This window comes from Ambystoma mexicanum, chromosome 13 (genome assembly GCF_040938575.1).
Source record: "Ambystoma mexicanum isolate Mex_15411 chromosome 13, UKY_AmexF1_1, whole genome shotgun sequence".
Taxonomy (NCBI): Eukaryota; Metazoa; Chordata; class Amphibia; order Caudata; family Ambystomatidae; genus Ambystoma; species Ambystoma mexicanum.
Window position 1 is genome coordinate 173652654 of NC_090938.1, and position 144179 is coordinate 173796832.

The window sequence follows — 144179 nt, forward strand, 5'->3', positions numbered from 1 at the left end:
GAAGAAGGATACAGGTCGACTGACATTACTGATGATGACATCTTTAGAGATGACCCAACAGACGATGAAGTATTGTTCTTCATGAGCATCAAACACTGGATAAGAATAGAGAAAAGGGAAGTCCCACAGCGAATGGCAATAATGCGGCAGAGTCCAGCATTTCTTCAAGAAGACTTGGACAAAGTGCCAAGTGTCCTTAGGACAACACGCCCCTATTGCATAGGTTTGTTAAAGGGGATAGGGGAAGTCAAAATAAAGTTGAAGCCAGGGGTGATTTTCCCTCGAGCAAGACCCCCATGTCTTGATAGGCCAATAAGGGCATATTTAAGACCATCTCAGCACTGATGAAACAAGGCATTCTGGTACCATCAGACTCATCGTGCAACACTGCGGTGTATCCAATTAAGAAATCAAAGGGAGGGTTGCGGAAATTCATACAGGACATGAGACCGATTAACCAGATTGTAGAGGCAGAGTTTCCTTTAGTTCTTAAGCCGGCGACGATACTATGCAGTATCCCTGTAGAAGCTTGATATTTCAGGGTGATCGATTTGAAAAATTTGTTTTTCTCAATGCCTTTACACAAGGACTCACAAGACTTGACTTAATTTACATTTCGCCAGACTCGTCTGAAACATACTAGGCTGCCCCAAGGGTACTGTGAGTCTCCATCGATCTATTCTGTTAATTGTGCTGTAGAGACTACAAACATTCATCCTTTTGAATCTCGCACTTGATACCAATAGAGACCGGTTTTGTTCTTCTCCTTGGAATTCCTCTGATCTCTAATTTGGACTGAACAATTCATCTTGATTAACTCGGACTACCTCTCCACGACAACTGCTGTGCACTCCTGAACGCTATCCCGATACAGTGCACCACCCCAACACTAGTTGCGTCCCTCATGCCGTTCGGGGTAGCCTCCTGTACTAACTTCCTTTTTTTTATTTTATCCTGTCTTTGTGGATCCTCTACTCTCAGCCACTCTCCTATTAGGGTAAGCCTTAACCATTGGTGTGCTATCTTGGGGTTCTAGAGAGGTATCCCGGGGAATAACCTTACTTCTCTTTCTTCCTAGTCTTGTGGTCCCGACTTCAATCCTTGTTACACTTACAACTCCACCAGGCCTATTTCAGGTATTCCACTATCTTGCTAAAGTCGCTTCTGTTGTTTTACATTCCACATGCTAAAACTGTGTTTCATTTATTCCCTACAGCCTTGTTGTGGCGGTGTGGGTATCCCCACTCTTTTGGGTAACCAGTTCCTTTGATTGTATCACTATAACTACAAAGGGGTGTGTTGCATTAAAGAGTTCCTCAGATTGAGGAGGTCTGGTTCTGGAACGTTCCTCAAACAGAACTATGCCAGCTTAGACTGAAAACTTACCGGAGCAGCTCCCTCTCCTCTGGTGTTCTAAGGTTGAGCAACGCCCAGACCTGTTCGACTAGTGGTGAGTAACAGAGACTGAGGATGTTGCAGACGACTGTTAGTTTGCATCTACCTTCTCCTGGGTTCCACATTGGATGGCAAGCATCTTCAAGCTTCTTGGAGCAATCATGGTGATGGCGATGTTTGGATTCCTTGTGATCAGAATGATAATTACACAGTGTAGGAAGACAGCGATGAAGGCAGTAGGAATGACGATCATGATTGATGTTGAACCAGGATTTGGACCAAGGAATTGACTGATGAAGAAATCAGAGGATACATAAAAGCCAGCATTGTAGTACCTGAGGAAACAAAGTTCCTGTATCGAAAACAATCACAAGAAGTACGGGGGAATATGGGTCTATTGTAATCCAAATGGACAGTGCAGATACATGACCTGGATTGTGGATGAACATGTCAAATCAGCTGATCCCTGAAGGGAGCGATAAGGATCTGGACTCCGGAGAAGCACTTCTTCAAGAGAAGGTACCAAGATGGGAAGACTAATGTAGGTGTGGTCAATGACTCGACCAGAGGGTGGAGTGTAGAGGTGCAGCCGAATGCCTCTGCAGGAAGTCCTACTGCCCTACTTCCTGTATGCTGGAAGCCTGAAACTGCACCATGTCTGACAGCAGTAGTTGTAACCATAGTGCGACGAGTGTTTAAGGAAGGGTATCCACTAAGAAAGCCTTACCTTATGTATGCACAAAGAGATGACAGTCTCTTGGAAGAGGTCCCCGAAGAAATATGAAAAAGGGAGAAAGAGAAGCTGGTGACATCACAAGAATTGAGAGTGACGCACTAAGAAGCGAAGAAGATGATCTATGGACCTTGTAGAAACTTATGACGAAATAAAGAATCGAGTGAATGTTCCTATGCAAAAAGAAGATTGCATGTGTGTGTGATGCACTGCAGAAAAAGCAAGCCATTCAATGAATATACAGACGCATCAATGGAAGTAGACTAAGTGATCATAGAAGCTGGCTATACGTAGTGAATAGAGTGCAGGTGAAGCTGCCATTATATAGGTAAAAACTGGACATCAGTGTCACAATTTTAGTAAACTCACACCCACAGAGAGAGAAGAATCGAAAACTGTGTCGCAGCAAAGAATAGCTGGGAGCATGGAAGAAGTGAGAAGGGCGGTCTGGCCTCATGTCAAGACTAATGGCAGCCAAGAACTGGTTATCTATCCTCAAAGAATAGTGAATTGAGAAGCTGAATTATCCCTCATCAAGGTGCAAGGAAGGAACACCATAAGTGCCAAGTTTATTAATTCAAGACAATTAACTGCTGTAAAATTGGGCGAATTGCGGTCTCCTGTCACGTGAGCCAAGGATGGAAATAGGAGTTGGGCATGCAAACCAGAACTGTGATAAGTGTGTACCCATACTACCTTATCTCCCCAGGCAAGAGAATCTACTGCAAGGCCAAGTTCAATGACAGTCTGCATGGCAGAAGGCATGGACGATGAAAGATGTGGAGCTAATTGGGTGGGTAGATGAAGTCAAGTTCACCCCCCCGGCACCTGGGTATGAGCTTACATGCTGCTATAGTGAGCCGAATGTTCCAGACATGGTTCGAGCTTGCCAACCAATTGTAGAGTGCCATGTAACGAAGGGCCTTATAGTTTAAGAACCAATAGTATTCTGTGTACTTATTAAGTGTTGAGGATGACCTGCGCTATAGTCAGGCTTAAGTCGTCCTCCTGACAGTAGATATCCTATCACAACCCGCCCCAGTATAGAAAGTATACTTAGCTGTTCCCCTTAATCCAATCCCGATCCCTAGTAGGTTTTTCTTATTTGCCACGTCGTATGATGTCACTTTTGATTAATTTTTGCTATATAAATGTAATCTTTTATGAAATGCATAGAGATCATGATCAAACATCCGTTGATGTCCATTGTAACTCCCTTTTTTACACAATTGATATTAAAACAGTGAAATTGGACTTTGCCAACTTCCTGAGTCAGTCTGATTATTTGGTGTAAGAGTTATTCTGCATCCCATCCTTTGCATGACATGTTACTAATTAAGGACCTTATGTTCACTGGTGCCACATCCCCAAAGACTCAGTGCAGGCTTATGAGGGGAGGAAGCATATTTTTGTTTGGTTTGAAGCACGCAAGATCGCTTTTTAGCTACAGGGGGTAGACAAGGTACTGTGGGGTACAGCCCTGATGGCTCACTTACCGACCCCAGGGACTTATGCAATTCCTAAGCCCCCAGGGCTACAACCTCTCACCTTGGCTCTTTAATGTCTATCTCACTCTACTCGCTCACCTTATTTCCTCTTTCTCCCACCACTTCCAGTGTTATGCACATAACATTGAACTCTTCTTCAAGCTTCCCTCTGAACCCCTTGCTTCTTCCTCTACCATTCCCGACTGCCTTTCTGCTACCCAGCCCTGGTGTGCCTCGAACAATCTCTGCTTCAATGGCAGCAAGACTGAGATCCTTCCGGTCGGGATCCCTGCTCCCACTTTCCCGCTTCTCTCTGGCCAGCTTCTATTGCCCCCCTCCTTCATCTGAATACAGAAACCTTAGAGTCATCTTCGACTCCTCTGTATCTTTCCTCCCTCACATCATGGACCTTGCAGAAAAGGCCCATTTCCATCTCCACATCCTCAGAGGCATCCTTCCTTTCCTCACCTTTCCCCAGAAGCTCAATGTCTCTAGAGCCCTGGTACTCTCTAGGCTGGACAACAGACTCTTTCTTAGCCTACCCTCTTCCTTCGCCCCTCTCCAGCTTACCCAGGATAGGGCTGTGAGACTTATCCTTGGCCTTAAGCGTAGGGGCCGTATCTCTCCAGCCCTAAGATCTCTCCACTGGCTCCCAGTCGCTGCAAGGATCAAATTCAAATCCCTCTGTATCATTCATAAGGCTGTCTGGGGCCTCGGACCATGCTATCTACAATCCTCTCTCACCAAATACTCTCCTTCCGGGTCTTTACGTTCCTCTGGCTCCAACTCTCTGTGTGTCATGCGCTTCTCTAAGCAGCGAGCTGGAGACTGTTCTCTTTCCTCAGCTGGTTCCCTCCTCTGGAACAGCCTCCCCCTCCCTCTCCATCTTGAGCCGTTTCTCCTCAAATTCAGGAAGAGCCTCAAGACTTTCCTCTTCACCACCTTCTTCCCCCTCACGTGCTAAACTCCTCAGCCACTGAGATTGGTGGCCTTGGCCCTTGTGTGTCCTTCTGGGCCTTGGCCTTCCTCCCAATCGCCTACAGCCCTTCCCGCTCCTAGCACTTGCCATCGGGCACCCACCGGCCTGTGTTCCCTCACAGGGCTGCACTTATGCCACCGGCAGATGACCACCCTGTACTTTATGACCGCTGCCAAAGCACTTACTGGCTCCCAGCAACTTACTCCCTCGCACCTCAACCTCATTGATTCTCCCAGCACTTACTCCCTTCCCCTGTCCCTCTCTCTCTTTGCACTTGCACGATGCAAATGCTCACAAGGCCTAGTAGGACCACCTGTTATCCTGTTTCATTATTGTATTTTATTATCTTTGTCCCATGTTCCCTCCCCTCCCCTGTGGACGCTTTGAAACACAATTACTTGCTGTATAAGCACCTTACAAATGCACAAGACAAATAAGGGGAGGGGCGCTATTGTGCAGCTACGAAATGACTGCCTGATTGCGAAGCTCCATCCTGGACCACATCCTAAACAAAGATACATCCTCATTGGTGCCACCTTCAGTTACAGAAAGCAGAAATACATGCGTCCGAAGGCTTGTAGTCAAGACTGCTTCACTTTGGGAAACCCTTGATGTTGGACAGTTGAGAAACTCGCACTTTAAGATCACCAGCAACGATTGAGAATGCAAGCTGTCTATGGCATTGGGTAGTGCGATACTCTGCTGGGGGGAAAGCGAGGTTCCAGAGGCCGCAACGGGGGAGGAGCTAACTACAGCAATCGCGCCGAACCCATGATACACGCATTCTACACATCCCCCGTTGTGGAGCCGACACTGTCACCACCTCGGCCAAGAGTGATCCAAAGAGTGGAGCGGGCCCTCTGTTCATCTGCAGCCTGCGTATTACTCCCCCGCGGGGGAACCCGGATCGCCTATGGGCCTTGGAGCCCTCCATGCCGCATAGCAAACGGCTGCACAGGGGACGGGTTGGGCCGATCCAGCTGAGGGACCGGAGTTGAAGACCCCGCTACCCACGTGTGGATGAACATGGACACCGCAGTGGACGCCTTTTTGGTGAGAGGAGTGCTGAGCGGTTGCCCGTAGAGCTGTGGCTGCGGCCGACAGCCATGGTGAATCAACAGCTTTCACCGGATTCGGTTGGGAATGATCGGCCCCCTTGTGCCCGGCTCCTGGAACTGTACCGCCATAATTGGAACCGGCCACTGCGGCGGATGGTACTCAACGAGCCCAGTGAGGGAGATTTTGGAAAGTTGCCTGCCCTGCCCTGCACGATACCGCAGGTAAGATCAACCCCCTAACACCTACACCTCTACTGAACACTCAACCTTGGGATACAGTGGCTCCTCTGACCCAGGGAGTACTGCTGCACCGCGGTATACAATGGGCAACGAGTAACAGTCCCATGTGTGCCATATATGGCACCCGCCGCAGACACTGGTGAACCGGAGCAAAGCGGACAAAAGAGAGGTGGGTGGACTCGCACGTCGTGCCGGGGGCACATTGTGGAGTCTTCAGTGCACGAAGGCCACAGCCTACCCTGCCTTCACGGAGGGAGGCAGGGGAGACACGTGAAGACAAGAGTGACGCTTGGCCACTATATATACTCGGGAAGCCCTGGCACTTCCCCGAACTTGTAGGCCGCTCTACAACAAGCCCTGGCATACGACATCATTTGGAGAGCAGCCCACGTGCCCGTTTGAACCACTTCCTGCTCATACAACCTGGCGACGCTGCTATCAATAGACAATTAAGCTAGAGGAGCAGAGAAGCTTGCGCTAGGACCTGAAAACACGTATGAGAATGTTGTCTACATGGGAGACTACAATCCATCCTACTACCTACTGTCCAAGGCAAACAAAACTCTGATAAGAGGTTGCGGTGGGGACTCTCTACATGGGCTGAGGTGACAACAATACTGCAACTATCACTGAAAGCATACGCAACTGGCTAGCGATTTACTTTTTTTCTATAAGAACAGCCTCGTAGACCTTGTGGCCTGTGAGCCCGCTGTGCTATGTGGGGTATCCCTGGTTGGTCCCCTACAACACCACTGTTGGTATAAAATCAGCTGGAGTATACCTACACGGCATGATCTGGACTAGCGAGGAACACTATCATTTTGCAGGAAAATCATAATCCGCCCTGGGTCTCACAGCAGGCACCCCCAAATAAGACAAGTACAGGTCGCATTGGAAATAAAAGACAGGGCATCAACATAAAGACGCCATCCTTCCGCATTGTGAACTTGGGTGATGGCCGGTGTGGCAATATCTGGCGAGTGGTGCAGAACAGTGGAATACTAGTCAGAATACATAATTTGGAAACAAAGGCAAAAGCAGAATATACGTAACGCTGTGGACATTGCCATTGCTGGACCAGAAGTGAGTGCTTGCCTGCCTGGCAGACGGCAACCTCTCTAAACCGTGCTAGCTCCTGTGAGGGACCACTGCTCAAACCAGACTGTCACAGTGGGCCACCCTCAGTATAATCCAACAACAATGAAAAAGGGTGCAGGCGGTAAGAAAAAAGGCCCTATGGATTCATTTACAAACTCCCAGAGTCTAGTGGCAACAATAGCGACACCACAGGCTGGCGATGGCCCTTCAACATCAACAGGGAACCCTAGAGACGACCACCTATTAAAAACTGTACAGACGGGGTTTCTATCTGTGAATGTTAAATTGGACGGCATAGTGGCAACTATTGGTTCGCTCAAGGCAAAACTGGAAATGGAATGTGCCGGATAACAGAAAATGAAGCCAAAAAAAGCGCGACCAAAGATATGGTAGACAGCATGGCCACGACATATCGCACTCTAAGGGAGAGCTATCCAAGATGCGCGGTAAGTGTGAAGATTTAGAATCAAGATCCAGAAAGAACAATGTACATATCGTTGGAGTTCCAGAATCCGCATGTAACGGTCAAATGCAAATTTTTGTTGAAGCACTCCTGAAGTCCCTGTTTGATACGGCTTTGTTTTCTGATCATTTCTTAGTAGAAAGGACCCATTTTACCCTGGCCTGACACCCAAACAGGGGGCCCCTCCCTGCACCATTATAGCCAAGCTGTTGAATAACAGAGACAGAGACTTGATCCTCAGACTGTGAAGAGAGATGGTAACGTTGAAGTACGAGGAGAGCAACATCCATATATATCCTGATTTTGCTGCGGGGGTGCAGACCCAGAGAAGGTCCTATGATCCGGTGCACTGACTGTTTTTCCGTCGTATCCCGTGTGCACTGATTTTCCCTTCTAAGTTGTGGATCCAACACGGGGGCAGAGCAGACTTTTTTGAAAACCCTGCTGAAGCTATGAACTATGTTGAATCCTCTATTCCGCTTCCACCGCGGCACCGCAATATGGACCAAAACAGAAGCCCACGACCTAACAACGACAGGAAAGACCCTGCAGACTGAAAGATATACACTTCCATATCCTTTATGCTTCCCTAAAGGGGATGTAAACGGGTGGCGACAATATAAGTGTGTCAGAAGTGCCCGGACGGTGGTGAGCACGATCGCTGCAGGATACACACCTCGGGAAAGTTCTAAGAGTTATGGGGAAACATCATCCATTTCGGGTCAATGGTGCGGGTGGAGGGGGGTACAGGTGTTAAACAGTTAATATTTGGCAAGGATGGGGGCGGGAAGGGAGGGTGAGGAGAACCAGAGAGGTTGGGAAAGTTAAAGGTTTTGAAAACAATGGTCATGTTAAGAAGAAAGGCACGGAAATAAGTGTACACACACTGCAATTAGTAGACCTGGTAAATGTAAATGGCAACTAAAGGTGCCACAGGCAAAGGGCTAAAAATCAAGCTGCTGACCTAAAATGTCAGGGGTCTTAACAATCCGGGTAAGGGCAAGAAAGTTTATGCGTATGTATTGCAACATGGTCCACAGATCCTGATGTTTCAGGAAACACATGCTCTGAAGAAAGATAATGCTGCTTTTGTCACTACTTGGGGTCCACTGCGTTATTATACAGAATACTCCACACAGGCTAAGGGAGTCCTTACACTTATTCATCCCTCATTGGGTTTCCGCTTTACAAAGCGCACGGTCGACACTCTGGGACAATATGTACTTGTAGGGGGCGAGATAACTGGACACCCCGTTGTATGATATGATATGATAGGTGATTTATAACACGCTTAATACCCAGGAGGTTTCTAAGCATGGATCCGGGGGTCGACCCTGTGTTGCTCTGTGTCGTCTTTGCTTCCAAGACGAGCACGATGCCCCTGAGCTATCCTCCCGAGACGATACTGGTGAATACTTACAGACTCAACCTCGATGACCTGGAATTTTACCACTAGATGAGACTTGAGTAATTTGGGGAGGGGACTTTAATTATATCCTAAACACGTGATTAGACCAGTCCTCAGATGCCCCCCGGTTGCTTACGAAAGCGGCAAACATATTACAACAGATTCTGTTGCAACTGCCCCTTGTTGATGTATGGAGGACTCTCCACGCACACGAAAAGGAATTCACATATTATTCCACGGTTCATGATTTGGAGTCCCGCATAGATTGCTGGTTGATAACCACCTTGATTGCCACCAGGGTACAGAGCTGTGATATCCTCCTGTGCACACTGTCCGACCATTCCCTGGTCTCGTTGAGTCTTGAACTGCATGATTACTACCCCCCACACGCACTACGATGGAGGATGCCCTCAGCGATTCCCAGATACCCCTGAGTTACCAAAGCCCTACATATTGAAATTGCGAGTTCTTTGCCATTAACAGTGGATCTGTCTGCACCAAATCGGTATGTTGGGAGACCTTTAAGGTCTGGATAAAGGGCATCCTTATGGCCAAAACCACTGGATTACTAAAAAATATTAGAAAAGAACTGGGTCAAATCGAATCCCAGGTAAGAGACCACAAAAATAATGATGGTACGACACATAAGAAGGAGACTCTACAAAGCATTCAGGAGCTATTAGGGGAATTTCACAAATTGGCGGATAGGGAGGTGCTATATATGGCTACCCCAGTGAGAGCCCGTAGATATGGTGAAGGGGATAAAGCCGGCAGGTCATTGGCTAACTTATTGAAAGCAGAGCACTATCGCAATCCTATCACTGAGATTCAAGCTATAAATGGCTCAATGGTGACCCATGACAAAGACATAAATGATGCATTCACACAATTTTATTCTACACTATATACTAACCGAGATGAGGTTATGGCAGATGGGTTTTCGGGATACTTAAACAAATTGAAACTCCCTGTAATCTCGCCTGAAGTCAAACTCACTCTAGATCAACCTATAACACGAGAGGAAATTGTTGGTTCCATTAAGTAACTGGCATCTGGGAAAGCACCTGGATCAGATGGCTTGGGAATTGAGTTATATAAAGAATACCACCAGCAATTGGTGCCTATCCTACTGGGTGTATCGGAGGAGGCTATGGAGCGGGACACACTTCCAGAGTTGATGAGGGAAGCTATTATTTCATTGTTATTAAAGCCACACCGTCCCCTGCACAATATGGCCTCCTATAGACCTTTGTCATTGATTAATACAGAGGCTAAAATATTCACAGAAATCCTTCTCCCTAATATGTCCAATTTGGTGCATCCAGATCAATCTGGCTTCATTCCCACAAGATCTACTGTCCTGAACCTCTGGCATCTGTTTGGGGTGATGGCGCAGGTAAGTCCAGATGCGAAAGCCGCAGTGGCTGCCTTAGATGCAGAAAAGGCATTTGATTGTGTATCCTGGAAGTATTTGTTTGTGGTGCTCAGCTGCTTTGGGATTGGCCCATACTTCCTGAGTTGGGTCCGACTCCTATGAACTAGCCCGACGGCGAGGGTCCTCACAAACCAAACATTGTCATCAGTATTCCTCCTTGGTAGTGTAACTAGACAGGGTTGCCCCTTCTCCCCAATACTTTTCGCCCTCACCATCGAACCCATGGCTGCCTTTGTTCGACAGGTACATGGACACAGGGGGATTAGGATAAGAGGGTCGCCACAAATAATATCCTTGTATGCGGACGACACTCTACTATATGTCCGAGACCCAGAACAAAATCTTGATCCCATCATGAAAGACATCCACGAATTTGCTCGATATTCAGGTTACAAAATAAATTATTCTAAATCTGAATTATTCCCTATCACACCTGCTACCGAAAATCCATCTAATATTAGTGGGTTCAAATGGGCACCCATACGAGTCCGTTACTTGGGTATCATTGTTTCAAGAGAGCGAAAAACATTATATGCAGACAACTACAAGGCCTACCTGCAGCTCCTGTCTTCTTCACTAAGCTTAAATCACTGGTCCCTACATGTGTATGGGGTACTGGGGTCGCAAGGATGAAATAGCATAAATTTGGCGTAACCATAAACAAGTGGCGGCCTGGCAGCACCCGATTTTGAGCTTTGCTCTACTTAGCATCACAAGCCCAATTTGCTAGACATTGGTATGACACGGGAGATACAGCCACACACAGACCGCTGGAGAGGTATACTGTGTCCCCCCCTGAACTAAGTTCAGTTATATTTAGTACACGACACAAAGACTCTTGCTTATTTGACCCAGTTAGTACCACTGTTAATGCCTGGTAGAATGTTTTCGGGAAAATCAATGTGGAGACGCCCTATGACCGAGAAGCCCCACTATGGTGCTTTCCCGGAATCTCCCCCACCTTTGATGAGGCATTATAGAAAACATGGGACCCTGATAAGCAATTGAAAATAGGAGATATGTACCCTGAAGGAAAATACGTTACTCAAGGTGACTTTGTAAACACCATTGGGGGTGGCCAAATTTACTGGCGGCTCTGCAGAAGCAGGCGGAGGAGCAGGCTCAGAGCGAGACCCTTGGACTGTTCACAGTGTACTGGGAGGATGGACTCCTGTACAGTGAGCCAAAAACTTGTAGGGTGAGGGCACCAGAAGGTTGGTGATTCACCAATGCCACATAAAGTTCCTTTTGGATTAGGTGCACCAAATTCTTTTAGTGGGCCACTTGTGAGTGACTAAGACATTGGGCCGGTTGTCTGTGCACCTCTACTGGCCGTAGTTTGGCGTGAAAGTTAAGGAATTTGTCTGGTCCTGCCTGACTTGTCAAGCTTCTGGCAAGTCAGGTGGTGCCACAAAGGACCCTTAATTCCAATAGCCATGGTTGGGCTGCCATTTGAGAGAGTAGGCATGGACATTGTGGGTTCTTTGGATCCCCAAACCAGATCAGGGAACAGATACATCTTGGAGGTGGTAGACCACGCCACTAGGTACTCTGAGGCTGTCCTTATGAGGAGCATCAAAGCCCCTGTGGTTGTGTAGGCTGTGATTGGGATACTCTCCTGTGTTGGTTTTCCCAAGAAAGTTGTTTCTGACAGGGGAACAAACTTCATATCAGCATATATGAAGGCTATGTGGAAAGAGTGTGGAGTCACCTACCGGTTTTCCACATCCTTCCAGCCACAAAGAAACAGGCTTGTTGAGCAGTTCACAAAGACCCTGAAAAGCTTGATAGGTGGCTTGGAAGAGCACCTGAGGAGAAAGCTGGACATTCTCCTGCCATGCCTACTGTTCACCTACAGGGAGGTGCCACAGAACAGAATAGGGTTTAGCCCCTTTGAGCTTCTGTTTGGACACCATGTACAAGGTCTCTTCAGTGTAGTGAGAGAGGGATGGGAGGGCAACCCCTAAACCCCCACATGAGATGTGGCGGACTATGCACTTGGCCTTCGGTCTAGAATGACAAGGTACGTGGAACAGTCGACCAAGAATCTAAAGATCAATCAGGAGCTCATGAAGCACTGGCACGGCCAGAAGTTCACAGTGTCAGTTTATTCCCCAGGCCAGTGGTGTGGATTATGGAACCTGTCCAACCAAGTGCCCTTCAGGACAAGTGGACTGTCCCTTACTGTTTGCTGGAAAACGTCAGTGAAGTAAATTATCTAAGTGACGTCTAAACAGATGTGCAGGGTCTTTCATGTCAACCGGATAAATCCCCATTATAGCTGGGATGACGTGGTCATGGCATTATTGACAGATGGAGAGACTGTGGAGGAGACCGATCCCCTCCCAGACCTCCAGGACACTGAAGCCACAGATGGGTCAGTTGATAGTATCAACCTTGCAACAGACCTGTCAGCACAGCAACTGACAGACTGACCCTGTTTACTGGGACAGTTTGCTGGTCTGTTTTTGCTGACTCCAGGTCGCAGAGCTTGGGGTACCCATGATGTGGACACTGGAGACAGTAAGCTGGTGAAGAGCAGGATTCGCCAGATGTCCGATAAGGTCAGGATCATCAAGGAGGAAGTCTCCAAGATGTTGATGCTAGAAGTGATAGAGCCAACCTACAACCCATGGGCTAGCCCGGGGTACTGGTCCCTAAAATGACCAGTGGTGGGAAGACTGAAGTCTGCTTTGCTTTTGTGTGGACTACGAGGGGCTCAATTCTGTCACAAAGCCAATGCTCACCCCATTACTCTGGACTGGAAAACGTCAGTGACGCCCATTTAGATAACATTGCTGAGTTCAGCCACACATGGGAGGATCACTTATCCCACCTGCTTCAAGTGCTTCAGGTGCTGCAGAAAACAGGTCTGACTATCAAGGCCACAAAGTGCCAGATAGTACAGGGAACAGTGACTTATCTAGACCACCTGATTGGTGGCAGTAAGAAACAACCTCTCGAAGGTCAAGCACAGACTGTGAAGGATTGGAACATCCCACCACACAGACACAGGTGAGAGCCTTTCTAGGTCTCACCGGGTTCTACCGGTCATTCATCAAGGGGTATGGGACCATTGACATGCCCCTGTATGATATAACTTCGAGGAAAATGCCTAAGAAGGTAACTTGGAGCCCCGCCTGTCATACCTCCTTTCAGGATTTGAAGGCTGGATTGTGCAGGGCCCCAGTTCTGAAAGTGCCAGACTACGGTCAGGAGTTCATTATCCAGACAGACTCCTGTGATTTTGGGATTGGAGCACTGTTAGCACAGCTGAACCCTCAAGGGGTAGAGCAACCTGTCAGCTACATTATCAGGCGATTGACAAAAAATAGGAACTGGGCCATTGTGGAAAAAGTGAAGAAGCTGAAGCCCTACGTCTTTGGGTCGCACTTCACTATCCAAACAGACCACTGGTCACTTAGATGGTTAATGGCCATGCAAGAGGAGAACCCTATGCTTTTGTGTTGGGCCCTATCCCTACAGGGTTTAGATATGGACATCCAGCACAAGCAGGGAAATGCAGATGGCCTAAGCCAGGATTCTTTCGCCTAGATGATGAGCGAGACCCTCAGTAGGGTGGTGGTTCGCGTGTTGAGGCTGGAGAGGCATGTGAGGAATTCAACCATTCACATGGTGGGTGTGCCCTCGCCTGGGCTTTTTAAAATGTGTTATTAAATAGGTGTTAGACCAACCTCAGGAAAATGTGTGGGGCTAATCCACACATATGTTCCTATGCTCACACGACAACAAACGCATAGGTCTGTGTACTCTAGGTGCCCACGACCCACAGGCACAGTCCACCCTGTCATATTTTGTTGGAATGTGACAGCCATGGGGACACTATGTCACCTCCAGGAAAGGGGTAGGACCAAGCTTCCCCCTGCCATGGCCAGCCTAATTAACCTACAAAGGCTGCATGGTACAAAGGCTGCATGGATCCGCCCTGCACTTTTGTTAGGCCCTGCAGCTGGTGGCAGTGATTAACATACCAATAGAGGGTACCACATGGGGCCTGGCTGCAGAAGTTAACAAAGGAGACAGGAAATCAACAACCTTTTATATGCAACTGTGTCAGCCTGAAGCCAGCTCCCACCCTCAGTATCAATGACAGTGAGCTGTCATGTCTGGGACTGCTGTTTATGGTAGGCCACCCTGCTAGGCGACCACATTCATAAGGTACGAGAATGTGGTTTGGAGTAGCCAGACAGTCTGGTCTTGCTGCAGCTTCAAGAGAGACCTGCCTCTTTAACAGGGACCGCATAGAGAGGACCATTAACCAGAGAGACTCTTTGATCAACAACAGAAAGGAATATGGGTGGGTTAGTATCACAAGGGACTGTGGCCAGAGATCTTTCTGCTGCAGAAGGGTTTGGCCATTTTAGTTCTGGGACACCCCTTGTTCCTGTTTTTACCCCTTTACCTTTCCTGTTGCAAAGCACTGGTTATGACCTCATGTATACAGGAGATTGTTGGTAGGGACTCCAGGAGTGTTTCATAAAGGTAGGCTTAGCCTACACCAGTCACTGTGGCCCACTTGGCATTAAAAGAGCGCTAGAGCCCCCACTTTAAGCTGATCATCTGAAGACTTTGCAAAAAGCAGCAAGAAGAACTCAACCTTGGACCCTTGCTGAAGGTACAGTCTGTCTTGTATCTTCCGCCAGTGAAGGAAGGCCAGGACATCAAAAGATGGAAGCAAGACCCCTCCCCTAAACATCTCCCAAGGAACAAGGAGGGAGATACAGAACTCAGAGGACCCTCCAGCCGCTCTAGGACCGGTACACAGCCAGCAAGCTTCCTGGATAGAAAGTGCCAGAAGATCTCTGAACCTACAACCAAGTAAAAGGCAACTGCCTGCAACACTCTCCACATCTGTGGGCCGTCCACCTTAAAGGACAAAACAAGCCCATTGAAGAAGCTGGAAGAAATGCGTTGACGTGCATCTACCAACGTCTGCATTAAAGGACATTTTCGATGCAGTCAAGTTCCTCGAGCTGCAACTGACGGCAACACTGACCATTGCCAAGCCGCTGTTGCTTAAAAATATCCGAGATACCTCCACCAGTGCTTCAGAACTGCTGATCAGCACTGAGACTAGGATTCCTGACCCAAAGCCGCCATGGAGGCCAGCCTGCAGATGTTCGTCCTGCTTTGCTTGCCTGACCATCGTGCCGCCTGATTTCTACAGCGACTCCCATCTCGAACTCTGCAACAGAAGCCTGCAAAGCACCCTGAAGCCGACTTAACGCTGTCGAGCACCAAGAACATCTACAGCACAAGTTACATTGTGGTTCTGTCTCCCTAATCCTAATCCTTCTCAGAAGGCCACTAGAGACATTGTTAAGACCCATTGCTTCCTTTGTGCTAAAGCCAAGAAACCTTAACAAACATTCTCTGCCATATTCGCGGGAGGGCAGGAGCCCTTCCCCACCATTGTCAGCAGTAGCAGCATGAGATGTCTACTAGCCCCTGGAGCCTTGGGTAAGAAGCACCGGAGCGTGAGCGCGCGTTAACTTGTAAACGCTGCTCCCTATTGCCTCACATTTAAAGCCTCCACTCCTGCAGCTACAGCCAAAATGCCTCATATACCCCATCTCATTATTTCGGCACGGCACCATTCTGCACAAGGAAATCCACGAACTACCTGAAATGGCCGCCTGCATTTCCTGCCTACCGGTTGCTTAGCAACCATACCTGACGCTCATTGGATCATCAACAGCTGTTTTGCAGATGGGCCCAGCCGGAAGACGTTAGCCGGCCCACTGGACTAAGGCACACAGATAAAGGCACTGGCCTGTCCGTACCTGTCTGTGTCACCGGGTCACGGGGCATGATACTCTGCCCGACCACATGCTACACAACACAGAGTCCGCAAACCTGGTGATCTGAAGCACATCATCCGAGTCACGGTTAGACTTTCTTCAGAATCGCTCCAATCACAAACCCTCCCTTGCACTGTGTGCAGCTGACTCTCTTGGTTCCTGAAATTTGAAATTGCCACTTTCATGCTGCGCTGTGGATCACCCATAATTTGCATAAGCTTGTCTGGCTAACTCTCTACCCCCTCCCAAAGGCGTATGACGCTTTTCTGCGAGCTCACTCAAATGTCTGCACGCACCTTCTAGCCCTGGGTACACAATCGCTGGCACTGTCTCACTCTGACCGGCCTTAGATCCTCATCTGAACAGATCACCACCAGGCACCCCCCCCCCTTAGGTCGGCATTCTACCTCGCGCACTATAGAAACACCTACCGTTGTTGTGTGATAATGATGCTTGATGTATTAGAAAAATAAAATCTTCACATTACCTGCCTGCTATAACCCACCAAGAAACACCTCTCGCTCCCACTAGTATTGCATCCTGCACACCAATAGACTTAAAACGGATTTGTCAGACTAAATACAGTAATCTTGAAACTCATCTTGCTTGTGATAACTGTGAGCTCTCCCTAAATGTCTGATTACCTAGGTCTTGACTTACATTACCTACTGCCCACGGTTCTTGCACCTCTTTCACTTCTTGTACCGCTTATACCACTTGCCTGTTGACTGTGAATGCTATACTCAGTTCCCACTGCCTAGGGACTACGTATCTCATCTATCACCTGCATATTGTAAATACAGTACCTATCCCTCACTGAACCCTTGATTATTGTATACTGTCTCACTAGACTGAACATCTTACCCATCATACCACCTGCTTATATAGTCAATTCCGTCACACCTGTCTAACCAATTATCTAAGTGAATTACCATACTTACCACTTGTGTGACACACCTAAACCACGCCAGCCTCCACTCCAACCATGCCCGTAACCAGCATCCTTCCAATATTAATCATGGCTTCACTCAATCCAAATAGCACGCCTTGAACATTGGGATCATTCATCTATATAGAGCACGGCCTAGCAAGATTACTCTGTGCACGACACCACATCCTCCCATGCCCAACTCCATTCCTCCCCACAGTGAGCCCATTCCCTACAACCACACGAGCCCCCCCCCTCGCAAACCACCAATCTTACACATACCAGTGAGACACTAGGCCCATTTGCCCTAACCAAAGCGCAGCCTACAGAACCGATAACTGGCCACATAAGAAAATTCAGACTAACATCCCGAACGGTCTACAACTAAACTCGCAGGAATAGGACTGTCCATATACCGCCCACTAGACCACCCAGCAAACTTCACCTAAACATTGTATACAGAATCACTAGTTATAGCGTGGCCTACCCAACTCAATAGAACCCCTCTCCCAGTAAAACCAACATACTCAGCCCCTACACTTTGACAACCACCCAAATGTCCTAATAAAATACAAAATATTATACCCGCGAACTCCCACACTACACAACATGAAAATATTGATTCCACTGTAAACTTGAAAGGGGCCCTTATCAACGCTAGATCTGTCATAGCCCATGCCCTAGACATAGCAGACCTCATCAAAGTCCACGACCTAGACTTACTGGCAATTACGGAAACCTGGCTCCATTCAGCCTCAGGTCCCACCTTGTCACTAGCCTTACCTGAGGGATACACAATATACAAGAAGGACAAAACTACATCCAAAGGAGGTGGAGTGGCTCTTATAGCTTAAGACACCTTCAACATCAGTATCTCAGGAGAACCAGCCATCACTGCTGCCGAAGTGATTACTCTAAAAATCGAACTCACCCACTCTTGAACCTCTACACTACACATTGTATACAGACCCCCAAGAGCAGCATCATCCTTTGAAGATGACGTCACCACTCTTGTAGCTCACAACATGAAGCCACAATCCAAATCTTTCATTTTAGGCGACTTTAACATTGGCCTGAAAGATCCTTCCGATACACATGCAGGCTCCCTTGCTGACTTGATGAAAGCCCAAGGCTTCTCTCATCGTATCAATACACCTTCACATGAAAAAGGTTGGATCCTAGATTGGATTGCCGATATCAACTGTGCCACGAATATTATATCCAATACCCCATCACCGTGGTCTGAACACAATACTATAATATTCTCCACCATCATTATCTACTCAGAGGATGACCCAACTCCACTAGTCAAGCTGTACAATAAAACCATGCTTACAGCCATGGATACAATTGCTTTGCTGAATTCTAAGAAGACAAAACCAAAAACCCATATCAACACAAGGTTTACCACTGGACTACAAACACTGCGTTTGACTAAAAGAGCCGCAGAATGTAACTGGCAGAAATCACCAACACCCTCAAACAAAGCCGTCTTCCAGACTCTTGCCAATAATTATAAGGAAGCAATTACCAAAGCCAAAAGTAATCTCTACAACACCAGAATCCAGAATGCCCAATCATACCCTAGAGAACTTTTTGCAATTTTCTGTGAGCTTGTGTCACCGGCCCCAGCTCCTGACCACACCATCAAAGACCAGCTATGGTGCACAAATGTTCAAAATGCCCTAGCAGATGAAATCACCCTTCTACAAAACAAAATTGAAGTTAAAAAATCCATACTTAACCTGGACTACCAACCTACTACACCCACTATTCGAGATCCTCCTCTGCTTAACAAGTTCGTATTTAGACCAATAACCACAACAGAAACTATCAACATCATCAAAGGACTTAAACCCTCTAGATGCAAAGGCGATACTTGCCCAGCCACACTGATAAAAGAATGTGTCCATGAACTAGCTCCTCTCATCACAGCAATCATCAATAGTTCATTCACTTCTAGTTCCATATCTGACAACCTAAAAGAAGCCTGGGTGCTACCCTTGCTAAAAAAAAAAACACTCTGGGCCCTAATATCCCAACAAATTTTCGACCTATCACGACAGTACCATTCCTCTTAGAAATCCTTGACCATAACCTTACTGGATCTAAAAATACAGATGGACCAATTCAAAGACAGAAGAGCCCTTTGTATCCTTCTCCTACTAGACCTCTCGGCAGCCTTTGACTTGGTCAATCACAAAATCCCATGCCACCATCTCAAAACAGCAGTCCAGTTCTCACCAGAAGCAATCAAATGGATCGAATCGTTTCTCTCCAACCGCACAAGAGTTTTATCAACCACAGCAGCAGCTTCCCACATCCCTGTAACATGTGGTGTCCCACAAGGATCACCAACTTTGTATAATGCATTAACGAAGCTCCTTTTTGACAAATTAGACAACATGGGTATCACATACACTAATTACGCGGACGACACACAAATACTAATCCCAATATCAGGATGTCATGACACCGACACCCATAACCTGAACAAAATATACCTCGCCATCCAGGCCTGGATGGCCCAAAATGAATTATGTCTTAATGAGGACAAAACGGAGTTTATCTTAATAGGAAACAAAGCTAAACTTGATAATTTCCCAAAACAATACGAACCATTCAATATTGATGGCAACAAAATCAAGGTCGCCAAAGAAATAAAAACACTGGGGGTCTACATAGACTCAACTCTCTCCCTCTCCAGACAGGTCAATGCTGTTGTCTCATCTGCAGCTTATACCTCCAAACTTATCAGATCCAGTAGACCTTTTCTCTCAACCGGCAATAGTGTCACACTAGCGAGTGCCTTGATCCTCTCTAGGATAGACTACTGTAACTGACTATTTGCAGGTACCAAAAAGAGAAACATTAAAAACTTCAAGTTGTGAAAAATAACACAATTAGAGCAGCACTAAACATCCCTAAAATAGAGTATGCCCAATCCAAATTGTCATCGCTACCTTCTCTGCTCTCCCACCTGTTCCTGCCCTATGCATGTGAATAGGCGCGCTATAAATGCAATATTGTATCATATCATATAAATACAAACCGTAACAAGTATCAAGTAACAACTATGTACATGTCTATGAAGGTAAATGCAACCTGTAACGTGCATCAAGTAGCATGTATGCTGTACCAACACCCTACTGTAACCATCTTCTTCAACACTAGCGCCTTGATGCCTCTGGGCTAAGTGTGCTCTATAAATTTCAAATAAAATAAATAAATAAACTATTGTGGTTATTAACCAGACTGGATACCCTCCTGTCAGCATCCATAGTGCATCCCCTTTCCTTCTTTGAAACTGTCTGTACTCTGCATTCCTTTACAGGGTGGGTTGTGTTTCCTGGGGTTGCTAGGACTGTCTGTTGTGATATAAAAAAGTAGATATTTTTGATACAACCTTGACTGGACAGTCCCTTTTATCATTGGGTAATAATTGTATTCTCACTGTGTTGCAACTAACCAACGATCAACAACCTTTTTGACAGAATCCACCAACCAACATTGGACAAGGGGGTTCATAATTTGCTTGTTATTCCAATCTGTTCAATCCTTTCATGTGTATTAGGGTGTGGGGCTGATTGATGGATTAGAAACCCCGATATTCACCCCTGAACCACTGGTTGCACAGACGTTGATTGATCACAGGTATCCTGCCTAGGGTGTCTGGCAAGAGGAGGTGTTAGGGTTTTACCACTGGAAGGATTGGTTTAATGACAGCCTGCCATCAGGAATCTAGGACTGATAGGGTCTCCTTCACATGGAAGGTCTCTCCTGATGGGGTCACCAAATCTCCCTGACAGCCATCTCTTCCCATGTGATCCTCCCTCATAATACCATCCCCAGGGGTCAGGAAAGGTAGTGGCTGTGTCCCCTGGCCACATGGGAGGAGATCTTAGGCTGGGGATCAGTGATGACTCCACAGGATTCGCATACATGCCAACATTCTGTGACCAAAAATCTGTAGGAATCTTAAAGTTTCAAAAATAGTCAGGCGAGGAGGTAATGATAGGAATAGGGCGCGTCAGCAGCCCATTGTCATTGAATGAGCCCGCCGCCGCGCGTGCATTCAATGACAATGAGGCGCCTGCCACGCCTTCTGCCATCACGCTAGCTCGGGGGAGTCCTTGAAAGACTCACTGGAGTTGACGTGGTGGGGGGCTAATGGCGCCTTTTGTGAAAGGCACTCGCGGCGGAGGGGCGCCCTTAGCCCACCGCCGTGGGCGCCTTTTACATCAAAGGCCTGCATGCTGCGCCTTCTCCCGCTACGCCAGCTCGGGGAAGTCCTTGAAAGACTCCCCCGAGCTGGCGTGGTGGGGGGCTAATGGCGCCTTTGGCCAAAAGGCACCCGCGGTGGAGGGGCGCTTTTAGCCCACCGCCGTGGGTGCCTTTGACATTAAAAGCCTGCATGCTGCGCCTTCTCCCGCTACGCCAGCTCGGGGAAGTCCTTGAAAGACTCCCCCGAGTTGGCGTGGTGGGGGGCTAATGGCGCCTTTTGCCAAAGGCACCTGCGGCGGAGGGGCGCTTTTAGCCCACCGCCGTGGGTGCCTTTGACATTAACAGCCTGCATGCCACGCCTTCTCCCGCTACGCCAGCTCGGGGAAGTCCTTGAAAGACTCCCCCAAGCTGGCGTGGTGGGGGACTAATGGCGCCTTTTGCCAAAGGCACCAGCGGCGGAGGGGCGCTTTAGCCCACCGCCGTGGGTGCCTTTGACATTAAAAGCCTGCATGCCGGGCATTCTCCCGGTACGCCAGCTCGGGGGAGCCCTTGAAAGACTCCCCCGAGCTGGCGTGGGCAAAAAAAAAAATGTAAAAAAAAAAAAAAATTTTTTACCAAAAAAAAAAAATCGGTATTTGGTGTCAAAAAATTCAAAAAATCGGTAGGCGGTAGGACTGCTTAAAAAGCGGTATCCTACCGCCTAAATCGGTAGGGTTGGCAAGTATGGATTCGTCACAATACCCTGAATCTGAATGATTCCCAGGACCTCCCCACCCCAGCCCATCCTTCTTGCTCATGCCCAATTCCATCTGGTAGTGATTTTTCATTGAATACTCAATGATAGTTTCCTGGAACATTGCGTGCCTTAAGAAAAAACGAATCAATGATGACCTGAACCCAATGTGTAGATAAGAAGGATGTAGTGTGTTGGCAGGAAACATGAGCGATCAAAGATCTTTCCATCCATGGTTTTGTCTGTTTCTCGATTATGGCTAGCAAAGGTAGTAAGGGCCGCCCTAGTGGGGGCCTAGAAACCTGGCTGAGAGTGAGGTATTTTAAATCTTGAAAGCACACAAAGACTTATTGCATTAATGAGTAAACCAGATGCACTCTCAAGGAACGTATCCCAATGTAAACCTTTATATCAGCTCTGTTATTACATAACAATGTGAAGGGTGTAGTAAGAAAATGTAAGTAAAGTGTTGTGACACTTATCAAGTTTTTTTTAACTCAAATTATCGTATTCACAAAACCAACATTTTTTTAATCAGCATATACATTCACACATTGATGTACCTGGAGACCGAAAAATGTCTTACATTCTGAAAGATGGACGCAACATATGATAAGTTATGTTAGGTATATTGATGATATTTTTGGTGCATGGAAGGGACATTTTCATGAATAAAAAAAATGTTTTTGAGTTCATTCATCAAGTACAACCCAGTATTAAATTCACTACTACACACAGCTACACTTAGATTCACTTTCTGTACGTTGAAGTGTATTGTGAAAATGGTGAACTTAAGTCGACTATTTTCTCAAAACCTACAGACACAAATATCTTGCTTGTTGCAACAAGTTTCCATCCTAAGTGAACACTTGACAGTGTGCCCCTTGGTCAATTCTTAAGATAGAGACATATCATTTAGAATCAAGAGGAGTACAGGTAGCACTCAAACATGAGTAAGAAATAATATGTGAGCAGGCAATATAAGCCAGAGTTGACTTGAGTCAGTTGCACAGCGAGTTGAGTATACTTCCCGTGACTCATTACTGGCACCTAAAACTGACAAGACTAATCCTTTGCTAGTGTAGGTTATTACATATTCAGTACAGATTTCGAAAATCTCACAGCAAAGATTAGACCTAACTTTGGATAGGTTATTTGCAATTCCTCTAGTTTTTGCATACAGGAAAAGTAAGGCCCTAAAACGTTACCTTGTGAAGACCGATCACCAAGATCAGAGAGAGCAAGGTAGAGTTGAATACACAGGAACACAACCCTGTAACAATTGTCAGCATTGTAACACTATTGTTATGGGTAAAGCAATAGCTCATCCATATTTAGGGAAGAAAATGTAATTGAGACATATATGTACCTGTGACACGATCGACGTCCGTTTGGAAGTTTCTACATTAGCATTACTCCGCACAAAGCCAAAACACGTTGGACTGAGCACACGTCCAAAATCAGGCTTAAAAATCTAAATTCTCTTGTAGAGTCCCATTTTGTCAAATATAGGCACAATTTGGAACAACTGCATTTTGTGATTTTAGAGCAGGTATTGAGACCAAGAAGAGGAGCCAACCTAAACATAAAGTTGTTACAAAGGGAGATCTTTTGGATTGATTCTTTTAATTCAATATCACCTAGGGGAATAAATTCTGAATGGGAGCTGTCGAGCTTCTTATAGTTCTCATTATCCTAAAATGTCTCTTTTATGTCCATTGGAATTCATCTTTTGAGCGGAGTAAAGATTTTGATGTGTTATTTTATGGGAGAGTACAGTGTTATTGTTCTTATCAGCGATGGACACCCTTGTGAGATTGTAAGCGGAACATGTATATTTTCTCAGTATGTCTTCTGCAAGGAAGTTGGAAACAGATATGACATGATGTTTGTGATTTTGCTTTACTATCATTATCAACTTCAATTATGACTGAGCTTGTCAGCAGGAATTACTTTGTTATTGCATACAGTTCCTGATAGGATAGCAACTCTAGGGACATTGTGAAGGGTAACTAGGCCAGGTCACCGTGAGAACAAGTAACTTGTGGTGAATAAGGGTGTGTGCTCTACGTTACTGTTGAATTCCTCCTGCTGCCAGTGGGGAGAGGGATGAAAGGGGGCCGCATCTATGGGCATTCTGGTGCGTGCTGCGGGAGGCACAGAACACGTGTCTCACCAGTTTTAGGTTGTGCCCCGAACTGCCTGCCTTCCGGCAGGGTGGGCCCTTTATTGCGCCTCACGTCACTGCGCATGTGGGACGTGAGGTAGATATAACATTCCTCCTTTTTCCCAATAAACAAACTGAACACAAACTTATAGCAGTACTCAAGAAACATCTGAAACTCCCCTGTGCAAATCTAGTCTGGCACAGGTGCATGCTCTCTGCCTATTCTCTCAATATTCATAGTCTCTAAGTCTCACTGGGGCCTTCACGGCCGCTCTTAGGTTGTACCTACTGGGTCTCTGCCGGGGTGTTGTCTCTGGGTTATCGCCCCAATCTGGCTCACCTCCATCTTCTGGATATGCCTCCTCATCTTCTTCCAGCAGCTCTCATGGCACACCGCTCTGTGTCGCACCTCCTTTGCATCTGTGGCTTGGGGTGTCTTGTGAATGCTCATCATCCTCATGTGATTGTCTCTCCCTGTCTGTCCACATCTGCAGAGGCACCCTCTTGAACCAGGATGCGTTCTTGGTGATCATATGCTGTCCTCGTGCCGCCGTAACTATCGTTCCTTCCGTTAAGATCACTATCCAGGGTGCATAGTCATAGTGTGTTTCCAGCATGGACTTAGTGGGGTTTCGTAATACCAGTACATGATCTCCGACCTTGTGCTTAGATCTTCTTGTGTATCTCCTGTCGCTCATATGACTGTTCGTTGCAACCCTTTTTCTTTGGGTGCGGTCGATGTCGAGCACATCGATCCCCCTGCTAGGGTGATGAGATATGGTTGAATTTACCATGGTCCCATACAAGAGGTCTGCTGGGGTACGTTCGTGGAGCTGTAGAGCGTCACCTTGTAGTTCTGTAAGAATCGGTACAGATCCACATTCCAGGGACTATTTTTGGGATCTGGATATGCGCAACACTTTGTTGATGGTCCTCATAAAATCTCTCCACGTCCCCATTTGCCTGTGGCCACCTGGGCGTGATGTGGTGATGTCTGATGTGTAGATCGTCCATGTACTTTTTCAGTTCCATCCCCTGGAAAGGCATTCCATTGTCGCTCCTGATGCGTCTTGGCAGTCTGTGTGTTGCAAACATCTTCTCGAGCGCTGGGATTACTGTCTCTGCCGCTCTCAAGGATATGATCTCCACTTCCGGGTACCACGGGTGGTCGGCAATAGCCACCAGCAGATATGTTCCCTCTAGCACCATACAGAAGTCGAGGCTGATGGCGTTAGGAAAGATTTCATATTCTAGGTCATTTTCCTCCATGTGGCAACCCCCAAACTTTTTGCTGTTTTACACCCTGACCATACTCTACCAGAGAAGTGCAGCCTTCCGCCGTACTCCTCTGGGCATTCACTCCATTCTTATGGGGAAAATGACATGCCCTTAAGACAGTCAGTGCCGGCAAACGTTTTCCGTAGTTCTTTTCTCATGTTGCAGCTTTCGCGCAACATGGCACAAGAGGGCACTGTAAGCTAAGTTACTGCACTCTTGGGTCTCTAGTCATTCTATAGGCCCTAGAAACTCTCAATGGATTTATAACGAACTGTGCAAGTTTGTCACGGACGGGACTGGTGGCAGCGATCGTTTCTTTGTGTTTTGAACTCCCTTTTGCCCTGTTAACCGCGCTTCTCGCGTTTGGCCAAAATGGGAGGCCTGGCTTCCAAAATGGCCAGACCACGAGGTTCTTTGTCCTGTCCACTGACCGTCTTGCCCCTTCACCTTCCCCAGGTCGAGCCGACCCGGGGCCATCCTTATTTGGGCATATACTTTCCCCGCGAAACACAGATACTTTCACAGGCTTCTACAGACCTGTTGTGAGCCTCCAGGATGTGGGCTGTGATGTCTGGTCCCAATACACATCCTGGGTGCCAGAGAGTCTAGTGTGTCTTGAAATCTCCCAGTGGGCCCTCTCCGTTTTGGCGCGAAGGGAACCCTGGATAAGAGGAGGCTGGAAACACCACTACCGTGTCGATCTCCTGAGTTCTCACGAACAAAGGATAAAGGAGCCAAGTATCCTGCAACTGAAGCTGAGTCGAGAAATCGCTGGTGACCCGCTGAAGGTTTGGCACCCTGCACTGTTGTCATCCTGTGAGACCCCTCTGCCTCTGATCGAACGAGAAGGCCTGTACTGGCGCTTCGACCCTTTAGAATAGTGGGAACAACTATTCTCTGCATCTTCACCAACTCCTGTACGTAAGCCTTCGGAAGCGTCCCTGGGCCATCCAGCGGACTGACCAGCCTACACAGGAACCTTGCTCTGTTACCGCCGTCTGGCTGCTGCTGAAATCCGAGCCCTCGACACTCTCACACGCTTCGTACACTTGGCTTTCCCAGGTCTGAATTGAGAAGTGTACATTGGGCCTGGAATACAAGCGGCTGTCGAGTTGCCCTGCTGAGGTAACCATCTGTGCGTGTTTGCTGCGTTTGGGACACCCTCGACCCTGACTTCTGCTGCCGCGGAATCTACACGGCGCCGAGATGTCCCTCTGATCGCATCTGAGCCTGCCAGTGAAGAAACAAATTCTGAGAAGCCTGGGTCTGCCTGCATCGGGGACCGGTGAGTAGTCAATACCCTGAACCGGTCTCCCTCCTGCAGAATATGTGGCTTTCTTCCGCTGTTGAAAAGCAGCACCCCTTTCTCCGTACTCGCGCCCTGCTTCTGCTCACAAGCGGAGGCTGCGCTTCAGTCGCGGAGGTCTGTTCGCCATCGTTTGTTCACCTCTCTGAACTGCCTGATTTCCCCGAAGAGACACTCCTTGGCCCGTTGGCACCCGCGTGTGCAGGTACTTTTGAGCACAAGGCTCCACTCTTCGTAGGGCTCGGACTTCCTTCTAGTTAGGTGGCCTCTGATGTCGAACTGGTTCGAACAATTACTTGCACTGCCTGTTTTCTTCCCCATCTAGGTGGTCTACATATTTCGTGCTTCTAACTCTTTAGACCCCTTGGTCTCGTATATATATTGGGCCTCATTACGACCCAGGCGGTAAGTTACCGCCTGGGTCGTACCTTTACCGCCATGGCGCAAACTACGTTTACGCCATGGTGGTTGGCGGATTTACCGCCCCATTCCAAGGTGAGTGGGGCGGTAAATCCCCATTTCCCATTTTACCCTTCCCCATTCCCATTTTTGCCCCATAGGGCACAATGGGAGTGGGGAAGGCGCTAATTACACCACCGTAAATTACGGTGGCGTAATTAGCACCATGATCCCTTAGCACCATGGATTTTAACGCCTGCAAAAAGCAGGTGTTAAAATCACCATGGCGCTAAGGGACCTTGTAATCAGGCGTTAAGGGTCGGCGCTGTTTACGGCGCTGTTAACCCCTTAACGCCTGACTCGTAATGAGGCCCATTGTATTGATTGTGACGTGTTGGTTTACTTGAATTTTATCGTGATTCTTTACTATGGTCGATATTACAAAGGCCTTGTAATAAATGTGTCTATATTTTTAATGTAACACCTGCCTGGGGTAATTTGTAAGCGTCCTTGCTTTGTGTGCTCATTGCGGGCTTTCAGTCACCCTCACTCCTCTTGAGACCTAGTCTTGACCGCCACCATCACTACCCTGATTGGTCTGGCTTGTCCAGAGGTTACCCTGTTCCAAGAAACTAGGCTGGCCTTCTGAACCTCTTCCCCACCAGGACAGAGTTCAGAAATCCATCTTACCAAAAACATCTTCTCGAGCGCTGGGATAACGGTCTCTGCTGTTCTCAAGGATATGATCTCCACTTCCGGGTACCACGGGTGGTCGGCAATAGCCACCAGCAGGTATGTTCCCTCTAGCACCATACAGAAGTCGAGGCTGATGGCGTCCCACCTTGAAGAGCCACGCTCTGTCGACTGAATTGGCTCAGGGTTTGGAGGTTCTCCTGTGATTTGGCATGGATGGCAGGATGTGACGGTCTCCTCCACCCTGATGCTGATGTGAGGGAACCAAAATCAGTGGCGTATTCTGGCCTTTGTCCTAAACATTCCCTGGTGCCCCTCGTGTGCGAGTGCAACAATCCTGTCCTGTAGGCTGCTGGGGATGACTATGTGGGTGCCTCTCAGGATTACCCCTCACTGGTGACAGACAACTCCAGTCGTACTGGGAATATACCAGTGAGGAAGTCTCTGGCCGCTGGTGTGTGGTTGTGTATATGGCGGAGGAATGATTTCCAATCACCCGATATGATCGTGTTTTTCACTTGTCACAACAAGGTTCGTTTTTGGTGGTCTCCACAATGTCATCGATGCAGATCGCCCTGAGCTTCATGGTGTGTAGGATTTGACAGATGTGTTCTTCCGTCTCTTCTGCCTCACTCAACTCACACAGGGTTGCGGCCCTCGGGTGCCTGAAAAGGAAGTATGTCGGGTTGTCCGTACCTGCTTGGTAGGCCAATTCGAACTCATACTGCTGTAGGTGGAGCAACCATTTCCCAATTCTGGCCGGAGGGTGTGCTGATGACCTTGTGAAGATCGGGATGAGTGGCTTGTGGTCCGTGTATGCCCTAAACTTTCATCCATGGAGGTAGATGTGGAGGTCTCAACAGCCCCAGAGTACCGTTATGGCCTCCTTCTGGATGCCCATGGGTTTTGGCACTCAACAAGTGAAATAACATAACATAACATGTGCGAGTATCACTGTTCGGTGGGAGTGAGGGCCCGGGAGGTGTATGAAAGGGGCTTAGCTTCCCCTGTCTGTGACTGTTGGACGAGGATGGCCAATTGGACAATGGGGCTCACATCCGCATACAGTTCTGTCATCAGGGTTGGGTTGTAATAGGCCATTGTTGTATCCGAACATAGTGATGTCTTGATTCGCTCAAATGCTTCCTGGTATTCGGGGCTCCAGTTTTATTTGATGTTTGAACTGGTGAGCTCCCTGAGCGGTTCAGACATGGTCTCCAGGTTGGGATTGAATCTGCTGAAATATGTTGTCATTCCCAAGAAACTGCGTACTTCCGTAGGTGTTGTCGGTGGGGAGGCTTGCTTTATATCTGCTACCTTTTGTGGGTCAGTGGATACCCACTCGCTGTTAAAGACGTACCCGAAGGACATTATCTTTTCTTTCAGAAATGCACATTTGTCACATTGGATGATGAGGCCTGAAGTCTCCAGCCTGCTGACCACCATTTCTAGGTGACGCATGTGCTCCTGCTTGTCGCTGGCGTGGATGAGGATGTCGTCACTGACATTCAGAACTCCTGGGATCCCTTGGATCACTTCCTGAATAGCTTGTTGGAACACCTCTGCCGCTGAGGATATTGTGAGGCATAGCCTCTTGTACCGCTGCAGACCCTGGTGGGTGGAGAAGGTTGTAATGTAGTTTGCAAAGGTAGCGGGCGCCCCTCTCTCGACAGAACAAGGCCTGATAACCTGTTCAGTGGTTATTAACCACTTGAGAGTTCGCAGCCACTGCTTTTACTCACTGTGCCTTTCACAGATGGGAAATATCCATTTGCATATCAGTCTTTGTCCTGCCCAGGGGTAGTCCAGCACCAAAATGCAATGGCAATTCCAACCTGAACGAGAGTACCACCAGCAACCCCATACACGTGTTTCACCCTTGTTGGGGATCATCAGTGAGGTGAAGCTGATGCCTCTCTAAGCACAGTGAGAGGGAGACCACGTCTGGTTGCCCCCAGGAGACCTAGGGTTACCAATCCCAGGTTCCTTGAAATTTAGTTTGCAAAGGTAGCGGGCGCCCCTCTCTCGACAGAACAAGGCCTGATAACCTGTTCAGTGGTTATTAACCACTTGAGAGTTCGCAGCCACTGCTTTTACTCACTGTGCCTTTCACAGATGGGAAATATCCATTTGCATATCAGTCTTTGTCCTGCCCAGGGGCAGCCCAGCACCGAAATGCAATGGCAATTCCAACCTGAACGAGAGTACCACCAGCAACCCCATACACGTGTTTCACCCTTGTTGGGGATCATCAGTGAGGTGAAGCTGATGCCTCTCTAAGCACAGTGAGAGGGAGACCACGTCTGGTTGCCCCCAGGAGACCTAGGGTTACCAATCCCAGGTTCCTTGAAATTTAGTTTGCAAAGGTAGCGGGCGCCCCTCTCTCGACAGAACAAGGCCTGATAACCTGTTCAGTGGTTATTAACCACTTGAGAGTTCGCAGCCACTGCTTTTACTCACTGTGCCTTTCACAGATGGGAAATATCCATTTGCATATCAGTCTTTGTCCTGCCCAGGGGCAGTCCAGCACCAAAATGCAATGGCAATTCCAACCTGAACGAGAGTACCACCAGCAACCCTATACACGTGTTTCACCCTTGTTGGGGATCATCAGTGAGGTGAAGCTGATGCCTCTCTAAGCACAGTGAGAGGGAGACCACGTCTGGTTGCCCCCAGGAGACCTAGGGTTACCAATCCCAGGTTCCTTGAAATTTAGTTTGCAAAGGTAGCGGGCGCCCCTCTCTCGACAGAACAAGGCCTGATAACCTGTTCAGTGGTTATTAACCACTTGAGAGTTCGCAGCCACTGCTTTTACTCACTGTGCCTTTCACAGATGGGAAATATCCATTTGCATATCAGTCTTTGTCCTGCCCAGGGGCAGTCCAGCACCGAAATGCAATGGCAATTCCAACCTGAACGAGAGTACCACCAGCAACCCCATACACGTGTTTCACCCTTGTTGGGGATCATCAGTGAGGTGAAGCTGATGCCTCTCTAAGCACAGTGAGAGGGAGACCACGTCTGGTTGCCCCCAGGAGACCTAGGGTTACCAATCCCAGGTTCCTTGAAATTTAGTTTGCAAAGGTAGCGGGCGCCCCTCTCTCGACAGAACAAGGCCTGATAACCTGTTCAGTGGTTATTAACCACTTGAGAGTTCGCAGCCACTGCTTTTACTCACTGTGCCTTTCACAGATGGGAAATATCCATTTGGGCAGGACAAAGACTGATATGCAAATGGATATGCAGTGGCTGCGAACTCTCAAGTGGTTAATAACCACTGAACAGGTTATCATGTCTGTTCTTGAGAGAGAGGGGCGCCCGCTACCTTTGTAAAACTATTTGTTAAGGAACCTGGGATTGGTAACCCTAGGTCTCCTGGGGGCAACCAGACGTGGTCTCCCTCTCACTGTGCTTAGAGAGGCATCAGCTTCACCTCACTGATGATCCCCAACAAGGGTGAAACACGTGTATGGGGTTGCTGGTGGTACTCTCGTTCAGATTGGAATTGCCATTGTATTTCGGTGCTGGACTGCCCCTGGGCAGGACAAAGACTGATATGCAAATGGATATTTCCCATCTGTGAAAGGCACAGTGAGTAAAAGCAGTGGCTGCGAACTCTCAAGTGGTTAATAACCACTGAACAGGTTATCATGTCTGTTCTTGCGAGAGAGGGGCGCCCGCTACCTTTGTAAAACTATTTGTTAAGGAACCTGGGATTGGTAACCCTAGGTCTCCTGGGGGCAACCAGACGTGGTCTCCCTCTCACTGTGCTTAGAGAGGCATCAGCTTCACCTCACTGATGATCCCCAACAAGGGTGAAACACGTGTATGGGGTTGCTGGTGGTACTCTCGTTCAGATTGGAATTGCCATTGTATTTCGGTGCTGGACTGCCCCTGGGCAGGACAAAGACTGATATGCAAATGGATATTTCCCATCTGTGAAAGGCACAGTGAGTAAAAGCAGTGGCTGCGAACTCTCAAGTGGTTAATAACCACTGAACAGGTTATCATGTCTGTTCTTGCGAGAGAGGGGCGCCCGCTACCTTTGTAAAAAAAAAAAAAAAAAAGGTTGTAATGTACCTTGCGTCTCAGTGTAGCTTCAATTGGTTGTAGCCAGAATTGAGGCCAATCTTTCAAAAAACCTTCGACCCTCTGAGGTCCGTGATTATCTCATTTAAAGTGGGGGTAATGTACTGCTCCCTTTTAATTGCTGCATTAGGTAGGCGCATGTCTATGCAAATCCGTGCCTTCCCTGGTTGTTTCTGCTTTTTCGTGACCACCATAGGCGATAGCTGCATCACTAACACCGCCCAGGGCGTTGGTCCAGTCACTTGTCCGATGATGCCAGCCTTTCTGAGTTCCTGTAGCTCCTTTGCCACCAGGTCTCTCATGTGAAATGGAGTTCTCCTATGGTGTACCGCCCGGGGCTGTACTGTAGGGTCAATATGAAGCTTTATGAACTTGCATTTTAGGCATCCAATGCCTATGAGGATGCCAGGGTGTCTGGTTTGTAGGTCGGTGACGTCAGTGGAGTCAGCAACATTATAGATGAAACAAATTAGTTCTTGGTCTTCAGCTGTGTCCCCGCTAAGTAGGCATTTCATTTCAGTGTTGACAACATAGATCTTTGATTTGATTGTGGTCTCGCCTCTGCTTTGTACTATTCGGAACCGTCCCTCTACCGGGAGTGGCGTCCTGCTGCATAGGGGAATAGGAGTGTTTCAGTTGTTTTGAGTTCCGGTTGGGAACGCAGTGTCCGGAACATGATCTTTGGCATTACATTCACCGATGCTCCTTTGTTGATTATCATGAGTGTCTCTTGACCCTTTATGTTTAAGAGGCATTTAGGTCTTCTCCATTTCTTTTTCGGTTCAGCGTTTCCGTGGCCTAGTGCCGAGATCAGGTGGATTTTGATCCTCCTCATTCTCCCAATCCCAACGCCGTCGCAGGTCGTCCCCGGATTCATCTGTGGACAAGTTGTTCTCTGTTGCTACTCGACGCGTATCCACTTGTTTTTACTTCTTGGAGAACAGTTTGGCCTGTTGCGGTTGTGGCTGTGGGCATTGAAGCTGACCTCAGGATCTGCAGACCTGTGCGTAGTGGTCATTCTGGCCGCATGCTCCACATAGGGTTCCTTGCGCTGGGCAGTTTCTCCTTCTGTGACGTGCTCCTCCACACGATCGACACTCGGTCGGCCCCAGGATTCTTGGTTGCCACCTCTGTGTGTTTCACTGTAGTCACCCCTCGGTGCTTAACGGTGGGAGATTTGTGCTATTGCCTCTTTCGTTGGCCCCAGTTGGAGTTTCTGTAGTGTGGTGTCCATTTGTGCTGCCCTTGAGAGCGACAACGCCCTCTGGCGTCCATATTTGAGAATCCTGGCTAGGGTGATGCCTTTTTCATTTAACACCATTCTACAAAGTTTCTCCGAGCACATGCCATTAATGATTTGGCGCCTTATTTCCTTTTGACGTTGTCAATTTAGTGCTAGTTGTCTGAGCCTTGTGTGATAGGCATCCAGTGTCTCGTCCTCCATTTGCACTGTGGTGCAGAAATTGAAGGTTTCATAGTCCGGATTTAACTGTGGCATAAAATGTGTCATGAGGGCGTCCTTGGCTAGTTAGTATACATCTGCACCATTGTCGGATTTGAAAACGCACATCACGTCGTCACCCACGCTGAGCAGGAGGTGTGATTTCATTTTTCTGGGTGTTGTTATGTCCTTGCAGTCCATTGTCCCTTCGAACTTTTGGATCCACAGCATCCAGCGGGGTCACACTGACAATGGATCCGTGTATGGGTCAAAAGGCTCCAGTGCAGCCGTGGCACCAAAATGATGTTGAGGGAACGGCGCTGGCGGTGTTAGTGACTTAGCTATCCTTGCTGGCATGATGGGCCTTGGCGTGGAGAGACCACTTGCCATGTTGCCCGTGTGCTGTTGTAAACCTCTCTTTGCTGATTGGCAATGGGCTCCTCCTCACCTGTGCTTTCCAGAGTCCAGGCAATGGTCAGTAGTTCAGCAGTGCATGTTCCTCCCCAGAGTCTTCATGTTGCTTTGTTTTGAGGCAGCTATTGCTGTTTCCGTCACCACGTGTGGGGGAGGGTAGTCCCACTGTGTTTCCGAATATTTGGTCATGTTGACTGTGTTGTGCTGAAAAATGGGTGCCAATACTGTGCATGTGCTTCATTTTGTGAACTTGTCGTCAGTGTTGTATCCCTCCTGCCGGTGCTGCCGGTAGGAAGAGGGATCAAATGGGGCCCCATTGTTGGGGAGAAGTTGGACCACCACCAGGGCTTCTTGGGGTCCCGGGGTCTGGGAGGCCCCAACACCTCCCATTTTGCCCAAGAAGGAAATGCAGCAGTGTCCAAGAAAGAAGCATCATGTTCCAAACTGCGTTTATTTCTGGGCAGCAAAGAAAACACACAGAGGGCTTCGTGCACAGTGGAAATCCAGGCACTGTCTCCCCCGGGGCTGGCTTGCAAGCCAGCTTTGTAACACACTGCAGGCTGACATCACAGAATTGGACCAGCTCCCAGAAACCTATCTCATTCTGAGATTGGCTGCTAAGCTGATAGGTAGCCTATAGTGCCCTTATAGGACGCCTGGTCATTGGACCTCTGGACTTTGGTGTCAATGGGCTGGTTTAACTGTGCCTCCCCCATTACCTAATTCTAAAATTGTTGCATTGTGAATTTGTTCCCATAGGTTTTAGCTTGAACAGGCTTTTTGCCCCTGGGCCCTCAGCATTCATTGGCCAGAGCTGAGCTATTCTTGTTACAATTATGTTTCAAATGATGTGTGTGTCTTGCGAAAATGTCTTTCATTCCCAGAGAAAAAACACTGGGCCCTGGATGTTCTGCTCTGACTTATTAATATTTGTGAAGAATTAAAAATGCTTGTCTGCCAGAGTTCACTGTCGTTCAAGGAAAGGAATCTTATTTTACTGTAAGACCTTGGGCTGCTGATGGGTTTGCGAGGCGCATTGCTGAAGTCAGCACGAATCCCCACTGCGGCTGGTGTTCAGTGAGACAAGTGTACTTTGGCTGTAATTTTCCTAAAACATGGCGTTACACTGTGACATTAGATTAGGTTAATTCACATGAGCATCTGTAAGCCTTTAAACAGGAATTCTTGTGTTTGTAGATTCTGGTATTGCTGCATTGAGGCTAATGTAGCATGTAGGTTGCAATGTTGGTGAAGTGGGTATCTTTCAGCATATGTGTCACCCATGGGTGTACTGGATCCTGGTGCAAATGATGAGTGCGCTCTTTATTCTTCCTGCTGTTCTGTCTGTTGATGTGCCTGCGGTGAGGGAGCATGAGTTTGATCTCGAATTTCCCTCTTCACCATTGATCCCTCGACAGAACACGCATCTCACCAGTTTTAGGTTATGCCCCGAACTGCCTACCTTCCGGCAGGGCGAGCCCTTTATTGCGCCTCACTTCACCACGCATGCGGAACCTGAGGCGGATATAACAGTTACCTGTCATGATGCCTACCCCCAGGTATCCGGACCAAGCCCATCATCCCCGGGAGCAAGCATCTAGACATTTAGTAAAACCTCAGCAGCCCCGGCTAGGGGCTATCTGGGTTCAGTCCTGGCACCTTAGGCGCCAGGCTCATAGTAGGAATCAGTCCTCGTGCCTAAGGCGCCAGGCTCATAGTCATTACTTACCTCAGGCAGACCATGCTGCAAATGACTCCAATCCACCATGAAGCCGGAAAGGGACTATTTTTCTACAGGGACTATTTTTTACTCGGGTGTGGTTCTAGGGACTTCTTACCTGGGACTACTTTTGAGGCTATTTAAACCATGCCCGACCAGCAACACACGCTTCGCGTTATTCTGCATCCAGCAGCGTAACACTCACCGTGCCTGCAGCCTGCATCCAGACTTCTGCCACGCCCGCCTCGAATCCAGAGCTCCTAAAACAAAGAGGAAAGAAAGGGACAAGGTTAGAAAACAAACGTATTTCTATTCCACACCTTATTCTGGATCCATCTTGTCTCCGGACCTGCAAAGAACATCTTTTCTGCACGCGCCGCACCTCCAGCTGCAGCGCCACGCCATACTCACCAGTCTTCACAGCATCCTTCGGGTCGGCGCTGCCTCCATCATTTCTTCGCCGAACTTCGGCACCTAGGAGACAAAAGAAAACCACAAGGTGAGCCGAGGGAACCAACAAATATAATTCTTACCACCATAGATTTACCTGATTTACCAGCGGAGGCATCCTTTTGTGACTCTCCATATTTTCACGTGCCGCATCTGTAAAGAGAGACAAAACAACAGGTTTTCCTTGTGCAACATTTACCGGACAGCGCCGGGTAATACAGACTCTTACCTGAGCGCCACCAGCTGCCACAAGAGCATCTTTTCACAAGCCTGCTGCAAGACAAGAAAGGAAGGGGGAACAAGAGTGAACATCAGACATATTGAACTCTATGAACTTAATACTTACTGGTCCTCACCAGGAACCTCAGAGTCAATACTCTCCGGAACTCTCCCGAGCCTTCAAACCAGTGAAGTAACTGGAATCGACGCGCCCCTGCAAATCCACGCAGGATGGAGAGCTCATCTTTCAAGAATATAAGGTGAGATTGCTGTGAGGGCATTTCGGAGGTGATTAGTTGGGGAGGACTGTGGGGGTGCCATCACTTGAATCCACAAGTGGCTAAATCCATCTCTCCACTTACAGGAGAATATTTCCTCGGGTTAAGCAGACAAGATTAGGAGGGCAGATCCAGTCAGTCATCGCTGCACTACGCATCACGTGGGTGGAGACCGCAGCTGTCCGGGTCCGACCGACGCCCCTGTGGGAGCCAGGTGAGCGTAACATTAACTCTTTAAGATGTCCACCAGATTGTGCTTGATATTACAAGCATGGGGCACTCAGCTGGTTTTCCAGTCTTGTGCCTCGCTGCTCGTGTTAATGCATCTACATTTGGTGAGAATCCATATGTTTTGAAACACCTTTCCATGGCCCTTTCGATACATGGTGGGAGTTCTGACTGAAGTTTATGTTGTCTATGTAAATGGTGTGATGGGACCTTTTACCAATTGACAGTTTGCTGGTGGAAATTAACTATGTGCTGTTTGGTTTTTACTCTGTATTTGGTAAATGCCTATGCTTCTAATGTTACCGCAAAAATTGCTGCACAAGTGGATATGTGAGGGAAAAAAGGTGCAAAAGACACTATACAGTCTTCATGCACCATAATCTGTGTCTGATGAGCATCTGCATCTAAAGTGTACTGTTACACCATTTTGCCAAATTGGTAGTCCCAGGTTACAATAGGCTTTACACTGACTTGAATGGCCATGAGGTAACATTGTGTGTGCACTGATCGTAGATTCCTGTCTTGAATTCTATGTCAAGACTCTGAGCCTTGGATTATGCTAAACTCCACTCTTTACTTCTCGAGCAGCCAAACAATTACTCACTTCAAAAAACAAACTGACAAATGAACTACAAGATCCATGAACATATGAGAAATGTGTAGTTTGTGTTCCATTAGTTTAACAATCCACGTGATCGCCAAAGTCCAATCACGTCCCAAAGTTCATAATACACAGCCCTGTCTTCCTTCATTCTCTTTCTTTGCTGCTCGAGCAGCTGAGAAAAGTGATTTATGACTTTTTCACTGCAAGTCTATTGTTTATTGGTGTGTATGTTGGCAGTGGTAGCACGTAGCTTGAGGCTTGGCGGAGCATATCCACAGGTAGAGAGTGTGACGGGGCTGCAGCTCCGGCATTCATAGCTCAACAGGAGGCAGTATCCACACAGAAGTTTGCGTCGGGCGCGACAGGATGTTTAGAGGTCCCAGGGCTCTAGCAAAGCTTCTGTGAGGCAGATCAATTATGGCAGTGTTAGATCCCTATTAGGGAGACGATCAGGAATGTTACATTTATATGGGAATAACGGAGCGGTTGACTACGCAATAGCAGGCGAGTGCAACACACCGAAGGCACATTCACTACACGATATCTGCTGGTGGCGCACCACAGGCAAGTAAGCAGCCTGCTGGGAAGAAACAGGTGCGTGGACGGGCAGAGTCCCAGAGATACTATACAAACCTCCCAGGGACACCAGACACAAGAGCATCTCCTACTTTTGACGGGCACAGTCCCAAGGAATACTGTTATTCAAGGCCTGACCTGCCAAGCTACAAAATAAAAACAGGATTGACGTGGCAGCCCAGGTAAACTGCATATATTGTCTAACCCGGCACAGTCATTAACATGAGTGGAGAGTACTCTGAGGAGGACTATGGCGGCCTGCACGCAAGTGGTATCAGAATGAGCCAGGCGGAACAAAAAGTGATGAGTGCCGGCAGGGGACGCATGCGTGAAGGCAGGGGCATTATGCAAGACCTCGCACCTTTCTCTCAGGGCATGGCAGAGTTTAGGAGAGAAGCTAGCAGAGGCAAAGGGGAAGAAAGAAGACCTGCAGGGTACATAGCGCCCAGACCCCCCTGGGTTTACCACATAAGAGAAGGGGTGGCAAGAGGAAGTGTAGGTCATGGGCCAAATACGGCCGAGATAACTCGGAGGATACCTCGGAGGAGGACCGCATGAGCAATGAAGAAACAGACGATAAGAGCTCTCAAGAGCCTGAAGACTCATTACCAATGACACCAGAGGGCAGAGGGACAAGAGGTGCAAGCCTATGGCTGAGGAGCCTCAGAGTGACAAATTCGACCCAGGTGCTCTAGTGCACCCAAGGTCATCCGAGTGGGACCCTCCGGAGAACATTACATCCTACCTAAAAAAAAGGCTCAGAGCTCCCTTGAGTAAAGAGGCCAGGGCTAAGATGAGGGTGGAATGCCCTAAACCCAGAGTGCTTAAAATGGGTAGCTGAGACACTCGAAATTGATGGCTGCATGCTGACCTTCATGGGAAGGTATGGCAAGGACATCAAAAAAGACATTGATCGCGCCTGGAGGATGTGCCAGGACAAACTACTCGAAGTAGTTGGGCCAATTACAAAAATATGGCAACTGGCAGAGGAAGCTAAGCAGGGAAAGGAAGGTCCTCTCGGGGTGGGCTCAAAGGGCAATTTGTCTTTCGGGCAATGCAAATAGTGCCATTGCAACAGAGAGGAGGTGCTCTGTCCTCATGAAGATAGAATGCAGGTTGAGAGAACTAGCGCCTTCAGGAGCAGCGGCAGCTGTCAAGGGCAAACTGTTTGGAGAGACATTCATCAAGGATATGGCAAAATTTGCTAGCACATCCACCACGCTTGATAAAGCACAGGCCTCTCTAAAGAAGATCTTTGGGAGGAAGATTTTCGACAGGGCTGGCAGAGGCAAGAGCCGCTCGGTCAGCCGGTACCCCTACTACAGGTCCTCAGGTCACAGAGCTCAGTGGAGAGAACAGGAAGACCGGCGAGCCAACCCCTTCTTTGAATCCAGGGGAAGGAGCAGGGGCAGAGGCTGGAGAGGCAACGGCAGGCAACAGCAACAAAACAATGCAGGTGAGAGAAGGAGTGGCGGTGGCAGGGGTGCTGGAGGCAGGGATCCCTCCAGTGGGGGGAAGAGTGGCACAGCATTTGCAAAGATGGAAAGAGTTATCCTCAGATGCCTGGGTTTTACAAAGAGTTCAGGGTTTCATCTTAGAATTGGGCAGGAACCAATTCAGGGGTACCTTCCGAGGGCAATCCGGTTCAACAGAGAAGACAAATTAGTGCTAGACACCGAGTTATAGAAGCTGCGGCAAAAAAAGTCCATCAGACTGGCGGTCGGACGTCAAGGAGGCTTCTTAAGCAACATATTTTTAATGAAAGGCAGACGTAAAGTCAGGCCATTGATCAACCTCAGGGCACTGAATTCATTCCTAGTGTACAGACAGTTCAAGGTGGAGGGAATTAATCTACTGAAGGACATACTCCAGAAGGGAGGCAGGCTGCCTCGATTAGACCTCAGGGATGCCTACCTGATGATCCCCATTCACCAGAGTCAATAACAGCTATTGCAATTCCACTGGAGAGGTCAGAGATGGGAGTTTGTAAAACTCCCGTTTGGACTGGCCTCAGCCCCTTGGTGCTTTACCAAACTAAGGAAGCCAGTGGTGGGACACCTCAGAGAGCAGGGGGTCAGATTGATTACTTACCGGACGATATATGCATCATGTGCCAGGACAGGGAGCTGATCACAGAGCAAATCAAGACCACAACAGACGTGTTACAACAGCTGGGGTTCCTGATAAACTGGGAGAAATCAGAGCTGATCCCACCCCAGTTGATGGAATTCCTAGGTTTCATTCTAGAAACAGTGCAGGGCACCCTCATCTTACCGTTACAGAAGTTGAACTCTATCAAGAGGGAGATAAAGAACATGATGACAAAAGAGGTGATTTCCTTGAGGGGGATAGCCAGACTGTAGGACGTCTGTCATCCTCAATACAGGCCATTTTCCCAGGGCCCCTTCATTACTGGGAATCACACTGACTAAAGATAGAGCATATCAGACAGGGGCTCTCGTACAAGCAGAAAGTGCCTATTTCTCAGGAAGCAAGGACGGAACTAGAGTAGTGGTGTCACCACATGGAAGCTTGGAATGGCAGGGTAATATTTTGCTCCTTCCCGGTCGTCATGATAGTGTCGGATGCCAGCTGCTGGGGCTAGGGAGCCAGGTGTGGCGAATTGTCAACCGGGGGGTGGAGGGGGTGGTCAGAGGAGGAATTAACCCTCTACATCAACTGCCTCGAACTGCTAGCAGGATCCTTTGCAGTTCGTTGCTGGAAACGGCAAGGTGCGAGATATGCCATCCTTCTCAAAATGGAAAGTTTCTCTGCAGTCAGGTACATCAACCGCTTAGGAGGGACAAGGTCCAGAATGCTGGCAGAGATAGCCAAGGACTTCTGGCATTTATGCCTTCAGAGAGGAGTCAGCATAATGGAAGAACATCTACCAGGGGTACCATAGCTCCCAACCTTTTTTGTCATCAAGGCGGGTGAAAACATCTGATTATCCTTTTTGGCGGGTGTTAGCCCATAGAAGTGAATGGGCACATGAGGGACTTGGCGAGTGATGCAGCTGCTTTCAGGGCGGGTGACACCCGCCAAAGGCGGGTGAGTTGAGAACTATGGGGTACAGACCCAGGTAGTGGACTGGAATTCGAGTCACCTGAGGGACTCCAACGATTGACAGCTGTAGGAGAAGGTTTTCCAGCAGACCATGAGACCGAGAGGTCCATGTCAGAAGGTCTGTTTGCTTTGAGACTGAACATGAAACTGTCCTAGTTTTTCAGCTGGAGACCAGACCCAGAGGCTTTAGCGATGGATGCCTTTCTCCAGGTCTGGAGACCAGCGACGGAATACGCGTTTGCTCAGTTCACAATGACAGCACAAACATTAGCGCAGGTCTGAAGGCAGGAAGCGAGAGTGATTCTGGTGACCCCCGATTGGAGAGTTTAAGCTTGGTTTCCAGACCTGCTGGAAATGTCTTACGACACTCCAATTGTGCTTCCACGCAGACAAGACATCGTGCTGGGCCCGGCAGGGGGGAGCGTCACCCACTGGTTCAAGTAGGGCATCTGAGCCTAACAGCCTGGGCGATTTTCATACATACCAACATGCTCCAGCACATAGGAGGTAGAATTTGAGACAGAAAGCGGAAGACAGGAATTTCTCCATAGGACTGCATTGGGGATTAAAGTATTTTAGGCGGTAGTAAAAAATCATGTGTCTCCCACCTAAATAGGGTGGGGATTGGCATGTATGAATTTCAGGAGATCCTGGTCCAAGCCGGACCTTTCAGGACAAGCTCGGGAATTCATCATAGAATCCTGGGCACCGGGGGACCGCCAAGGCTTACAGAGTCACATGATATAAGTGGGGTAATTGGTGCATGTAGAGGGAGGTACATCCCATTCAAGCAGATGTAATTCACACTTGTGAACTTTCTGGCCAATCAAGCAGCACAGGCCAAGGCTTACAGAACGATTAACACCTACTAGTCGGAGATCTCAGCCGGTCACAAATATGGACCCGTGGGGGAACATCCCTTGATTTGTAGGTTACTGAAAGGAATTAGATGCATGAGACTTCCGACTCTGAAATATTCTCAGCTCTGGCATGTGAGTGTGGTGCTGAGAATGTTCGGATAATGGTCAGACAACAAAGCTATCCAGAAAAGATCTTTAGGTGAAACTAACTACATTGCAGTTTAATTTCCTGTAAGAGGGTTTCAGAGGTCAAGGCTTTGGAGGTAGACAGAAAACATGTATTAGGACAGTAGATTATGTGGCCTTTCCAGACCGACCCAGGGTATGTCCAGTCAGATGCCTGAAGGCTTACGAGACCATGGCTGAACAGTTCAGAGCCATAGGGAATCTCAACTGTTGATAGCGGTGACGAAGCCATTTAAGGCGGTGGCGTCAGTCACATTAGTAAGATAGGTAAAATGGTGCATGAGTCAAGCGGGCAATGATGTGGGTCAGTTTGGAGCTCACTCCACTAGAGGAGCCATGGCATTCACAGCCTTTTAAATTGGGAACACTCCCGGAGGACATTTTGAAGGCGGCGGATTGGTCAAACAAATCGACTTTTAAAAATTTCTATTTTAGGCCAGTAGATCAGGTGGCTACGTTGGTGGTAAGTAAGCTTCAAACTAGCATAATCCAAGCCTCCGAGTCTTGACGTAGACTACAGATAAACGTTATAGAAAGTCATGATTCTATTAAAGACTCTGAGGCAGAGGATTATTCCACCCTTTCAATCGCTAGGTAGTGATATGACTGATAACATGATGTTTGTCTATGTAATGCGCTATGTAAATTATTATTATTTTTTTACTTTATTTTTGCAATTTCAACTTTACAAATACACATTGGACTGCCTGAAGGAGGGTCAGTCAATTTACGCCATTCTGATCCCCCTGCCTCGCTCCCAAAACCACCCTCCCACTGCTGGGCAGTGCGGAGTCTTTCCCTTCCATTAGCTTCTGCATCTTGAGGTTGTAGGACCATTTGATCCTTCTTGATTGTCCGACCTCATTGGGGTTGAAGGAGATGAAGAGTCACCTGTATTGGACATTAAATATGCAACATACGAGCCCCAGATGTCCGGGGGGTGTGCATGTAGGGGCAGTGTTTTTATTAACTCTGTTTCCACGTCTTAGCAGTAGAGCATGTCTTTCTGCCATTTTACTTTTGTCGGGGCTGGCCCCTGACCCCATGACATGGCAATCCTTCTTCGCGCTAGCACGAACAGGACGTTTGCTAGTTTTCTCGATGTGGGCGACAGGTGTTTTGTCATCCCGAGTAATGCTACCGTGGGGATGGGTCTTAATTCTTCTCTGATTATTGCTTCTGTTTCTTGGAGTACCTGTGACCAAAAAGAGGCTATTGCTGGACAGCTCCAGGCAAGGTGGAGAAAGTCAGTAGCTGGTGCTCCGCATCTGCACATGTTGCCACCTTCTCCGGGTGGTGCTTACATCTTTTAGTGGGGGTGTAGTACGTTTGATGTAGGTAATTGAAGTGAATTTGTTTTAGGCGCGAGTTCAATGCTACTTTTTGAGTCTGCTGTAGTATATACGTCCACTCTTCATCTGGGATGGGGGATTGCAAGGCTTTGTCCCACCTTTCTTTTGTGCGGGGATTTTCCGGCACAGTGTCGGTTAGGAGGGATTTGTATATCATTGAGATAAGTCTTCCTTGTCCCTGTGCCTGTATCACACCGTGGAGCAGCTGCCACATTGGTGGTTGTTGTGGAAATGAGGGAAGAAGCGCTTGGATATTGTAGAGCAGCCTGAAATATATGAATGTGTTTAGGGAGGTGGTACTGCCTTTCTCTTTAGCTTGCTGTGATGTTATAAAGGTCTCTTCGTTGTACAGGTCGCCCAGTGTGTGTATTTGTACTTTATCGACTCACTGTTGGAAGACTTTCTCTGTGGTGAGGGGTATCCCTGGTATGAATCTGATGGGCAGGAGGGGGGTGTATCTAGTTTGCACTTTGTACTTTTGGGCTATTTTTTTCCAAACTGCATATGTGGATAGCACTATGTTCAGCATGGATTGATGGCTGATAATGACCGCTCTCAGTAGGTTTGGTGACGCCAGGGATCTCTCTATTTGAACGTGTGGTCTGATAAAGTGGGTGGAATACCAGTAGCTCAGGAATTGTGCTTGGGCTGCCCAGTAGTATCGCTCTAGGTCGGGGAGTGCGAGGCCTCCCTTGGAAACCGGTAGTATGAGTGACATGTAAGCCACCATTGCTGGATTGCCAGCCCATATCAATTCGAGTATTAGGCTCTTTATTTTCTTCAAATAGCGTTGCGGTACTAAAATTGGTATATTTGCAAACAGGTACAGAAGTTTGGGGAGGAGTACCATCTTAACTAGTGACACTCTCCCAATAGTGTTAATGGCAGCATTTTGTACCTGCTCACCCTCTCTTGGAGCATTTTCAGTGCAGTTTTGTAGTTGTCTCGGAAAATGTCATGGTAGTTTTGGGACATCAAGATCCCAAGGTATCGCACATGAGAGCTTTCCCACTTAAAGTTATATTTGTCTGCAAATTTTCTGGTGTTAGAGGTGAGGGGGGAATATGATTGATTTGGAGTGGTTGATTCTTAAGCCGGAGACCAAGCCGAATTTTATTATTTCGTGCATGACAGGGTTTAGGTTCTCATTAGGGTTCTGAATGAAGAGTAGTACGTAGTTGGAGTAGAGGGATATGATCAATTTGTGGGGTCCAATGGTTATCCCTCTCCAGATTTGTCGGGTATGCAGGCCTGACGCTAGGGTTTCCATGGATAATGCAAAAGTTAGGGCCGATAATGGGTATCCATGTCTGGTGCCGCGATGGGTTGTAGGTCATCTGGTCGAAAACAAAAGGATCAAATGCCTTCCCCCTAACCCCCCGTTTTCTTTATTAAAAACATTTTTTACCAACCCAAACAAAAAAAATATAAATAAATAAATAAACAAATAAATAAATAAATAAATTCGACCTTTTTTTCGACCATTTGACTGTCGATCAAATGGTCATTCGATCAAATGTTTTCGACCATTTGACTGGACAGCGCCACGATGTAAAGTTATATTTGCAGATTTCATTGTTCCCAGAATGATGGAGGATTGGGGGTTGACGTATAGCAGGGAGACTAGTTTAACAAATTGGTTCCCCAGTCCGAGTTGCCTGAGCACTGTGAATAAGAAGGGCCATTTGACCGAGTCGAAGGCCTTCTCCGCGTCTAATTGGACTGCGACCGCCTGATGGGTGAGGTCAAGTGCTTCCATAACGCCGAACATTCTTCTAATTCCGAATGTTGTGTTACGTCCGGTTACAAAGCCTGCCTGGTCGGCAAGTACTAGGGCCGGCATTAGGGAGTAGTCTGTTCGTTAGGATTTTGGCTAAGATTTTATTATCTAAGTTTATTAAGGAAATAGGTCTATAACACGCACATTCCTCAGGAGGTTTGTTTTTTTTTGTGTAAAAGGATTATGTTGGCTTCTCTGAGGGTCTGAGGGAGGCTTCCGGAATCTGTTGCTTCCTCATAGACTCTTAGGAGAAGGGAGGCTAGGATGGGGGCAAAAGCTTTGTGGAATTCTCCAATCAGGCCATCGTTGCATTCAAGTGTCACTGTGGTGTGGTCGGAGAAGGTTTTAGGTAGGATTTGGCACTGTCCCCATTGAAGCGAGCTGCGTGCGGATACTAGGAGGTAGTCTATACGTGAGCTAGTATTGTGGACGTTTGAGTGAAAGGTGTATTCGCTGTTCTCCCAGTTCTTATGTTCTCCAGATGTCTATCAAGTCGTACGCTCTGCATATCTCTTGGACCTGGAGGCTGGCTTTAGATGGTTGAGCTGTTGAGGTCTGTGATTTGTCTTTTTGTGGGTCTAGATGTGTGTTGAGATCTCCTCCCCAAATTATAGTTGCGGTACCCGATTGTGTGAGGTGTGATATCATCCAGTCGAAGTTGTTGGTGCCATCAACGTTGGGGCTGTAGGAGTTTACCAGTGCGATTTCCTTCCCGGCTAAGACTCCTTGCACTAGGAGAGCTCTTCCTTCCGTGTCTCTCTCCGTTTTTATTAGACGGAAGCAGGCTTTTGGATTTATAAGGGTAGCTACACCTCTGGCGTATGATGAGTAGGAGGAGAAATACTGATGGCAGCCCCAGTTCCGGGCCTAAAGGTTTTTGTTCTGTGGCAGGAGGTGCGTCTCCTGTATCATAGCTATGTCTACTTTGTGTCATTTGAGGAATTGCAGGATCTTTCTTGTTTTAGATGGCAGGTTACCCCCTCTCATATTCCACGTTGCTACCTTGAATTGGGCGGGTGATTTTCTGTTTGGGATCCGTTGGGATCGTGATGTCTTTTGAGACTCAGTGATGGTATGGAGCGTACTGTGGAAGCGTAGTAGGATTTCTCTTTGTCATGGCAGAAGGGTGGCGAGATCTCTAGTGGTGGCGGAGTGGGGTGGCCCGCGGGGGTGGGTCGGGTGGCGCATACCCATAATAGTTCTGAAAAACTCTCTGTTGCACGGTCAACCCCCAACTCGTCCATTCGGAGACCCCCCCCATCTGAAGTTCAGTTGAAAGGAATCCTCTCCTGTACGGGCAACCCCCAACTGGCCCGAGGGAATTCCTCCTCCAAAACCTAGAAACAATAACAGGGCTGCGCTCGGGGTGCTAGTGGCCTTCCAAGGGAATAGGCTTCTCATGTCTTGTAGCGTTATGTTCTTTTGGTGGTGGTGCTAGTGTTGTAGGTGGGTAGTTTCACGTTGTGTTAGGGTTTCATGGCGGGTGTCTTCTCGCTTGGTCTCTTTGCAGTGGTCGTGAATTATTGTTGTGGGGTCTGCAGCCAATCCTGTCGAGGAAGGTGTTAGCTTCTTCAGGTGAGTTAAAGAATTGGGTTTTTCCATCATGATGGACCCGTAGCTTTGCTGGGAAGATCATTGAGTATGGCAGTTGGTTATCTTGGAGCCGGCGTTTTACCCCAGCAAAGGATCTCCTTTGTGCTTGGACAGCCAGGGAGAAGTCTGGATAGATTTGTATGCTGTCGCCCGCCTCTGTCTGCGCTGGTGTGCGTGTCTGCAGCCCCCCAGTCTCCCTTTCCCTCGACGCGGGTGTTGGGCGGCTGCCCGCATCCGTCAGTGACCAGCTAATATTCGAGAAGTGTGGTGCTCGGCTTCGCGCCGCCTGGCGGGCTCCTAGCGCGTGGGTGTCGCAGCGCGGGCCCGTCAGTGGCAGCAGCGCGGCCCAGGCATCACCCCCCAAGGCGTTAGTCCAAGTTGCTGCCTGTGCCGGGGAGGGGCTTTTCGGGAGCAATACAGGATGTGCTGTGGGCGCCAGCCCTCCGCAGTGATGTTTGCCTGTTGCATACATGCCAACCCTTCCGATTTAAGCGGGAGACTCCTGATTTTCAGCGAAAAATATTGCTATTTTTCATAGTCTCCCGCCTAAAATAAATGTAGCCCCAATGCATTCTTATGGGAAAATGTTGGTCTCCCGATTTCCCTGATGAAATCTCCCTCCCAGGTACGTCCGAATGTTGGCATGTATGCTGTTGAATGGGCTAATTATCCACCATAAGAGCAGCGATTTTCCAGGATTCATTTGGAGCTTCACGGAGCTCAGTAGGGAGCGGCCATCTTGATCGGCCCTCTAGCGCCGTTACGTTAATTTTGATATCAGTTATAATTGCGATTGCCCACTCCTTCTGGAATGGTTGTTTCATTACTGTTATATAGGTTTCGACAGGTGCAGAGTCTAAGCCTGTGGGTTCATGAGGATTGATCAATGGTGATAGGAGAGTTCAGAGTTTACCAGTTGGGAAGCAAGTTTTGGTTGTCCAGCAGCTTCAGAAAGAGGATGAAGGAAGGAAGACGGGGCTGTTTATTAGGAACTTTGGGATTTGATTGGATTTTGTTGATCACGTGGATTGTTAAACCAATGGGACACAAACTACACATTTCTCATATGTTCATGGATCTTGTAGTTCATTTGTCCTTTTTTTTTAAGTGACAGTAATTGTTTGGCTGCTCGAGAAGTGTTTAGCATAATCCTCCCCTCCGAGTCTTTACTAGAATCATGACTTTCTATAATGGTATGTATTGAAAATCTGTATTCTTCGTTCCTGGGGCAAGAAAGAGAAAAGGTTATTGATCCTAAAGCCATTTATGTGGTACTATGCCTCAAACCAGGACTCTGACAAGGAAAAGGGATGGGACAAAGATTACCAGTAAATAATACAGGTATTCAACACTTAACTTGGCATTCACATATCATAATTTTGAAAACTAGCATCCCTTTCTGAATTATACACTTTGTCAATTCGCCCAAGTGATCCTGCAAACGAGCAAAGAATTAACTGATTACAAAGTTTTAAAATAGTAAATATTGTGATTAAGGAAAAAACAAACACATAATTATAAAAATAAAAGGTAATGTCTTTTTTATTTTACAGTTTACTTTTTTCACTAGTACTAAATCGTCTCTGGTGATTTGGTTATGTCTGAGGCAGAGCAATATATGTATACATATTTGTGTTAACAAGTGTAATGAGAGTGCCATTCCAAGATGGCTATTTAATTTCCAAGTATCCATGGATGAGCTGGAGAAATGTGTCCTACGTCTAGGTCTTTGCACAGTGTTTGGGCTACGCCTCGCTTGTTCTTATTGTTCGATTATATATAATTTATATTATTATTATCTTTAAGCACGCATTTGAGCTGAATATAATATCGTATACAATATGTTTGTTTGTTAACCGATTACTGCATATGCCATTTGATACCCTGGAGCCCGTTGCGGAAGTCATGGCATGGGAAACCCCGTACGCGTGTGCGTCACTTATGCACGCACGCTCTCCGTAAATCAAGAGAAGGGAGGAAGAAAGTAGCGTGCACATCGTTTCGTGTCTATTACAGACTTAAAGTGAGTACAATTGCCTTCTTCCTTGTTATCTGGCGGCGGTTGCTGACACACTGTGCCCCTTTTGCCTCCCCAAGGCGGTGGTTTGCTCCTGACCTTGCAAACGGGACCCGAATTCTGGCGATTGAATCCCACGGCACCTGGCAAGGAGGGTGTAAAGTCGAATTTTGCTTTGCGTGGAAAAATGCTTTGCCTGCTTACTGCAGTGTGTGTGTACGCATGCGCAATATGAATGGACAGGAAAGCATTTTTCGACGGGCATATTCAAATAATTTGATAGCCCTCAACTCGCCCACTAAAGCATCCACACACTCGCCCCCCTCCCCCTTTCTTTCACCTGCACCCAGGCCCGTTTCTTGGCCGGGGCGCTATCGCCCCGGGGGCGCAATAGCCCACACTGGTGAGGGCTGACTTGCCCTGGGAGCACATTCACCGTGGGCGAGCTCCTTTGCCCTGGGCTGTGCGCGATTGCTCGAGTAGAGGCAGCAGGTGCTGGCGCTGCCTCTGATGTGCTCACGTTAGGTGCTGGGGCAGGCACCTAATGTGAGCACAAAAGCTACTCGAGCAATCGCCCGCAAACGACCCTCAATTGACATCCCCGCCTTTTGTATGCTCGGGGGCCGGCCGTTACACAAGCATCCGTACACACGCACCCATGCATGCACAGAACACACGCTGGAGACGTGTGATGGCTCCGGTCTCTGGCGCTAACTGCCGGGCACCGCCTTTATTGTTCAAACGTGCATGCGCGAGCTCCGTAGAGGCTCGCGCATGCGTACCTCGTGTACTCCGTACACAACATCCCTCCTTTTCCCCCGAAACAAACAATTGACAATTAACTGCAGAAAACAACCTGGTTCCTTCTTCGGATTTACGACAGATTTCCCCGCCTATGGTGCAGGGTCCATGATAAAGTCTCAGAACCTCTGTGGAAGTCGTCGTCCGGCCCTGCTCGGGTATCATGGTGCCGCGTCACCAGGGGCCTCTGATGTCTCGGGATCTGCAGGTGGAGTGGCTTCCTCTGTCCCTGTCTCTTCCTCTTGTTCCGGGACCTGTTCCGCTGTTGCCTCGCCACCTGCGGGCTTGATGCGCTTAAAGAATGACACATTTCGGGTGATGGTTCCTCTGGCATTGGCTGCGGTCACCATGGTACCTTTCACGTGTGTTACACCCAGTGGTTGGGTCTCGTAAATTGTCAACAACTTTCCTTCTGGTCTTCTGTTTCGTACCAACACGGTATCTCCAACTGCAATCTGTTTTTCAGGGTGTCTTCTCCGCGCTGTTTCATTATCGTTTCTCCATGACCTTTCTAACTGTACTTGGTCATTGTCGATCACTCCTGGTTGTCTCCCTTCTGACTCGGGTATGAGTCCTCTTGGTATCCTCTTGAAAAGTGCTTCCGCAGGGGCTATTCCTGTTGATCGATGAGGAGTTGTGCGATACTCCCGGAGAAATTCGAATCAATTTCGTCAGAGGTCTTCTCCTCCATTTTCGGATATGCGAAACACCTTGTTTAGTGTACGCATGAAACGCTCTACTTCCCCATTGGCTCTTGGCCATAGTGGGGTCACTTTACGGTGTTTTATCCCTCTTTCGTCACAATATCGAGCAAACGATTGCCCTTGAAAAGGTGCCCCATTGTCAGAACATAACTCGATGGGAAAACCATGGGTAGCAAATATCTTGTCCATGGCTAGGGTGGTGTGGTCGGTGGCCTGGGACTCGACCAGTTCCACCTCTGGATATCGGGACCACTGGTCAGTTACTACTAGGAAGTGTAGTCCTCTTCCGGTACAGCCAAAGTCGGCATGTACTGTCCCCCAGGGTAAATCACTCCTTGCCATGGTCTGAATCGGTGGTCCTCTCTGCGCTGGGCTAGTGGCTTGCACAGGATGCATGCCCTCACAAAATCTCTTTTCCAATTCAGGGAACCAGACTTTGAGTCTGAGACGTGCCTTCATTCTGGTCATCCGTTGGTGTCCGTTGTTTGCCAGCTGAAGGACCTTCGGCACGAGGGACCTGGGGATCACAATCCGGTTGCCTCTCAGCAGGAGACCATCGGCAGTTACCGACAGTTCGTGTCGTGCACTCCAGAGCAATTGCAAATCCCTTTTGCGTTTCTGCATTTCTCCGGGCATTGTTCATGAGGAGCTCCCGCCATGCTCCTGTAGTCACCGCACCTTTTACTCTCAGAAATGCTTCATCTGAGTTAGATTCGTTGGCAATTTCTTGTCTTGTCAAGGCAATGGGAAGTGCGGACTCGACGACCATGTGAATGGTGTCTGCACAATTTGCAACCTCCATAGTATCTCTGGATCGTCCTACGCCGGGGTGACGAGACAAATAGTCCGCAGGGTTGTGCGTACCTGGGCGGTATACCAGCTTCACCCCGTACTCCATGAGGGATAGCATCCACCTTTCTATTCGAGGTGGCAGTTTGGAAGAAACGCCTGCCAGAATGGGGATTAGGGGCTTGTGGTCCGTCACCACTACAACAGGTTTCCCCAGGATATATAGTCTAAAATGTTTACAGCCCCATAGTATAGCGAGGGCCTTGTGTTCAATTTGAGAGTATCTTCTCTCTGTGTCGGTGAGTGCCTTGCTGGCGCATGCAACGGGTCGCATGGATCCCTGTTGTTCCGCCTGCATGAGAACCGCCCCAAGTCCCACTGGACTGGCATCCACTATAATTTCAGACTCCGGGGCTGGGTTGAAATATGCCATGGTATCTTGTTCAGACAGGGCATCCTTGATGGCCGTGAATGCTCTCTGTTCCTTTCCAGTCCACGTCCATGCCACTTCTTTCCTAGTGAGCGCTCTCAGGGGTTCAGAAAGGGATGCTAAATCTCGAATAAAACGCCCACAATAGTTCACCATCCCTAAAAAAAAAACTGCTGACTTTTGCCGGGGACGTGGGAGGTGACGCCTCTCGGATGTCTTTCACCTTCTCAGGATCTGGGGATATGCCTCCCGCATGGAAGACAAACCCAAAAAACTCTAGGCTGTCCTTCAGGAATTTGCACTTTTCTTGGTGCAGCGTCACCCCGAGGCTGTGGAGTCTGTGAAATGTGTTTTCCAGACGCTTGATATGCTCTGCTTCAGATTTGGCAAAAACCAGGATATCGTCTGACATGTTTATGACTCCTTTTAGTCCGGACAGAGCCCCCCTGATGGCATTTTGGAAGACTTCTGCCGCCGAGGATATTCCAAAACTGAGTCTTTTATATTGGTAAAGTCCTTCATGTGTTGTAAAGGTCGTAATATATCTAGACTCTGGGTGGAGCTCCAACTGGTGGTAACCTGCTCTCAGGTCTAGTTTCGAAAAGAATTTCGCACCCTGAAGTTCTCCAACAATGTCGTCTAGAGTGGGAGTGAGATGACGTTCTCTTTTTATAGCCAGATTAGGAAGTCTCGTGTCTACGCAAATGCGTACAGCCCCTGGCTGTTTGGGCTTTGGGGCCACTACAATTGGAGAGACCCACGGGGTGGGTCCTTCCACTTTTTCAATGATGTCTCGTTCCACTAAGTCTTGCAGCTCCTTTTCCACTTGAGCCCTCAGATGAAACGGTATGCGACGATGTTTCAGCGCCGTTGGTCTGACTGACCCATCAATGTGGAGCCTTACGGGCTCAGCCTTCAGTTTCCCTATGCCTCTGAAGAGCCTCTCAAAGCGTGTCAGCAGGCTGTCCAGATCTGTATGATATACAGCAAAAGTGAAATGAACAAGGTCGAGTGCTTGAGATGCCGCGCAGCTTAAAAGAGAGTGCGGGCTTACGCTGGTAACAAAAAACCTCGCTTTGATGCTGTTCTGGCCATGGGTCACTGGGGCTACGAATACCCCTTGGATGGGTAGGGGAGTATCTTCACCAAAAGCGTATATTTGAGCCTTGGAGGGCGACAGGGCTGGTGGGCCTGCAAGTGCGTTGTAATGTCTGTCCGCCAGTACGCAGACTGAAGCTCCCGTGTCGATGAGGACTGGAGTGGGAATTTCTCCAATGTCTACAGTGCATGTGGGTCTTCGTCGAGTTCCAGGGCCATTTGCGATGCTGGAAATGAAGAATACTTCTTCATTCTCTTCTTCGGCAATGTGTAGGTCATGCGCGTCCTGTTCAAGGGATGATATGCCCCTCACGGTGCGAGCGCCACCTCTCTGGTCCTCTACTTGCCACCACGGGCATGTTGGCCCTACACATTCTCGCGTAATGCCCAGGTATCCCACACCTGCCGCATGTTCGTGATTTGGCTGGGCATTCACCTCTGTGTGGGAGGTCATATCCACAGTAAGAGCATGACTGAGGGGTACCTGATGTCGTGGGTCCTCCCCTCTTCGGTGTCCATCTGGCCTTCCCAGGTGTGAAGCGTCCGACTGCAAGTGCCTCCTCCTCGTTCATGGGATGTGTGGCTGCGTCCATTTTCGATCCTCTTTCCTCCGCCAGTTCGTACGCTCTTCCCATGTCTAGGATTTGCCGGAGAGTCAGCCCTGGTTCCCTCAGGACTTGCCTCCTGAGTTTTCCTGAGCAGCATCCTTACAGCAATTGGTTACGGACCATTTCCTCTTCGTTGACCCACCTGCAGGAGCTTGCTAGGTGTCTCAAACAGGCACAAAACTGGTCCAGTGACTCTTCGCTCCGTTGTTTTTCTGCCCCCATGACGAACCTGTCGAAGTCAACATTCGCTAAGGGTAGGAAGTGATCCCGAAGTGCTTGTTTGACAGCATCATATGTTGCCACTGGAATATCGAGGGAGTCATATATTTTCTGGACTTCAGTGCCTGCAGAGTACATCATGATGGCGATCTTTGCCTTGTCCTCTGTCTCCCCCGAGGCTCTGAACATCATTTCCAGTCTTTTTACCCATATGAGCCATTTTGGGCCAAGTTTCGATGGGGGGCCCGTGGTATCAAATTCAGGCATGGGAGCCAGAGTGGTGCGCACTCTGCGTGGTATTGGGGCATCGGCGCCCTCATCATCTGTTTCTTCACCCATCACAATAGGTACTCGCAGTATTTTCTTGGCAAGTTGATGGGTGATCCGGCTCCCAACTGTGGCAGAGTCTTCCTGCTGGCTCTTCTGCCACTTCCTGTGTCACAGCCCTGCACCAGCTGGGCTGTGAAGTGTCCAAAAATTGTTGCAGCTGCTTGCAACGGGCAGATGGCGCACAAGCACCCAAAACGGGCCGCAACCACTGCGTGTGTTGTAGTGAACGAGCACTCAAAATGGCTGCCGGCTGTTAGAACGGGTCCGCGACTGCGGAGTTGTATTCCGTTTCGCTGATGTCGTCGGAAACGGGAAGACAGCTCTGATCCCGCCTCGTCGTCAGTTTTGTATGCTCGGGGGCCGGCCGTCGGCCGTTACACACGCACCCATGCATGCACAGAACACACGCCGGAGACGTGTGATGTCTCCGGCGCAAACTGCCGGGCACCGCCTTTATTGTTCAAACGCGCATGCGTGAGCTCCGTAGAGGCTCGCACATGCGTCCCTCGTGTACTCAGTACACAACACCGCCCATCAGCCTTCTTCCATTCAATTCCCGCTGCGGCTCCAGGACCCTGCTGCTAAATTTCATTAGCAGCGGGGTCATTATCAGACTCGGCGACACAGCGGGTGAATGAAGAAACAAGCCACAGGGAAGTTAACTCCTTTTTCAATCATGTTAGGAGTTAACTTCCCCGTGGCTTATATTTTGTTCCCTAAAACAAGGGCAGGGGACCCCTGGTCCGGACTCGGGGCCCCTCAGAAGGACAGGCAGGGCAGGACGAGCTGTCGGGGCGCCTGAGCGGAGAGCAACGAGCCGGCAGCAGAGGCTCTCAGGGGCCGAGACAGGGTGGGGGCCACAGGCACGCCAGGCAGGGGTCCGTGGACAGGGAAGCGGGGGTGCAGCACGAACTGCTTGGGAGCCGGGTAACTGTACACTGGGTAGGCACAACATCCAGAGGCAGGGAGGGTGCAGGGGAAGGAAGCGGGGCCGTAGGACGAGCGGGAGGATGAGGGGGGCAACAGAAGAGTGAGGAGGTCGCAGCCAGACTATGTGCAGTGTGCGTTATAAGATAATTACAACACACGAGGAGTATCGCCTAATCTCGGGGGGCGCTGACTGTGCCAGGACGCAAAGCGACCGGCTGCTCAACCTCGGTTCCCTCCATCTGGGGCCTGCCTGCTGCTCCCTTCACACACTGCCTGCTGTCCTCCTGATGCCCAGGAAGAGCGAATCTACAGGGGGACTTCAGGGAGAGGGGGAGTACATAGGAGCGATAAAGAGAGGGCACGGGCAAGAAACGAAAGGAGAGAGAGAAGGGGCGAGGGAAGAAGGACACAAGTAAAACAGGGAGGGAGAGGGAAAGCAGCCGGAGCCAGCCCTGAGCCTTGAAGGGCCAACCGTAGAGGAGAGCAACAGGAGGATAGCAGGAGCCTTGAAGGGCCAACCGTAGAGGAGAGCAACAGGGGGACAGCAGGAGCCTTGAAGGGGCAAGCATAGAGGAGAGCAACAGGGGGACAGCAGGAGCCTTGAAGGGGCAAGCATAGAGGAGAGCAGCAGGGGGATAGCAGGAGCACCCCTGGAGCCTCATAAAAACAAGCGTAGAGGAGAGCAACAGGGGGATCGCAGTAGCCTTGAAGGGGCAAGCGTAGATGAGAGCAGCAGGGGGATAGCAGGAGCATCTGTGGAGCCTCATAAGGACAAGCGTAGAGGAAAGCAACAGGGGGGTGGCAGGAGCACCTGTGGAGCCTCATTAGGATAAGCGTAGAGGAGAGCAACAGGGGGATGGCAGGAGCACCTGTGGAGCCTCATTAGGACAAGCGTAGAGGAGAGCAACAGGGGGATAGCAGGAGCCTTGAAGGGGCAAGCGTAGAGGAGAGCAACAGGGGTACAGCAGGTGCCTTGAAGGGACAAGCATAGAGGAGAGTACCAGGGGGATAGCAGTGGCACCCGTGGAGCCTCATAATGATCCCAACAAGTGCAACCCTGACGAGTACAACAGGTGAGGCCCCTCCATTAAAGCAAACACACAGAGGAAGATACCGTAGGACATAGCAACGGTGGGAGGAGGCTCCGGGCCACAGAGCAGTCAGCTATACCCAGAGGACTACCTCACAACCCCTCTGTCCCCACAGCAACCATCCAGCAGAAGATTGAGCCCAGGAAGGTCCAAGACACCGCACCCTGGAGGCCCCAGTGAAATCTGATCATGGGCCCACAAGAGTGACGCCAGACACCCCGGTTCCCCAGGGCAGGATAAAGGAGCTAAGGTGGAGCTTCCAGGGGGGCTGGCACACCTAACCAGACAAACGGTGGCAACCACAGTAGATGAAGCCTTGAATATCAAGAGGGGCAAAGGTGACACCAGAGGCGGGGGGGTCGCTGGGAGACATTGCCCCCTAAAAGTGGGGGAAGTAAAGGAGTAGGGGCCCCGCAGACCTGGTCCAGGAGAGAGACATCCCACCAGGTATAGCCCCCTGGACCTCCACGAGGAGAGAATCCCCAAGTAGCTGCAGAACAGAGGTCCCACAAAAGGAGGCCCAAGGGAGAAGGAGGGGGACCCACCAGCACCTCATCACCACAAGACCGGGCCTCAAAGACATTACATAAAGGGGTTTCTCCTCCCCACCCCCATGAGGCTCGAGGACTCCGAGAGGCCCAGAACCAGAATAAAACCACCAGGGAGGCTAAACTTTAAGGCAAAATGAAAGCCCGGGGAGGGCATCCACCACAATAGATAACACCACAGGGTGGGTGGAGGCTCTTAGAATTAAAAATGCGCCCGGACAAGCCTGCAGTTTGTACAGCTGAGGAAAGGAAAGGACTCAATACTTTTTTTTAAAACATTTTTTATTGTTTGGTAAAAATGTACCTTTACAAAACAACATCACATTACCAATAAAATGTGTAAACTTCTAAGTAAAAATAGCCTTAATACTCTAAAAGAATAAAAGAAAAAATTAAAGGACTCAATACCCACGAATCCACAGCGGATGCGCCGCCAGATTAACCCAACATAGTGTTAAAAATGATGAGGCACAGTTCCAGTTACCCGGGAAGGACGGCGCCAAGCCACCATAGGGTTAAGTTGGCACAATTCCTCACAGGCAGGGCAGCAGAAAATGCCATTTTATGTGCCGTCAGATTTTGCAATCGCACCATAAATGACGCAACATGGGGTTCAAAATTGCCACCATAGGGTAATGCTGCACTGCCCATTACAACACAGGGCTAAAATTGATAACAGGGGGTTAGTAAAAAGAATTGGGTACAAATTGTTAACATAGGGTTAATGCTAACTGCCCTGTACAACATAGGGTTGGCTACAAAAAACAGTCAAAAAATGCCATTGGAAGCATTTTCTGACGGGTTAATGCTGCACTGCCCGGCACAACATAGGGTTAAAATAGATAATTTGGGGTTAATACAAAACTTGAGGAAACATTGGTAACATAGGGTTAATGTTGGTAACATAGGGTTAATGTAGCGCTGCCCCGTAGAACAGAAAGCATTTTCTGACAGGTAAGGAACCACTGGTAACATAGGGTTAATGTAGCACTGCCCGGTAGAACAGAAAGCATTTTATGACGGGTAAGCAACCATTGGTAACATAGGGATAATGTAGTGCTATAGGGTTAATGTAGCGCTGCCCCGTAGAAAAGAAAGCATTTTCTGACAAGTAAGCAAAATCCGATGTTACATGTACCATCGGATTTTGCTTTGCCATTGAAATTCACGCATGCGCAGTAGCACCCTAAGCATTTTTCGACGATGAGCATTTTTCAACGTTACAAGGGCCGCTCCCTTCGTGCGCAATCAGTGTCTCAAAGGCTGCCTCCTCTCACACGTCCTACGGGTGCGTCAAGGTTATATGGGGCACGCACGGGACAGTTTCAACGCCATAAGCGCCACACCTTGCAACCATAACCTAACATACCATCAATGCAATGTGAATAAACATTGCTTTTATTAATGGACAAAGCAGTCAATTCTGCAAAAAATCGTTGTATTTGAAGTATACCTAACTTTCAACTCAGTATAATTATTTTGCGACAACGTGCTTTAATTGAACTATAAACGTATAATACGTTACAGTTCAATTAAAGCACGTCATTGCAAGATAATGCTACTCGGTTGAAAGTTATTGAGCAGTTGAAAGTTATTCAGCCTTTAAAGATAAACAAGTTTATATCTTATGAAACTCCCAACGATTGTCAGCAGCAACTGGAGCAACACGCAATGCCCTCTGAGTGACCCATCCGTTTGCAAACAACGTGTTTCTTTGGATGAGGAATATGTTGCAATGTAGTAAACAATTTCTATATGAATAAGCTATATTTTGTTGGCATGCTCAACGCTACACTACAGGAAAACATTCCTTTGTTTCAATAGTGTAGTCTGCCAGTGGTGGAAATGGACAACCTTTACTGGGGCAACTCTCCCCGCCCCCTTTTGGGCAAGGGTTGTGGTCAGTGATGCGGGCGTGTCCCAAGGAGCGGGCTTAGGTAAAGCTTTTTGGCAAGCGTCTGACGTTCTCAGCAAAGATTTGCACATTTTATTCCATAAGCGGAACTAAAACAAAAGGAAATGCTACTACAGATGGCATGATATTTATTTTCACCAGATGCAGCTTATATTGACACAAAACGCAGAAGAGAGATCAAATCAAGATCTTTATGTAGTGGTTTTTGGGCTGGAATATTGCATTATACAAAGTGGCCCAGACGCTTTTATGTTCTCGTGCCCTGCAAGCAATGTAAGTTGCACCCCTCCGCACCTGGAGTAGGCAAGCTCTTACATACTTGGCAGGATCAAAGTCTGTAAGGGGTGGGTCATTGCGGTGCAAAAACAACAAGTGAATGATGCTGTTGATATGAAGGCTGTTTCTCTGTTGCATGATTGTGTTGTTCATATGGCTGAATACATGCTAATACCCTGCAGTGGAGATGGCTATGCTTTTAACGTTGTGAAGAGTGGAAGCATTTCCAGTGGCACACGCTTTCTTCCGTTATATTAATAAAAGCTTTCCACAGTAAACCTTTCTGGCAATTTAAATCTATTGCAGCGTGTGAGCACTTCACGTTCCCAATAAAGAATGTCATAATCACCTGGCCAGTACTTGGGATACACAACCTTGCACGCTGATATGAAGTCTTGAAATTCTGAGAGGAATGGGTCTTTCAATGTGCTTGAGACATGTGATCAGCATACTCTAGGGTATTTGCAAGGCTTCTGAAAAAGTCTTCTATTGGTAGGTACATCAACTTTTAGGCTTGCATGTAACACCATGAAATTGAATTTTTTGGGCCAGAAACTCTAGCCAACTTTGTATATTGAGCTTCCCGGTCCTCTGCCAAAACCTCAAAAACCTTAATTTGTCGGCAAATTAAACTATGGGCCTCTTGGAGAGTAATTGAGTTTGCCTGCAATTTCAAAGACAATTCGGCCAGTTCTCCTAGGGCATCCCTTCTTAAGACCCAAGTTCTTGACAAACTCAATGCAGGGTTCGGAATTGAGGGGAGCTAGGAGCTATTTAGCTCCTGTTTCTAGCATATTAGATCCTGGATAGCTTGAACCCAACAGCTAGCAGGAGATACTTTTGACTCCTAGGGCTAACTGGTGCTTTCCAAACATGTAAATGTGACATTAACATTGAGAATGTTAATTAAAAAAATAGTTGGAAAACATCTAAACATAGTGGTTAATACAAAATTGACAAAATGTTAAAGGAGCATCTCTAGCTCCTGGTTCCTCTGCGGTAGCTCCTGCCAACTTGGTGATGCCTGGCACCCATGAGCTGGTTTTAGCTCCTGCTCATTGAATCTCATGTTCGAACCCTGCAATACTTGTCAACCTTTTGAGAAGGCCTCTATATTTTGCACGTTGCGGGCCTGTGCTTTTGGGGTTTGCAGCTGCATATTGTAAATGTGATGGAAACAAACTAAGTGTCCACAATTTATGGGCAAACCGGTCCCATGCACACCTATATGTAATGAAGAAAAATATGAATCCATTTTTATATCTGTCTCTTATAACTTGATGACCAATTGTTTTATGTATAAAGAATACACTTTATAGATTTGTTGCTTAGTGTTTATATTCAATATTTTACTTACTGAATTTTTCAAGTTGCTCATGTTTGCATTATTACATCATGTTATTACAAAACCAAAATTTTTTACAATTAAAATTTCCATTTATTATTAATAACAATGACAAACGTTCTAAACAAAGAGCTCTACGCGTTTTCGAGAATTCCATCTCATCTTAAGGAGGAAAAGAACAATTTTCAATATCATTTCTAAAAAAATTAAAAAAAGGTGTATGTCAGAAATATTGCCTCATATCCATCCAATTATGTTTGAAAGAACAACAATTTTAGGGGGTGCATGTTTTTTAAATCTCCATACTTCACCTATAATTTCTTAACGGTGTGGTGAGCCGGTATGCTTCTTTAAAGTTTCAGTAATTGTAGAGAATTATAGGACAAATCACCTGCAAAAGATATATTTGTAATGCATTAGGAGTCCTAACTAGTTACATTATAATTAATAGAACTCAGGATATATCAAAGCTTATCTCAAGTTATTCAGTTTACCTTAGGTTTTGTGGTTGGTTTGCCTCTTTTTGTCAGAGAGCAGATGTCAGGTCGTAGACAAGTTTCACTGTGGATATGGGAAATCTACGGGAGTCTATTGTCCATAATGTTGCAAATGTATGCATTTCATTAATTTCTAAAGAATATACTCACGAGCACTGTTTCTATGTTGTCACTCGTTCTAGCTTTTAACAGAGCCGGAGAGGTTATTGCGAACCTCTGTCTTTGGCTTCAATGTGTTACTGAAAAAAGACGTTTGTGGTATTAGATTTGTTTGGTAATCTGGGGAGTCTGCACTGTATTAATCAGGCTTAGGTTTTCGCGGTCATCTGCATGCTTATTCACTTGTTCTAACTTTGAACAGCATTGGGAATCGAAATGCTATCCCTCAGTCTTTGAAAGCAAACGTGGCATTCAATTTGCGTTATACAATAATACATATCTATCTGTGACTAATCTGTTGGACCAGAAGGGTGCATCTCTGCAGACCTAGGGCGTTGGATGAGGGTGGGATCAAAATACGGCACCCCACTATCATCTAGCAAAGAACCCGAAGAACCTTGGGACAAATCCACAGGGGTCCCCTTCTTCTTTCGCCTCTTGGTCGGCGAGTCCTCAGAAGTATCCTCAGAGGATATGGGCTTTTGGAGGGGTGTTAGTCAGTGAAACTGGCCTTGGGCCCCCCTCCAACTTACGCTTCAGGGCCCTATTAGGGGAACAAGACTAACTTGGGGAACTGTATACAGGACTGAGTTGTCCTTCCAAATGCGTAGACTTAGTCGAACATTTCTTAGGGAAATGCACTGCCATGGAAGGGCCCGGATCATCATGAGGGTGAAAATCAGACATTGTATTAATTAGCCCATCAAAGGCTGAGGCCAGGGTTGAGTTGAGATTAAGAAGGGCAGAGCCCATAGAATCTTCAATAGCCCTAGTTACAGGAGGTGGGAGGGGGGTCAGAGAGGGAGCCCTCCCATGAACCCCTAACCACGGCATCCTACCCTGACAGCTCACTTTTCTTCAAAAGCGTAACCTGGGTGCTAGCATCTGCAGAAGGGAGTCCCTCTAATCCCTTGGATGCAACCATAATTATACCGGAATGATTGAGGCACTGAACATCAAATGTAAATGGGTAGCGTCCCTGGCACAGTACAACAGCTGTGAAATATGGAGGTAAGGAATGAATTCCCACAGGGTGCTTTGAGCACAGAGAAGGCCAGGCAGAACCTGAAAGCTGAGCAGGCGGAAGGAAATAAATGTGTCAGAACGCTGCGTGAGGCAGGAAATGTGCTCTGAAGAAAAAATGAAAAATAGAAACTAGGCGTAGCCTAGAAGCCAAGCAGGCCGGCAAAGCACTTAAAAGTATCTTGTTCACACCAGGCAGGGTCTGGAAGCCAAGCAGGCCACTGCCAGAAAAAGCATGTCTGGTAATAGGAGGAGGAGGGGCTATCTCGTCCACACCCACACTCGCCGAGCAGACGAGCTCTGAAACCTGAAGGGTGAATAAATTACTGACACACCCACACTCGCCGAAAATTAGAGCGGAAGGCTGAGAGGGATAGAGGCGGAGCTGATATGATATGATAGGTTATTTATAACGCGCTTAATACCCAGAGGTTTCTAAGCACGGACCCGGGGATCGGACCTGTGTTGCTCTGTGTCGTCTTACTTCCAAGGTGAGCATGTTGCCGGTGAGCTATCCTCCTGAACTGCCTCTTTAACACACACGCTAGTGTGTAACAATGAAGGCCTTGAGCCGTACACTAAACGCTCAGGCCTTCTGCAAATAGAACGCTCGGATGGGCATTCGTGTGCACCCGACCCCTGAAGGTATCTGGACTTTCCATCGAAAATGTATTCATCGAATACATTTCCATCGAAATGTATTAATTGAATTGCTTTTCCATTGAACACATTTCAATGGTTAATTTCGATGGATAATTAGGGTTAGATTAAGGGTTAGATTAAGGGTTGGGGTTGGGCTATGGTTAAGGGGGTTGGGGGAGAACCTCCCCAATATACAATAAACATTATGGATTAGATTTAGGGTCAGGGTTAGGTTTAGGGTTGGGTTAGGGTTAAGAGGGGGTGGGTGAAATCCCCCTCCCCAATATACAATAAACATTAACCCGTTACATGGAGCTGGTCAGTGCCGAAATTTCAGCACTGGACAGCTCCATGTAACATTTTAACGTGCAAAATAAATGCATCAAATTGCTATCTTTTAAATTTAAAAGCACATATCCATGAAACGTGCTCATTCCTATATTTGATGGACAAGTTTCGATAGATATGTACTTTTAATGTAAAACATAGCATTTCGATGCAATTATTTTCAATGGTTTACTGTTCGATGGATCTTTTTTGATGAAAAGACCATAAACCACCCCTAAAGGGAGAACAATATGCACTTCAGTAAACGGTCCCTGAAAATGAGGGTCAAACCGTGTAAATGAAACTGCACTAAGCTATTACAGCAGAACAACGTTTCTATTCCTACAAAGACAGACTAGCAACAAACTACAAGCGTGATAACAAATGTACTTAGCTTGTGGCATCAGCAGCAAAGAAAGGAGTTGCTACTAGAGGAAAGGACTTATATGGGGGAGGGTCCCTTTCTATTGGTTACTGTCAGGGCATGACCTGCCTTCTTCTTGTACTGGGGATTCCTCCCTTTTTGTTTCCACTGGGTTTAATTTGTTGAAACTTGTTTGTTTTAAAAATGTTCTTTGCTGCTGTGGTGTCAGAAGTAAAGATTGTAATGCATAATATGAAGCCTCCTGTCTTGACATGGAATCGTAAGTATGAGAAACAAACAGCCCATCATTGCAGCCAGGCGGTGCTTTGTTTAAATGCTGTGTGTCAGTCCTAGTTCTCTGAGCTGTACCATCAGGCTCTGTTTTAGGGAAAATTTAAAGCAGCCAAACAGCCCACTGGGACAGGGGATGTTTGGTCCACGGGTCTAGACGGAGCACCGCTCCGGCAAGACAATTTTTACCTGAGCAGATTTGTGCCTTGTTCGGGACAAATCCTCCCCTACTGTCAACTGAATCACTCTTGGGTTGCACATAAAGAAGGGCCGAACATTCAAGTTTCAAGCCACTAGGTAGTAATTCACCTTCTGTACGTACACACCGCAATCAATTTCGTACTCGCCAAGAGTCAAATATCACTAGCCAGTGTCTAATGGTGTGTTTACGTTTTGCGCCTATATCCCTTTGCTCTGGACCAGGTGAAGTTGGGATTCAAACTCCTCTGTAACTTAGGCACTTGGCAAATATGCAAACTCTCGTCCCAGACATGTCTGTTCTGAGGGATTGGCCAGAGTTTCGGCTTTTTATCTATCTCTTTTAGGGTCTCTGCGAAAGTGCTTGAACCCTCCAGGATTGTTTCGTTCTGAAATGAAATATTTTGCACTCAGACTAAAGCTGCTGTCTTCCTTTAGCAATCATGAGAGAATGCCTGTGATCGAGAGGGTGCACAACACTGCATTGGCAGCAAAGTGCACAGAGCTCCCACCGCGTTAAAGAGTTACACCTTGTTACTGGTTATTGATGAGATCGAGGGGCATTTACTATTTTACTTCTTAAAGCCCAAATAAAGCTCCAGCTAAGCATCCAATTAGGTGCCTTAATTCGATGCAAAAAGTTACTGTCATTTTCATTGTTCTTCTTTTTTTGACACACAAAGAACGGTTCGAGTTTTTGCAGAATTAACATTTTCTTCACACTATATATTCACACTATATATACATAAATGAGCACTATGTCTGCGTGAACCAATAACGAGTTGATCTTATCACAGTATCTTTTATTTGGCTTTGTATAGAAAATACAATTGAAACGCCTGAAAGTTGTATTTGTGAAGCTGTTTAATTATGAATTCTGTACAGTTCAGGTATTGAACAGAATTCTTTAAAGTTACAAGTCAACGGATACTCTTAAAGGGTTTAAGTTGTAGACTAGTCTGAAATTCCGGCTTAAGTGCGATCCTGAGCATATCAGTGTATCCCAGTGTGCCTGGTTAACACAGTTTTAATGAAAATATTAAGTTCCGTTTTTTCCCTAGGTGGTGATCTAATAACAAATGTGTGCAGTTTTTTAAAATTATGAATATAAAAAAGACCAAAAGGAGTATCCAGATAAAAAATAAATTGATGATGCTTTCGGATTCCTCCATACGGGAGAAATGTTTTTGGCATAAGAGTGTGTGTATTTTATATATAGACACACCATTTTAAACTCGGATGGGGCAGAGTTTATAGTATAGGTCCTGTGAGTTGTGCACACACAGTGAGCCGCAGCAATATCGTTGTTTTTGATTTTGAAATGTAGGCAGGTCTGTCTAATTTGTACATATACTTGTTAATGGTTAGTGTCAAGAACTGAAATAGTGCTCTGTTTCATAACTTGACCAGATAAGCACACCAATCGCGTAATAAGCTAACCTATTTACATGACCATTTACATGTATTACTGTTAGATGTTGAGCCAAAAGATTGACTGAAAGTATGTTTTCCCATTACTAGCATGTAAAGTACTGAGAGCTTAGAGGAAACTCCTCTGGGTTTCACAACTGTTCTTTATAGACTAGGAATACAATGAAAGGAAAAACTCCTTGAGTCAGTGCTTCACACAGTTTCCGCTTTCTACTTACCATGTTTCATGTATTTTAGGGATCGCCAGGGGTCCTAGTCACTGCCAATCACCCACTCTCTGCTTTCCCGCCATCGCCCACTAATCCCTTCCCGTTTGATAAGCGCTGCTACCGCAAAGAGATGTGTTAAAAGGTTGTTTGACAGATGCATGCGCTGAAACTTGCGCCGTCACATGAGCTGTTTTGCCTGTGCGATCTGTTTTCATTGTTCATAAATCGTCAAATTAATGAAGCCCAAAAAAGTGACCACATTTGTTTTTAAATGAAATTTGAGATTCATTTATTGTGAAAGTTTGCATTAGGGCACCAATGTTTGCGTGCACTTGCATGTGTGATGTGCACACGCATGTTCCCACAAAACTGCATCTGTGTCATGCATTTGTTTAGTGCAGATAATTGTCAGAATGGGGACGTGTCATTTGGGGCCCTGGAAGCCGAGGGGAAATATCCTCTCGGCTATTTCCGGGCTATAAAAGTGAGGTGCGCTTTCAAGAGAAACCCGTCAAGCTTCTTTTTCCACTGCCTATGATCCCTTGTTAGAACACCTGTGAAGGATAAAGCGCAATGTACAGATCCCTAACAGCATTCCACAATACTTGAAACGCTTTTGCTCAGCATGAGCGTTTCTGTTCATTTTAGCATTCTGAGCTCCCATATAGAGCTCAGGCTACAAGAAAATGCATGTGCACTGACCTGCTCCTTAAGACTGTTCACTGTATTTGTGGTGATTGTGTGATGACCTCAACCATTCAGCATATTAGCCACATCTCAACCTTGCTAGCGTGGCTGTGGGTACAGTGTACTTGCATCCACTTACACGTATTGTGACTGGCAATGTGCGCATAATTGAATCTCACATTATGCCTGTGCCGTGTCTTTGAGAATCTGGAACCATGTATGTGCTCTTCAATCACATGCTGCCGTTTGTTGAGGGTATAGCCTATTTGTTTTGAAGAAATGAAAGTAAATCTTTGTAAATTGTTACAGGAATAGTAGTCGGCAAAGATACTAATTGTGTTTTCTTCATTAAGAATGCGTTACGTGGCCGCTTACCTACTTGCCGTCCTTGGCGGCAACAACAAGCCTTCAGCCAAGGACATCAAGGCGATACTTGGAAGTGTTGGAATTGAGGCAGAGTCTGAACGCCTCAACAAGGTTTGTGCACTTTTCTTTGCATAATTTGTTCTTAAATTTCAATTTTAATTTAATATTAGAAGCTTGTATGCTTGATTTGAAAGGTGACATGACATGTCGCGTCAGAACTTTCAGAAAAAGATGTAACTTAATATTTGACGGTTTAAGTGTGCTGGGAACTTCTATCCGGCTTCAGTGGGGATCTTGGAAGAATTCAGAGTAAAACACATTATGGGATGGCCTCTACTCGGCATTGGGATCAGCATTCAAGCCCCATTGTGATACGCAAAGGGTTACATAAGGCTTTCACCCCATGGTGTTTTAGAATCCTTTCATGGCTGATCAAGCAGTGGACCCCTGGGAATTTCAGCATTAAATGGCTTGACTGTTGACTGATCTTTGATTTCAAGAAGACGGGTGGTTCTTACATCTAGTCTAAAAACACCTCTGTTTTTTCTCACAGCAGGCACAAATCGAATGTACGAATCCACTTCCCACATATTTTGTCTTTTGCCAGCAAAATATCCTTTTGTCCAGGCTTCTCACACATAATCTAAACCACCACACCTCGTGTCATACTCCAGTTCAGAGATTGCCCACTATGATTTCTCTCTACTGCCAATTCTATACTTCATCATATGCTTGCGCTGGACCTTCCGAGCTTCATTTCACACTAGTATCTCCTATACACATGTAATAACTTAAATGTGCTGTATTATAAGATCCTCCCACCCCCCAGTTAAGTACTATTTAACAGCTGTGGTGCATGATGGCTTGCAAGTTGAGGTACTGTTAAATAATGGACAATCTGAGGAACAACCGTTGAAATATACACGCAAGATTCTTTCTACAAAAATTGATCTCGAAAGTAAATTGAGACCAACAATCACTCTTTATGCTACTAGAAATGAGATGACTTTAAGTCGGTGGTGTAAAATTGAGTCCCTCTTGCGAAATGTGTTGCAGAAGCATTGTGCAGTCGTAGCTGATACATTTTCATTGTATGCGTGTTATTATTGTGGACCACTGTGCAGAGCATACAGAAAGGATGAAACATCCATCCACGCCCTTCTCTCTACAAAAACCCAATTCTTCCACTGACTCAAGTGGCAGTCTAGTATAGAGCACTCTTTCCAGACAGAAATATTGTTTATTTTGAGTTTCTGGGTACAAAATTAAATGTTTCATTCGGTATTCTGTGAAGGGAACTAGCTATCATTTATCACATGCATGCATGTAGCTATGAGCAGGTTCCTAGACGGGAGTACTTCAGAGAGAGAAGTTCCCCGTCCCCCAAACCCCTGGGAATTGCATTTAAACACCCTGATCCTTTAAAAGTAAATAGTCATGCTAGGTCTGACCGACCTTGGTATATTCATAAAAAGCCCTTAGAAAATATGTCTAGGGTAGGATGGTATGTGGCACCTTTTCAAAGATCTGTGAAGATAGGCCAATTTGGAGGGCAGACACAGAAAATCTGCTTATTCTACCTGTGTCATCGATCCAGTCTCGGCAACTATTGTTTATGCCAAACATTTGGTAATCCAGAATGCAATATTTAACTTAAACGCTCGTTTCAAAGGCACAACACTAACCAATTTCTTTCCCCGACTCCTCGGAATAGGTCATCAGTGAACTGAACGATAAAGATATTGATGAAGTTCTCAATGCAGGTAACATGTTCTAATGTTACTAGCAATTGCTATGTTGCATATAAGAAATGTTTGTTGACAAAAAGACACAGTATCCTTTTTGTTCTTCTAAAATATAGTGAAAGAATGTTGGTATAGCATCTATGTTTTTACTACAAAACCTGTTAGGTAGCACAACCTTTTTACTTGAACATTATCTTTTGTCTCTTTGCAAGTTGTACTCTCTTTTCAAAGCAGTCTACACACAGTATAGTATCACAGGAGAAGTTAGATTGGGTTCTGCTTGGCAAATATGCTGTTCAAATTCACATTGTCACCTTTTCTAGTGTAATGCAAGGCTCACTTAGATTTGTGTGAGATGTGGAGCACAATTGGCACAATAAAATATTAAATTATCCTGTAAGAAAAAAACAACTCTGGAACCAACTCTATACTTTCCTTGGCAAGCAAAATATTAAGTGTTCTCTATACCATCAATAACTACTAACGATAAAGTGGGGCCCCACTGCTTTACCCCCTCACCTTTCCTAATACAACAATCTCACTATAGGATGCTGATAGGTAAGAGGATTCAATTTACAGTGCTTCAAGCCTTATCTCCCATCATTCTTTTGTTATGGGAAAAAATAATGCAATAAATCCTGTACGTTGTCTTTTTTTGATGGTTGATGCATTAATAATCTCATTGGGCCTGATTTGCTCTGGTAAAGTTGCCACAACTGTAGCACTAGCCTATTAGAAAATCTTCAAAAAGCATTGTGGAAGGACCCTTCTCCTTGTCCATTCCAATGGTCTGCAAACAGATTTGCATCTCTTCAGATGTGTGCACTCTAGATCACAATGACCCACCCCCACTATGGTGATTCTCGTTTTCTTTAAAGTTGAGGCTCAAATGCATACTAATGATTTATCAAAGAAGCTATAATGTTCAGAGTGCAGTTGAACACTGTCATAAATCTCAGACTTGCAAACCCTTTCAAATAGAAATATTTTGTGTGTACATAAGCAGAATATCGTAATGGGGATTTCAGATAGGTATACAACATTGTGTTCCCTTTTTTACATAATTGCAACAAAAGGATTTAAAAACAAATGGATCAAAATGGAAGCGTGAGACTGTTTGTTTGGATTCTGCTCTGCATGAGTACAAGGAGTATGGGTGAAAATGCCCACTCGGCCCTCACACTTTTACAAACCAGGAACCAACGGTACCTGTCTTAAATGTATTGAACAGAGCAACCTGCAGTGTTTTGCCGTTAACATAGTCGCAAAAAATTGAGGCAGGTAAGATGCAGCTTTGTCCCATTATAGGAGTCTCCATTAAGAATTCTGTTTGTGCGTTTTTATGATGTGACTTATTGACTCTTCTTGCTTTGCTTTAGCCACATGACTAGCTTTGGGCAGAACCAACAGTAACAGTTTCTGGCATACTGTGTTGGTGGACTTCATGATCTGCTTTGGCCTCAAGCAGCTTGAGAACGGGGCCATGCATTTAGACGGGCATCATGATTAGTGGTTGGTGAAATTACAACAGGCAGATGTAATTCACCCTATATTTTGCTTCCAACTTTTTGCAAAAGAAATGAAACGCGATTCCAAATGCAAAAATTGCAGATGTGAAACCCAAACTACTTATGCTCGCTTTATATGCGGATGAGAATATATTTGGCTTGGTTTAAGCATGAGCATACTATTTTACCATGAAAACCCAGCCCAAAGAAACGGACGACTGAGTTCCTGCACATTTTTGCTATCCATTCCACACATTTCTTTCCCGTTTTTAAATTTCACCTAATCCTAGACATGAATTTTTGGGGGGACACAGACTGAATGAAGCTATTCCAAGATGCTCTTCTGTGCTATTGGAGACCATGCATCTATGTCATGTGTTGTATTACAGAACATTTAGTAAATCCTCTGGCCTCTTATCCGTTTGTTCTGAATTTTTCACAATTTCAATCTATTATTTAAAGCTTTTTTCACATGAAGACCCTCACTCGGATCTGGGCACTGCCAATAGGTTGGTATTGTTTGATCTCAGAGTTTTCATCAAAGGTTTCCTTTTTATGGTTTCAGCAGGGTACTTTGGGTTTGATCCAGCAAGACATCTAAAGGTTATCAGCAGTCGATATTCTATTCTGGCTTCAATCGGTAGCCAGTAAAATGTTTTTCATGCCTCTGATATATGATCACATTTTTTAGTCCTACAATTGCCCGAACCGCGCTGTTCTGAATTATTTGAAGTCTGTCACATTCACCCTTAGCCACCACAACTAGGAGACTGCTGCAATAATCGATCTTGGAGCTGACAATGGCCCTGGCCACTGTCTCAGCTTTTTTCTGTGAAATAATGGCGAATCTTAGATAATAACCTTATGTAGTATGCTGAGGTTAACCAAGGCTTTTAACTTGGGCTCACATGTTGAGGTTTTGATCAAGATAGACACCCAACGTTTTGAATTTTTGGATTGTTGCAGTTCTACATCCTGCCACCTGTAAGTATGAGTATTCTGATCCCAGTTTTTGTACTCGAATACTTGTTTCTACTACAATCTGTTCTGTTTTTTTCAATTGTTTAGGGCCAATTCACTTTCCAGCATCCATGCTTGGATCACTCCATATGCATAATTGATTATCCGGGTGTCCTCATTATGTCTTCTTGTTAGGGGAATAACGCATTGTGTCATCTGTGTAGTTGGTAAAGCGTATTCCCCTGTCCTCCAGTAACTAGTACTGAGGGACTGTAAAAGTGTTGTATAAGGATGGCGACAGACATGGTCCTTGAGGGACGCCATATTGAAGGCATGCTGGACTAGCTTCTGCTGAACTACTGCAGACCCTAATAAGTCTGTTTTCTAGGAGAGATTTCCCCCAGGCGGCTGCACTGTCACAAAAATGTGCTACTTTCTTACGTCCTTTGATGAGTAGTGTATATTCTACCGAATCAAATGCTGCAGTATGTTCTACCAAATCACATGCAGCAGACAAGTCCAGTAGCATTAGTAAAACAGTTTGTCCCTTCGTATCGGCCCGCAGTATGCTTTCACAAGGTGAGATGAAACTGGATCGCCCATTTATACGAGCATGTGAGCTCTAATGGAGAAAGTGGTGAGCTGCTGAAACCCATGAACAGATGGCTAATGAGTATCATGTCCCCGGGTGTGCAGAAATATTTGCCGTCGGCAGAATTCCCGACAGACCGTGTACTCATAACTAGGGCACGGTTTAACTGTGTCCCACTAAGGGCGGTGGTGGCGGCTTGGTTTGGGGGGTGGCAGTGTTAATCAGCCCTGTCCTCTATGTGATGCGCCATATGAAGAGAACCTTGCACACTTGGTATTTTTATGCCCTGCATATGCAAAAGTGAGAGGCTCTATCATACGGCCCTTACTGCTTGAAATGGGATGGGTGCAATTTCGGCCTGCTGTAATATACTTATTGTGGTCTGATTCACCTCTTGTGGGCTGGTCCCTGCTAACATACCTAAAAGCTGCACTTTACCTGAGGAAATGTATGCTAAGAAGTATGACATTATAGGTGAACCTGTATGTTTATCAGTGTGCTAGGATGTGAATTGTCTCTGGGATTCTTAGAGTTCTTATGCAAATGGTTTTTACTGTAATGTGTTTGTATTGTATTTTGTATTGTTTTTATGGAATGTAAATTGCATTTCAGAAAATGAACATGATGATATTTTGTAACATGCTGAATTTGAGATCTAATAGGGTGGTTTTGGTCCCATAGCCTGGTCTAAAACTTGATTGCCATTTGTAAAGGATGTTGTGATTGATGAAATGTTTGAGAATTTGTTAGTAAGCCACCCTATCCAGTATTTTTAGAAGAAAAGTGGTGTTAGTAATTGGTCTGTAATTGATAGGTGTGTCGGGGTCGAGTACAGGTTTTTTAAGAAGCAGTGTAATCCATGCACCATTTCAATTCCACTGGCATGTGGTTTTCCAGAAATGAAGTATTTACAAACTTTGTGAGAATGCCTATCAAAGAAGATGTGCATGCTTTTACAGTGATGGCCGGTCATATATCACCCTTACAATTAGTAGGTTTCAGATTACGAATGATGGCAGTCACTTCAACTTCTGTAATGGGTCTAAAACTGAAATGGCTATCTGTCTCGGTTTGCTTAGTGTCACGTGTCCTATGTGTGCTACTATCTTGCTAGTCTCCAGGGGCCTCCCTTTTCCTCTGGAGAAGTATATTTAGTTTGATTTTATCAAGATTGTCAAGCATGGCCTCTTGAATGGACGTGTACCATGTGGTATCCCTTAGAGGACCTCCGTGTTTATTAGCACAAGGATATTCCAACTCTCTGAGAATCATCTAGAGTTCTTTAGCATTGTGTTGTGCGTTGGTTATCCGTGTTTCAAACATGGATTTGTTCGGCTTATAACCCGAATTTGAAGCCTTTTAGCACAATGCTGTACGCTTCTTTGTCTGTCACTTCCTGTATGCTTCCAGGTAAAAAGATTTTCCTTTTATGTAACTTCAGCCTTTGTAGCTCGGGTGAGAACCATGCATTTTTTTTAATTTGCAGGGCAGCAGTCTCGTCTTTAATGGGGCAATGGTGTTGATTGCTTTAGATATAGTCTCTTGGTAAGCTTTAATTATCTGATCAGTTGTTTGTAGGTTGGCTAGGTTATTTGTGAGTGGGGCAATCCATGCTTCCATGGTCTCGGGCTTGAATTTCCAGACATTTCTTGAGGTCCAATATTTTTGTACTGCCAATTTCTTTATCTCTTTTGCGAATAATACTTTGAAGTTGATAAAGAAATGGTCTGACCATGGACACTGGGAAATCTTGGGTTTGCTAGTAATATTATGTGTAGCCACCCAGTCCAGGGTGTTGTCCTTTATATGTGTGGCTTCATTGATTCTTTTTTTGTTTGGGTAAGGCCAACTAGTAAGAGCATCCTCTAGTACTTTAGCTGACTGATCAGTGCGTTTACCAGCCATAGATTCAGGTCTCCCAAGACCATAAACCTAGTTGTTGGTTTTAACAGGGGTAGCAAAGTAGGTGGGCGATAGATTAGAACTGCGTTCTCTTTTGTAGTTGCATCAGTGCAAATCTTTAAAAAAAAAAAAGCGTTTCACAGTCCTGTTATATCCATTTCCCATACATCTAGGCTCATACTGATAATGACAGCCACACCTCCCCCATTTGATTTTTGTTTTTCCACACGCAGGATGTTGTATCCTATACGAATAGCTAATGCCCATGAAGGTCCGGCTGCTTGATTTAACCATGTTTCTGTGACAGCACAAATCCTGTTCTAGGATGTAGTCTGCCACATCAGTCGCATGCTTGATCGAGGACCTGGTATGCAATAGTAATACTTTGATTTCAGTGGCTCTTCCCATTTCAGACTGTTTGTCTGTATATGTTACCCTCTTATTGTTTTGTATGTCTCTATTTCCATCCATGTTCCGTAGGTTAAATGCAGTATCCCCATAGCTCGATGCCATCTCTGGGAGGTGTTTTAGTTTTTTAGACCTAATCTCTTCTGTCACTTTTTCCATTTGCGGATTAGCAACCGGGCATGTAATGTTGCCCGAGTTTATGGTATTCAATATCGAAAAACCATTCTTTGCAACCAATGGGATGGTCTCTTTGTTGTCCCATCAGTCACTGTGCTAATACTTTCCCCGTCTGTGACAGACGGCATAACCGTGGAAGGAGATCCAATATTCATGTAATGAGCACTGATATCTGCTCGCCCTTGCGTAGCTAAAGACAACAGTGTAGTTAGATCAATGGCCCTTTTTAACATGTTGGTACCATCAGTTTGTATTATATCTAAGGGATGCATAGTACTGAGGGGAGGCAGTGATGTGACGTACCCTAAGAGAGACTGCGTAACAAGCGACGACATGGACCGGCACAAACTGTCTGGCCTCTGATGCGCCTGGTGAAATAAAAACAGTACGCACAGGCTACAAATTAAAAGGGAATTGAAGTCTGAGCGCAACTTAGTGCGCAAAAAGGCAGAAAACACATTTTTAAGATTCCTCCAAGGCACAGTAAGATAGTGATACTAGTGTAGCGACAACTGCAATATAACGAAAATAAAATCAAGGCTATTAAAAATTGATAAAATACAGTTCTGTAAACAGTGTGTGCTACATAATAAGCACGTCTGATATACATCACTGCTAATCCATGAAACTGTACTGGCTCTTAGAGAATGACAATTAAAATGTGCCCTAGTGAGCAAAGTCCTCTAGGAGGGATTAGCTGCCCATAGTAAATATCTTTGGACACTAGGCTCCGCAATGATTGTGTGCTTCGGATCCAAAGGTTTAAAGTAACTCGAGTGATTTTTCTTTTTGCCTGAATGTGAGATGTGACTCTAACAACACAGGAGACCAGGGCGTTAAAAACGAAGTGTCTGGCACAGTGATTTACTCATTGATTTCCATGAACTTGATTTTCAAAGATTTTAACCATAGTATCGTGACATTGGTAACTTTGCAAACTAAGACCGTAAATAGGCCATGCGTCTGACCTATTACTTATTACCCCCTTGGCGTAGCCAATGGAGCACTGGTTGAACTGCCATTGTGTCGCAGCAAAAGGCATAGACTAGTTCAAGGTGAACACCTTAATTAGAAGCAGAATGGGGAATGTGTGTTAAAGAAATCATTTTCTATCACCTGGATGATCAAATTTGTGTCCTTATATCCCCTAGCTCCATCCCGTAGCTGGTAGCTGAGTCCGCTTAGTTGCGAATTAGGTCTATGGATTTTGCCTAAGTGGCGAAGCCTCCCCACCACCTTGCCTTGTCTGTTAGATACGTTTTTCTAAAGTCCAACTGATGTGGGACTTCACAAGACTCATCTCTTGGTAGTAGGGACACAACTCTTAATATAGGCCTGTACACTACACAAGTTGGTAGAGTGGCTGAACAGCCAGGCTAATCTTAGGAGGGAATAATGTCAGCTGTAGAGCAGTCCAAAGAAATAGGTACATACATAGGACCAAAATAAAAATTAATTAAAGTTATATTAAAATGTATGTATATATATACACAAGTAAATCTAAAATGCAGCAACTAATAATAACATTCAATTGGAAATGGAATTAAATTATAAAAGGAACAATAATGCAGGTGACTAACTTTTTCTATGCTGTACATATCCAGCACACAGAGTGACACCAGTTAAGATAAGTAACAGCACTTTTTCAAAATTTAGTTTGGGGGGGAAAGTTTAAGGTGAGACTGAACACAGTTAACTAGCAACTGTTAATAACAAGTACACTCTCCCAGAGGGATGTAGGCTGTCTGTTTTCTGACAAGTGTTCACAAGTAAAATCTATGGAGTAACCAGCATTGCAAAAGCCAGTAGGAACAAGAAGATGGACCTTTGGGAAACCAGCAGAGCCAAAGTCAAATCGAACGTATCAGTTCTGATGACAATCTTCAGAGGCACAGTAAGTTAACCAGTCAGTGGTTCATGAAGAAACACGGGAGCTGAATGGGAGCCATCCTGATACCTCACAGGCTGTTAGGCATGCACAGAGGAGTTGAGGTCAACCCTCACTTGAAGAAAACAGCACTTCCCAAGCCAGGAAGCACCGAAGATGGCACAAGGTAATTACAACCCAAGCCCCACAGTGCCTTGAAAATGAAGAAGAAAATGTAGCTGGCTTTCTTCTAGGTGCTACGTTGCAGGCCCCGATTCCTGCTCCTTGGTCATGGTGATGAAAGTGGATTCAGCTTATTTCAGCGGCACCTTGTGGTTTTGGCACCTTTTTCTCAGCGCCAAGAAGAAAAGAATATTGCTGGTTGGATTCTCTTAGATTACTCTGTCCTGAACTCTGGTGGGGGACATTTGGTGAAGAATTCCTGCCTATGGAGGTCAACACGGATCCAGGATCGATCTGCAAAAGACAATACACTCGATGATGGTGCAGGCACCCCGGGTATTGGTGTTCTGCAGCCCAGGAAAGTCGCAGGATGTCGGGCATGGCCCAAAATGAAGGCGGCCTTGAGGCTAGTTGGTCCCACCAGCCTAAGGGTGGAAGTCCTTGGCTGATCTTCCAAGTCGATTGGAAAACAGGGTCAGCACAGCTGCAGGGCTTCATTGGGGCTTCCACGATCCTGAAAGGTGCTTCTGGTGTCTCTACTCGTCTTCTGCTTAGGATTCGAGTTTGAGTGGTCGACTCTGCCTGCAGTCCAAAAATCCTAGCCTTATATGCTGGATCCCATTCATTCACTCCAATGGAGCTGTTAATCACCTGGGGGTGGCTGTCCGCCTGCACAGCCAGTCACCCAGTTAGAACTGGTTTCAGCCTGACATTACTCGCAAACAAAGGACAGTGACGTTTCGGGCTCCACCCTCACTTCCTGCCTTCCCAGACACACTGAAGCCTGGGTGGGGTTTCAGGGCTGAATCCTGCAAAAGGCAAAAATCACAAAGCACTCCAATCTACTCGTGACGGATAGAAGAAAAGCCCAGAACGAACTGTGAAAGAAAAAGGGCGAAAAAAGAAGATTGGGGCCATTTTTAGAAAATGGTCAACCATGGGTGCTGTACTGCAGCTGAGAAATCAGCCTGCGAGTAACCTGTACAAAAGATAGTAAGAAGTAACCACTGCTACTAGCCATTTACGTTAGTCAGTGTAACATAAAGTTACATGAGGAGTGGAAGGAGGAGTTGCAATGTAACCCCCCAGCACTCCGCATAAGGTGGTGTATGCCTGACCCACAAAAGAAAAGTTAAATAAAATCATCTTACTGTTCTTGGGAACTGTAGTTCTCGCAAGAAAATGAATTTAAACATAAAGAGAAGGGTCTCCTCAGTGACACTGCACAAAGGATGCTGGTTGTCACCAAGCAAAAAGCAGATGCCTGTATTAAACATATGGAGTTACCAGACTCAATAAAACAATAGAAATAAAAATCCCAGTCAGAGAAAAAGAATGAGTGAGTGGGAAAAAGGTCCACTCACTGAGGAGATTAAAATAAAAAAAGTCCAGCTGGGGATCTCTCTGGGGAAATTTGCACAGAAACTAAAAATTCTCCCTAACATTGTCTATGCGTCATAGATTGTTTTTTGATATGTGCTTCGGGATAAAAGTTTGATGTAAAGCTTACCCCAGTAGTCCAATTCCTTGACAGTTGGTATGATAGTGCCCTTACTAGCCATAGGTGGGAATGTGGGTGCAAGTCACCCATTTAACATGCCATAACTGCAGATGTTTGTGTTTACCTTAAAGTCAAGCTCATCCTTGAAATCAGTGTAATCCTCGCGTGGCATACACGCAATCCACACAATATCTTACACCAGGAGCGGCAGGTCTCCATTTCTCAATCTTGCAAATGTAACAAAGTCATAAAGGCCATTTATGTATTGGCTAACGAGAAGTCGCGCCAGGACGCAGCCTTGCCTCAATTGGAGAATAAAAAAACAGTACAACGCCCATTTTTCCCACTTCGGAAACAAGCTTGTGTATCTTGATGGGACATTGTTAAAAGCTTAACCACACCTTCTGGGCAGTCATGGACCTAAGCACCTGGCGCAATTTTATTTATCAAAGGCAGTGCTCGGGTCCATATATAAATAAGATAAATTGGCTCTTTTTTCATGTACAGAGAATGGGCCACATCCACATATAAATTAAGTGACTGCTCGCCAGTGCCCAGCCCTGGCCTAAATACCAGCTGAACGAAGGACACTATCATTCAGCACGCCCAGCTCGCCATCCTAGCCAGAGGATCACATCCAAACATTTTCAATAGAGAGTCGAACAGTGAAATTGGTCTCTATAAATCTCTTGGGCATTTCTTGAAAATAGGTTGGATGATCCCCAGACACCAAGAGTGAGGAATTGCACCCCTTGTGGCAATTGCATTGAAGCCGATTATGAAAACGGGTGCCCATAATTCTATTTCGGCAGAGAATAGGTCTGCCGGTATGTTATCCGGTCCCGGTGACCTGTAAGGGTTTTGACATCTTATCGTCAGCTACTTGAACCACCCGCTACATTCACCCATATATGGATCAGCCACCTCGGCCTTTGACGATAAAGATAAAACGGATGGACCAAGTGCAGCTTCAGCACTAAAGAGACTGGTAAAATCTATCCAAACATGGTCAGAGACCATGGATTGTGTATTTGTATAAAGGGCCTTTATTCACAATTGCCCAGAAGGCTTTCATGCTGTTAATTTACGAAGCCAATCACCAAGTAGTGTTTTGTGGTTTTATTTATTTATTTTCTTTTTTATGCTGTTTTGGCTTCTGTGCTATCCGAGTTCAACCATCTCAGTGGTGATTCCTTCTTCCATTTATGGTAATTAATAATGAATTTTATATATTGGTCGTTAAGGTAGTAAAATTGGCCACATTGCTACTCTGGTCGCCCCGCCGCTCAAAAGGATATCAATGAGATATGATAGTTTATTTATATAGCGCCTATACACAATGTGTTTCAAAGCGCTTCAAGGCAAGGGAGGGAACAAGGGAAAATACAATGACATTCTTACAGGCCATGAACATTAAAGATGTGAAATAAACTATTGTACTTGGCCTGACGACATTTCAGATAGTGCATGAGCTAAAACATAGATAGGTAAGGGAGAGGGAGCGTTGGAAGGAAATAGAAACAGACAGGCGACTATCGTGCTAGGCTGACGACTTTTCTGGTAGAGCCGATGAAAAACAAAAGGTGCGAAAGAGGGGTGCAGAAAGGGAGGGGACGAGCAAAACAAGTGACTATTGTACTAGGCCTGACATTTCAGATAGTGCTGGAGGTGGGGGGGCAGTAAGGGGAGGGGGGAGGAGACAGACGAGGTTGCTATCATACTAGGTCCAGGGACAATTCTGATAGATTAAGTGCATAGAAGAAAGTAAGGGGAGGAGATAGGAAAAGGGAGAGGAAGAAAGAACAGAGAGTGAATAAGCAAGAGGGGAGAGCAAATACAATTGCAGAAGTCAGTAGAAACACTTAATTTTGCAAGCCAGGATACAAGATGAAGATGGGAACAGCATGATTCAGGAACACCATGACTGCAAGATGCAAAGGAAGTCAGCATGAGAGTTGAGAAAGGTTGACGCACCGTGAATCAACAAAGTCCATAAAAGTCAAATCCATCATTGGACACAAGACGGTGATGGTGAAACCAGAATGTATCAGGACAGACTCCTGCAGAAGTAGGCTGGAGGGAGGGAGGGGGAAGCAGGGAGGGGGAAGCAGGGAGGGGGAAGCAGGGTAGGGGAAGCAGGGTAGGGGAAGCAGGGTAGGGGAAGCAGGGTAGAAGAATCAAGAAAAACAGCCAACAGCTGTGTGTGAAAGGGCGGGCACAAGGGAACATCACGGTGGGACCAGAGGGGGTGGGCATGGCCTGTGGGGACAGAGGGTGTAAACACATGTTGGTTCATACTTACCTGCTGTCTGAGCAGCGGTTATTCCCTGGGTCCTCCTGGTCCAAACAGGTCCAAACAGGAATTACCCTTTTCTTTGTCTGCCCTTAGTTTCGGACACCCAGGCGTGAGAGACGCCCTTGATCTAAGAGTTAAGAGCAGGAAGGAAGAGGCAAGGCTAAGAAGGTGGGTGGTGCTTAGGCCAGGTGACCTACATCCACTTGCACCTCCTCCCCATCTGCAAAGGAAAAGAGGCTGGAGGGCTCCTTAAGTAGAGAAAAGAGCAGCAAGCAGGAAGGCACCAGGTGGGCGGGGCTTTCTAAGTGGTGAAAAAAAATCTGCTGTCTATTTGAGGTAAGATATTTCTTGTTAATTCCCATTGGTCAATCAGTTGCCATTTCAGCCTTCTCTTATTATTGACGGGTGAGGAGATGGGCCGATGGGATACAAAACAGGGGTTTTGTCCAATTAGATTTTTCAACTCTATCACTATCGGTTGGTGATCGTTAATTATATCGCCAGCCACCTTTGATGTGTAAAACGGGCATGCTATCAAAAGAGACAAAGACATCGTTTTAAAAACCGTTATTTACTTAAGTTCCTGGGTTGGTGTAATGCATAACTGGCCCTAACACTAAAGGGATGGTTCCCTTAACTGATATTTCTAAGGGCTGTGGATGTCTGAGAGTCCAAAATAAAATATGTCTGTGTCTACCTATGCTGACCTCTTTGACAAAAGTTAGGAAGCCTTTCAAAAGCAAAAAGTGGTGGTTCAACAAAACTAGGGAACCAGGATTGGTTTCAGGTGGTCTTCTCACCAGGTGTAGGTTAGTCAGCTTCAAAAGAATGGGTTCAATGAAAAAGGGACTGTCCATTGGACCTTCTCATGGTTCAAACAATGTCAATGTCTTTAATGCCTTGGGCTTCCCTTTGCCAAGCTTTAGTCCTTCCAAGTTCAAAATATATCCAACAAAAATGCCAGTTTTTCTTTAAGCGTCTCAGTGTTCCCTTCCCTAAGCTTCCATTCCTTCAGTAACACAAAATAATCAAGATTCCACTTTGATAGGCTCATTAGGGGTTCTTTCCCCAAGCTTAGGCCTCTTCCAAGTTAAAATACAAGTTTAGTTCTTAGGCTGGGTTCTCTGCCCCAAGCTCAGGCCCTTCTTAAGTTTCAAAACGCAAGTTCAGTTTGTCAGAATATACCTTTCTTTCAGATGAAATTATTTCAAGGAGTAGCATCAGTCTTTGGAAAACGCCAGGTTTTTTGCTCCTCCTAAGTGCGACCACTCCAAGCTTTGACCCCCGTTTCATTTCAGTCTCTTCCTTCTCTTAACCTTTTGCCTTCAGGGGCTTTCTGCACCCCCTTCTTGTTTCGCCGGTTTTCTTGACTTATTTCTCATGCACACGTGCACCTTCTTTGTCCTTCTTGTGCCCCTGCCACTTTCTCAAGCTTTCCTGTGCACACTTTCCACTCTGCCGGGTCGCTTGCACCCTTCTCTCTCGTTTTGGGTCGCTTGCGCCCTCTTTATTACCGTTCTTTCACTTTGCGTCACTTGCACGCTCTGCTTTTCTTGCTTTCACTTACTTTCTCTTGATTCTGTCACTCTTCTTTCATTCTATATTGCTTTTCTAGTTCCTTTCATTTCTGCTCTGACGCTTTATGAATTCCTTTCGCCCGCTCTGCTTCAATCGGGCACATGCTCCCGAGTCTCGCTCCCTCTCTCCCTCTTTCACGAGACTCACCCGGGCAGCAGCGCGTTGACGGGTGTTTTTTTTCGTTGTGCGGGCCTGAGGTTAGGGCCTCTCCACCTGCCTCTCAGACACCCTTGGGGCTGGCACAGGTCCCAAGCGAGCCATGTTCCGACCACTAATAGCAGCTTGCAGGGTGCTTCACTCCGGCTTCCTGGAGACACGGCTCCCTAGCCACGTTGCAGCCCCTCACCAACACTGGTCCAGCATCTCAGCATGCTGTTCTCCTCTGTGCTGTAGATCCTGCTGCTCTCTGCTCCTTGGCTTCTCTGGTCCAGACGATGTCCCCAGATCACTCTGTCATCTGTGTGAAACTACACCTTTTATAGTTGTGAAGACGGTCAAGTGGAGTCAGGTGTCTGATAATTAGTAAATGCCTGATAACTGGGACAACTTAAGTTCTTTCTACAATCGGTTTCCCTTACGCTCCCTAGGTTATTCCTATGGAAATTCTTACTACTCAAAGTTGCCTCTTCCTCGTCGCAGTATTTGTTGGAAATGTGTAGGGTAGATGGAATGGGTTTGGTAATACTGAATGAAAGCTGAGGGAAAGGGTTTTGGGGTAGAATGGGAAAAGGAGGGAATACCATCTCTCGCCCTCTAATGTCCTCCCTCACTTGTCCACCCCCAGGGTTGGGATCCAAAAGTGATGGCCCTTCTCTGGTCACCTGACTAGAGGATCCCGGGGAGTAGATTGGGGAACACTGTCTGGTTTCTCACAGAACACAAAAGTAATCGATAGACGAGGTACCTTCGGCTGTGGAAAACGGGACCTTGCCCGGTATGTCATTGAGGAGGCAGCCATTCACTGATCACATTACCCACTCTACAAGCCCGACAGCAACCTTAATCCCTCCGGGCAAATTTGCACATCCGTCATCATTGGCTTTGGGATCTCTTGTCAAGTTATCTTCAGTTTTGTTGAATGACCAGCGCTGTTGAGAATTCTCATTTCTGTGCTAATTCCGCCAGCTCCTTTGCTGGACTTAGAACTTCTTAATTTTTTACCGTGAGTGAGACCTTTTTCTCACTCATGTTTTTTTTTTTTACCTGTTTTGGATTTTGTGTTTTGTGTTTTCACCGTTTCTGGAGTCTGACAAACTCCATAGGCGTCTGCTTTTTATATGCTGTCACTGAGAAATCGATTTCTTATAAGGTTTAAATACCTTTTCTTGTGTGAACTACAGTTCCCAAGAACAATAAAGTGAAATTGACTTTACAGCAAACACCATGTTATGTGGAATGCTAGGGGGGTTACCTAGTAGCCCCTTATTCTAATTTCTCATGTAACATTTGTATATTACCCTCACTAATGGCTGGTGGCAGTGGTTTACATTTTCCTACTATTGTGCTTTTCTACTGCAGGCTGAACCCTCATTTGCAGTACATGCACCCATGGGTACCATTTTGTCAAAATGGCGCTGTCTTCTTTTTTTTCGCCATTTTTTCTGTTTGTGAGGTCTTTCTTGGATTTTACTCTGTGCGTTGAGACCGGTTTGAGCCCTTTGTTTGTTTTGCCTTTGGCGGGCTTCGGCCCTGAAACCGGCCCCTGGCTCCAGTGTGTCTGGAACGACAGAATGTGAGGGATGGTCCCAAAACTAATCCTGATTGGCTGTCTGTGATTGACAGCCTAGGCTGTGCATGAATGGGAAAAACCTGCTTAAAAGTTGAGGTTTTTGGGACTACTGATAGTCGACCACTGGGAGAAACACCCCACAGAAACCATGGACGAAGCTTGCTGCAACCTCCTGGACCTTGTAATTGCGTCTCTCGCCCACCACATTGACGCTCTCTGCTCCAACTTTCAGTGCTATGCGGATGACACTCGGCTCGCTTTCAGACTCCCCTCAGCTGCCTCTTCTCCCTCTCTCATCCTAGACTGTCTGTCTGCAAACCAGGAGTGGTGTACCGCCAATGATCTATGCCTTAATGCCAGTAAGACGGAGATCCTCCTCATCAGCACACCTGCACCTTCCTTTACTGTCACTCTCTTGCTGCTCCCACCTGTGAGGCTTAGAACCTCAGGGTCATCTTCGACTCCACACTCTCCTTCTCTCCTCACATTTCTGACATCTCTAAAAGTCAAATTACCAGCTGCATCTCCTCAGATGTATTCTCCCTTTCCTAACCTTCCCCCAGAAGCTCAGTGTCTCCAGAGCCCTGGTTCTCTCTAGGCTGGACTACGGCAACAGTCTCTTTCTAAATGTGCCTGCGTGTACTCTCCGTCCTCTACAACTAATCCAGAACAGGACTGCGAGTCTTGTCCTTGTCCTCGAGCCCAGAGATCGTATCTCTCCAGCCCTGAAATCTCTCCATTGGGTCCTGGTGGCTGCAAGGATCAAGTTCAAGACCCTCTGCATAGTCCACAAGGCCTTCTGTGGCCTGGTACATAAATACCTCCAACTCTCTCTTCGGAAATCCCTTCCTACTCAAGCTCTTCGCTCCACCTCCTCCTTGAGGGTTAGTAGCTTCTCCAAGCAACGAGTTTGGGGCAGATTTCTTTCTTCGGCTGGCGCCTCGCCCTAGAACAGCCTCCCTGCCTTTGTGAAACTTGAGCTGAACCATCTCTAGTTCCGGAAGCACCTCAAGACCTTCCTCATTGCTTCTGCTTCTGCTTTCGCTCTTCCTCTCCCCTGCTGACCTCCTGCTTGATACTGCACTGGTTACCTGCTACCCTCTGAACTCGGGCCCAGGTCCCCGCCCCGCCCCAGTAGCACAGCTGCACTGCCTCCTGGCAACCCCTGCAATTGTGTTCTTTATCTGCAACCCTACAGTTCCCTTACCTGCACGTATCAATAAACCTGCTGTCTGCACTTTTAACACTCGCACTTGCCACCTTTTGGCCGCACTTCTTGTTGTTTATGATCCCATGTCCGGCAATTCTCCCCTCTGCACTTGCACGATCTCAATGTCACTGGGCCTAGTAAGATCGTTGTCTTTATCCTCCCTCTGTTTCCCCTCGAAACACTTGTGTATATGCATGTTATATATGCCATATATCATACTTCCCTAATCCTTTCCTTTCTACAAACCTCAGAATCTGCAAAGTTTACGTGTGATCTATAAATGCCATTACTGTCTTTGTGATTGAAGTCACCTTAGGGTGTAGGAATTGTGGAAGAAGCATATCTTATCCACTAACTTGTTTTGATTCTGAAAATTAATTTTAAAACCTATTTAAATTTTTACAACAAATTGCCTTTTTTAAGAAGGCTTATTTAAAAATGTATGTGAATTAAATAACTATTTATAACTGAAACCTTGAGTGTGAGTGTTATTTTATTACTTTTATTTACGGATTTCAATTGTAGAGCTCACATTTACCCCTCTTGAGATGGGCCAGGCTGCTCAGTCACACTACCAACTTGTGTAGTTCAGACCTATGCCAAAAGGTGGGTTACCTAATGCCAAGCAGATAAGTGTTGTGTAGTCTGACATAGTGTGACTGCACTAATTCTTGCCTAACAAGCCCCCCCATCTTAACATTAAAGTTCCCCACCCACAATGAAAATCACATCGTGCATTTCTGCATTTTCCAACCACCCATCCATCATCCTGATCTATTCAGATAAACAGCCATCTGCGTATTGGGGAAGAGGGCTAGTCTAGTTATTAGTCATTTTGATCTTGACCATTTGTGGAAAAGATTTTGGAGGCATTAGTGGAACTATCTGACTAGTGAGGTTGGTTTTTATTAGGATGGCCATTCCTACCGTCACCGTGCCCATGTGCATTTTTCTGCACTGGAGTGCAACGGGCGACACAACCATCTATAGCGAAACACTCCAGTGCCCACGTTTCCTGGATTAGGATAATATCCGCTTGGTCCAGAACAACCAAAACATCTGGTCTATCCAACTTAGATTTAGTACCCACCACGTTCCAGGAAACGATTACAAGTGATGGTCATTCAGCCAGTTGGTCGAGATGAAATTGGGAGATATTGGCAGAAACAGCCCACAGTCCTTAGTGGGGATGCAGGTGGACTTTGAAGTAGTCAGCCAATATTATCCACCTCTGTCGGGCTCTCAAAACAATTCCTTACGGGTATCAACAGAGGAGTAGTAGATGGCGCAAGCCAGATAATTTCCGCTAAACATCTGCCAAGCTTCTTCTGAGCAAAGCCCTCCCCATGTCCTTATTACATATTCCCTGATCTTTTGAGGGGTTGCTGGCTTTAGGCCAGGGTGCAACTCCATATTTCATGTGGGCAGCAGGTGACATTTCGAAGGATTAAAAAAAAGTCCAGAGGTACTATCCATGAGCCAGTTCTCCCGGGTATTTGCCAAGATTCAAACTAATGACATCTGGAGTCTGTGGCTTGGCGAATGCCTCCACAATCCAATCGTTCTCAAAGCATTTATCAGTGGGACCTACCCATTGATAATTTGATGCAGTGCTTCTGGTTGATATTCATATTTGTCCAATGGATTTGTTAATTAAGGCTTTGCAGTCTTCACGAGTGGCTGCGGTCAACAGTGGCACTTTTACAATCACTGCATCCAATCCGGGTGGAGTTGCAACGGAATTAAATTAGGCCTCAAGCCCACATTCCCCACAAAGGTGTTTGGGCATTGTTCCTGCGCCCCAACCTGTTTGAATGACACATGGACCTGTAGAAAAGCAGACGTGTACGTCATTAATAGAACCTAACCCTCACCTCTGTATTCTGGATGAAGAACAAGACCACACTATGCATGACACCATGTATCATTCCAATTACACATTGATTGTACGCAAATGTGGGACAGAGCAACCGAGTCTCCAGAGACCGAAGAGGGCAATGACGCCCAGGATAATTGAATGAAATGGCACTAAATAGAAAGGAGAGATGGACAAAATCATGGTCTCTTTACACGTGGTGCAAGACCAGAAAACAAGGCCTATTCATGTGCTCCAGACAAAGATAACAACTTACCTTAACTCCCCTTAAAGTTCCAGAGAAGAGAACATCCATCAAGATCAAGTACAAAGAAGAGGTCTTGGCTGAAGGTTTGGCTGATGAGAGATGGTAGACTAATTGGACAAGTAGGCAGTATTCTGACGTTGTTCTCTGCACCTGGGTTTCGTTTTGCTTGTATGCTACTAATGAGCAGAGCATCCAAGGTTGGTAGAGAATGCCATCCAATTGTAAGGGCCTATGCAATGCAATGGTGAGCATACATCGTTGCAGAAGACAATCCGCTGTGTTTATGCTGCTATAATCTGCATTATACGTAGTTGGAGGAGAGTCCAAGGTATGCCTGCCAGAAGAGGGGCATCTAATGATGTTACCAACATTTTCGAAACTATAAGTAGATATGTTCTCCTATCCAATGCCTCCGTCCAGTAGTTCTTTATTATTTGCCACGTAGGATGGCGTCCTAGCTGACATACATTGAGGTATAAAGCCTTTTGCGGAACTAAAATGTATTGAGAGCGAGGAAACTACGATTTGTTGTTTGCCAGATTTCCCTACTTTATTGAGCTGATAATAAAGTAGGATTTTACCATTTTCTTTGAGTCTGTCTGGTTATTTGGCCCTGTGATCTTTTATTATGTTAATCCCATTCTGCTCATAATAACACCCAAAGGTGCTAGTGCACAAACGTCTGCCATGGTGTCCTCTTTTTCCTTACCGGGCAGCAACTCAATAGTTGGTGTGTTAACTGTGTAAATGGAGTAACAGTTTTCCACCTCATTGTGCGTATACCTCTGGTTGCCATCAAACTTCACCATGACTTCTTGCTTAAAAGATCTTGTGAAGTAGTCCAGTATGGTAAAAAGTGGTACAAATATTCTTAAAATTCGACCTAAAGGGCCTCATCACAAGTGGGCGGTATACCGGCGGTAAATCCCCCGGGATGCCGCCCAACGCAAATTGCGTTACCGCAACTCGGTCAAGGGCTGTTAGGAGCTGGATACCGAATTGCAGTGGGCGGTAAGTCCCTATTCATATTGAGACCATTGGACCCAACAGGGCCCTTACTATCTACAACGCTCTCTTCCTAAATATTCTCCTTCTAGACCCCTTCACTCGGCCTCCAACTCTCTGCGGGAGAGCCGTTTTTTCAAACAGACATTTGGGGGTAGATCCTTATCCTCTGCAGGTGCCTCCGTCTGGAACAGCCTCCCTGCCTCTCTCCATCTTGACCAAAATCAACAAAGTGGACCAGTAGGATTAGGGAACGGAATTAATTATTACATTTATCTTTTTAACAAATACTAATAAATGTCATTCATTAGATTCAAATTAATTTTTATTATCCTCAGCATATACAAAAAATACCAATTTAGTAAAAAACGCATATCACAAAATATTTATTACACCAAATCAACTCACTCTCAATCATACCTACCATTCATTCAATCTACAATTTTAAAATCCTCAATCACAATTACATTTGTTAACCCCTTGGTCAACAAATCACCTATTTCTATATGTAAAAGTCCTCCACTTCAGTGGCAGATGGTCCTTTCTGTGTTTTAAACAAATACAGTTTATATAGTCTACATATGTTTCAGTTGACTCATCGGACATTACAAGTTCATCCTCTTGTTGACGCAACCTTCTTCAGAACTGTAAATGGGGATTTCTATCACTCCCCTTCAACCAAGTAGGGTGAATATCAACACCTATAAAAGCAATACAACAAATTAGTGATCTATGAGATGTACCCATTCCCTAACTTATTTCAATCAGTTTATAATTAATGTAAAAATCGAACTCTACATCAAGTAGTCAGTCATTCCTCGTTCCTGCCATACTAATAATTTATAAAGCAGAGACAAGGGATAATTGGATTTAATCCTAATCGCATCCTTATTACAGGAGATTCACAAAACTCACTCCCACCTAAGGATGCAAAAAACAGCATTGTTATCTTATTTACATCAAGTCCTATCACTAGAATACTTTCTCACCAAGGCAGCTTCTCTGCTATCCTTGTCGTGCTAGTATAAGAATGTCATATGTCATCGAGAGTAGAAGAGTAGAGGGTTTCTTCTCAGCCTGACGATTACTATTTCACATCTGGGTATCTAATTAGGACCCATCTCTTGAAAATCCTAGACTGGGCAAAAAAATAATTAAAAAAGCCATAGCTATGGGCGACCGTCTAGCCACATGTTTGCTGTACACTGAAATTCTATTGCATTAATGCTAGTACTTACATCTTCATGTATGTTGCCCCAGAGTGAGTCACTCAGTTTTGTTGATGCCACTCTTCAGGGCAAAACTTTCAGCATCTGGGGCACCTCTTTTAACTCGGGCACACTGTGTCCACGGCTGTCCTATGGTAATGCACCAGAAAAATTGCCTTATTCCCTAGTGTGCAATTATTTGGCATTTTTAAATTGTATTGAATCGCTCTTAGTAACGGCCTATTTCACTGTCACCCACTCTCCGATACCCATTTGTTCCCTCGGGTTAGATAAAAGGGCAACATTTCCTTATTTTCATTATATTCTTTCACGGCGCCACAACGCCCAACGGGCATCCCCGGGCGTATGGTGTCAACTCAATAATGCTATTAAATACGAGTGCCGGTTATCCCACACGGGATGTCAGTGATAATACTTGCGAAGTCGCTACGCCTGAGGAACAACTCACAACGTTTCTGTCTATCAAAAACGTACAAATCGCAATGCTCAGATCTATACCGGCAAGACAACTGCATACTTCTTGTTTCTTTAGTCTGTATCTTCTCACACACGATCTTCAATGATGCTGACGCCGTCTCATCCAAATGACAGATGGCGCGTCCCTCGTTGCTTTCTTTATACTAGATGGTCCGGAATATAGAAGACGATTCACCGACACCATATTGGGTGTACTTTAATAATTCATTTTACGCACTGAACAAGACCAGAGGGCTCACTCTATTTGTTTTGGGGGTGTGTATCCTCAAACCGCATGTGTTGTGCACACGTCAGTTTTATTTATACAAAAATTTTAAAAAAAAATTAAATGTTTAGTGATTCAGTTTCTACCTGAATATTTTTTCACAACAATTGGGAAAAATGGTATACTTTATTCTTAAGCTTCCATATCAAATAATTTCTTGGAAACAGTTGAATTCCTAAATTCCAATGCACTACGGACGCCAAAGGCTTGTTTTTGATCACCAAACCATGAAAGTGGCAAGAATCAATTTCAGCAGCAGCAGCTTATAGTGGTCATCAAGTTTAGAACGTGGCAAGCGTCCACCAAGTAAGCAGCAAACGCATGTGGGATCACACGATGTCCAATTGGCACCATGGTGAGTCTAATGTGTTATAAGCGCATTCCACTCCACTGAAATATTGGCCATTTTCCACTGTATCAAGGCGATATATCCAGCGCTGTTCAATTTTATGCGAAATCACAGCCATCTCTCCCCCTCTTTTTTGGGGTTTCCCTCTTTGCAGTGCGAACCATTTAAGGTCCATCTCAGTATGTTTATTTTGTATTAAGTGGTCCACTAATGGTTTATCCGCAAACTTGTTGCAAATACAACAGGGGAAATGCGTTGCCTTACTTCTCTTGTGCTCTTACCCACATATAATAAACTGCATGGACATGAAATTACATAAATAACGTTCTTAGTCCGGCAGTTCGTATGCGTTTTTAGTTTCCACCTAATCTGCCCATAATTGAACTCAAAGCTTGTTTCTGTTAGTGGACAGGCTACACAATTGCCACATTTGTGGTGGCCCACTATGGGTGGGAGTCCCCATTGGTTAAGAACCGTTTGGTCCCTGGTTTTTTCCACATAGGTGTGTACCAAACGCTGTTTTAGGTTGGAGTTTTTCTTAAAGGCAAACATTGGCCTTTGGGACAAAGTAATTGGTTGTTTTATCAAATCCCAGTTGTGATTAATTATCTTTAATATCATTGCTCACTGGGTTAAATGTTGTTACACATACCAATCGATCCTGCTTGTTTTTTTTTTTTGTGGAGTCAGACAAAGGTCCCTGTTTGTATTAGTGCCCTCTTTTACGAGGTTTCTGGGATAACCTCTTTCTAAAAGTCTCTTTTTTAATACTTCTGCGTGTCTATTAAACTCTTCCCATGAGGTACAATTTCTCTGAATACGCAAAAACTGACCATAGGACAGGTTTTGATGTAATCTCACTGGGTGAAAACTCAAAAAAGTGGAAAACTCAAAAAAGTGGAGAAGTGTGTTTTTTATCTGTCGGTTTTCGATAGAGTGTAGTTGTTATTTTATCATTAGATTTTACAATCAGCAGTTATAAAAAACTGACTTGTAATGGATGCGATTCCATTGTAAAGCTAATGTGTCCATTGCATGTATTGAGCCAGTTATGAAAGCTGATAAGAGCATCTTTTGAGCCTCTCCGTATGATGAATATATCATCAATATACCTGTACCAGGCCCTAAGGACTGGATACAGGTCATGTTGTTGTTTAAGGCGGCTTTCTTCCCCAGAGATGTATTTATCTTCAAAGTCAGCCATGAAAAGATTAGCTACGTCGGGGGCAAAAGTTGCCCCCATACTTACTCCTTTCTGTTGTTTATATAATGTTTGTTTGAACAGAAAAAAAAATTCTGTCATTGCCAATCGTGCGCATTTGACAATACATTTTGTTGGTGGTTTATCAGGTTGAGGTCTTTTGTCGAGGAAACCCTCTAACACCTTCAAACATTCCATCTGCGGAATGCAAGTGTAGAGGGACTCTACATCCATAGTTGCAAGCTATCATTGGCACCTAATGTCAGGCCTTGTATAATTCTAATCATGTCCCTAGAATCTTGCATATATGAGGGCATGGTCACTACAAAAGGTTTTAGAAAAAACTCCACATAGGCTGACAAAGGTTTGAGCAGGGAAACAATTGCCAATACTATCAGCCTCCCTGGTGGATGTGTATTATTTTTGTGGATTTTTTTAAAATGTAGAAGGCTGCCTTCTTTGGATGGCTTTTAACAAAAAAACGGCCTTCTTCCCTGCTAATCCACAACTGGTTCTCAGCATGTGTTATGAGGCTATGAATCTCCTCTTGGAGTCTCACTGTTGGATCATACTCCAATTAATTTGTAGGAGCCTTCATCATTCAGTAAACTTATGCATTCTTTTTCATGATCGTCAGTGGCGAGTATCAAGATGCCCCCACCTTTGTCGGCGGGTTTTATCGTTGTTTTATCCATGTCACTTAATTTCTTGAGGCCTTCCCTCTCTGCTTTTGTCAGATTATCTGTAGCATAGTTTTTCTTTTTAATAGCACTCAGTACTGGATTGGTCACCATATTTTCAAAAGTCTGAATTTCTGGAGGGCAAGCATAAGGTGAAGGATTGAAAACAGATTTTGTCTTTAAGCCTGTGATGTTGTCTCTGATTACTATCTTTCCTCTGCTTGGGTAGAAATACCTGAAATTAATGTTTTAGACGAACATTCGAAAGAACCTGTGTAACTCCACTTCTGTATTGAACACATCCGCTTTTGCTACTGGTACGAATGACAAACCTTTTGAAAGAAGGCTCATTTCGACCATGCTCAGATCTACAGTGGACAGATTTACAATGGGAATATTTTAATTAATTATTGATTCTGGTACCACTGTATCGTGCGCATCCCGGGACCCAATCTCTGTCTCGGACGGCCCCTTTGATTGCCTCCGAAAAAACCCTGCTGGTTAGTTTGATCTCTTCTACCACCCGTATTAGGGCCCATTTGATTGTTCAAGGAGGTGTCGGAGCCACTTGAAGAGCCTGAGGTGTTGGAAAAGGTAACCCTTTGTTGTTTCTTCTATTTGTGCATTAGCCAAATCCGTGAAGTAACCCTCTCTCAAGTACGGATATGTCCTTTCTTCTTTATAGTTAGATATGTCTTTTTGTAATTTGGCAATTTTTCTAACCAAATTTCTTAATTTCAACTTCCAAATCTTCTGTTTTTTTGCATCCTTCATAGTTTTATCTAGAAAAAGTGTTTCTAACTCTGCTAGCTCGTCTCCTGCATCCTCTTCTGCTGTTTCCACCATCAAAATGATCCAGTCCCAAGAACATTTGTTTCCAACCACACTGACATTTTTCAGAAATTTGGTGTTAACAAATATTCTCGGGATATTCTTCACTTGTAACCCATCTGGAATGATACCCGCCTTTTAAGTACTAGAGCATAAACTTTATGTGCAGGTCCGTACGTGTCAATTTCTAAGTTTCTGGTTGATTTTTTTTTTTCTAAATCAGTCCCACCACCACTAGCTGTGGTGGGTATCACACTCCCCAGCAAGGCTGGAGTACCGTTTTCTGATAGTGTTCATCAGTGAAGGAAAAAATATTTACCCCCTCCATTGTTTTCTTTGTATATATCAGAAAAACAGAAGGTAGGTACATTGTAGCAATAACGACTTCTAATCCACCCTTTCGTTATTGAAAAAACACATTTCTTCAACAGAGGTTTTTTATTTTATTATTTAAAGCACAGACCTAGCTCAAGAGCAGCGTAGCGCTGTACAGAGTCTGGGTAGCCATCAGTTGAACTGGCATCTTTTAACAGTAGTGCAGCACTGTGTGGTGTGTGCGTCAATTGACATTAGTCCTTGGTTAGGTGTTGTTGAAAGAGCCATGTTTTGAGAGATTTAAGAAATTGGGAGAATTGTGGGGGCATTCCTAGCTGACACCAGGTTCGAGTTCCAGAGGTGTGGTGCATGACCAAAGATTGTTTGTGGGTCCTCTCTTGGGGAGCCAATTGTGATTCAAACTGGTTGATTGATTTGCTGCGCGAGAGTGTGTGCCTCCAGATATGTGGAACTTAGCCACCAGGTACGCTGGTGTGCTACTAGTGACTGCTTTGTAGATGATGCATCCAGTCTTGAACAGTTTCCTGGCATGGAGTGGAAGCCCTTATCCATGATTTGGAGGGCATCATCCACCACCTAGATGGTGGCTATCTCGATTTACACTTGGGGTCGGAACCATGACTTGACAGTCATTTAGGAGGTGAAGTTGTTCTATTCTGGCGAGTAGCTGTGAAGCAACTATTTTTTCCAAGATTTTGCCAATAAACCAGAGATTTGTAATGGGCCTGTAGTTGGCCAGGATGTCTAGAGGTAGGATTGTTTAATTCAAAAGAGGTCGTATCAGGGGGCGCTGTTGAGCGCCGAGCAAGATGGCCGCCTGAGTCTCGAGCTCCGGAGCCGGCAGATCTCGGTATCCTGAAACGGCACATTTGGACACTGGATAGCCGTTCCCGGCTCGTGCGCTTTTGAAGCGGCCACCCCGAGGACCCAGTGGACCGAATCCCGTCCAAAATCGGTCCCCCGGAACGTGACTTCTGAACGCCGCTGCACCATCCCCCCACTTGGCTGTGGCGCTCCCGCGCAGAAACTCGCCCTCTGGTGGAGCGGACGGGCTCGCCCAGGGCCGGCGTTACCCCCCCCGCATCGGCGGATGCACGCTGCCGGGTGGCAGTCCGCCTCCCCCCAACCTCGAAGTGCAGCTGGGGGCGGCTGGGACACTTTTTCACCCCGCGCGCTGCGGGCCTGCTCAGGCGCCCGCGGCCTGGTGCGCACCGGAGCTGTTCGGGACCCTCTCCACACCTGCTGGACCCCGGCGGGGCTGCTGCCGACGGCGTGACACGCGGTGCGGTGGATCCCTGCGCCGCCAGGTACGTGCGCCGGGGAGGCCCTTGCGGACTTGCCCTGGGCTGCGGCATCACCTTACCTTCCTCACACGCGGGGCGGAGGTCCAATTACCTCTGGCCCCATCTGCCGCCAGTCCTGCCCCGGGCCTGGTGCCTCCCCCGGCCCGCACTGATCCTGGTGCCCCCCCCGGAGTCAATCACATTCCCCCCGCTCCACTGACCACCGCGGGTGTCTCCCTCCGGGGCGGCCTTCAGGGAGGGCCGCTGTGATCTCGCTGACGCTGCACCGCCCAGGCCCTTCGACCTACCGGCTGCCTGTCCTGTCTTCCGCTCGGGGCCGCGGCTTCTCTGCCGCCTGTGTGTTGTGCCGGGAGGCACCCCCCCATCTCTCTTCGCCCTCAACTACCCGTACCTGGGTCCAGGCTCACATTTTGCTCGCTGGGCGCCTCTGCCTTCAACCCTGGGATCTACTGCCCCCGAGATCTCCTCAAGTTTCTCCCCGCGCTTCTTTGGGCTGACCGGGGCCTTCTAGCCTACACTGGTGACCACGGCTTCGTATCTGGGGAGACGGTGGGCTTCTCCGGGGCTGGGGGTCGTGTCGTCGCACTAACTGTGTGGCATGTTGATCGGCTCTGGGGGGGCTTGTGGGTCCCTCAGTCTGCTTTGTGTGCTACAGTACCTCTCTGATAACAGAAGGGACACATACCCGCCTCCTGCGGTAATGCGGTGTTGAGGAAAATCCCTGTGTGTTGGCTGCCCCACAAACTCCGCATCTATACGGATTCTCGCCCACGGCTTCACCTGCATCACTCCCTGTCTAGCGCCATACTCTGCGCCCTACCTCGCTCAAGGCGTAACAACCTCCGCATCATCGGGGTTCCCGAGAACGAAGTGCACGAACCGATGGAGGACTTTGTCGAGCGCACACTGGTCTCACTCTTGGATTCTCCCAAGCTCTCCCCACACTTCGCTATTGAGCGGGCACACAGAGCCCTGACGGCTAAACCCAGACCTGGGGCTCCACCCCGGCCCATCATAGCCCGAGTACTGAATTTCCGGGACCGGGATGCCCTCCTCAGGGCGGCTAGACTCAAAGGGGAGCTACTACTGGATGGTGCCAGAATTCATCTCTATCCGGACTTCTCCACAGCTGTCCAACGCGAACGCAAGACTTTTCAAGCTGTGAAGCGCAGGCTGCAGATCCACTCAGTCAAATACGCCATGCTCTACCCTGCCAAGCTCCGCATAGAGCATGCCAACCAGGTGTTCTTTTTCACGATCCCGGAGGAGGCCTCCAAGTTCATTGACGAACATTTCCCTGGCTGAACTCTCCCCTTTCCTCACGAGTCTGCATTTATCCTTGTGTCCCGACGGGGAGAGACCGAGCAAGGTCGCCTTCCTGCATCGGGGTCACTTGATCCTCTACTTCGTAATTTACTTGTTGTGTTCATTCTTACAGATGTGTGCCTTATCATCACGTGCCAGAACCCTGTCCAAATCACGTGTTAAGATCCACTGTGGGCACACCTTATCTTATCTGATCTGCCGATGCCCCGACTACGGCGGCTAGTCCGGCCCTCAGGCCCCCAGGCGTTGATGCCTTTGGTTTGGTTTTGGTTGAGGGGAGTTGGGATTGTCATCCCTCTGTTTGGGGGGGGGATGTGGGCGGGGGTGGGACATGGTAGGGTTTTTGTTGTTAAAAAGTTGGCGCTGGCAGCGACGGCGAGCCGTGGGGGGGTGCTCAAGGCTTGGTGTGGCAAGACTATGAATTTGACCCATTGGGTACTGTCATTCGGTCTCCTTCGATCACCACCATATCTGTGACCAAGAGTGACTTAACCTTTATGAGCTGGAACGTGCGTGGGTTGGGAAATTACAAAAAAATGAGACAGCTCCAACTGCAGACCGAGCGTCATGGGTCCAAGATTTTGTTTCTGCAAGAGACACATGCCCGCGCGGAACAATGCATGCGGTTCGCCAAAACTTGGGGCCCTCATAGATATTTCACCGATTTCTCCACCCAAAGCCGGGGGGTCATGACCCTTATTCACAAAAGCCTCCAGTTCTCTCTTATTTCCTCACAAATAGACCCTCAAGGCAGATATGTTCTGCTCCATGCTACGCTTCAACACAGGGAGGTGGTTCTGATGAACATTTACGGCCCAAACCTAGACGACCCAGACTTTTATGTACACGTCACGTCCCTCCTCGAAGGCTTCCCCCTGGTTCCCATCCTTTGGGGAGGCGACTTCAACACGATTTTTGACGTGGCCCTGGACAGATCCGGCTCCAGGCCCCGTCTACTCTCTAGGGCAGCCTATGCTGCACTATCATCTCTGCCCCGTCTCTCCATGGTGGACGCATGGAGATTCTTTTACCCGGACTCCCGTGTATTCTCTTTTTACTCCTCGGTTCACGACTCCTATTCCCGCATTGACAGATGGGTGATCTCCAACGTACTGGTCAAGAGCGTTACACAACTAATGATCCTCCCCAGAACCCTATCTGACCACTCGGCAGTTACTGTAACCATTGGCTGGGGTCCCGATCCTGGCCGGCCACGTAGCTGGAGGCTGAAGCCCCTGTCCCTATTGGACCCGGAGTTCTGCTCAGAGCTCGAGCGGTCGATTGAGGAGTTCTTCGAGACTAACACGGGCTCGGTAGCGACCCAGGCCACTCTATGGGAGTCATTTAAGGCATATATCAGAGGGATCGCGTTGTCCAAGGAGAATGGGGTCCTGAAGTCAATCCGAAGGGATCTCGCTGCTAGTGAATCCAGACTATCTACCCTGGAGGCCGCATGCTCACTTCACCCTACCTCGAGCGGCCTGGCTGACATAGGGTCGGAACTAGATACGTTCCGGTCCCTCGCGGATCGTGAACAAAGATTTTTGGATAATCCTAGCATGGCGAGGAGATATGGGGAGGGAGAGCGCCCTGGCCGATTTCTGGCACGTCTGATCCGTCTTGAGACGGAGTCCCCACACATAATCGGGCTCGAGAGACCTGATGGTTCCATGGCTGTCTCCTCGCAAGATATCAATAGGGAATTCTTTACATTTTATGAAACTCTATACTCCAACTCAGATGAGGTGCCGGTGACGGAGATTGACTCCTTTCTCAGAGCCCTCCCTCTCTCAGCCCTGTCCCCAGAAGCTGCGGCCTCCCTCGACTCCCCCCTCACACTTGAGGAGCTGTCGGACGCTATTGACTCCCTATCCTCGGGGCGTGCCCCCGGTTCGGACGGTATACCGGTCGAATTTTATAAGCAGTTTAAGGCACAGCTGCTTCCCCACTTGCTAGCTCTCTGGGAGGAGTCTGTGGAGTCCGGCGTGTTCCCCCCTTCACTCCGGGAGGCTACTATCACAGTACTACTCAAATCGGGCAAACCCCCCCTGCAATGTAGCTCATACCGTCCGCTTTCACTCATAAATTGTGATGTCAAGGTATATGCCAAGGCCCTGGCGCTCCGGCTGGCTCCCATCCTACCATCTATTATCCACTCAGATCAGGCGGGTTTCATCGCTCCACCTCCCTGAACCTGAGGCGCCTATTCAATATAATTGACAGAATCAGCCCCGACACGCAGGCAGTAGCTGTCACCCTTGATATGCAAAAGGCGTTTGACTCTGTCTCATGGAGGTACCTTTGGCGGGTTCTCGACAGCTGCAAGTTCGGCCCCTCCTTTCTCTCCTGGGTCAGATTGCTTTACTCTTCCCCGGTGGCCAGGGTGCGCACTGACGATCACTGTTCTCCCCTCTTTGAGATCGCCAGGGGGACGAGACAGGGGTGTCCCTTCTCGCCCTTGATCTTCGCCATAGCAATAGAGCCCTTCGCTGACATGCTCCGCCAACTTCACGCTCACAGAGGCCTCCGCACGGCGGGCCAGGCGGATATAGTGTCCCTATATGCGGATGATGCCTTGTTGTTTGTGCGCTCTCCCTCTATCAACTTACCCCCAATACTTGAGGACATTGGTCGGTTCGGCCGAATCTCTGGCCTCAAAGTGAATTGTTCAAAATCCACTCTCTTCCCACTTACAGATTGCACTCTCCCCCCTCCTGATACCTTGGGCTTCACCTGGGCTCAGTCTACATTCACCTACCTGGGCATAGCGGTGACTCGCCAACGGGCGTTGTCCTTCCAGGAAAACTATCAGAAATATCTCACACACCTGACGGTTAAGGTCCGGGCATGGGACAGGCTCCCGATCTCCCTGGCGGGCAGGATAGGGCTGCTGAAGATGGTGGTGTTACCCCAGTTGCTTTACAGGTTCACTAACATACCCCTGTGGCCTGGGGAGGACTTTTTCCGGGACTTGACCCGCACTGTGAATTCCTTTCTGTGGCACTCAGGTGCGGTTCGCCTAAAACTCGATACCTTATCTACCCCCATTTCTAACGGGGGCTTCGGTGCCCCTAATTTTTTCAAATACTGGCTGGTATCACAGATCCAATACACATCTCACTGGTTCAATACAATAGACCCTCCTCCGCATGTTCGACTTGAAAAGCTCGCGGTTTGTGACCGTGATATCCGCTCCTTGGTGATACACCCCGCTTCCTCAGCATTGGACTCACAGAGCCCGGTCGCTTGCACTTCCCTTGCTCTGGCGAAGATGTGGAAATTAGTAAAAACTACATACGCCTTTCATGGCAACCTCCCTCTCTGGAATTTCCTCCCGGGGGTCCCGCAGGTCCCACCGGGCACGGTGCGCCGCTGGGCGGACGCAGGCTATGAGCTGCTGCGTGACGTGTTTGACCAGGGTATATTTGTTGAATGGCCCGATCTCCCGTTGCCCCTGAGGAGTGACCGGGGCGCATGGCTCCAATACGCATCCCTCCGCAGAACCCTCAAACGTAATTACCAAACATTCCCGGCGTCGCCCCCGGATGACCCGGCTATTGAAGAGCTCACCTCCTCCGGGCCTACAAGAGGCAAAATCTCTAGGCTGTACACGATGTTGCAGTCCAGATCTGTCCCCGATTTCACTAGACTGAGGGGGTTATGGGAGGTGGACTTGGGTGTTGGGATCTCGGACGAACGCTGGGCACATCTATGAGAGCGCACACATCGAGTATCCTTTAACTCCCGTTTTAAACTCATTCAATTCAAAGTACTACATAGATTTCACTACACCCCGACCAGATTACACCGTATGTCCAGGGAATACCCTTCCAGTTGCCCTAGGTGCCATCATGACGACGCTGACTACATTCACATGATTCTGTCCTGCCCTCGCCTTTCGCAGTTTTGGGAGGCTGTTTGCTCGACAATGTCTGCGGTTCTCGACCATCCCATTGTCCCTTCTCCACTGGTGTGTCTCTTTCACGATCTCCCGGGTCTCTCCCGTGACTCCAAAAAATTAGCTGGCCTATGCCTCCTGCTTGCGGTACGCACTATCCTGCTCTGCTGGCTCCGTCCCTTGCCCCCCACACACGCTCAATGGCTGAGGGCAGTTACTTGGGCCTCGGACTCTGAGGAAGCCTGGTCCCATATACAACCTGCCCACTCTAAACCTAGAAATGTATGGCTCAAGTTCCGCTCTTACATGTCCGATATGATTGCAACACCGGATGCTTCCCCCCCGCCCACTTCCCCCCCACCGACCCGGGTCCTCTCCCCTGTAATGGTCTTCTGGTTCCCAATTCATTCTATGATTGTACCCACGGATTGGGATGTTATGTGTAATAACCCTTGTGCACCTTCAATGTTTATATGGTATTCATGCTGTAACGCCTCATGTTGCTCGCTTGTTTGTTGCTGCCACGCTGAATAATAAAAAGAAGTTTAAAAAAAAAAAAAAAAGAGGTCGTATCAGACCAGGCTTCAGGCTGTCCGGGAATTACCCTTCTGTGACGGAGGTATTACTGATGATTTAGAGTGCAGTGACCGCCAGGAGCATCATTTGTTTAATGATGGAGGCTGGTAGTTATATCAGAGTAAGAGTGGGTTTGATGGAGGCAATCCTTTTTTAGGAGATCTGGGGGAGAGAAAGGAGAGAGAATTTGGTCCAGAGGGGCAGTGTGCGTGCCGGGGTGCAGGGAATGCAAATGCTGCCCGAGGTTGATTCAATGGTCTTGGATTTTGCCAATTTTTTCAATACAAAAAGTATTGATTCCATCACATTTTCCCTGAGCAAACCCTCAGACGACCTCTGGGTCGTGTGAGGGTTTGGTACAATGCTTTACTTCTTCAAAGAGGGCTTTGCTCCTGTTAGAGACTGCTGCAATGGTGTTGGAGTATTAAGCAGCTTTTGGCCTCAGTAATCGGAATCCTACGGTTTGCATGGAGATATTTGAGGTTGATGAGGTCGCGCGGGTTATGGTTTTTGTGCCACCGTTTCTGTAGGGCTCTGAAAATTTGTTGGAGAGGTTAGCTGAAAAATTCCCAAAGCCCTAGCTATGCTCCTGCCTTTTCTATAGATCCCGGGGCATTACTGAGCTCGATAATTCCACCTCACCCCCCCCTTCCCCGTGCGCCGTGATTTGTATGAGAGTCTCAGAATCCGATTGGGATGCAAAATAAGTACGGCAGCAGCTGTAAAGTCAGTACCGGAAGAAGACATTTAGCAAGTAAGTACTCTTTCTTTGCTGGAAAAAAGGTTCAGGGGCTTCAGAGAAGGCTCACTCTAGGTGCACAGTCGTTAGGCATGGGTGAACGTATATGGGCAAACTCCCAAACACTCGAATCAAAGCAACTCTAGCTAAGTTATACCAACAGTCTCAGCACAGTACCTTAAATGTGAAGAAGAGATGCAGCACAATGCTTTCACAATGCAACAGCAGACCGGTCACCGGATTCTTGGTCGGGCAAACTGAAGAAAGGACACTGGATGGATCTTTACAGCAGCAGTCAAGTGGAGATGCTCACAGCAAAGGATTCTTTGCGGTTCTGTGTTTTTGGCACCCTTTTTAAAAGCACCAGTAAAGAACGGTTACTGCCCGGTCTCTCTGCCCAGACTTTAAGGAGCGCAATGTTGACTCTGGAGGCCCGGAAGGAGTCCACAAACGTTTTGGGAGGATTTGATCTTCGGAAGGCAATGCACTGCACACTGGCCAGGGTATTGGCGGTTTGCTGCCATTGAAGGTCCCAGCTTGTCGTGGGATGGCTCGAAATGCAGGGCATCTTCAGACTGGTTGGTCCCACCAGTGTAAGGTAGGACGTTGTCCAGATTTGAGATTCCCTGTAGCTTGGAAAGAGCTGGAGCAGCAGCGGTCACACGGGTAGCTCTGGCAGTCCGTGGAGGTTGCTGCAAACGTCGTCATCCTTCTCCTCTTCGGAATGGATCTTCCAGTGGTCGAATCTGGCTTCAGCATCATGACCTTTGCCTTTTATGCCGGAAACCAGCCTTTCAACATGCATTCTGTGATTCAAACCTGGGATGGGGGCTCCTTTCAGGACAGCAAGCCTCCCAATTAGAACTAAATTTAAGCAGGCACACTGAAGGACAAAGATGAGTGTCCTCCGAGCTTCCTGTCTTCCCAGACACAGTGGCACCTTTGGGCGAAGACAAAAGACACACAAGGACCTCCCCACCCAGCAAGGCATAAGAAGGACCAAGAAAGAACAAACCATCGAGAGTTGGTGAAAAAAAGACAACGGGGACTATTTGGGATCAATGGTGTCCCATTTGCCCCTTACTGCAGCTGTGAATTCAGCCTGCATTGTAAGTTTCACAAAGGTGGTAGAAAAAGTATCCATTGCCAGCATCCACTCAGTTGGGTTTGTTACTGTAGCCAAAAAGTTACAAGAGAACTGAAAAAGAGACAGTGTCCCCTCAGCACTCCACATAACGTGGGCGGTACTGGTCTAGCAAGAGAAGTGCAAGTAGGATAAAAAGTACCCTTTCTTTGGAAACAGTAGTTCTCGTGAGGAATTTAAAATAAAACCAAAGAGGGAAGCTCAAGAAGCTTATCCTACAATAGAAAATTACAGATGCCATAGAAAACGATGGAGGAAAGTAGGATTGTTTTCTTTTTACCGTGACGGAAAAGTCTGCGACGGAAATGACTGCATGAGAAATGTACGATATACATAAATGTTCGTACATTTCTCATGCAGACCTACGTGGAAAACCCCCCCAAAACCTAACCCTTCCCACACCCCCACCCTAACCATACACACCCCCCTACGTACCTTTCACCTTGAAGCGCGGTGTCCCTGCGACACTCGTTCCCTTTCACTTCTGTGATCGGGAACCGGTGCCACAGGGTCCTTTTCCTTTTTAAAATGTATTTTTTGTTGGGCAGCTGCAGGGGTGTCCCCCGAAACCCTGCTCACTATATATTTTTTGGTTTTTATTATTTTTTTTTTTACCTACCCCACCAAAACATACATACCACAAAAGGTCTGAACTTTTTGTAGTCCGAACTTTTGGTGGTACTTATTTTCGGTCTTTTGGCTGGGTGGGTAAATTATATTCGGTCATTTCGGCCCATTCCGGAAAGTAGACTGCATCAAAATAAACCCAAATTGGGGTGCCCAGAGTACAAAACAAGAATGGGTGGTTGGGGGGAGATTCCCTCTCACTCAAGAGAGTCAGACAAAAACCAATAGTCCAGCAAAAAATGATGGGTGACTCACCAGGTGAGGAGAATATCACACAAGATGGAAATTCTACCTAACAAGGCCCTTGGCCCTATCATGCCTAACAAACAAGCACAAATAGGTCAGGTCCTTGTCTTCACCCATCCTTTGCTGAGGACGCCTAAGGAGGACTGAGAGATGGTGGGCGGAGCATCTGAGTGGCAGGGCCTGGTCACATGTCCAGTAGCCTACTCAATGCGGTTCATTGACGTTCATCGTTGGAAAATCATTTTACTTCTCCCCAAAACACAAAGAACCACCTGTCTCTTGTATATTTTGTAGGCAGTCCAGCTGTGTCCATATAATCAGTGCACTACATCAGCCCGATGTTTGTGTTGTGTTAAGAAGGGATATAGAGCTGGCTATGTACAGTAGCTGTGGGTATGTCACTGGTGGAAAATGAGCCCCATCATTATCAACCTAGTCTCTTCTATAAAGGTTTACTTTTCTATCAAGAGCCAGGATGTGTCTGAAATTGATACTGTAGTCATTTGTATAGCGCATTTTACCATTATTATAGTCTCAATGCGCTTTTGGTGGGAACGCTCTTGGGGACCGCAGTCCAGAGCGTGGGACATTCTCAGAGTTTTAGAATGTGTGTACGCCTTTTGGCCAAGATGAGTTAAGTGGACTTGCCGGATTCTTGCAAGCAACCCAAGAGGTCAGGCATGTGCGAGGGTGCTGGGGTAGGTCCGAAGTGTGAGCGAGTGCAAGACTCATTATGTGTCCGGCTATCCCAAATTGTGTCGTAGGATGCCGCTATATTCCAATGGCAGAGGTGTTGAGGCAAGTTTGATCTAAAAACGCTTAAAAACAGTGTCCAGCTAGACTGGATTTTGTAGTAAGTCGTAGCTGCATTCTAATGCCTGTTTATGGATAGCCGTTCCTGCGGCAGGTGTCCCCTGAAGTGGTGCATTTATACGTACCTAGAGGTCTCATGGAGCTTATCTTTGATGTTGCTGCATCATCGGATTGTCTGCAGCAGATTTTGATTTGAGTAATTTTGTGTGTAGGATAAGCAGTGCGTATAGGGCTGACGACTGGTTCAGATGTAGACTTACAGAAGTAACCGGTATAAAAGGGCAGGTGTAGGAAAGATTGGCAATTGCTGAAGTTAAACTAGTACGTTTATTGACAAATGCATTTGGGCTTTCCACTGGTTGCAGTGCTTTGTAAGTTAGTATTTGAGCTTTATAGCTACTGGCATTGACTTTGGGAAGCAACAATCGAGACTATGGAAATGGAAGTATCATAAAAGGTACCAAAAGAAGGCAAGGGCCTTGTTCATTGACAAACATCTGCAAATGGCTTTGCTACACTAGATCGTAGATCTTCCATATATCATTGTCCTGAAATCCGATCATCCTCTATGAATACACTTCCTCTTTCACTTCATACTCATCATCTTTAACTCTATTCACAGTCCTGTGCCCCGCGACTTTGCTGGCTGTATCTCTTTGTCCTCTGCCTTCTGAACTCAATAATCCTCTGCCCTCCACATCCCATCTCTACCCAGTCCCTTTGCGCTGCCTCCTGCTCAATCTCACTATTAGTCCTCCTGTTTAGGAAAACTCTCAGCATTGCAGGCCATCAATCGAACTGTCCAAGACCAGGCTCAAGATATTTACGTAGATTGGACCCATCTGTGTACTGGCTGAATGTCTTAATATTTATGGTTGTTCCATAATCGTTGTCCCATGTTCCTATACATTACAGCTCACAGACTAGCTTTACCTCAACCTTGCAGTCATTGTATGCTGTTGCGCTTCTGCAAGTTACAATCTGCCTCTGCTTTATGTACTCTAATCTTTGTGCAAGTTTGTGGAAAATTGCACTCCTGAATACCAAATAAATGCACGCAATTTTCTATTTTAGGACTTTCCAAGCTAGCCTGTGTTCCAGCAGGCGGTGCTGTTGCTGCATCTACAGCTACAACAGCTGCTGCAGGTGGAGCTGCACCCGCAGGTAGGACTCGCATTTCAAGGTGTACAGTCGTCTTGTACTGCTGTGGAATATCCCCATATTATCCTATTAACACTATTGTCATTTTTATATAGCATTTCCTTCTTCATTCAAATACAACTCCAATGCACTTTGGAAAGTTAGAATCAATGGCAGACATGTATTTGTTTGTAATCCACAGAAAGATCGTAGGAACCAAGTAATGAAATACCCACTGCGTGATAAAAACTTACATCTACATTACATTTGATTGGTGCTTCTAGGGACACTGCACTGACTTTCATTTTGTTAAAAATATTTTGATATTAGACATAATGCGCTACAATTAAACAAGACACTTAAAAACGCATGGGGGAATGTCTGAAGTTGGTGTGGGTATGGCCAGGATGCAGCATGGTGTGAGATGCCCAAGTTAGGGTATTAGAATGGAGTGAAAAACAAAATCTCAACATTAAAAAAAACCTTTAATGATTCTATTCACTATAACCGGTAACGTGTTAACGATACAAGTGAAATGTTACATTAGCAGAATACGTAAATACTGGTGGGTGATGCAGAGGGTTGGAAACGGTCTAGCATTTGGAAACACATGGCCAAGTGAGGGGATGATTATAACTGGGGAATGTTAATCGAAGAGCAGGGCTTTCCCGGATAAGGCTCACTTATATGTTGCGAAAACACTAGGTGCATGGAGTTCCATAGAGCGATCAATAACGGATGACATTGTTTGCATTTCGATTCAGTCTTGAAGGACGCAGGCGAGCCTGAGCAGTTTTGGGATTGTATGGTTCTTGAGGGAATTGTATTACATTCTTATTGTAAGCAGGACTAGCGTTCCATGCGGCTTTCGTTGTGATGCACAGGAGTTTGAATACGCTGTGTTGATATGAGAACAGAAGAGGCTTTGAGATCATCAAGATACAGAATGAATGGCCGGATTCTAAATTGCGTTAGTCGTGACTGGGAAAGATAGATTAAAAATGGTTCTTGTCCCCATCTATAGTGAAAATGTTGCAACAACTGCAACAACTGCATCCCTGTAAATTGAAAGAAATATATAATATAATGCGGGATGGCATGTATCCATAGAAGTTTGGGCAGTCATTGTTATGGTGTATATAATAGCAGTTTGTATTTTACCCTGCACTCTTGTCAACTCCAGCAAAGTGTCTTTATTATGTTGCAGGTACTAGTAATATCATTTACAGTTAACTTGAAAAAATACTACTACTCTATGTATTATTTTAAGACGCCCTCCATCAAGAATGTTTAATTCAGTCTTAAAATGTATAAACGAACACCATTCGGAAACCTATGCACCTAACATCCCTTTATGTGGTTGAACACTCCTTAATTCACTACCTCCTCAGTTGTTGCTGTGTACCTTACACTATTTTCTTTTAATAAAAACATCCTTGATCATTCCTATAGTCCTAACTCTGTCCTTACCACCATATGATTTTCAGCAATTGGAAGCCGGCCAGTTTTCTTAGATGCTGCATAGGAGTTGGTGTAAGCCATTACACCTTTTGCTTTTCCACATCCTTTTCCCTGCATTGGAATATAAACTTCATTATTAACTCTGTCATTTCCTTGTTACAGTCGAAAAGAAAGAAGAAGAAAAGAAGGAAGAATCAGAGGAGTCAGATGAAGATATGGGATTTGGTCTCTTTGATTAAACACATATCTTTGATTGAATTAATTTCAATTAAACATTGCAAATGCATTTACCTTTTGCTAAATTTATTCCAGATATGATTTTAGGCTGTGAGTACTTTCAATTGACGAACAACGAGGATTACAGGAAATATTTTTTTAAAATTGATTATTTTATTTCTGTGATTTCACTCCAGAACAAGATAATAAGGGCATCAGAAGTAGGAACAGTCTGTACACTTTTATGGTTTATTGCCCTGTAATTTGAAAATAAAGAAGCCGTTACTGCTTCGTAAAATGATGCATTCTGCTAATGCTTTATTTCGAGTTTTCACCATACATTTAAAAGGGGGGAAAAAAACTGTTTCACAATATAACGTGATTACTTAAAATGGGTTTACAATTTTAGATGTGGGATCTTGATTTTGAAAAGCAAACAAAATATGGTGTTAAATTTTTAAATATTTAATGATTAAAAGTGTTTCCAGGATGACACCTCCTGTGAACATTTCTTGTTGGCGTTCTTGCAGTGTGTCCTCGGTCCTTGGCCCAGCACTTTTCCGCAGACCAAGAAGCTTATGCTTGAAATGCAACAGGAAGTGGGAGCGGCACAGATCTTACTATAGATCCAAATAAGTTTACTTAAAGTGCAAGTACATGCTTGATTTGCGTGAAAAAATAATGCAAAGATTTTAAAATCACATGACAAGCCATTATGACTATACTGCAGCTCTATAAAGACAATTGCCTAAATTAGAGAAGACCATGCATAATCCCCCAACATCATTGGCTCCTACGGTTCTAACCCTCTCTCGTGCCCAGCGGAAGACCTTTTTTGTTAAAGAAAAGTTGTCTTATTAAGCTTTAAAAATTACATCTGTCACCACTCAAACAAACAATGGTGTGGCATTGGGCCATCCCTTTACCTTCTTTCTCCTTTGACTACTTTAATTGAGAAGGTTATTTTTATTGAACTGACTATTTAAATTATCTAGGAAATTATCAGCAAGTCATCCTATAATGGTTTCTTTTACATAGATTCAAATTTGTGTATCCTCTTTTCAATGTCCGCTTTTGATTAAATGTTGCCTATTTAAAACCCAGTGTATGATGATGCCATTCTTATGACTATTTAAGAGCTCCTCCATCTGATACATCTTTTTTTTTAAGTTTTAAATCCGTCTTGAGCAAGGTATCTTTTTACTGAACAATTTAAGTTGGACTTGATTATCACTTTTGTTCAAAGCAAAAGCTACTTCAGAGTATTCCATTCAAAGTAATAACAAAGTTACTCACCGTTGTGACGGGACCAGAGCACTTTTTTCATAAAGCATAAAATATTGAAAAATGTGTGTCCTTCTCTTTTTACGCGGGGTACCGCACGTGGCCTTAACCCGCCCTCCTGAGCTCCACCCACGCATCGCCCTTCAGTCCTTTTCTATCGCAAGGTCTTTAGCCATTTAAGCAATAATAGAGGAAACTTATTAGGGGGGGGCGGCGGCCGGGCCTATTGAGGAAAGGGGACTATGGACTAGGAGTAAGGTAGTCACTACGGTGAGTAACTTTTATACTCCTACGTCCCGTCCCCTTTCCTCCATACTTGTGGGAGATTCCCAAGCACTCCTCACAGGCAATACGTGTGGATGGAAACTCCTTACTGAAAAAGGGTTTTAAGAACAGCCTGCCCGAATTGAGCATCGGCCCTGGAGCACAGGTCCAAGCAGTAATGCTTACAAAAAGCTGATGGGGAGGCCCACATAGCTGCTTTCGCAATGGTTTCCCAGGGAACATATTTCTGGAAGGCAACAGCAGCTGCTTTGCCACGTACAGGATGGGCATGAATGCCCTTCGGTGGATGAAGGCCCTGAATGGTATACCCCTCTGAAATACAGGAGGCAATCCATCGGGAGATAGTAGCTTTTGAAGCAGGCTTCCCTTTCGGGTCTCTGAACGTAACAAAGAGTTGGGAGGAGCCCCTGAGTTCAGTTGTTCTGTCCAGATAGAACTACAGAGCTCGTCTGACATCTACATTGCGTAATACTCTCTCGGCATCTGAGGCCGGGTTCGGAGAAAGACAGGTAATGATATAGATTGATTCAAATGAAAATCGGTCACTACTTTAGTAAGGAAAGAAGGATGAGTGCGGAGCACAGCCTTGTCCTTATGAAAGTTGAGGAATAGATGTTCCACAGACAAAGCTTTAAACTTGCTTATTCGCCTTGCTGAAGTTACTGTAATCAGAAATGCAACCTTCCATGAAAGGTACTTTAGATCCGCAGTAACCATCGGTTCAAATGGTTTATGGCATAAGGCGTTGAGGACCACATTCAAATCCCATTTTGGATGAGGATTGCGTACAGGTGGAAAAAGATGCAATAGACCTGCAAAATGCCTTTTAATGACTGGGTTCGTCAAAGAAAAGGAACAGTTGTCAGCGAGCTGACAAGTAAGTCCTACAAGACATGAATGCACAAAGCTGCCAGATGAGAGATGAACGAGAGAACAGTCTCAATCGTAGCATGTCTGGGGGGGATCCAGCTGCTTAGCTAAATACCAGTGGCAAAACCGGAGCCACTTGCTCCTATACTGGACCTCGTAGAGGGTTTCCTGGCCGATGGGATAATGCGCATATTGTCCTTGGACAAGTTAAACCGAGCTAAGGTTTTGAATTCAGGCACCAGGCCGCCAAGCTGAATGATTGTGGGGAGGGGTGCCACATCTGCAGATCGCACTGGTGAAGAAGGTTGGGAATCAACGGCAGTCTGATCTGAGGACAAGTCGACAGATGCTGAAGTTCCGAGAACCAGAATCTGGCTAGCCACCAAGGAGCTATGAACAGGAGAGTGAAATTCAACGTAATCTTCAGCTTGCAAAGTGACCAATGAATCAGAGGAAGAGGTGGGAAGGCCTATGCCTAAGGCCTTCATGTTGTGCCACAGAATTTCGAGAGCATCCCCTAGAGAGGAGACCCCGAGACCGCTCCTAGATACTAAAGATGAAGTTTCCTGTTTGTAGAAGTCGCAAAGAGGTCCACTCTGAAGTGCCCCATTGGCGAAAGATGGTGGAGAGGACCTCCGTGTTCAGTTTCCACTCGTAGCTGGCCGCTGTTTGTCGGCTGAGTGAGTCTGCAGTCACATTGACATGTGTACCTCCAGTAGCCAAATGCCATGCTGGATGGCCCATTTCCAAATCTGAATGGCAAGGTCCACAAGAGGTGGTGATTTGGTGCCACCCTGCTTGTTGATAAAACATCGACACCGAGTTGTCCGTGCGGATGCGGACCACCCGGTTCGTGATGGACGGTTGGAAAGCTTTCAGCGCCAGAAGTACAGCCAGGAGTCCCAGAAAATGTATATGAAACTGCCTGTCCTGCAGCGTCCATAGATCGAAAACCTGGAGATGATCCAGAGTCGCGCCCCACCCCAGAAGGTAGTAGTCCGTGGTAATCGTCACTTGTTGCCAGTGTTAAACCAGCAAAAGGGATGATAGGGGTCTCTACCCCCTCTCCCGAACCACAGAAGCCGAATAGATCGACCCTCCCACCTTGGTTAGCACGGGCGCCTGAACTGAGTAACACAGGGAGCCACGTGGCAGCCTAAGGGGGGGGGGGAGAAGGGGTTAGGGAAAGTTGGTGGAATGACAAAGGGAAGGAGGGGAAAACATGACATGCAAGTATAACAATAGCTAACTCCAATTCAATGCACATATACCTATATCCTAATTCCTCACACTGACATGACCTCCAAAACACAACCTTAACCTATGGTGGTGAACGGATATAGGTCAAAGGTTTGAATCAAAAGGTTCGAAATACAAATAGGTTTGAATCAAAAGGACCGAAAATATAAGGTTCAAATGTTTATTTTTATTTTTATATTTTGGGGCGCGGTCCCCCCACCCAACCCCTGTTTTTGTGGTAAAAAACACTTTTTTTACCTATCCGGAACCCCCCCAAAAAATATATATAATAAAAAAAAAAAAAAAAACTCAAACCTTTTTTGTTTTCGATCCTATTTACTCTCACCTTTTGCATTCAATCCTTTAACTGGACACCGTGGTGAACCACTCGCATGTATTCAAATACCCTTAGCATTCCCTTAAGTGTGGCAACAACGACACAACTTTACGCACTCTGAACATGTTGTTAGGAACTCATACATAACATGATATGGAAGCGAACAGATGAATGTTTGTTATGGATAACAGATTTTGCACACAAAGCATGTTGACACAAACTGGGTTGAAAACATTAGACTCATGGCCCAATGGGCACATTGAAGCGACAAACAGATTGTACACAGAATACACAACACATATCTTTTCTGAGAAGAGGCACAGTGTCATTACTCCCAGAACACTTTAAACGGGAACATAATTCATGGCCCTCCCTCCTGGCATTCAACTCGGAGCCTGACGAGTGAATTAGCATGTTTTGAGTCCATATATTCGTTCAGCCGCGTGTTACCTCACACGCACCACAAAGATGTCGAGGACACCCGGACCCTGAAGACTGAAGCCTCAAAACAAACGCCCAAGCCGCTCGTAATTCAGCGCTGCAGCCCGGCGCCTGCTCCTGTATGCTTGACTGCTCCTGTAATCCCGCCGCAGCCCAACAGTCCTCCGGCGTCCGAAATGCAACCCGACTCCTCGCGTCCTCAGACGCTGCCGCCCGTGCATATAATCCATAATTATCTGCACTGAGGCACTGGCGGTTGAGGACTTTAACTAGTTCCTTGATTGCCAGCTGTGGAGCCGCGCGAAACCAAAGAACTACCCAATTCCCAAAACATGCTGGGAAGTGTAGTTTTTTCACCATTGCAGCTTCATTTCTTGAATGTAAAGCGCTGTCCTTTGCCCCAAACTGTATTCCTGACAGCCAGGGCTCCTGAAAGGAGGCCCCCACTGTAAGATTGTTGGTCGAAGACCATTCTAGAAGGTCCGCCATCATGCAAGATGGAACTGGGATCATCTTGGAATCCGAGTGCGAAGCCTGACACCAAGAGCTCCGAAGAGCCAGCTGCGTACACCTCATTTGGAGACACGCAAGAGGAAGAGCAAGTACGCACAAAGCCATGAGGCCCAGAAGTCTCTGGAACCACCAAGCCGTCATCTGCTCTGACAGGATGAAGAGCTGACGTGGCGAATAGATCCGCAATCCTGTCCGCCGTCAAATACACCCTGGAGTCGATCGTGTGCGATGAAAATCCAGGAAAATCGGGTCTTGGGAGACAGTCATGGAAAATTTCCGCCAGTTCACCGACAGCCCAAGATGGAACAGGAGCTGGAGGAGAGACTGGAGATTGCCCAAAGCAGACAGTGGACAGGAGCTGCTTAGGAGCCAGTCGTCCAAATACGGATATACATGAACACCCTGTAGCCGAAGAAAAGCTGCAATGACCGACATCTTCGTAAAGATAAGCAGCGCCAAGCTGAGACCAAACGGGAGCACGCAGCACTGGAAATGCTCCCCTCCAAGGGAGCACCGCAGATATTTTTGATGGGGCCTCCATATCAGAATGTGCATATATGCGTCCTGAAGGTCCACTACACTGAGCCAGTCGCCCTTCCAAAGAGAGGACTTTATTTGGCAGGGTGTGATCATCTTGAATTTCTCTTGGGGAAGAGAAAGGTTGAACTTGGAAAGGTCAGGGATGGTGCGCAGGCCAGCCTGGTTGGGTTTAGGCACCGTGAACAGACGAGAGTAGAAGCCCTCCCCTTGTTCACCAAGGGGAACAGGTTCCACCGCCCTGAGGTCTAGAAGCTTCTGAACCTCAGCTCTGAGGGAAGGTGTCGCAATCTGTTGGAAGGGATGGTTGAAGGGTGGGATAGGGGGAGGGGCAAGCGAAAGCCCGCCCGAGCGATGAACACAACCCACCGGTCTTTGGTGATGGTCAGCCACGCCTCCAGATGCGACGAGATTCGTCCTCCCACCGGAGTCTTGTGCGACCGACAAATATAATTTTGCAGATTTTTCGGCAGGGAGACTACCTGCTCCTGGAGAGGAGGCTGATGGCCGAGAGAAAACCGACCACGTTGTTTTTTTCGATGGGTGCTGCCAACCGGAGGTTCAGTTCTGCGTGCCCGGCGTTCCTGGAAACCTTTGAAGCCAGAGATGAATCGAGACTGAGATCCAGATCTCTGTGTATAAGGGGCCTTAGCCGGGACCTTTGCTAGGACCGACAAAGATTTGGCGGCTTGGGTGCTCGCCTTGGTCTTTGTAAGTTCCTCGTCTGTAGAAGAATGAAACAATTCCTTGCCGTCGAAGGGAAGGTCCAGAACTTTATCCTGCACCTCCTTCAAAAATGTTGCATGGAGCCATGCCTGGCGGGAGGTGTCAATTCCCACCATAAGGCCTCGATATCTACGTGGTGTGCCGCAGCTTCCAGCAGATCCTGTGCCAACACCCTGGCGTCTGACAGACCAGCTTTGAAGTCGTCTAGCCTATCCACAGGAATACAATCCTGGAGATCAGCCAACTCCTTCCACAGCCCCATAGTAGCTGCAGCCAGGATCATCTCTGTGTTCGCTTGACGAAGTTGGAGGGCTGAATTGGCAAAGACTTTCTTGCCCAAGGAGTCCAGGATCTTCTCTTCCTTGGACAGAATCTGAGCCGCAGCTGTTGGGGTCGCGGAGGTCGCCTTGGATTGGAGCGTGGCCGCAGCTACCGCCATCGAGGAAGGGAGCGGACAAGACGCCAAGGCTATCTCCTCAGGGGTGTGAAGCCTGTAACCAGTGCCAATTCACCTATTGATATGCAGCCCGGTGTGGGACTTATCCCAGACCTTACAGCCTCAGCCAAAACGTCCTTCTGGAGGAACAGGCTGGTACGCTCTTGTGGTGACGAAGTGAACGCTGCCGAAAGCACCTCTAACTGCGGAGCGGGGGGCCTCAGGTACTAGAATGTGGAGGAGGGCCATCATATCCAGAACCCTGTCATGGAATGCTCTGACAGAGCGGTTCTGCTCATCGCTATCCTGATCTGCTTGAGGGTCATCCAGGAATCTGGAGCAGACGGCTGGGCCGTCACAGGTTTTAAAGTGCTATCCCGTTCTACCAGTGTCTTATCTATTGGAGACAGCAGGGGTAGGGTAGGAAGCACTGGAGGTGGACCGATAGGAAGAGGTGGTACCACCACAGGAGCCGATGGAACCGCCGGGGTGGAAGGTGGAGCCGGAGGTTCAGGGTAGATTTCCTTGAAAAGGCCCTTAAAATGCTCCTTCCCAGGGTCCGAGTGCATGAGCCTCTGAAATTTCCCGAAAAATACATCCTCTGATGAAGGTTTAGGCGTTTGAGTAGGCAGAGGCCTCTCATATGGGGCATACCCCCATGAACGCAATGAGGATGGTTGCCAGGAAGGCCCACCATCAACGGATCTGCATAGACCAGGGGAGCAGAAGCAGGTGGAAGCGAGACAGTATGAGGCAGCGGCATCCGAGCACGCCAGTCATAAGAAGGGCAGAACTGATTTTCATATTCCCCCTGATGTGGAAACGGCTGCTCAGCCCCAAAATTAAGGTTCCCAGCACCCGCCATCGAGAACGTAGGTGTCAGGGAAGAATCAAAAATGGCCACCGTGGACCACGAGGGTTGGGCCGCCGGTTTGTCGATACCTGAAGAGAACTGCGTCACATATGCAGATGAGACAACCGTCTCCTCAGGCTTTGTCAGGGGACCTAAGTAACACCTTAGCCTTGACACAAGGATCCTCGGCAGAGCCGGTACTGGGGGTGGTCTCGGATGTTTACTGGACATCTTGGAGGTGGCCCCAAAATTAGCCTCCACAGGAGGAACCTCGGCAGAGCCGGTATCAGCGGAATTACGGTTTCTGACCACCCTCTTTGCCCCCTTGACAGAACTGGTATCACTACGTCCTTGAGCGCGTGAATGCTGAGGAATCACCCTCACAGACAAAACCTTCAGAGCAGGTCTCTCGGTTTTGTCAGTACAGACCTTAGCCTCAAAAAGAGGAACCTCAGGTTTCCTCCCGTTACGTGTAGCTCCCTTGTGAGGGGCCCCAAGCCGTGGCTTGGTACAGAAAGCTCCAGAAAAGGAGCCCTCAGGGAGTACCCCGGTGTTTGTGTGCAAAGCTCCATAAACGGAGACCTCGGAGCAAACCCTGGTGTCCAAAATTACAGATGAACTGGGCAGAAGTTTAGCACCTGATTGGTGAACCTCGGAACATGGTCTGGTCTTGGCAGGTCTGTCGTGGGAACCTTCGGAGAAAACTCTGGTACGCCTATTAACTGCGAGGCATCTCAGGGGAAACCCTGGTGGTAGAGGTGCTCAAGCCCCTCCCGGACCTAGGAGTCCCCTGGCCAGGGCACCCTAGAAAGGAAGGAACTTACCGGGTGTCTCTTCTTTTCGTCGATGAAAAGCTGAGGATGAGGTGGAGAAACACCTTGAAAGACGTCCTCCCACCGAAGAAGACGGTGTTGGAGTGCCCGGATGGAGAGGGAATCGCAGTAGAAACACGAATCCCAGCCATGGTCCGGACCGAGACAATCCAAGCAGAGAGAATGGGGATCCGCCCTCGTGAAGCGATGTTTCGCATGAAGAACAGGACACAAATCCCAGATGCTTCGGCATAGACGGAGGACTGAGCGACCGCAGAACCAGAGCAGGAGAGAAGGACAACGGGAACAAAAAATATTTCCTGGTGATGGAAGTGCGTCCAGCCCTAACCGTGTGGAGAAAAGGACTGAAGGGCATTGCGGGGGCCGGAGCTCAGGAGGGTGGGGTTACGGCCACGTGTGGTACCCTGCTTAAAAAGAGAAGGACAAACATTTTCAAGTTTTTATGCTTTTTGAAAAAAGTGCTCCCGTCCGAAGGACGGAATGTCCCACAAGTATTGAGGAAAGGGGACGGGACGTACGAGTATTTACAACACGCTTCAAATCTACTCTTCCTTGGGGAAAATGTAGGAGAAAGCTTTTTTAATCCAACAGAAGTTATTTTGCCTTTATCTGTCCCTTTTCTTGGCTCAACATAGTACTGAAACCCTTCAGGTTCGGAATATCATCATTTGAGCAGATGATGATGAATGTGGGCTCTTATTTACTAATGCTACTTGACCTTGCTGTTGCATTTGCTATGGTGGACCATCATGTTATCCCTTTTCTCTCCATTCTCTCTCCGCACATGGTAACCAAATGAACCTAAGATCTTGATTAGAGAGTTACTTCCAAACGTAGAAAGTAGCTAGTGCCAGAGAGCTGTCTTTGACGCCCCGTTTACACTTTTGCCTCCTTTCCTCATAAGCATGAACTACATATATGGAACTGAAGTATGCTTTCTTTTTAATTCATTACGATTGCTAATGGATGTTTCGACTTCAATTCATCAATTGACTGTGCTCCGTTTTAACAATCCCATCGTGTTTTGACTGTTTAATTATCGCACTCTGCACTTTACAGAACCTACATTTCCCATCAGCCCCTTCCTGAAACAGCCCAACTGTGCACGTCAGTTTTTGGTGTCACAGGCCTGAAAGGACTTGTGTCGGCACAAAGCGCTGGCACAAAGCGCTGACGCAAATCCGGTTCAGTGCTCTGTTTGCCACGCTGTTTTTTTTTTCTTGGTTCTTTCCGGGATGAAGGTATAATTGGTTCTCATACTAAAATTGTTTACCTTTATGAACCCTTATTTAATGGCCTTGAAGATATATGCCGGAAATACCCTGCTTTCTCTGAACTACAACTTTGATTCCTTCTCCCGAAGAACCCTTCATAAAATGAGCACATGCAATATTGAATCGAGTATAAACTATAATATTAAAGGAGGAAGCTGCCTCACCAATCATTTTCAGGAAAGTATGTGCTGCCCTTATTATTATTGCATGGTCTGTCATTAGCCGTGCACTTGCCATGGCTGACTTTTAGTTAAAACGCATTCAACGTCCTCTTTTTAACCAAAACCTGGTTCACTGAGTTACTCTCCTCATTTTGCACACTGGTTCCTTCTAACTTCTCTATCAAGTGGGTTAATTGGACCACTGGCATAGGTGGGGGAGTTGCTAGTATTTTTAAATGTTGGTTCAATCTCACCAATTTTGAGAAATTGTCTTGGAATTCCTCATCCCAAATGTGTTTGTTTACTCATGGCTTCTCACTGGGCCGCTCCCTAAAGATTCTTCTGTGCTATCGACTAGCTGGCTCTGCTCATGACTCTAAGCCTAAATTAATTTTGGGCTACAAAAGCTCTAAGATAACTGCAGTGGTGTCTAATCAGCGATTTTAATATTTGTCATAATAGCTCAAATAATATGGATTCCATCAAATTGGCTGCGATACTAGAGCAACGTGCTATTCATTCTCTAGTGCTTCCTTGTCCCATTGGTTAGGACTGGTGTATAATATATCTATACAATACAGGTTGATTGTGACTAGCATCAAATCACCTGTTGTCTTGTAGAGGTAAAGATCTCTCTTACTGGACATGATGTATGTTCTGTTCTCCAGCATGGGGTCTGGCATGGATTCACATGCTCATGAATATTCCCCATCGTCGGGCAGGGAATCCTCTGTAAAGAAAAAATCAGTATCGGTTTCTGATCTGTCTTTCGTAGTAGTAACCAATCACTGATCTCTGTGTCATACTGACCACAGCCAATGACTGCCATCTCCCTAAGCCCTGCCTCTGGCAGCCATCTTCAGATTTTTACCGCACGTTCAAGTGTTGGGAGTCCTCGTGCTTAGCTCTCGAGCTTTTACTGCGTGTTTCATGCTTTTTCAGGTTAATTTACATTTTTTCGGTTAATCGAACCTCAAGCTCCACCGTTTCTACTCCTGTTAACGGGTACCCGTTGCGGGATTTTCCTACGCCCCTCAAGGGTGAAGATTTCGTTGAATCAAGCTCTTGGAGGATTTCAGAAGATTCGCGGCGTACTTCGTGATGGCCCAGGACGCGAGTTCGTCACTCGGACCCAAGCTGTTTCGCAGCTGCCCTGGATGCGGGCTGCAGAATGCGTTTAAGGAGGACGAACATTCGCGATGCCTCTACTGTCTTCATGGGGACAAGACTCACGTAGAGAAGGACTGCCAGTTCTGCAAGAACTTATCGGAGCGGACCATGAGGGACCGTCAATCTTGTCTCGCCAGCTGGTTGGAGAAGGGCTCAACGGGTGAGAAGAAGAAGAAGAAAGGGTCAGAGCGGGCTTCTAAGTCCTGTGCGGGTGCCCCGGTGACGGGGGCCCAACACCAGGCCAAGCGCTGCGAGTCCGCTGGCTCCGGGAGCGCCGAAAGGTCGGGCCCTTCGGTCGCCAGGCAGGGCGCACCTTCCCTGGCACCGTCAACCACGAGCCAGCGCTCCGGTTCGGGGAAGGTCTGAGACCCCGGGTAAGCTTCGGGAGAAGCCCCGTCCGATCTCGGGAGTGGGGGAGCGAGGCGTCGCCCCTCCCCCTAACGAGAAGGCCCAGGACGCACCTAAGGTGGTGAAGGCCCCTACCCAGCAGGCAAAAGCCTCTATCGAGGTGATTGTGGCGACTCTGGCCAAGCCGGCAGAGACCCCGCCAGCGAAGACTGCCTCCGGGACTAGAGTTTCCCTGCCGCCAAGGAGGGAATCCTCTTTTCAGCCCATCGTCATGCCCCCCCCCCTTGTTCCATGATGGAACAAGGGGGGGGAGGGGGCACGGTAGCCTCCTCGAGCTCGGAGTCAGCCTCGGAGGAGGAACTGACCGAGGTCACGAGGAATCTGGAAGTACAATTCGAGAAGGTTCCGTCCCGCAAGGAAGATCCTCGGGAGATAACCGAGGAAGACGACAATGGCGAGGAAGAGCAGCCTTCCCTTCCGGCGCAGCCAGAACCTAGGCCTCAGGATAGCTCGGCGGCCATTTTGTCTGCAATCCAGTCCTTATGCTCTGAGATGAGGATGAGATTACCACGGCCCAGGCCGGAGGACCCGTAACCTGGCCCGTCGACAAGTCCTCCGAACAAACGACGGAGGACCCAACCCTCTCCTCTGCTCGCCCCCTGTAAGGCCTGCAGTTCCCTCCTCATCCTCCCACGAGTCGGGAGATGACGGTGCAGTGGGCTCGACGGCGGGTTCTGAGGGCGACGACGACTGAACGGGTCTCCCGTCGCACGGGCATCTCCGCCTGACGAGATTGGCTCATTCCACGCCATGATCGCCAGGGCGTCCGAATTGTTCCAGCTCTGCTCGGAGGAGCAGCAAAAGGAACGTTTCCTCTATCAGCGCCGGGAGGCCAAGAGGAAGACTGTCATCGCGGTGCCTCTAATCAATGACATCTGGGAGGAGGGCCTGTCGGTACTCAAGAACCTCTCCACAGCACCAGCCGAACGGGACCGGTACGAGAAGAAGCACCGGGTCCCCGAGAGCGCTCCCCTGTGCCTTAGGTCCCAGCCAACGCCAGACTCGGTCGTCTCGGCGGCGGCGAAGAAGCAAGCGGCGGGGTCAGGAGCCTCAATGTCGAATTCCCCTCCGGACGGCGAGGGAAAGAAGTTGGACGCCATGGGGCGACGGGTCATTTCGTCGGCGGCGACGACTATCAAAGCGGCCAACGCCCTGGCGATCGTGGCCCGTTACGACAGGGAGCTCTGGTTTAAGCTGGCCCCCATATTGGACTTCCTACCGGACGACAAGAGGTCCGAGGCCCTGGAAATACTTCAAGAAGGCGAGGTGGGGTCGGACCACGCCATAACGGTGGCAACCGATATTGCCGATACCGGGTTCCGCCAGCTGGGCAACGGGGTTTGCCTACGACGACGGGGTTGGCTCCGGGCGACCGACTTCCGTCAGGACGTCCACACCAGGGTGTTGGACATGCCGTTCGACGGCAGCAACTTGTTCGGGAAGGCGGTGGACGAATCCCTCCAAGCCATAAAGACGGACACGGAGACGGCCCGCGCCCTAGGAGCCCTTCAGCAACGACGGCCCTTTCGGAGCTCCGGAGGCAGACAGGGGGCCTCCAAGGGATCCAGCGGTGGCTCGTCCTACCGCCAGGTGGCACGCTCCTCGTCTCAGGAGGCCTATAGGGGTCGCGGCAAGCAGGGAGCGCCTTGCCGCCGTCGGCAAGGTGGCCAGGACGGCAAGGCCACCACCTCCAAGCAGGACTGAACTGGCCGTGGCCTCGGGCCCCCACCGAAGCACCCCGGTGGGAGACCGGCTGACGAAGTTCGTCGGCATGTGGAAGTCCATCTCCACCGATCGTTGGGTGCTGGATACCCTGGCAAGAGGACACTCTATCGAATTCCTGAAGAAGTGCCCTCACATTCCACCTGTGGCCAGGAAGGAAAATCACGTCCCGCAACTGCTGTTGGAAGTACGGGCGATGCTCAGGAAAGGCGCCATCGAGCCCGTCCCGAAGAGGCTCCGGGGTGTACTCAAGGTACTTCTTCGTCAGGAAGAAGACGGGCGACTGGCGCCCCATCCTGGACCTTCGTCGTCTGAACAAATACATCAGGTCACAAAAGTTCAGGATGGTCACCCTCCAGCACGTGCTGGGACAGCTGGAGGAAGGCGACTTCCTATCGTCGCTGGACCTGGAGGATGAATACTTCCACGTTCCCATCCTCAGAAGTCACTGAAAGTTCCTCAGGTTCGTCGTCCAGGGACGCCACTACCAATTCAGAGCACTGCCGTTCGGATTGAAGTCGGCCCCCAGGGTCTTTACCAAGTGCCTGGCACCGGTGGCGACGCGGCTGCGCCTGCAGGGGATTCACGTCTACCCCTACCTAGACGACTGGCTCATCCGCTCAAGGTCGAGGGGAACTCGCCGTCGAACACACTGCGAGGACCGTCCAGCTGCTCACAGACCTGGGATTCGCCATAAATTACCCAAAGTCCCACCTGGTGCCGTCGCAGGTGGCCCTGTTTCTGGGAGCAAAGCTTGATACAGTGAGGCGCCTGGCAGCACCGTCGGAAGAACGGACGAAGACCATTCTGGGCAAAGTGCAGCGCCTGCTAGCCACGGACGTGGCCAGGGTGGGGTCCATCAAGTCCCACCTGGGGATGATGTCCTCTTGCATCTACCTGGTGCGCCTTTGCAGACTACGGATGCGCCCTCTTCAAGAATTTCTTGACGCCCGTTGGATGCAAGCGACGGGCACCTTCGAAGACCGGGTCTCCCTCAACGAGGTGTTCGGCGGGCGATTCAGTGGTGGGGCGTCCGAGCGCACCTCACGGCGGGCAAGGACTTTCAGATGCCGGCGTACCAGGAGACGGTGACGACGGACACTTCTCTGGAAGGTTGGGGCGCCTACACCGGAGATCTCCACGCAAGAGACCTATGGCTCCCGGAGGAGAAGCTCCTGCACATCAACATCCTGGAACTCCGAGCCGTGTTCTGGGCTCTCAAATCGTTCCTCCCGTCGCTCAAGGGCAAGGTGGTGCGGATCTTCAGGGACAACACCACGACAATATTTTACATACGGAAGCAGGGAGGTACCAGATCTCCAGCCCTATCCAAGGAGGCACAGGATCTGTGGCACTGGGCGGTCACCCAGGGGATGTTCCTGGTTCCCTTCCACCTGGCAGGAGAAAGAAACACCATTGCCGACTCGCTCAGCAGGGAGCTGCGCGTGTGTCATGAGTGGGAGCTGCGCCAGGATCAGGTGGATCAACTCTTCCGACGATGGGGCAAACCCCAAATCGACCTGTTCACAACAGCGATGAACACGAAGTGCCAGAGGTTCGCCAGCAGGTTTCCCCAGCCGAGAAGCATGGGCGATGCGTTCTCGTTCTCCTGGGACGGCCTATACCTGTATGCGTTCCCGCCGTTGCTGCTTCGACTCATCAACCAGCTCAAGAGGTCCTGGTGCAGGATGATCCTCGTCGCAACGGCTTGGCCGAGGCAGATCTGGTTGCCGGACCTTCTGGACTTGTCAACGTCCCCATCCATCAAGCTGTCGGCGGACGCGGATCTCCTCTCCAGAGAAGGAGGCGCCATCTTCCACCACGACCCGGCGTCGCTGAACCTGCAGGCTTGGCTCCTGCAGCGCTAGAGTTTGGAGGGTACGATATACCGGCCGACTGCAGAGAGGTTCTTGCAAAGGCTAGGGCGCCCTCGACTCTCAAATGCTACGGTCACAAGTGGAAGAGGTTCTCTATCTGGTGCCGAGCACAGAAGATCAACCTCCTACGGATTACGGCCCCTCAGGTGCTGCCGTACCTGCTAATCGCTGGCAAAGGCTGGGCTAGCCCATGCCTCCATTAAGATTCATCTGGCGGCGATCTCCAGATATACCAGAACCACAGGACGGACGTCCCTGTGGTCCCATCGACTGGTGAAAGAGTTTATGAAAGGACTGTTCCGGTCGTTCCCGCCGGTGAAGGCCCCGGCCCCGGCGTGGGAACTTAACGTGGTGCTGACTAGGCTCATGGGGCCCCCATTCGAGCCGATGCACTCCGCACCGATGAAGTTTGTGTCGTGGAAGACTGCATTCCTGGTGGCCATTACCTCCGCACGACGAGTGGGAGAGATCCAGGCCCTATCCTGCAAAGCACTGTACTTGACTTTCCATGCCTCGAGGGTGGTGCTTGGGACGCACCCCTCCTTTATGCCCAAGGTGCCGTCGGACTTCCATCTTAACGAGCCCCTGGAGTTACATGTTTTCTTCCCGTCTCCTTTGTCGCCTGCCGAGAGGACTTTGCACTCGCTGGATGTGGCTGGAGCGCTGAAGTTCTACGTGGACCGCACAAAGAGTTTTCGGAGGACATCATAGCTGTTTGTGAACTTTGGACCTGTGAATCAAGGGAAGGCTCTCTCGAAGTCTTCTATTTCCAGATGGCTCTCCGGCTGCATCATGACTGCCACCGGTTGGCTAACCGACCGCTGCCAGGCCATCCGAGAGCCCATTCGACCAGAGCGACCGCTGCTACTACGGCATTCCTATCTGGTGTGCCCCTGCTGGACATCTGCAGGGCTGCTACGTGGAGGTCGACGCACACCTTCACGAGATTCTACTGCGTCGATCGGGAGTCCAGGGTCGGCCAAGCAGTGCTGCGCAACCTGTTCGCTTAAGTTGAGCCTGGTAGGAGGTAAGAGACGCTTAATGTTGAGTTGTTGCCACCTCCCGTGGTTGTGCATGTGTGTACTGCTATGTATTCTTATATTCATGAGCATGTGAATCCATGCCAGACCCCATGCTGGAGAAGGAACAAGTTACTTACCTGTAACTGTTGTTCTCCAGCATGGGTCTGGCATGGATTCACATGCGAACCCTCCCGCCTACCCCTCTGCGGCTCTTCACTTGGTCATACTGCCACTTCACATGCTACCAAATCTGAAGATGCCCGCCAGAGGCGGGGCTTGGGGAGATGGCAGTCATTGGCTGTGGTCAGTATGACGCAGAGATCAGTGATTGGTTACTACTACGAAAGACAGATCAGAAACGAAACTGATAATGATTTTTTCTTTACCGAGGATTCCCAGCCTGACGACGGGGAATATTCATGAGCATGTGAATCCATGCCAGACCCATGCTGGAGAACAACAGTTACAGGTAAGTAACTTGTTCCATCTACACCCCTTACTTGGAATTTACAATGTGAAACTTTTCTCTCTAATTTCCCTTGCCCCTCTTCAAGCAAGACAATCTATGAAACATAAAAATCCTTGGTTCACCCTACATTAATAAACTTGAAATAAGAGTACTGCAGACTCTGCATGTGAGGTGATGTGGGGAGGGTGACTGGAGGAAACATAGGGCCTCATTACGAGTTTGGCTGTATCCCAGTGGTAAATCCATCGGAATACCGCCAAAATGAATTACCGTTAGCCCCACTTGGTCCAGTGGACTCAATGGGGCTTTATTGGCAGAATTACTGCAGCAGAATTTCCGCCGAATTTTGTATTTTTTTCATTTTATTTTTTTGGTTGGGAGTTGGAGGAATTACCTCCCAGAATTTTCCTGGAGGCAAATCCTCTGCTCCAGGCCCAAACCTGTAATTTGGCGTAGTGGTAAAGTTGGCGGTTACAGAGTTACTGCCAACTTTACCACTAATCGCCAAACTCGTAATAAGGCCCATTGTTTTTCTTCTTCCAAACTAGGTTTAATTAGTATAAAAAGTTCCTTTAAAAAAAAAAAAAATGTTTAAGCAAAATCTTTTATTTTTGAAAAATCAGATCGACACAATACTGGCAAAATGTTTGGTTTATTAAGAGCAATCAGTAGATTTTGCAATTCTATGTCTATGATAAGAACTGTGGTATCCCTAACTGAACTGGCCAACAGGTTTAATCAGGTTCAACTGAATAATATTGAGCCAGCTACATTGCGTTTACAGCTTTCCTATGTCCTGAGGCCCAATGCTCCCATGTTTGAGTTTTCTCCTGTTTCCTTGGATTCTATAGTTTTACTACTTATGGTTCTGAAACCCATTAACTATCTTTTTAACCCTGTAATGGATTGCTTAGTTCATAGGCACGCCTCCCACTTAGCTGACTTCATTACATTTTTTGTTGACTCCTCCCCCTTACCAAGGGCTTTAGTCCCTGGGCTTCTGAAGCCTTTTAGTGTGACTCCACTGCTTAAAAAACCTTTCCTTGATTCTGGGATTGGTTCCATGTGTTAATATCCCCACAAAAATATTGCAATATTTTTGTGGCGATATTAAGGCATGGAACCTGCAGGGGACACCCCCGCAACTCCCGCATTATTTTTAAAGATGTGGCGAACACCCCTGCAACCCCTGCTCTCAAAAACCCAAAAATGACCCCCCCACCAAAAAAATATTGTCATGGCTGTTCCAGACGACCATATATATAGCGATATTTTTGGTGGGGATAATATGTAGTGATACCCTGGGATCATGCAAAACTATGGACCGATAGCAGGACTAACTTGGCTTGCAAAAGTCCTTGAAGGTGGTCAAATGCAATTACAAAACCATGTTGAGGAACATCACCTACTGCATTATCAGTCTGGCTTCCGTCCAGCACATGGGACTGAGACTGTTATTCGCAGTATTTGACGACATTATGAATTGTCAGATGAACGCACCTGCACACTGCTCGTTATGTTGGGTCTGTTCATGGCATTTTACTGCTTACATCAGAAATCGCTGGTGTATCAACAGGCCTTGATGTGGTTTACTTTATTTCTGAAGGATCGCACCCGACAAGTCCATGTCTGTGGTTGCTTATCTGACACTCTCCCTGTGAATTGCGGTGAGCCCCAGGGCTCAGCTCCTATCTTCTTTATAAAATTCACAGGGATAGCAATATATTTTTGGCACGAAAGCACAGAAAATTGAAAGTGGAGGACATGGGTCCTTTACAGTGGGGTGAGAGAATGTGACTTGAAGACCAGATGTTGCAGGGGGAGGTGGCAACATAAACCAGGGAATCGGAACAGAATGACGCAGGAACGGGTTGAAGAGGAAGTGCTGAATTAAGGATGAAGGGGTGATGTAAAAGTGCTGTTGGGTTGTACATGAAGGGTAGAGAGAGAAAAACAGGGTGATGCAGTAGCAGATAGTGCTACCAAACAGATTCTTCAGAAAGGAGCTTTGTGCTTGGATTTAAATAGTGGTAGAGTTGGAGAAGTAGGGAGAGGAAGGGCATTCTAGAGCAGGAGAGGGGGAGCACAGGGAGCTAGAGTTATTTATTTGTTACATGTCATAGCCTGGTGGCAAGGAGGTGAGCTGGGTATGATCTTAACAAGTGAGGAGGAGAGTAGGGCTTGAGATGGGCCGATTGGTAGGGTGTGGTGAGTCCATGGATAGTTTTGAAGATAAGTTTATACTTGGCCCTTAGTTTCCTGCAGAGGGTGTAGAGTTAAAGTGTGAAAGTTTGGAAAGTGCAGTCCACGATGTTGAGGAATTTGTCCAGAGATGAAAAAGCATAGTTGGAAAGGCCATAGAGGAGACTGGCACAGTAGCTCTAGAAAAGACTGAGGAGGTTGGGCTCTTTAGCAGGATTGAAAGCAAGAAGACGGCAGAATGTTCCGATAAGATAGTTGAGTCTGGTCGCAGTGGCAGATTTGGTGATTAACAGCGAGAAGTTATGATGGTCGAAGATGACGCAAAGGTTACGAGTGGAAGCAGAGTAAGGAAGGTAGTCAGAAGAGACGAAGAGTTGGTGAGGAAGAGAGCCTGTTTGGCTAGGAAGTAGAGAACTTCACTCTTAGTAGAGTTGAGCATGAGCTATGAGACGCCACCCAATATTTGATGCTCAGACACATTTTGAAGTTTTTGACTACAAGTCGTCGGATATGGAGTGGAATGAGAAGAACAGAGTAGTCAGTGAAGAGTTGATGGAGGAAGCTTTTAGAGGAGATAGAGAGTGATAAGTGGACCAAGGACAGACCATTGGGGAACTCTAATAGAAAGCGGGGTGGTTGGGGAGGTAAAGCTGTTTCAGGACACGTGAAAGTGTCTGTGGGCATGGTATGAAGCAAACCAAGTGAGGTCCTTATCTCTGATGCCAAGGAGTGATAATGTAGGCAGAAGGTCAGAATGGTCTACAGTACGAAAGGCATGAGAGAGGGCGAGAAGAATAGATGAAAGGTTTGAATGCCAAAGAGATGACATTGCTGACGTTAAAGAGAGATGTTTCTTTAAAATGCAGAGGTCAGAAGCCAGATTAAAGAGGGTCCAAGAGGTTCTGAGTACCAAGGAAATTAGTGAATCTATTGAATACTACTCACTCTAGTTTTTTAACATAGCATGGTAGAAGAGACTGGGTGAAAGTTGGCAAAGCAGTAGGGTTCCAGACCAAGTTTCTTAAGAAGAGGGATGACAGTAGCTGTTTTATCGAATGAGGGAAAAGTGGCATTGTAAAGAGAGGAGTTGAAGAGGGTAATTAGATGTGGAGCAACACTTGGAGCTATGTGCTTTACAATGAAGGGATAGCCTTGAGTAGGGCAAAAATCTCAATCGGGCTAGGTGGGGGCAAAGGAAGACAGTAGCGGGAGAGGAGGTTAGTAGTGGTGGGGAAAGTGGGCAGCAGGAGGGGATAGAAGCTAATTCGGGATGGTATTGGTAGACATTTTAGAAGCAAAGTAAAGGGCAAGGTAATTTGGGGAAAGAGTAGAGGAGATGAAGGAGGGTTTAGGAGGTGAGAGAATGGAGTTGAGGGTTTTTGGAGTTGCCTAGGTTGGGAGGATTGACATGAAATGAGAGAGCGAGAGAAAGAGAGAAAGAAGTCACGCTTTGCAGAGCCATGAGTAGAGGAATGATTATCTAGAACAGTGAGATAAAGTTGGTGATCAGAGGAGTGTCTGACTTTTGCCAAGTGTGAAACGTGTTATTTTCAGGGTGCAGATGAGGTGTGTAATCCAGGGCCATGGAGGGGGAGGGTTTAGGAGTGACTGTAGTAAGAGGGTAGTGAAAAGGGAGCATAAAGAGCAGTGATAAAGTTAGTGAAGACTTCTTCAGCGGATGGAAGGGTGCATTCAGCATAGGAGAGACAATAGTGGTCGGAGGGAGTAGGCACAGCGGAGATATGAGAGGCAGAGAGTTGAGAGGAGAATAAAGTAAAGGGAGTTTCCATCTGAATGGATGGGTTAAGAGTGAGTGGTTAAGAAGAGTCTGTCAGTGGATAGAGCAGCACAGAGACAAGGGAGGTTGAAGTCCTCTGTGACGATGAGGTGATGATCGGGAGGGAGTGAGTCAATTAGTTGGAAGATATGGTCGAAAAATTGATTTACCGGACCAGATGGGCAGTCAAGAGAGATAATGTTTGCCATAGAGGGCAGTGATTGTGGAGATAGTGTATTTGAATGAGGGAGAATTAGCAGGAGTTGGAGTAGGAAAGATGGGAAGGTTTGAGGATGAAACCAGTCCTACACCACCCCTGCCAGTGGGGCGTGGCGAGTGAGTGAATGTGTAGGCAGGGTCATGAAGGGCAGCAAGGGTTGCAGAGTAAGAAAGAGATCCAACCTTCTGTAAGGTGGTCAAAGAAGGAGAATGGGAAAGCAAGAAGACAGAGGTAAAAAAAGGTTCTATTGCAGACAGACTGCATTCCAAAGAACAATAGAGAGTGAAGAGATATAGGAGCGACAGAAAGAAAGATAGCATGCGAAGTCCATGGCAAAGGTGAAAATGGACCCATTTGTCACTGCTACTTTTATATTTATTAGTTCTTTGATATCACTATTTTCCATCTTTTGGTCTTCATTATCACCCATATGCTAATGAGACTGATTTATGTTTGTGTCAACAATGCTACAGACTCTTTGCAAAGCATCCTGGGTTGTATGTATGAAGTTAACCGCTGGATAGTCCTCAATCAGCTTCAATTCAATACATCAAAAATTGAGGTTTTCTTACTTGGACCCAAGCATATTTTTAATGATCCACTTAGTCTACCATCGCCACCTCCTATTGTTGTACTTCCTACCTTCTTTGCCCTTAAAGTTAAGAATCTTGGCTGCTATTGGCAATGTAATCTGGGCTTAGAAGCTCAGGCTGGGGAGATTGTCAAATTCTTTGACTAGGTTACGCCTCTTACTAGCTCTTTTGCCTTATATCCCCTCAAGTGATCATTCAACTGTTGTAGGAGCGTTGACACTTGTTGGGACAAACTCCCAGGTAAACCAGAGGGCCACTAGGAGTTTGCGGACTCTTGGAAGGCTCAACACCTTCCCACAAAAGGAACGTAGACTCATTCAAACGGCAGTTTTGAACTGCGGTTTATTACAGCAAAACCAACAGGAATCAGTACAAGGCCAGAAGAAATCCGTGGACGTCTCAACAACTCCTGGCTCGCAGGCCAATTTTGTCCTAAAATTACGTCAGGGTGATGTCGCAACCCAGGCCCCTCTCCAGAAAACCTATCGAGCTACTGGATTGGGCACTGAGTAATAGTCCACCTATAGCGGACACTATACATGTTAATTGACTGGCTCTTGTGTGTCAGGTGGCTGGCCTGGTCCATCCCCGAATTACTATCTCTAACAATGTTGCAGTGTGAGGGTCTTACCATTGGTTCTTGTTCATTGCTACCCACCCCTAGAATACTGAACTGTGGTTGGCTAGAGCAGACCTCCCCAGGCCTGGGATCCACAAAGGTTCTCCGCTCTTGGTGTACCCTCTCAAAGTAATAAGACCGACTGTTTCTGTATTGTAACTGGTGTGTACTCACTTTAGTCTATGAGAGTGCTTGTTTATCTCGTGCAACACTTGTCTCACATTGTAACATCTTTGTTGAGGACTTCTATCTGGCGGCGTGAGATCGGCTCCCTTTCCCAGCACTGGTTGCTGTCCAGTGTCTGAGTTGGCTGGGTCACGTGTTCGGAGACCATGATTTGGAGCTCAGCGCCTCTGAATTATGAAGAATTATTCGCATTTATTGTAGCTGGTGTTACTGTCGTTCAGGGAGTGGAATGTAATTTGTATCTGGTGGCCTTGGTGGCAGGTCCTGTCTCACACGTTTGCTCTTGTCTTGCCTGAATTCAACTTAGCTCATCTCTTGCTGAGAGGCTTGTGGCCTGCTGTAATTTTCCTAAACCATTATGCAGTTCTTACAGTGTCCATGTTATTCTATATTCCCCATATGTTAGTCACACTTAGCTCTGTAGGGTCCCATAGGTGCTCTGGCCGTTCCATAAGGTTATTGCACACGCCCCATCTTGGGAAAACTTCTCTGACCAGAAACATAGCCGCTGTAAGGGTGTCAGCATGTGAACAGGGCGCTGCCGCTATCTACCTAGAGAATGGGCACACAACCACTATCCTGTAACGGTATACTTGACAAACTTGGATCATATCCACGTAGGTCATGTGGAGGTGGAGAAATGGGCCTACGGTTTTAGTATGGCTCTTTTCACAACTCTCAAAGTATGCCCTGCTGTAAACTGCTGGAAGGTCAAGCAGTTACTTATGAAATCAGCTACATGTTCATTCAAATTTGGGCAAAACCACGTTTCTCCAATGCATGTAGCAATGACCTCCTTCCCTGTGTGTTTTGGATAGTGTAATTGTGCCAATGCTGTCTACGGCAACACCAGTGGCATGACCACTTTACCTGTGTTGTTCTGTCGCCATAAGGCATCTGTCAGAGAAATGGAGCATCCTCTTTATCCATAGCTCCTTCTCCTCCTTGGGCGCAACTCCCTGTAGCTTCATAATCTGTGTCTCTGGTAGTATTATAACTTTCCTCATCACCATGTTCCTCACTCCTCCCTGAGCCTTTGGTCTCTCCTTTAGTTCCCACAATTGCCCAAAATACGGTGCTTATTTTGTCTCATAATCTGCTGCTTCATTTGCTCTTGATATAGGGTCCTCCCCGTTTGTGTCATCCTGGCACTTCACTCCTGCTACCTGTTTTGGATGTGCAATCACCTTGCCCAATAATAGTGCATGCTGCACTGGGGTCCCGTCTGCTCTCCTGAGCCATCGCTCCAGTCCTGTGTGTACTGTCGACATCATGTAGGCGGAGTCAGAGTAAATTGTCCCCTCCTCCTCTATGCTGTGTTCTAGTGCTAAAATGAGGGCCACTAGTTTTGCTGCCTGTGCTGAATAATGGGATGGTAGTCGTGTGCTCACAACCACCTTGCTTGTCCCATCCGCCTTCAGTCTCACCACTGCAGACCCAGTACGTCTGATTCCATCAGTTTGATCAATCATTGACAAACCGTCAATGTACAGCTCATTTCCCCATTCAAGTGCGTCGTCCTCTACTTTGCGTGTCTCAATTAACATCTTTATGTTCTTTGTGAAGTCATATGCATAGTCTCCTGCCTTGAGAACATCTGCCAAAAATATTGCTTGGTTTACAGTCTTGCATCTTACTATCTCCAGTCCTACATTCGACTGTATCGCCTCATACCCTGATGCTCTCCGTGTGCTCTTTGGCTTATGCAGTATCGCAAAGAGAGCGTGCTCTACGTACAATGTGGTGGTGCACCCCATTACCACTGCTGATGACTTCTCCATAGCGAAGGCTGCAGCTACCAAAGATTGTTTGCACATATAACGTCCTCTCATCACTGGGTCAAGTTGACCACTTAAGTAAGCTGTTGGCTTATGGCCAATGCTGGACTTCTGACTCCGCACCACCTTCCTCGCTATACCGTCAGTGTGCGAAAACAAGGAAAACTCCTTCTTATAGTCAGGGGTCCCCAACATTGGAGCAGTACTTGTGGCTTCCTTCAGTTCTTAAAGGCCTCACTCATTTCTGTCGTCGATGTCCGTTTCTTTGTTCCCCTTTGTGCCTCTTTGAGAGCGCCCACTAGTGGCTGGTGTATGTTGTGTAGTCAAAGACCATGGTCTGCAGTAATTGCACAGCCCGAAAAACTGTTTAATTTCCCTTACTGTCGTGGGCTGAGGTGTCTTGAGTATTGGCTCTGCTCCATTTGGGGAAATGTGTTGGCCGTTCTTAAATATCATCTGTTCAATGAACAGCACCCCCTTCTGGCAGTTCTGTAGTTTTGGCCTTGTCCCCTTTGTACCCTTTGTCAGCCAACACTGTCAGCATGTGCACTGAGTCTCTTCTGCACGGATCTTTTGTTCATTCTTTTTTCGTCTGTATGCTTTCTTCCCTTTTTGTTTCTTTCTTTTGTCCACTGTAGACTTTCTTCCCTTTCTTTCTATTTCTTGTTTGCCCTTTTGTTTGTGCTTTTCTCCTTTCTTTATTTGATCTGTCTCCCTCTCTACCATTTTATAGTCTGTTTTTATCATGTTCTATTTATTACCTTTCTTCTCTACTTACTTTTTTCCTCAACGCTCTCACTTTCTTCTCCTTCTTTCATTACTTCTTCATTTGCTTATGTTGCTTTAATTCTTTCCTCTTCATTCTACTGATCCTTTCTTTGTCTCTCATTGTTTCTTTGCTTTTCTTTCATTTCACTGTTAATTTCCCCTTCCTTATCTTTCTCTGTTTTCGCCAATAGGCCAGTAAGATAGCTCAGCGGGTTGCACCCTTGCCGCTGCTATCTGTGTGTGATCTGTAGCGTGCAGGTTCAAATCCTGGCAAGACCTGCTCAGCCTTTCATATTTCCAAGGTTGATAAATGAGTCCCAACTTTGGTTGGAAGATTACTGTATGTATGTGTTCAATCTACAGCGCTTTGCCAAACACCATAAAAATAATTTCATTCTTTCAATCTTTCTTTCGAAGGGATTGTGTCCTCCGACGTATTCCTTATCTTTGATACGTTTCCAGCTTGCTGGCCTTGGAAATTTTTTCTGCAGAGGGCGCTGCGTGTCGACGTCCGCCGAGTGCCTCGACAGCCACCGTATCGGCGCTGACGTCATCATGCCCATAAATAACCACGCGCTGCGTCCGTTGCTCAGTTCCGTTTTTCCATGCTTCGTGGGGCCTCGGAACGTCGTTGCTCAGTTCAGTCAGGATAAATAACTATATCTACTCGATTATATCTTATCGTTCTCGATGGCTTCTTCATCGGAACCGACGACAACGCTATCCGGCTTCAAGAAATGTCGAGACTGCGGTAAAAAAATGTCAATAACGGATCCACACAGGATCTGCTTGTGGTGCTTGGGATCCGAGCACCATTGTTCGGAGTGTGAGGATTGCATGTCCATGACGGCGAAAGCCTTGAAGGAGCGCAAGGGGAAGCTCGAGAGAGGTAAGTCAGTCAAAACCTCCTCGAATGTTTTGTCGGCTGAGTCGAGGCATTAGTCTCCTCGCCATCGAAAACATTCCCATTCTAGATCTCGAAGTAGCTCCCACCATTCGTCGAGATCAAGACACTCAAAAAAGAGACATCGAAGGTCCCCCTCCTCGTGTCTTCTGTGTCCCCAGAAAGGGTCTCTTGTCCCACTAAACACAGTTCTGAAGCTGAGTGGGAGAAATTCAGAAAGAAAATGTTAAGCGTCTTCGAGAAGCGGCCTCGACCCCCTCGAAGACAGCTGAGGGTGATACCCCGGGTGAAAAACCCAAAAAATCAAAACTCCACGAGTCACAGCACCCGGCGAAACATTCCACCCGAGAGCGTCATGAGCCATCGAGTAAGAAGGCACCATCTTCGACGCCGTCGTCTAAGATTCCTTCGCACGGATCGGCGCCATTGACGCCGTTGTCGAAGGGTTCCTCGACGCATCGGTCGATCGATTCGACGCCATCGTCAATGCTGACGTCGACGCCAATGAAAGAGGACCAAGGCCACTCCACAGCCAACGGTGATTCCAAGGGCCTCCGGCACGACGCCGAGACCGTCGTCGATGCCCTCGAGTAGGATCCGATCCTCTAGAATTCTTTGAGACCCCTTTCAGTTTTCTCGACGCCGTTCTCGGCGCCTTCGAAGCCTGTTACATCGGCGTCGACGACATCGACTTTTTGTCGCCCAATAACGACGAGTTTGGCTCCTTCTGCCTTAGAGATGGGTTTTACACCATTTCAGAGGTCGGAGTACCCTGGACTATCTTCAATTTATGAAGAGGGGGAAGATTCTGACCAGGAAACATTCAGGTTACAGAGGACCCCACTGCCTATTTCAGAGGATTTCACCTCTGAGGAAAGAAGGCTGAAGGACCTACAGGAGTCACTATAAGAGGCAAGTGGGCTGGACACTTCCCCAGAAGTGGAATTTGTTAAGCCAGACCCAGGGGAACATGCCGAAACACCCTATAGAACCCTGATGGCAAGAATTATTGAATGTATGGGTTGGTCTGCGCCTCCACCTGTTTTTCAACAGGATGACCTAACAGATATATTAGACAAAGGCCCACAGGAGGACCCGGTGGTCCCCTTCCATGCAGCCTTACAAAGGAAAATTGCATCTAATTGGGAAACTCCTGAAGTTATCCCTGCGGTCAATAAAAGATTGTCAACCAAGTATAGGGTAGCGGCGGCTGACCCTGAATACTTATCAAAACACCCGACCCCAGAGAGCCTGGTGGTTCAAGCGGCAACTTTATCTAGCAGTAGGACCGCTTACCCTACTGTCCCACAGGATAGAGATGACAAGAGGTATGACTCTATGGCGAAGAAAGTCTTCTCTGCCTGTAGTATTGCGTTGAAGTCCATCAACGCCACCTGTACGCTCACCAGGTTCAGTCACAACCTATGGGAGTGTGCTTCATCAGCGGTTGACTGCATACCCGAAGGAGAGGAAAAGGAAGCCTTCCTTAACATTATTAAAGATGCCATGTGCGAATCGCTTCAAACTGGCATTGATTCCGCTGACAGTATCAGCAGGGCCATGGCGGCAAGTACAACAATCCGCAGGCATGCGTGGTTGCGAAAGTCGGGCTTTGCTCCAGATGTACAGGCCAGACTTTTGAATATGCCCTTTGACGGCTCTTCATTATTCGTGAAAAAGGCTGATGACAGTCTGGAAAAGTTAGACTTCTAAAGCAGCAGCAAAATCTTTAGGAGCTGCTATCCGCCAAACTCCTTTTCGCCCCTCCGGAGCCTCTGGGAGAGGAAAGTCCTTTTGCTATTTTTCCGCATTCGGGAAAGGCAGAGGACAGCCGGCTCAAAGAGGCCAAAAGAGATCCACCCGAGGTGGATGGGTCAAAAGTACTAAGACCGCAGCAGCAGCAGGTGCCTCTTTACCCTCGGCATCAGCCGTCCCCAAACCACGCTGAGGCCTTCCCACACAATACACCTCTAGGGGGCAGGTTAACTCACCATCTGACGGAATGGCAGGCTATAACGTCAGATGCTTGGGCATTGGAGACAGTTGCCCAAGGTTACTGTCTACCCTTTCTACACATTCCTCAGAGTCATCCACTGGGGAACAGCTCTCTGAAAGTTCCTGATCCGCTCCTCTTGCAGGAAATTATAAACCTGCTAGAGAAAGGTGCCATAGAGCCGGTACCTGTAGCGGACAGGAACAAGGGCTGGTACTCCCCCCTACTTTCTCATACCAAAGAAGGACGGAGAACTGAGACCCATCCTGGTCTTACAAGAATTGAACAAGTTCCTCAGGAAGGACAAGTTCAAGATGGTAACTCTCTCTCAGATCCTTCAGGCCCTCCAGCTCCAGGATTGGATGGTATCTCTAGACCTTCAGGATGCTTATTTCCATGTGCCAATCCATCTCAAACACAGGAAATACCTGAGGTTCGCAATTGGTGACTCATTATCAATTTCGAGTTCTGCCATTTGGTCTGACCTCCGCCCCGAGGGTCTTCACCAAGCTGATGTCGGTAGTGGCGGCGAGTCTAAGGAGGGAAGGGATCCACGTCTACCCCTACCTGGACGATTGGCTGATCAGGGCTGTATCTTCGGAACAGGCCCAGGCCCAGCTAGATTATGTCTGCCACTTCCTTCACAGACTGGGCTTCTCCCTCAATTTAAAGAAGTCACAGATGATACCATCACAGAGACTCTAGTTAATTGGAGCGGTCCTGGACACTTCCTTGGGAAAAACCTCGCCACCAGAGGTGAGGGCTCAAGATATTCTACAGATGGTCACCAAGTTTCAAAATGCCTAAAGTCTCCCAGCCTTTGACTTTTTGAGGTTGCTAGGCCTCATGGCATCCTGCATCTTCCTTGTGCCAGAGGCTCCCCTGAGAATGAGATCTCTTCAGTGGGCACTGAGAAGTTAGTGGTCGCAATTCTCAGGGAGAATGACAGATCTCCTCCGGATTCCGGACAAGGTAGCCCGCGACCTGCAATGGTGGGCCTATCCAGAGAACATCTTGAAAGGAGAACTGTTTTGGTAACCATGGCCATAGATAACAGTAGTCACAGACGCCTCACTCACTGGGTGGGGAGCCCATGCCAACGACTTGACCATCAGCGGTCGTTGGTCTCCATCGGAGTCCAGACTACACATCAACCTATTAGAGCTGAGAGCGATCAGACTAGTGCTAAAAGCTTTCCTGCCATCAGTACAGGGGAGAAATGTCCTGATAATAACGGACAACACGGTGGCCATGCACTACCTCAACAAAAGAGGAGGCGTAGGATCACTGCCACTGTGCAGAGAGTCGATGCAGCTCTGGTTTTGGGCAATCCAAGAAGGAATCTCTCTATCGGCAGTCCACCTAGCAGGAGAGAAGAACTTGACAGCGGACGCTCTGAGCAGGCAGAGCACAGTCTCCCACGAGTGGGAGCTAGCTCAGGAAGTCCTTCAAGAGATCTTCGCCCTTTGGGGAACCCCTCAGGTGGATCTGTTCGCCACAAGCACCAACAGGAAGTGTGATCTGCTCTGTTCAAGGGAATTTCCCCCGAGAGGAGCTCTAGGAGATGCGTTCATAGTGGACTGGGAGTTTCCACTCCTTTACGCGGTCCCACCAGTCCCTGTTATTCCTCAAATGATCAGGAGGTTGACAAGATTCCAGAAAACCATGATCCTAATTGCCCCGGATTGGGCCAGGAGAACGTGGTACCCGGACCTTCTAGATATGTCCATCTGTCCTCCAATCCGTCCTCCATGCAAAGAGAATCTTCTCTCGCAGAAGGGAGGTCAGGTTCTCCATCCAGACACCAGAACCCTCAACCTTCACGCTTCGCTTCTGAAAAGGTGAGGTACAAGGATTGGGATCTCCCTGATGATGTCATGGAGGTGTTGCTTTCGGCCAGAAGACCGGCAACAAAGTCTTTAAACCGCTGCTGTTGGAACAAATTTTGCAGCTGGTGTAGGGAAGAGAATATCGACCCTTTTTCATGTGGTTTACCAACGGTGTTATCGTTTCTACTCTACTTTGCAAACTCAGGCCTTCAAGTTGGCACTGTAAAAGGCTATCTCGCAGCGCTTTCTATCTTCAAGCGCGCTGCGCAGGAACCATCATATTTCAAACTTCCTCTAGTGGTACAATTTCTCAAGGGACTAACTAATGTTTACCCTCCACAAAACATTCCAGGTTCTCTTATGGGACTTAAATTTAGTCTTAAACTTCCTAATGGGCACTCCATTCGAACCACTTCACTCTTGCGCGCTGAGATTTCTCATGCTTAAAACTGTCCTATTGGTAGCATTAACATCTGCTAGGAGGGTGAGCGAGCTACAAGCTCTCTCCTGTAAACCCCCTCATACAATCTTCCACAAGGACAAAGTTGTCCCACAGGTGAAGCCTAATTTCCTCCCGAAGGTGGTTTCTGAATTTCATATTACTCAGAAAATTACCTTACCTTCGTTCTACCCTCCTCCCCATCCGGGGAAAAAGGAGGAAAGGCTACATAGGCTGGACCCAAGGCGAGCTCTCAGCTTTTACATCAGCAGAATGGCTAGGATCAGGCAAGCAGACCAACTGTTTGTAGGATACTCGGGTCACAAGTTGGGACTACCCATAACAAAACAAACCATCTCCAGGTGGATTATTTTGGCCATCCTGGAATGTTACAGACTGGCAGGGAAAGGGCCACCCCAAAATCTCAGGGGTATCGCAGCCTCTTCGGCTCTCCAAAGAGGGGTACCGGTCCGGGACATATGTGCGGCTGCCACATGGTCGTCCGCACATACATTCACAAAATTTTACAATCTGGTTTCCTCCACTGCTCAAGAGACCAGATTTGGCAAGCCCGTATTACATTCGGTCCATCCCTAAAGGGATACATAACATTCTCACTCCCACCTCCAATTACATGCCACTGCTATGGGAGTCTATCAAAGATAAGGAATACGTTGGAGGACACAATCCCTTCGAAGAACAAGTTACTTCTTACCTGGTAACGTTCTTTTGACGGGATGTTCCTCCGACGTATTCCTTATCGCCCCTCCCAACCATCCCCGCAGTGATACTTCCCTTGTGGTTGCAGCTTACGCTCCTTCAAGGTCAATAACCAATTCAGGCATGACTTTTCTTATGCTACAAAACGGAACTGAGCAACGGACGCAGCGCGTGGTTATTTATGGGCATGATGACGTTGGCGCCAATACGGTGGATGTCGACGCGCAGCGCCCTCTACAGAAAGAATTTCCGAGGCCAGCAAGCTGGAAACGTATTATCAAAGATAAGGAATACGGCGGAGGAACATCCCGTCGAAAGAACGTTACCAGGTAAGAAGTAACTTGTTCTTCTTTCTGACACTCTAAGATCAGTTTGAAGCACTAGGCATCGGATAGACCCTCACCAATACCCACGCCTCCCTCCGTTTTCTTCCCCCCAAAAGGCAGCTTGATGCCGGCTGTGAAGTAACTATTGTATAGAAGCTACTGTGAGTGGCCTCCTTGGGTGTCGGGGCAGGAGTTGTGGTGTCCTCTTTCCCTACTATCTATGTGAATTTGTATGCTGGAACTTTAGGTGTGGTACATCCCGGGATGCTATGGGTGAGTAATCTTAAATGCTTCCGTCTTGGTCTATCTATGTGTTCAGTCTTAAGTGTCCTCCTCTTGTGGCTATCACTCATTTATTGTATGTCATGGAGTGCGTTCCTTGGATTCTGTTTGTGTTTGGTTGTTTGCTGGGAACCAGGATTGGTATCTTTATTCATCTTTGTTTTAGCGGTGTGGGCGTTCTTGTGGGTGGTCTTTTAGTTACGCAGTGAAGAGCCAGACTTTAAGCAGTTTCATGAATACTAGGTGGTTTCTTGTGTTTAGTATATTCTTTGGTAGGTCATGCCATGTTTTCGGTGCCTGGTGAGAGAAAGAGGATCCTCCCGAGTTTTCTTCTGTTGTAGGGTTTCGGTTCCAGGCAGATGTCATATAGATGACCGGTCAATGCATGGTTGCTTTGGTTAGAAATTAAATACCCTTGCGCACATCATTGAGTTGAAGCAGCAAAACAGACAGTCAATTAGGAAGACACGAGACAGCTCTAACATTTAAGAGACCTACTGGGTGCAGTTCGGCCGTTGTTTACAACCTGCAGCCTTCACCCCTTAAGTGCCAAGGACGAGTATGCTCGTCCTTCTTGCATAGACTTGCATAATAGACTGGCACTTACTAATTAAAAACAACCAGCAATAACACAAAGTGGCGTTATAAGGCATCCATGGTTATAGCACTTAGAAGCGGGATGATTCCGGCATGTAGAAGCGATATATAAAATGTGGCATTGCGTATTCATCATTATTATGCCCACCCTCTAAAGTTTAAGGATTGTTTCTTTGTGAATCAATAGAAACCATAGGGTACATGCCTGCTTGGTCAGCTTCTTTTCCCTGCTAGAAGCACTTTATGTAACAAGCTGCATTTTAAGGACAAGGGCGAATATGCAACACGAATATCATTTCATGCCCACCAGGTTATCACGAAATGTAATATTTCAAGTATCGACGACAAAACCAGGGACAATGAATGGGGCGTTCTTCGTTGGCTTGTTTTTCGATGTTGTTTATATCATGGCGTACCATACAGAGGGATTAGTCGACAACCCAACCGTACAGAAAATGTGTGAGATAATAGATTAACATGTATTTGCCCGGGAGTAAAAGAATGCAGGGTAATGCAAACTGGAAATGAGTTTAACCTTTTGCAAAAGCGCGCTCAACATTGAAACCCCCCATAGCAAAGGACACCATGATAGGTTTGCCTCTGTAGATTGTGTTCCCAGATGTTCTTATGAATGTGAAGAGGGGGTAAATGTCGAATTCGGCATAAAGCCAACCCCTGTGGTGGGGAAAACTAGGGAAGCATAATGGAAACAAGAGACAGTTTCACATTTTGTGTCTCCAAATAAAACCAAACTGGGAATTTTGCAGGCTTTTGTGAGCAAAGTTTTTCAGAGTAATACAAAATCAGTCCAAAAAGCTGTGGCAGGACAAATATGGGTGCTTGTACTTGTTTAACAGATATCACCTATGATTGAAAACAGAGGAAAAGCCGGCAAGATAGCTCAATGGGTTAAACGCTTGTGCTGGGATCAGTGTTTACAAATAAATAAAAATAAAAAATAAGCCATCAAAACTAAACTCTTTATCTAATTTGCCCACGTTCTACCTGTATACCTAACCACTGTTTACTTTTCTCGGATTGCTATCCTTGTTTTCTTTTGTTTCCACACTTCATCTCTGCCTTCTGTAACTGAGTCTGTTCGTCCACCTTTAATCAAAAATGCCTACATATTCTTGTAACAGCGCCTCGATGTCCATGGGCTGCAATTGTGCTTAACAAATGCAAATAAATAGTGTTTGATCTGCAGGTTCAAATACTGGCAAGACCAACTCAGTCTTTCATCCTTCTGAGATCAATAAAGGAGTACCAACTTTGATTGGGTAATAATAGTAATGTATGTAAATATGTCCTATGTAAAGCGCTTTGGATTAAAGCGCTATATAAAAAACAAATTATCAGGTTCGTGCCTGAGGATGCTTACACCCTCCCCACCTTCCTTATCAATGCGGGTGAGCGCTGTTCACCCTCGACCCAAATTACTGTAGCAAATGGGTATACAGTTAATGTTGGCTTTCCATGGGGCATTGCAGAGTGATGTTGCGAGGGCACAGGAGAAGTACCACGCTCAGACCTAATCTGTCACATAGACGGGTTGGTATGCTGACACCACCACGTGCAAGGACGCAGGAGAGTCCCAATAGGCGCGCCACTAGATGTATTTTAGTAAGTGATATTTCGTCCAGCTAATTGGCTTATGGTGGTTCATTTTCAGTTGCATGATCGCATGAAAAGGGGTCAGGGGGTGGTCGGGTCGTGCTCCCTCAACCGTTAAATTAGTAAGCTTGCATCATTTAGCTTGCAACTGTAAGAAGCCTTCATCAGAAGGTTGTTTAAGGCAATGCGTAGTCGAGTTTTATTAGGCTAAATAGATCCCTCAGCTAGCAAAATGAATGACCACACCCACCCTACTATACCTATTTCCAGTAAATACGATGGATTATGAACTCCTATACAGTGCAACGGTGATCAACATGGGCACACATGCAGCAAAAAAAGATGGGCAGCCAGTCGCTGCACACTAAATGTCAGAATGCCATATGTTAAATAGACTTGTTTACGTTATTTGACATCTACGAGGGTCTTGGCTCGGTCTGGCTGTGCTCAATCCCAGCGCCCTCTTTGGAAAAGTTAGTTGTTTTTGTAATAGCTTATCAAAGATGCATGCCTGAGGCTTCCATGGTCCCTTACTTGGATCATTTCTTATTAAAGGGGCCCAAGGACTGGCTCATCCCCCTAACCCATGAGAGGATGGCAGGCCCCCGCCAATGTCATATCTTTTAAGGAATAGAAATAGACACAAACTTAGGGGAATGCAGGATTCCTAAAGAAAAAATAGAAGTCCTACTTGAGACAATCAGGTTGTTAAAACAAAAGGAAAAAGGGACAGTCAGAGAATTACAGGCTCTGGCTGGCAGCCTTAACTTTGCAGCAAGGGTAATGAAGTGTACTTCCAGAAGCATAGAACTAAAGATTAAGGGTTTTAGAAAACCCCACTTACACATACGATTAGAGGAAGAGGTCAAGAAGTATTTAACTACCTGGGAAACCTTTTTGAAGACGTTCAATGGGTCAGTCATATGGTGCACACCATTAAATACAGAAATGAAGAGAGTTCTGTTCATGATGCTGCCGGTAGCAAGGGCTTCAGCAATTTTGGAGAAAAGTTGGAGTGCTAGGCCTTGGCCAAAGGCATGGCACAGATACGGGTGGACCAGAAACATTGCACTTCTGGAAATCTTCCCCATATGGATTGCCATGAAGCTTTGGGTCACACAGGTGAGCCACAAAGAGCTGGTAGTCTGGTCAGGCAACATGTCGGTAATTGGCATCAACAACAGAAGAATAACGTCATGCCAATGGGTACTGAAAGAACTAAGGGCGATGACTGAAATCTCATTGAGTAACAACATAGACATAAAGGCAAAACACTTTCCGGGGAAAGAGAATGATCATGCAGATGCTATATCTCACCTACAGTGGAACACAGTCCAGCGCCTCAGTCCAGACGCAGACCAGTATATGACAAAGGCGCCAGAAGAGGTTTGGGAAATGCTGACAGGAAGCTAACATCAGCTGATTGGTGATCGCCGAACAGCTGGGGCCAAAGGGAGAATTCAACAAGAAAACGCACCTTAGCCACGGGTGCCAGCAAAATCTCCCTCCCTGTCAGACAGCCGGAGGCCCCCCTCAAGTGACTGGCTACAGTAAAACAAGTAACAAAAGTTGTACACACAAGAAATAGTAATGAGAATTAAGTTAACCGATCTGTAGGATGGGCTTATGGTCAGAATAAGAGAAAAGCATGGGCAGGGATGCACCTGTTATTGGTAGAATATCTTGTAAAATTAGCTGGTGGGAAAGATCCAACACACAGCGCACTGGTAGACTATGCGCTCAAAGGTTGGGGGAAGCTTGAGGGTCACAATTCTTTATATCGAACCATTTTATGAAGAATGCACTTATAACTAATCTTTTCTAATCTTTTTTTCTGGGGGGTGTTCCTCCACAAACCCCCGTTTCCCACCCCTTAAAAACCCACCCCAACTCTTTTCCCACAAGATATAACCCTTTATCCCACCCATAAGTGAATTCTTCATAACATTTATCATAAAATATTCGATATATGTTCATTCTTCATAAAATATTCGATATAAAGACTGCATGGCAAGCTCTAGAGACCATAGAAAGTCAAAAGACGCCCCCCGAGTTTTGAAAAGTTAAAAATATGAATGGCAAAGCTGGAGCGACAAGTGAATGTGTAGCCTCAAACACAAGGGCTAATGATGGTAGCCATAAAAGATGTTCGCATGGGGTAACATGGCAATAGGGATAAACAAGTCAAAAATGTTGAAAGGTGAGTTGATCAACCTTAATTGTATCGAGGATAGGGCTAATTGTCCGATATATGTCACAAGAAATGTACTTGCCACATGCCCACACCTTGAGGGCTAGTTCCCAATACACAGGGATGGCAAGGCCCTCAACCGCTTTAAATTCCAGGCAGTCCTCAAGAAAGCTATCACCAAGGCTGGTTAGGACAACACAGAGCAAGGAACACATTCCTGTAGAATAGGGGCAACAACATCTGCATGGAGAGGGGGGATGTGTCCTCAAGGAGTTAAAAAACTAGGGGGATGGGCATCGTGTTGCTACAAACGATATATAAGGCCTTAGTTAATGTAACAACACAATTTTTGAACAGATGAAGACGCTGCCTACAAGTCGGCCTGATCGTGGGGCACTCCTTTTGTGTTTAGGACACAAAGATGGACCAAGGAAACAAGAGAAAGACTACCTTTTAGAAACATCATCACCTCCTGGTGGGGCACCCGGGGTATTAAAGGGGATGAGATACATGAAAAGCTAGCAGAATTAGTAGGTTTCAGAGACCCTGCAGAATACCTAGTAATACACCTGGGGGGGGGCAACGATTTAGTAGAATTGGGTAGAAAACGGTTAATATATGATATTTCTTCATTCCAGACAGGTATATCGAGCTGCTGGAAGGAAACAGAGATGTATCGGAATGTTGCCTAGGAAACAATGGAGAGGTGCCTCTTCAAACAAAGTTATTGACATAGCAAGGGTGAAGCTTAATAAAGGAATAAAACAGTTTTGCACACGCAGGGGCCTGAATTTCATTAGGCACTAGAGCATAGACCTAGCTGACCCTGATTTGTTTCACAAAGACACAAACCTCTTGTCACTGAAGGGGATGGAGCTATTTCATACAGGGATCCTCAATGCCTTAACAGCGAAGGGGTGTAAATAAAACAACAGTCCTATTGGGGGACCCCGAGTGGCCGTGGACCCACTCAGTTGTGGCGGCATGGGCCAGGAAGAAAACTGCCATCATGCCAGGAGTGCAGCACCAGCCAATTTACAGGATGCAATGATACAGACCTGGGAGGCCACAATGGTGGAACCCTGTGGGCAAGGAAGGGAAACTTCTGTTTCCTGGCCCAAGCACCCAAAAGTTCTGAACAAAATAAGACACTGCACACCGGTTGTTTGGGAATGTTCTTAATACTCAGTTATGTTTATTTATTATTGTCTCATGAATGTTTATGGTTAATACTGTTCTTGATAAATACAGATATTAAGTTGTGTCTATGGGTCTCACTGCTCCTCAGCCTTTAGCTTAAGGCTCCATTTTCTTGACTCTTTTCTCCATCGAGGTGCTGCCAGGTGAGGAGACTTAAGAGCCGACCCTCTTGGGCCTCTTTCTTGTTTTTTTCAGCCTGCTTTGGGATCCTGGGCCTTGCCTGCACCCCTCTCCGCTTCTGTGTTTGTGTTCCCCTTGCCTCCCTCCTCCCGCCTCCCAGGCCGTGATTGGCTGTTCACCAAGGCCATAAGGGACCTTTCCAGGGCAACCTTCTGCCCGGCAGCCCCTGCGGCTAAGGCCCCCAAGGCAAAGGGCGGCTCCTATAGTGGCGGCTCCAAGACGTGTCTGCAGGTGTCAGCAGGGGAAGCCAGTGAAGCCAGCAGCTGACAGACACCAACAAAAACTTGTATGGTATGGGTGGGGTGTAGAGCAATTACTCTACTCCAGAAAGCCCCCGCCACTCTACCTTACTCTTCCCATAACAGAGACTGCCAAAACGTACACAAGGCATACTTAGAAAGACCTGTGATTATCAGCCTACATCTATTTATGACAGGATTGTAAATGATGCCTTTCATTGCATAGTAACATACTTGTCAATCTTAACAAATGCCACACCTGGAGCGAATTGTATACTCTAGCCTTCGCCACACTTCGATGAAATTGTGAACATTAGCCTGAGCCACACTTAGATAGCAATGCGAATGTCAGCATACGCCACAGTTAGATGTATTCTAAATTGTGAATGATAGCATGTGACGCACATGAATGGAATCGTGAACTTTAGCCTGTGTCACATCCTGATAGAAATGTGAAGAATAGCATGTAAAACACTTAGATTAAATTGTGAAGGCTAGCATGTGCCCACTTAGATGGAATCATGAACACTGGCCTGCGTCGCATCTGGACAGAAGTGTGATTGATAACATGTGCCTCACTCAGATGAAATTGTGAACTTTAGCATGTGCCTCACTTAGATGAAATTATTAACTTGATCTGCGCCATACTTAGATGGATATGTGAACTTTGGCCTGCGCCACATCTTGATTGAAATGTGGGAATAGCATGTGCCACACTTAGATGAAATTGTAATTATTAGCATGTGCCCCACTTAGATGGAATCATGAACACTAGCCAGCGTTGCATCTGGATAGAAATGTGAATGAAAGCATATGCTACATTTAGATGAAATTGGGAACATTTGCCTGCGCCACGCTTAGATAAAATTATGAACCTTCACCTCGGATAGATTCATAAACTTTAGCCTGAGCCGCACTTAGATGAAATTGTGAACTCTAGCCTGTGTCGCATCTAAATAGAAATGTGAACGATAACCTATGCCACTCTCAGATGGAATTGTGAACCTCAGCCTACCCCACACCAAGATGTCATCGTGAACTTTAGCCGGAGCCACACATAGATGAAATTGTGAACTTTGGCCTACGTGACAACTGGATGAAATTGTGAACTTAAGCCTGTGTCACATCTATATAGAAATGTGAAGGATAGCATATGCCACACTTGGATGGAATCGTGAACACTGGCCTGCGTCCCATCTCGATAAAAATATGGATGATGACATGTACCACACTTAGATGAAATTGTGAACGTACATGCGCCCCTCTTAGATGAAATTATGAATGGTAGCCAGCACTGAATCTACCATCTAGATAGAAAGGCAAGGAAATGGACGGAATAGACGAAACAGATAGAATGGATAGAATACATGAAATGGATAGGATACATGGAATGGACAAAATGGTTAAATGGATAGAGTGGACGAAA

General features: G+C 47.0%; 1 protein-coding gene across 1 annotated transcript; it reads left to right on the top strand.

Moving 5' to 3' along the window:
• The first annotated feature begins 48586 nt into the window (after positions 1–48586).
• Positions 48587–105937, top strand: LOC138521036 (large ribosomal subunit protein P2-like). Its single transcript, XM_069633546.1, has 5 exons — positions 48587–48725; positions 65985–66108; positions 67712–67760; positions 103897–103986; positions 105586–105937. Exons 2-5 carry the CDS (start codon positions 65986–65988, stop codon positions 105660–105662), a joined length of 339 nt encoding a protein of 112 aa, XP_069489647.1. The 5' UTR covers positions 48587–48725; position 65985; the 3' UTR covers positions 105663–105937.
• Positions 105938–144179: the final 38242 nt, after the last annotated feature.

Bases quoted from the DNA above. Each gene is read 5' to 3' on its own strand.
- LOC138521036 (XM_069633546.1), top strand. From the start codon at position 65,986: ATGCGTTACGTGGCCGCTTACCTACTTGCCGTCCTTGGCGGCAACAAC. The intron at 67,761-103,896 runs GTAACATGTTCT...TTTCTATTTTAG, and splicing joins TGATGAAGTTCTCAATGCAG to GACTTTCCAAGCTAGCCTGT. The intron at 103,987-105,585 runs GTAGGACTCGCA...TCCTTGTTACAG, and splicing joins AGGTGGAGCTGCACCCGCAG to TCGAAAAGAAAGAAGAAGAA.